Source organism: Coregonus clupeaformis, chromosome 34 (assembly GCF_020615455.1).
Source record: "Coregonus clupeaformis isolate EN_2021a chromosome 34, ASM2061545v1, whole genome shotgun sequence".
NCBI lineage: Eukaryota > Metazoa > Chordata > Actinopteri > Salmoniformes > Salmonidae > Coregonus > Coregonus clupeaformis.
The window spans coordinates 32,741,521-32,885,699 of NC_059225.1; the positions used below are offsets into that span (position 1 = coordinate 32,741,521).

The following is a 144,179-nucleotide window of genomic DNA, read 5'->3' on the forward strand; positions in this document are numbered from 1 at the left end:
GAGGAGAGGAGGGTTGAGGAGGCAGAATCAGGAGATTGGAGGGAGAAGGATTGAGCAGAGGGAAGAGATGATAGGATGGAAGAGGAGAGAGTAGTGGGAGAGAGAGAGCGAAGGTTGCGGCGGCGCATTACCATCTGTGTAGGGGCAGAGTGAGTAGTGTGGGAGGAGAGCGAGAGAGAAAAGGAAACAAAGTAGTGGTCGGAGACATGGAGGGGAGTTGCAGTGAGATTAGTAGAGGAGCAGCATCTAGTGAAGATGAGGTCAAGCGTATTGCCTGCCTTGTGAGTAGGGGGGACGGTGAGAGGGTGAGGTCAAAAGAGGAGAGGAGTGGAAAGAAGGAGGCAGAGAGAAATGAGTCAAATGTGGACATAGGGAGGTTGAAATCCCCCAAAACTGTGAGGGGTGAGCCATCCTCAGGGAAGGAACTTATCAAGGCGTCAAGCTCATTGATGAACTCTCCAAGGGAACCTGGAGGGCGATAGATGACAAGGATATTAAGCTTAAATGGGCTAGTGACTGTGACAGCATGGAATTCAAATGAGGAGATAGACAGATGGGTTAGGGGAAAAACTGAGAATGTCCACTTGGGAGAGATGAGGATTCCTGTACCACCACCCCTCTGACCAGATGCTCTCGGGGTATGCGAGAACACATGGTCAGACGAGGAGAGAGCAGTAGGAGTAGCAGTGTTTTCAGTGGTGATCCATGTTTCCGTCAGCGCCAGGAAGTCGAGGGACTGGAGGTTGGCATAGGCTGGGATGAAGTCAGCTTTGTTGGCAGCAGAACGGCAGTTCCAGAGGCTGCCTGCGACCTGGAACTCCACGTGGGTGGTGCGTGCAGGGACCACCAGGTTAGAGAGGCAGCAGCCACGCGGTGTGGTGCGTTTGTGTAGCCTGTGCAGAGAGGAGAGAACAGGGATAGGCAGAGGCATAGTTGACAGGCTGTAGCAAATGGCTACAAAAATGCAGAGGAGATCGGAATGAAATGAGCTAAGCATCTGGGAGAGGAGAGAGCAGGGCCTCCCTCACCAAAAACTTCTACCTCAGAAACTAAAATTGTTTCACTGAACCACCCGAACAAAAACTCTCCCAACTTCCACCTTTAGAAATCAGAAATGTTGTGAACCACAGCGGTTCAATGTTTAAAGGAATAGACTCAACCCACTTTATTCAGCTAGCTAACTATGACACCATAGCTAACTAGCAAGCTAGCATCCAATAACAATAACACACCGTTTAGCACCAACACTTGGTCACAACAAACCACCAATAGTGTGATAACACACTAAACAGATCATTCGTGTCTGTGTCAAGTTCCTTTCATGACGCAGCAATGATTAGACGTTGGCTAGCTAGGACAAGTATATTGTATTTAGCTACTACCGTACAGTTAGCTGGTCGTGTTGGGTAGCTAGCAATGGCCACTGTGTTGACTTTGTAATCTCAAATACAAAATAACATTTGATTTGATCAACACCTTTTTGTGTTATTTCACAGTTTTGATTTCTTCACTACTATTCTACAATGTAGAAAATAGTAAAAATTAAGAAAAACCCTTGAGTAGGTGTGTCCAAATGAGTAGGTGTGTCCAAACTTTTGACTGGTACTTTATATAAATGTGGTAGTTGATGTGGCAGCAGGTTTTGAAATGTGAAATTTGCTTTCAGCAATTCATCAGCAGATCCCATTAGGCACAGATGTCAGTTCAACTTCTCGTTTTGATTTACGGTTGAGCTAACATGGTTGAGATAACGTGGTTGAGCTAACATCAATTCAACAAAAAATGTCACCATGTCATTGGATTTAAGTTAAAAGTTAGGTGAAGAAAAATAAGATTATTACATTAATTACCTTACCTTACTTTTTGCAAATCCATTCAACATTTCCGCGTTGATTCATTTTTTTTGTTGAAATGACGTGGAAATGTAAATGTAAAATGAAACAACATTGATTCAACCACTTTTTACCCAGTGGGATATTGACTCTTCTTCATTCAAATGACGTTCCTCCTCAGATGGAATAGGATTGTTCTCCTCATTGGCCAGAGGCAGTATGTATCAAGAGACTCAGAGTGGGAGTAGGAAATCAGTATCCTACTGATACATATGGCCCAGATAGTCCCCATGCCCAGCAGTGTCATTGTAAGTCCATTATCATTCCCATGGTATAGTGAGTGCACACACCCCAGGTTGGGAGCATCTTGAGTGTGCGTAGCTCGCATGCTCTATGTATTTTTGTTGTAGGGCAGTGTTGCCAGATAGGGATCTGCCCGGCCCTGATAGAGCAAGTGTTATTGTAAGGCCACAAGGCCATCTGATATGGGCCCATACTCCACAGCCCCCAGCGATAAGACAATGTTTTGGATGGTACCGAGCCAGAAAGCTTTATAACCTGCTGCACAAATGTAACAATAACTACAAAGTTCAAGGTCCACTTGCTGTGCATCGACCACAATGTCGGAAAGATATGTTTTACATTCAAAAGTGGTCAAGTTCCTCTGAGGTCTCCATATATACCTTTGACTGTTTCCCAAACGGCACATACCTTATTCCCATGCAGCACGTTACTTTTGACCAGAGTCCTATGGGCCCTGGTCAAAAGTAATGCACTAAATGTGGAATAGGGTACAATTTGGGACGCTGCCTATGTCAGTGTATGAATGTTGTTTAGTGTATTTGTGTATACTGATGGCAGTGGATAGTATTCAGAGTCTCTCTGGCTGTGTGGCTGTCTGACAGTTTGCCCTCTTATCTTGTGAGAATATCACAGAGGGGAAGTTGGTCTGCTGACTCTGGTCATTGAGGTAAGGTTGAAAAGTCAAAAATGTAGTGTGAGGCTAAGTTTAATGTTTAGATCCAGACACTGTCCTGTTGCTCATTCTAGTAATCAACACTCAATAGCATTGCTGTTGATCCCCAATATGGTATCCATATTAGGACCTCCTGCTGAGACTGAAGTTGTCCTAATATGTACACAGTACTTGTAAAACATTCTGCTTTCCATAATCAATGGAATTAGACTGCTCCGGTGTTTAGTTATTTAGTGTTGACTTTGAAGGAAACTGTTGTTGCTCTTTATATTCGGATTGAGGCGACTCAGATTGAGGCCTTGAAGGCACATTAATTTGAGAGGGTACTGAGTTGTTACTGAGTTGATACGGATGCTCCACAACATTGTGTGTAAGTGACCTGTCAAGAGATTATCTCTGACAGGTCATTTAACATCAGGTGAACTCAGACACTGAGAGGTTAACCTGAGCAAAGTGTCCCCTTGATGTCGAAAAGATATCCAACCTTAAGTATTGATAAAACTATTCCACCGTGTGCGGGTCACGGAGTAAAGTTACTGAAAATAAACATCATAGACAACTGCATACTTTCATTTGACTGTCATATATATATTTTTCAATTATCTTATCTTCATTAAATTACATTTCTGCACTGAAAAGTTAAATAAAATCCACAAAAAGGTGTCATCAAATGAAGAAAATAAATATGATTTTCACAGGTCAGACATAATTCGTTCAGCATTGTACTGAAAGGCATATTTTACACAATGAATTTGATAGAAGCTACGTGTGAGAGTTAAGTGAATGGTATGGCTTCCTTACATTGTGAGTGATGAGAACATGTGTGGTTAATTGGCTAATTAAAATATTATATAAAGTAGGATCTTCCTGTCAGTAATATGTGTTTCTATACGCCGTTAGGGTAAAGGGAACAGCTCAGAGAGGAAGCACTCACACAAAGTGCATTTCCTCCATAAAACCACAGCTGTGTGAAAACAACACATTGCACATTCCTCAGCTTTTTCTATCATTTAAGAACCATATAGGACCATATACTGCCAGAGGAGAGGAGATGCATGTACAGTAGCCATTGTTTTAAATTGAATACATATGTAAGTTGATTAGACTGCATTTGAAAAGGTAAGTCTACATATTAAACACAGTACATGCGTTAAAGAGGTCAATCGAACTCGACCAAAACAATGGAAATGCCATGGAAACGCGTGGGGGAAAGATCCCGAATCTCCTCATTGCCCCCCAGCAGAATTAGCCCACATTTAGGCTATTGATTATATGTGTATTTCACACTATATTGAGGTAAAAATCTGAGTATAATGCTTGTATGGATGTCAACCCCAATACATGTTCATGTCATCGTCACCAATCAACTGCATTACAGTTAAAAACGACTGACTACCACCACCAATTTCTGTATGCTAGCTATGCTAACCAGCTCATACGAACAGGAGATAGCATTTAGAAGTCACTTCTTCTAAACCTGAAAAGGGACAACTTCTAAATGTTATGCAGCGAAAACAGCCAAATATATCCAAATCGGACTTCAGTAACTACATTGTGGGCCTGTTACATTTGTTGAATGTGTGCCAATCTGGTCAATGGAACGCATTTATTAAAGAATCCCCATAATTAAAGGTGTTTTTATATTGTAAAACATGTAGGGATACAGGTATAGCTGGATAAAGTTACAGTGCTGTGAAAACTTATTTGCCCCCTTTAAAATTTTCCAGACTTTTGCATATTTTTGATACTGAATGTTATCAGATCTTCAACCAAAACCTAATATTAGATGAAGGGAACCTGAGTGAACAAATAACACAATTACATACTTAATTGTCCCCTTACACTCAATAACTGATTGTGCCACCTTTAGTTGCAATTACTCCAACCAAACGCTTCCTGTAGTTGTTGATCAGTCTCTCATGTTGCTGTAGAGCAATTTTGGCCCACTCTTCCATGAAGAACTGCTTTACCTCAGCGACATTTGTAGGTTTTCAAGCATGAACTGCTCGTTTCAAGTTCTGCCACAACATCTCAATTGGGATTAGGTCTAGACTTTGACTAGGCCATTCCAAAAGTTTACATTTGTTGCTTTTTAGCCATTTTCATGTAGACTTGATTGTGTGTTTTGGATTACTGTCTTGCTGCATGACGTAGCTGCGCTTCAGCTTCAGCTTACAGATGGATGGCCTGACATTCTCATACAGAGCAGAATTCATGGTTCATTCTATTAAGGCAAGTCGTCCAGGTCCTGAGGCAGCAAAACATCCCAAAACCATCACACTAACACCACCATGCTTGACCGTTGGTATAAGGTTCTTACTGTGGAATGCAGTGTTTGGTTTTTGCCAGGCATAATGAGACCCATCATCCAAAAAGTTATACTTTTGACTTGTCTGTCCATAGAACATTCTTCCAAGAGTCTTGATGATCATCCAGGTGCTTCCAGGTGCTTTTTGGCAAACTTGAGTAAACTTTTTGGATGAGATGGGTCCCATTATGTCTGGCGAAAACCAAACACTGCATTCCACAGTAAGAACCTTTCCCCATATCTAATTTACATAAGTATTCACACCCCTGAGTCAATACTTTGTAGAAGCACTTTTCTGGGTAAGTGTCTAAGAGCTTTCCACGCCTGGATTGTACAACATTTGCCCCTTATTCTTAAAAAAATTATTCAAGCTCTGTCAAATTGGTTGTTGATCATTGCTAGAAATCCATTTTCAGGTCTTGCCATATATTTTAAAGTAGATTTAAGTCAAAACTGTAACTTGGCCACTTGGTAATCAACTCCAGTGTATATTTGGCCTTGTGTTTAAGGTTCTTGTTCTGCTGAAAGGTGAATTAATCTCCCAGTTTCTGGTGGAAAGCAGACTGAACCAGGTTTTCCTGTAGGATTTTGCCTGTGCTTAGCTTCATCCCGTTTATTTTTTATCCTGAAAAACTCCCCAGTCCTTAACGTTTACAGTCATACTATTAACATGATCCAGCCACCCCTATGCTAGAAAATATGGAGAGTGGTACTCAGTAATTTGTTGAATTGCATTTGTCCCGAACATAACACTTTGTATTTAGGACAAAAGTTAATTGCTTTGCCACATTTTTTGCAGTAGTTTATTGCCTTGTTGCAAATAGGATGCATGTTTTGGAATATTTGTATTCTGTACAGGCTTCCTTATTTTCACTCTGTCAATTAGGTTAGTATTGTGGAGTAACTACAATGTTGTTGATCCATCCTCAGTTTTCTCCTATCACAGCCATTAAACTCTGTAACGGTTTTAAAGTCACCATTGGCCTCATTGTGAAATCCCTGAGCGGTTTTGTTCCTCTCCGGCAACTGAGTTAGTGACTGGGTGTATTGATACAACATCCAAAGTGTAATTAATAACTTCTCCATGCCCAAAGGGATATTCAATGTCTGCTTTTTTTACCAGTTTACCAATAGGTGCCCTTATTTGCGAGGCAAAGAAGGAAGGTCTTTGTGGTTGAATCTGTGTTTGAAATTCACTGCTCGACTGAGGGACCTTACAGATAATTGTATTTGTTGGGTAGAGAGATGAGGTAGTCATTCAAAAATCATGTTAAACACAATTGTTGCACACACACAGCCATTTGCATATTATGTGACTTGTTAAGCACATTTTTACTCCTGAACTTATTTAGGCTTGCCATAACAAAGGGGTTGAATATTTACTGACTCAAGACATTTCAGCTTTTCATTTTGAATTAATTTGTAACAAATTTGAAAAACATAATTCTACTTTCACATTATGGGCTACTGTGTGTATGCCAGTGACAAAACATCTCAATTTAATCCAATTCAGGTGTGAATACTTTCTGAAGGCACTGTATATCTATTATGTCAGTATCATTATGACGGTGCGGTGATCATGGTACATGAAGGGGATATGAGAATTGTGAGGAGTATGTCACCACAAACTATCAAACGAGAAGTCACTACGTCTGTGAGGAAGTTCTGGAAATGACCAATGATGTCAACAAAATAAACAACTGCAATCCCTTTATGTCTAATGTATGACATTAAGTCACTGCAACATAAACAATGATCCATTAGACAATAATCAACAAACCACACATGACCATAATATACAGTTCTGGCATGATTGCAATAGCATACAGCTTTTCATAAGGCACTGTGTTGAATAAGTCTAAAGGTCCAGTGAAACCAGACCAGTGATACAGATGTTTACAGAGTCTTTCTATCTAGCTGGATGCAATGGTGTCTCTCTTATCTTCAGTCTGAGAGTTAACTCTTCTTCTCCAGCTCACGCGCTTCACCATATCGATCCACAGATTCCCTGTCTGTGCCTAGCGAGAGAGAGAGAGAGAGAGAGAGAGAGAGAGAGAGAGAGAGAGAGAGAGAGAGAGAGAGAGGGAGGCAGTAGACCACTGATCACACGCTATTGATCGGTACTGGTCACACCAGTCACCAACATGGTGTTCAGTTAGCACCTTTGAGGGTATCAGCGTTTTGTTCTGCGGTAACGCTTTAGCACCTCGTCCAGGCAAAGGCCGCACATCAAAGAGTGAGGAGTATTTGACCGCCTGAGGAATCGATTCACACCCTGATTGTCACATACAATGGCCCCACTGTCTTTCTCCTCCCATTCACAGATATGGGCCACGGTGCCCAGATTAGGAATGAATACATATTCAGCACTCACCAGTTTGTTAAAAGGTACACAAACGTGGATGCATAGGCATCTAAATGTGTTGAAATATACGAATAGAAACAGGAAGCTGTTATTATGCATCATTTGTATGTATGACAGATGAGATTAATTGAGGGACTTCTTCTCAGGGCGGAAAGGTCAAATGCAGGTGAAGTTGTGGAGAGTACTATTTATGTGGCAGCTAGTTCTCAATCTATCACCCTCTCACCAGCAGTCATCCTGATCATCTCACAACACAGATCTGAGAGATTTGCATCACATTTTATCACGTGGAGCTACTTTTCAGGCTGTCCCAAAGTGTCCCTGTAAGTGTCTGCACATTAAGACTTAACTCTTAACTTCATTTCACTCTTAACTCTGTAGGTGTCTGCACAATAAGACTTTCTTCCTTGAATCACACCAATCATGTGTGAGGGACAAATCACTCTCTGCGCAAAGCCCAAAATTGATAGGGTCTTATCAGTTTGTGAACATTATTACACTGCCGAAAACAATACAGTTTGAAGAAGGGGCGTCCAATGTTGACCCTAATAATGTGAGTATGGCCGATTCCTGGAGTGTCAGGAAGTCGGCCATACCTCTGTCTTTGTGGATAAAGTCATAAAAATGATAAACTTGAGTCACAATTAGCCCGGGGCCAAGACAATGCAGTGGTCAGTGGTGGAAAGTTAGTCAGGTCAGGGCAGTAAAAGTGGTCAAGATGAAAGAGATTGGTTACAACCCAAATGGCACCTTATTTTCTATATAGTGCACTATGTTTCAACAGGGCCCTGGTAATGCGCTATATAGGGAATAGGGTGCCATTTGGGACGCAGTCATTGTCTCCCTTTAGGGACTGACCTCTGTTAATTTGAGTAAGGAAATGTGGGTTTTCCCTTTCCCTGGTTAACTAATGGTCACCCCTGTGATTCCATTATCCAATCTGGGTGGTCCTCTGTAGCTCAATTGGTAGAGCATGGCGCTTGTAATGCCAGGGTAGTGGGTTCGATCCCCGGGACCACCCATACGTAAAAATGTATGCACACATGACTGTAAGTCACTTTGGATAAAAGCGTCTGCTAAATGGCATATTATATATTATAATCTAGTCCTTCTATTTTTATATTGGGCTCCCGAGTGGCGCAGCGGTTTAAGGCACTGCATCTCAGTGCTTGAGGCATCACTACAGACTCCCTGGTTCGATTCCAGGCTGTATCACAACCGGCTGTGATCGGGAGTCCCATAGGGCAGCGCACAATTGGCCCAGTGTCGTCCGGGTCTGGCTGGTGTAGGCCATGATTGTAAATAAGAATTTGTTCTTAACTGACTTGCCTAGTTAAATTAAAATGAGTGAGTGAGACTTTTATCCTAGAATGGTGAGGATGACACAATGACTTATCAATCACAGGTAATGTCACTGTAACAGAAAGGTGGGGGTCACTATAATCAGACTGTACCTTAATTAAAGTCTGGATTCATTTGATTTCAGACTCACGCTTCCCCCATCACATCACAGACTGACCTAAAGTGACTCATCGTCTAGTCTTACTGTAAGTCTTATCTTACTTTTAGTCCTTCTTATCATATCCCTGGTGATTTGCCATTTCAACATTTTGAGTGTTTGTTTTGACATTAGTTTAATTGTATCAGTCAGTACATCCTTTCTCTATTCCTGTAATGAAGAGGAATGGTTTTAAATCCTATGAATCCATACACTGCATGAGTGAAGAAACCCTACCATAGATGTCCTGTACTTAGGAAAGGGACTTTGATTATTTTACTTTGCGTTTCCGTCTTATTGTTGCTCGACCCCTCGCAGTCCACAAATCCAGAGGTTACCACAACTTTGGGCGAAAAGTTTCCAAACATCCTCCTGTTAGCATGACTAAAGGAATATTGAACATTTGTCTTGGACCCAGGACTGGGTTTAATCAAACAGACAGAAGGTGAAGGTGTGGCGGGCAGATGAGGCGGATACGCTCATCTCTAAACTAACCTGTGGAGATAAACAATAAATCGTTTTTATCATAACTACATGCAGGCCATAGTGATGGGGTGGTGTGTGTATGTGTGTTGGGGTGGTAGGGGATGGAGGGTATCAGAATGAGTCCTCTGGTCCCTGTGGGACAGACAGACAGACAGTAACAATGACAAATTATGCCCAAGGAGATTCCCACCTGATTCCCAGCAGATCTCTGACAGATTAACGCCTCCAGAACAATGAGAAGAGGTTTTCCTCTGTGTTGCTGGTCTGAGGCACACACAACCCCTTTCCCCTGGCCCAGGGAATGTTCTCTGTAGCTCAGCTGGTAGAGCACGGTGCTTGTAACACCAAGGTAGTGGGTTCAATCCCCGGGACCACCCATACACAAAGAAAATAAAAATAATAATGTATGCACGCATGACTGTAAGTCGCTTTGGATAAAAGCGTCTGCTAAATGGCATATTATTATTATATTATTCCCAGAATTCCCCTGAGGAAGGCAATCTACTAACCCCCCCAACACACACACAGCCATTTGGCTAAGAGAGGGCGGTGTATTCAGTGACATGATTTGCCTTTATTTAACCATGAGAACGCATCCTCTTTTACAGTAACAACATTGACTGGCAGGTATGTCAGTTGAGGACAGAAAAAAAGCGCGATTTTGCTCTGGTTAAATTTCTGATCTGCTTCACAGGAGGGATTGTGGGATTGTGGACTCCAAACGGCGAGGTCACAGACTCTCACACAGGGAACTAGGAAAGTAACACGATCACACTCAACCACCACACAACCTTTCACATCAGCCATCTGAACGTAACTTGACCATTCAACCTGAGCACAACCTTTCATATCTGCTATCGGTCTCATGAAGCACATTAGTGATGAGATAATAAAATAATTAAAAAAACACTACCAGTCAACAGTTTGGACACACCTACTCATTCAAGGGTTTTTCTTTCTTTTTACTATTTTTTACATTGTAGAATAATAGTGAAGACATCAAAACTATGAAATAACACATATTGAATCATGTAGTAACCAAAAAAGTGTTAAACAAATCAAAATATATTTAATATTTGAGATTCTTCAACTAGCCACCCTTTGCCTTGATGACAGCTTTGCACATTCTTGGCATTCTCTCAACCAGCTTCATGAGGTGGAATGCATTTCAGTTAACAGGTGTGCCTTAAAAGTTAATTTGTGGAATTTCTTTCCTTAATGCGTTAGAGACAATCAGTTGTGTTGTGACAAGGTAGGGGTGGTATACAGAAGATAGCCCTATTTGGTAAAAGACGAAGTCCATATTTTGGCAAGACCAGATCAAATAAGCAAAGAGAAACGACAGTCCATCATTACTTTAAGACATGAAGGTCAGTCAATACGGAAAATGTCAAGAGCTTTGAACGTTTCTTCAAGTGCAGTAGCAAAAACCATCAAGCGTTATGATGAAACTGGCTCTCATGAGGATTGCCACAGGAAAGGAAGACCCAGAGTTACCTCTGCTGCAGAGGATAAGTTCATTAGAGTTAACAGCCTCAGAAATTGCAGCCCAAATAAATGCTTCACAGAGTTCAAGTAACAGACACATCTCAACATCAACTGTTCAGAGGAGACTGCGTGAATCAGGCCTTCATGGTCGAATTGCTGCAAAGAAACCACTACTAAAGGACACAAATAATAAGAAGAGATCTGCTTGGGCCAAGAAACACGAGCAATAGACATTAGACCGGTGGAAATGTGTCCTTTGGTCTGGAGTCCAAATTGGAGATTTTTGGTTCCAACCGCTGTGTCTTTGTGAGATGCGTTGTGGGTGAACGGATGATCTCCGCATGTGTGGTTACCACCGTAAAGCATGGAGGAGGTGTTATGGTGTGGGGGTGCTTAGCTGGTGACACTGTCTGTGATTTATTTAGAATTCAATGCACACTTAACCAGCATGGCTACCACAGCATTCTGCAGCGATACGCAATCCCATCTGGTTTGGGCTTAGTGGGACTATCATTTGTTCTTCAACAGGACAATGACCCAACACACCTCCAGTCTGTGTAAGGGCTATTTTACCAAGAAGGAGAGTGATGGAGTGCTGCATCAGATGACCTGGCCTCCACAATCCCCCGACTTCAACCCAATTGAGATAGTTTGGGATGAGTCGGACGGCAGAGTGAAGGAAACGCAGCCAACAAGTGCTCAGCATGTGTGGGAACTCCTTCAAGACTATTGGAAAAGCATTCCAGGTGAATCTGGTTGAGAGAATGCCAAGAGTGTGAAAAGCTGTCATCAAGGCAAAGGGTGTCTATTTGAAGAATCTCAAATATACAGTGCCTTGCAAAAGTATTCATCACCCTTGGCGTTTTTCCTATTTTGTTGCATTACAACCTGTAATTTAAATTGATTTTTATTTGGATTTCATGTAATGGACATTTTTGTCCAAATTGGTGAAGTGAAATGAAAAAAATAACTTGTTTCAAAAGAATAACGGAAAAGTGGTGCGTGCATATGTGTTCACCCCCTTTGCTATGAAGCCCCTAAATAAGATCTGGTGCAACCAATTACCTTCAGAAGTAACATAATTTGTTAAAGTCCACCTGTGTGCAATCTAACTGTCACATGATCTGTCACATGATCTCAGTATATATACACCTGTTCTGAAAGGCCCCAGAGTCTGCAACACCACTAAGCAAGGGGCACCACCAAGCAAGCGGCACCATGAAGACCAAGGAGCTCTCCAAACAGATCAGGGACAAAGTTGTGGAGGATCAGGGTTGGGTTATAAAAAAATATCAGAAACTTTGAACATCCCACGGAGCACCATTAAATCCATTATTAAAAACTTTAAAGAATATGGCATCACAACAAACCTGCCAAGAGAGGGCCGCCCACCAAAACTCACAGACCCGGCAAGGAGGGCATTAATCAGAGAGGCAACAAAAAGACCAAAGATAAACCTGAAGGAGCTGCAAAGCTCCACAGCAGAGATTGGAGTATCTCTCCATAGGACCACTTTAAGCCGTAAACTCCACAGAGCTGGGCTTTACGGAAGAGTAGCCAGAAAAAAAGCAATTTCTTGAAGAAAAAAATAAGCAAACACGTTTGGTGTTCGCCAAAAGGCATGTGGGATACTCCCCACACATATGGAAGAAGGTACTCTGGTTAGATGAGACTAAAATTGAGCTTTTTGGCCATCAAGTAAAACGCTATGTCTGGCGCAAACCCAACACTTCTCATCACCCCGAGGTCACCATCCCCACAGTGAAGCATGGTGGTGGCAGCATCATGCTGTGGGGATGTTTTTCATTGGCAAGGACTGGGAAACTGGTCAGAATTGAAGGAATGATGGATGGTGCTAAATACATGGAAATTCTTGAGGGAAACCTGTTTAAGTCTTCCAGAGATTTGAGACTGGGACGAAGGTTCACCTTCCAGCAGGACAATGACCCTAAGCATACTGCTAAAGCAACACTCAAGTGGTTTAAGGGGAAACATTTAAATGTCTTGGAATAGCCTAGTCAAAGCCCAGACCTCAATCCAATTGAGAATCTGTGGTATGACTTAAAGATTGCTGGACACCAGCGGAACCCATCCAACTTGAAGGAGCTGGAGCAGTTTTGCCTTGAAGAATGGGCAAAATTCCCAGTGGCTAGATGTGCCAAGCATTATAGAGACATACCCCAAGAGACTTGCAGCTGTAATTGCTGCAAAAGGTGGCTCTTAAAGTATTGACTTTCGGGGGGTGAATAGTTATGCACGCTCAAGTTTTGTGTTTTTTTGTCTTATTTCTTGTTTGTTTCACAATAAAAATGATTTTGCATCTTCAAAGTGGTAGGCATGTTGTGTAAATGAAATTATACAAACCCCCCCAAAAAAATCCATTTTAATTCCAGGTTGTAAGGCAACAAAATAGGAAAAATGCTTGCTTAAATGGAGGTTGAGGGTCTGATGGTATCTCATTATCAATCATAAAGTGACATTAATCATCTTAAGACATTTGTTATTTCTATTTATGGTAATAGTGATGGAAGATGGAGGTGGATAGTGTATGTCTGGGAACACCTGTTACAGTACATGCTACCCTCCTTAACCTCCTCTTCACTCCTCCCCCTCCACCTTCAAACACCTCTCCCTCCCTCCCCTCCATTTCCCCCTCAGACAGGTGTTAGAGAAAGTCATAATCAGACCTAGACTAAACACTCATAAAATCACACAGATTATCACACACATTTATTGTATTCACTTCCTATAGGTCCTATAGGTCAGTGATTGCACTATGTGTGTTTTAGCATTCATTAGATTGTTCGTTTGTTTATTCATTCATTATTTTGTGTAGATTTTCATGTCAGATGTATTTTCATGTCAGATGTGTTATTGATTTAGGGTTACCTAAAGACATTTCCAATAACTTAACAATCAACTTTGAACTTGAGTAGTAAGTCAATTGGTAACCCCTTGCCCTTCTATGGCTTTGACCAAGTTCAGGCTCTTTTAGCCTGTGTGTGTGTCTGGGGATCTGAGTGCTAACATATATACGCCTTCCGTACCAGTGATTTAAACTAACACCACTGCCTCGCAACTCAACACAAAGGACTCTGCAGTCGCATTGTGCAATTCCCAAGAAAGCCGCCCACAGACATTTATACAGCGAGTCTGGCGACCAGCAGCTCAACAGTGTGTCAGAACTCGCTTGGAAGGCGGACAGTTTGTGCTGCTATGCCAAGGACAGGAAGTGCTCGCAGAGGGACAGGAAGTGCTCACCGCTGCAGTAGCCGAGGCTGGAACTGAGATAATGCCATTGTGTAAGCAAGCCAAGTGACCTCTCCCTGAGCGCAGAGCCCAGAGGCTGGCGTCGAGAGCCCAGGCCCCCACCCAGCTCCAGACTCCCCAGGCACGGGGTGGGGGACACGGGAGGAGGGGGGATGAGGGATGGGCGTGGGGCGTGTCGCCTCCCCTTATTGCCCCCTCCCCTCCTCTGGATGGAATCTGAACCTCACCTTGCAGAGGAAATGTGGCCGCAACTCCAGACTTTATGACTTCTTCCATCAAAAGAGTGTATTTTTCTTTCCAGCACACCAGGAGAGAGGCATGCACACACGCGGGTGCATGCACAAACTCTCACACACGCACAATTGGCTGCACGCACTCACATATGTGGTGATATTTCACATTAAATTTCAAATGTGAATATTTTTCACATGAGATTTCACAGGAACAAAAATGACATAATATGCTCCACCAACATTAGACAACTGTATCGAAAACCCTAAAATTGCTGAAATAATTAAATTAAATCAATGATGAGTGAATAGTCCGATTTACTGAAAACTAAAATAGCAGTGCAGATGGCACTCTTTTGCTAAGTGCAGAGATGTATTATAGGTAATGAATCTGTAGGAGACTTCTGAGAATGCCAAAGACTTTGTGGCACAGCAGAAAGATCAGTTTCCCCAAATCCAGAGGTTGTGAGTTCAAATCCCAGGTGGGGTCATTTTGAAAAGTCGTATCATATCAAATGTAATCATATTGATTAAAGATGTTTAAACTATTTTAGCTGAACAGCATACCACTTACCTTAAAACCCCCATACCATTTGATTGCTTCCCTTACAAAAAAACACATTTCACATGTGAAATAGCTGTTTTCACATGTTGAGCTGAAAATAAAATGTGAGGTCAGTTGTTCACATGTGAAACCATATGTTGATATGTATTACATTTAGAGTTCAACACCACCTTTTAAGTTAAAATGTAACTCTCACATGTATAATTGCATCAAATGTCAGGTGTAGTTTCATGGCATCACATTTTGAAATTTTGCATCCCCATGTTATCACATTTATTTCACACGAGATCATGTTTTCACATGTGCTCAAATATTTTCACGTGTAGTTTCATGTTACCATATGATTATTTTATCTGGTCACATATTATCACATTAGCTTCACATAAGATCACGTGATCACATTAGTTCACGTGTGAAATTAATGTGATTTTTACGTAAGGGACACACACACTCAAACTCATGCGGTTTCAGTCCAGTCTCATGGGACTAGAGGGAGAAAACCGTATCAGGTCATCAGCGGTAAAATAGACGATGACAGTATTATAGCACCAGATCCTGGGCTGGGACAGAGCAAGACCCCTCTAACACCCCCCGACCCCCCTCAAGAGGGTCAGCCAGTGTGCTCTGGAGCCCCTGCTAGCATCGGGACGGAACACGAAGGGGTTGTATAAGCATCTCTCATATTTCTGTCAGCCGTCTTTGACCTGCAAGAGGAAATGCTCAAGCCTGACATGTTGTATCTGACTGTATATACACCGCATGATGGGAATGGCCTGCGGACAGACGAAGAAAGGACAGAGCTGGCAGGTTAAGCCCTGCCGACACTGATAAGGACCCCTGCAGTCTCTGGCTGGTGTTTTTATTCCTGACCACTATGGACACGGCTTGGTTCTCGACTGCTTATTAAAACATTAAAATGGTGTTAGGTCTGTGTGTGTATTAATAGTCTGCATGGCTGTTTGGCTGCAGCTGATTCAATCAACAGTAGGTCTCTCACCTCTCCTTGTTGTCCTGTCTCATCTAGGCCGGTGACTCAATACAGGCTTGTAGACACTTCAAGGGGCGAGGTATGGTGTTCTAACACAACATTTTTGTGAGCAGTGGAAAGATGGTCATATCTGGGTTAGCTAAAAATAAGTGATTTTTCTGACATTTTAAATACTTTCTGTATTGTTCAAAAAGTTGTACTTCTTTTATTCCTAATTTTTAATGCAAAAATAAAATAAAAAGACTAAGTATATACACTTACACACTCTAGGCCTATGTCTCATACACCCACGTTACTTGTGTGGAGGAGAGTGTTCACAGAGTTCACCTGCAACAGGCCATTAGAAAGACTTTGGTGTATTAGTGACCTCTCCCTGGTACTGTGCCAGTGCGTGATGTACAATGAAGAGTGTCTGGACCCAATCCCAACTCAAAACTGAAAGAATATGAGAGTTTTAAATAAAAAAGACAGGGATTAAAAAATACATATAGGTGAGAGGAAATGGTTGAAAGAGATTTCACTAGAAGACATACCTAGGCTTGGCGTTCGGTCTTGAAGAGTGAGAACCAATTATCACCACTATATATGGCCCTTGTGTCCCCTAACTGTGGCCCGGGGTCTGGCACTTCTCTTCAGACAACAAAGACCGATAGATGGGTGTTTACTTAATCTCGACTGTTTGCAAATGTGTATTCACCAGCATCCCATATAACAATTTTTATGAACGCTTTTTATTATCAACATCATTTACATCCAGCCTCAGTCATTGTCTGTGAACGCTGGCAGACCCTCAAAATGATGAGTAAATCTGTGCTTTAGAACTTCCAGTTACCAAATCCATCATCCCAATAGGCCTACGCAGATGAGAGAGTCAATGTGTATTAGGCTTACATCTCAATAACAGTGAGAGTAAATTATACTTTAAGGTAGAGTTCAAACTTAAACTTGAAAATAAGACTTGAAAGTGATTGTGCATGAGCAATAGAGAAAGTGTCTCTCACCAAAGCAGCATTTTAGTTGAATTCAAATTGTTGTGTGCATTAACGTTGACTTTTAGGCTATTCATTATTTGATATTTGCTCAATTTGATAGGTGTAGGACATTATTTTCCTATATCCTTTTAGAATGATGTATCCAAAATTATTTTGTGTCGTTTATTTCACGAACGCAAGATGTTCTAATTGAATCATAATCCCAAAATGCACAGTAGCAATATTCTGTCTGTTACATCTTGAACTGTGTTTGGGCACCTAATGCAATGCTCCTATTATGCATAGAGGACAGTGCTCGTCTCCACGGGTGGTATCGCGCTCCCCAACAAGGCTGGAAGGCGGTTACTTCAAACCTTTTACGCCTCAGGGGTAGTAGGCTAATGGGCACTCCCACCGTATTGTGATTGGTTGTCTATGCTCTTATAGTATCCCCACCTCAGGGTAAGCTGGTCAGCTCTAGTTTAGTCAGCTCCTGGCTATTATCTAACAGTGACGGATATTTCCCATTCAGTTTGGAATTGTTACTCTTGCCTTAACATTCATTTTTATACCTGTACAGCTAGTGGCACTTCTGTTTTTCGTTTCTTTGGGCGAGTTGCTGCGGTTGGTGTCGATAGGACAGAGATGAGTAGTCCCGATGCGGGTTACGCCAGTGACGATCAGACCCAGGCTAGGTGCGCGATGTCAGTCATGATGCCTGGAATGGGACACTGTCAGTGGGGAGACCCCCTGAGCCCTCTCGGCGACACCAAAGTGAAGAGCGAGTCGTGCGCGACCAGCTCCGGGAACCAGAACCGTGGAAAGACTGAGCCGCGGATCCGGCGACCCATGAATGCGTTCATGGTGTGGGCAAAGGATGAGCGCAAGCGACTGGCACAACAAAATCCGGACCTGCACAATGCGGAGTTGAGCAAAATGTTGGGTAAGACAATAAAAGTAGGCTTAATTGATTGTGTGAGCCTGTTACTTCCATGATATTTATAAAGACCAATGTGAATTTCTTATTGAGCAAGTATTTAATTTTTTATATATAAGTGACCAAATGCTTAGTGAATTATTGTTATTTTAAACAGTGTGTTGTCACGTGAAAGCATAATGAATTTATTCTTTAAGAAATATGATAAATATTATTGTAAGCTTACTTCAGTGATTTTGGTTTGTAGTATTTGAGTAGGGCCTAATTTACATGAAAAAGCACATTATGGAAACTATCTGCCCTTACTCTGGCCATTGAAATATAGAGTAAGTAACTAATATAATTTCCAAATGAATAATTACAACAATTACTGCTTTTGATCAATAATAATAGTGATGTTATCATGTTATGAAATCAGTGTTCTCCTGTTGTTACTAAATTGGCAAATATCTATTTTGGAGCACCACCAGTCCGCATGCCTGATGCCGCCATATAACTGATGTGAACTCTGTTCTTGATCTGTAGGGAAGTCGTGGAAAGCCCTTCCTGTGTCCGAGAAGCGGCCCTTTGTAGAGGAGGCTGAAAGGCTCCGGGTCCAGCACATGCAGGACCACCCCAACTACAAGTACCGACCCCGGCGGAGGAAGCAGGTGAAGAGGATTAAGCGTCTGGACTCAGGGTTCCTGGTTCATGGTGTGTCCGACCACCAGAGCACCTCCCTGGTTGGGGACAGCTGGGAGTATAAGGAGGGCCTGGGGCTGGGTTACCACCATGAGCATAGCTACCAGGTGTCGCCTCAGTCCCTTGTCCACTACCGCGACGCCCAGGCCCTCGGGGGGGCTTCCTACGAACCCTACAGCCTGCCCACCCCCGACACCTCCCCACTGGACGCGGTGGAATCAGACTCCATGTTCTTCCCTGGCCACTCTCAGGAGGAGAGCCACGTGATGCCCGCATACGCCTACCACTCCCAGGGGGCAGAGTACCCGCCACAGGACCCTCACTCCAACCAGCACACCAACCACATGCTCCAAAGACACCACTCCTCCCCCACTGAGCAGCAGCAAGTCTCCCAGGCTGGCCCCATGCCCCCCTCCTTCAACCAACTGGCCATGTACTACAGCCAGCACTGTAGCCCCAGTCACCCCAAGCGACACCCAGGCCATGGGGCAGGACAGCGCTCCCCTCCCCCTGACTCCCACCCAGCAGACCAGGTGGAGCAGATGCACCCCTCAGAGCTGATAGGGGAGGTGGACCGGAGTGAGTTTGAGCAGTATCTGAACTCCTCCAGACCTGGGGACATGACAGGCCTGTCTTATGGGGCACATGAGGCCAACATGCAGGGACCTGAGAGCCTGATATCCTCTGTGCTCTCTGATGCCAGCACAGTGTTCTACTATAACTACAACTCCTAACCTCCTGGTCCTCCCTGTCTCTATCGCGTCTCTACTACTGCAGCTATTACAGCACATAACCTGACCTCAAATGTCTCTTTCTGTCTCCTCTCACTATTTCTGTCCTCTCTCTCTCTCTCTCTCTCTCTCTCTCTCTCTCTCTCTCTCTCTCTCTCTCTCTCTCTCTCTCTCTCTCTCTCTCTCTCTCTCTCTCTCTCTCTCTCTCTCTCTCTGTCTCTGTCTCGCTCTCTCTCTTTGTCTCTGTCTCTCTCTCTCTCTTTCATTCTGTTACAATTGAAGGTCAGTGGGAACATTGGGAACTCTTTAATTTGAGGGTTCAAATGCAGTATGTTATTTTCTTTTTGTGTGAAGGGCGTTCAATGTGTATCACTGTATGAGCTGAGAAGCCATAGTATGACATCTGAATGGTGATGATGATTGTTCACACACTGGTTTCTATTTTATTTTTTGTTCCCTTCTTTTTGCAAATGAGAAAGCTCCTGAAGAGGATTATAAATACATGTTCTGATAATAAATAATGTACAGTTGCTATTTTAATGTTTTATGTGTAGCTGTTTTATACTTTTGCACTTTTGAAAAATAAAGTTTTGAACCAAAATGTATGTTCCCTCAATGTTTTTTAGTTTTTAATTACTTGACCCTACCTTTTCATTGTTGAAATACTGCATCACACAAATTATTATATTATTGCATCTAGGTAATAAGTAACCATATAGTTATTAGTGCAATGTTTCCATTGTTTATTTGAATCAATATTTACATCATTTGTAGAAGTTATAGACCATTTAGTCTATTAATAATCCAATTTGTTGAAACCGTTTTTTATCCATAAGATAGATAACTTATTCCTATACTGTATAGACATTAGTGGCAGCCTAGATTAATTTTACAACAATAGTAGAAACATTTATCGGATCATTTTTACATTTAACAAATCCTCCACAGGCCTACAATTCACAGCCATGTGAATAATTTGATAGATAATACATATTTTATTTGAATCTTTGTATATTCTCAAGAAAATACATACATGGTGAAAAACATTGTGGAACATTGTGGAACGGCTCACCTGGCAACAGAGTTAGTCCACAGTGGAAGGCTCTGGTCCGGCTTCCTGCCCCGGTTAGAATAGCGGTGATCTCAGGGTTTGACTTACACGTGACGCCTTGTTTTCGCAGCATGGAAGCACAGTTTATGTCCCGGATATCCTGTCTCTAAATGATTTAGTCTCCCCTGATTAATGGCAGAGGCAATTCAATATTTGTGTATTTACTACACCTATGCCAAATAATGGAGAGTCGTACAATAGGACTAAACGTATTTATACAAATATATTTTTTATAGCCAAATATACTATATGTTTTTCATCAGTATATCTTTAGCATGGATTAATTCAGAAAACAGATAAAGGATATGGACATTTGATGTGGAAAGGAAGAGGTTCTTCTTTGATTTTGAAAGGAAGAGGTTCTTCTTCGAGGTGTCAAGCACCCTGACCCCAGAATCCATTTTTAGTACTTCAGAGGAAGCATGTTCCAGAGGCGTATATTCCTCCACTTTGTTCATGTCCAGTGTTTTGACATTTCTCCCATGTAACACAAGCAGAGGTTGGATCTCAAGGTAAATATTCCCTATCCTTCCCACGGACATAATGATGATGTCATTTTAGAGATTGGAAATCTTCGAGAAAAATAAAAGGTGCATTATCATTCTACATATGAATCATATCCTAGTGTGGGTAAGTCCCGGTCCAATTTAATTAATCTCAACGTATTGTGTTTTTTTCCCACATAAAACATGCAAGATGGTCATTAATCCAGCATTGCATATGACTGGCATTTTTTCTGTTTATTGTATTATTGTAACATGTTAAAGTAATCCCCTAACCACCCCAAACACACACAAAACGCAGATAGGCTTCCCGCTTCCACCTCCAAGAAACATGCCCTACAGGTGAAACATTTGTACCCCCACCCCCAACCCGGACTCCAGGGTAGACTTAGTAAATACAAATCCGGGACACCCCAATTAGTGTAATATGTTATGTTTCGTATGGTATGTATTAATTTGTGGATGTTACAAATTACACTTCATATGAAATGTTATGAATTGCAATTTGTTCAATATTTTACGAATTGCAATTTGTAATGAATTCACAAAATGTATGATATGTTACAAATTCCAATTAGTTGTTGCTAACGTTTGCTAAGTGGCTAACGTTAACTAGGTGGCTAATGTTAGCTAGACTAGGGGTTAGGGGTAAAGGTTAGCTAACATGCAATGTAGTTGAAAAGTAGCAAGTAGTTGCAAAGTTGCCTGTGATGAGATTCGTACATGCGACCTTTGGGTTGCTAGACGTTCACGTTATATTCAATCACCCTACTTTAGTTTTTGCCTTAACCGTTTGACGAGTATGATCACATATGTGTCATCATTGTTGACTTGTCCCTGCAGTGTACCATCACAAATATGTGATTGGAACAGCAGCAACAGAACGTATTTTATCTTTATTTAACTAGGCAAGTCAGTTAAGAACAAATTCTTATTTACAATGACGGCCTACACCGGCCAAACCCGGACCAATTGTGCGCCGCCCTATGGGACTCCCAATCACGACTGGTTGTGATACAGCCTGGAATCGAACCAGGGGTTCTGTAGTGACGCCTCAAGCACTGAGATGCAGTGCATAGACCACTGCGCCACTCGGGAGTATGATGCAACAAACGTATCTAAACAGTATTGTTGTCTGAAAATAATCTAAACAATGTTTTGTACTGCTGGGAAATAAAGGTATTCACAAATGTATTCCTCAATTTCACCTTTCATTGTAAAATATAAATGCGAACTTCATCATCCAAACATCACACGGAACACATCCACAGCCAAACTCATTCCATAAACCAGTATAAATAACAGGTTGCGCTGACAAAGAACTAAACATAAGTTAGTGACCTAACAGCTAGACTTGTTTACAATGTACCACATCTCTGGTGAGCACAAGGGAGAAATGTTATATTGTTTAGAAAATAGATGCGTGTCAGCTAAGCTAACAGCAGCTAAATTCTTTATGATGGCAGCCATGTTTATGTTTGACAAGTGAAAACTCACTAATCCCAGAATGCCATTCGCTATAAAACGCAAATAAACAAAGTCAAAGATGGCTGCGCCCATTAACTGAAAAATATGAACTTAGTTTGGCCATTTTTCAGCATATTACAAATCTTCGATGTACTTGTTACAGTGTATACAAGAACCGGAGCACATGACGTGACAAGTCGTTTACCGTTTTGACCAATCACAAAGCAAATACAATTTTATCAACTCAAAGATCATCACCCCAAATACAAGCCTACTGCCTAGCCTAACCGTAGTGTGAAAGCTAAACAAGGATGAAACCATTTTAGGGGGGTTTGTGGGGGGGGGTTAATTTAATTTGAAAACATTTTTTTTAAGTCCATGGGGGGTAGAAATCGGAGAAGGTATCATGGGGGGATATGATGCAGGAAATATTGCTTTGATGGGGGATTTATCAATAAATGGGGGGCAAACACAGGAGAAGTTTATTTGCTAAATAGCAATAAAACCCCTGGAAAGGGGGGTCTGAGCTGGCAACCCATAGTTACAATCTGATGCCGCATTCAAAACAACTGGGAACTCGGAAATCTCAAACTTCCACTCCAGTGCGTTCAAGACAACTGGGAACTCAGAAAAAAATTAGCTCAGACTGGGGAAAATCATTTTGAATGATCATCCAACTCGGAATTCCAACTCGAGAACTCAGGCCTCTTTCTAGAGCTCCGACCTTCCGACCTGAAGATCACTGACGTCATGATTTGACCTCGCATTTTTCAGTGTTCCCAGTTCTCTTGAAAGCCCCATAAGTCAGTCGAGTGAACTTTCCCTTGTTATAACATCTTTGTGACAACCAGAATGCATTGTATGATGTCAACAAACATGGCGCCACACATAGCTGGTAAATAGCTTAGCATTAACTAATCATAATCAGAACAACCTTCAAAAAAGTATTTTAAACACATCATATGTGTCCATTACAATCTATGCAAGAATCGGAATGCAGGATTTGTCAAAACATGTGAATAAAACAGTAAATACATTATGCTCCATACATACGGTATGCTACAGTAGAAACAACAACACGATACACAGAAGTGGTCCTCTGTAGCTCAGCTGGTAGAGAACGGCGCCTGTAACGCCAAGGTAGTGGGTTTGATCCCCGGGACCACCCATACACAAAAAAAAATTATTATGCACGCATGACTGTAAGTCGCTTTGGATAAAAGCGTCTGCCAAATGGCATATTATATTATACAGAAAATAAGGCACTTACTTTGATAGGAACGCACACATGTCCAAAGTTATTATTAGTAAGGAAAACAACAATGAAGGCAATGCGGGCGCCAGCCAGAAAATGTGCCAGGGGGAAAAAGTTTGTTCAAGGCCTGTTCTGACAAGAGATGCACAATGTCTTCATACTTGATCTGGGGAAGTGCTTGGGCTCTCGTTGAAGAGAGAAGTTTGTTTGGCTCAGTAAAGCCTCAAACATGAGTTGTCTGTAACAGTGAAATGGGCTACTTCTTATGTGAAGGCGGATCACATCTCAATTCAAGCTGTTGTTAGAAAATAAAACTTGTTAGAAAATAATTTTAAATTGACAATTTGAAACATAGCCTATAGATAATTAGCAGGCAACGTACCTTGGTTTGAGGGCAGCGCGGGTTAACTGTCCTGTTGCGTAACAAACACATTTTGGTACAGTGATTGCATTCTGACATCACGCGCATAAAAAAACTCACGCTGGGGTGACCGTTAGAGATATTTGGAACTCACACGTGAAAAGGTTAGTAACCTTCTGTCTTATGTAACCATACCAAACGTAACATATTATACTAATTTGAGTGTCCCGGATTTACATTTACTATGCTACGTCTAGTCTATGAGACCAGGCTGACCCCCTCTATAACAAGTGACACACTTCCCCTAGGGCTAGGCTGGGGAATCCCGTCTAATTGGTGTCAATCTGTGCGAATTCAGTCTGCAGCTGGGTTTAACTTTAGCCTTTCTGTTGTGATAGCTAATGGCTGGCATAACGACAGGCTCAGACCACTATCACCACAGCAGCACTCAGGATCAGCAGAGTTGGTGGGTGGGGGTCACCTGTACAGACTGGGGTGGGGAGGTAGACCCCCATGTGAGAGCTAATGTTATCTCACCACACTAATTTGATACAAATGATGGGAGCAAACCGCTGAGTAAATTTGCTGTTTTACTATTCAAGCCAGAGAGAGAGAGAGAGGCAGGTGACTCGAAATATGCTTGCTCGAGAACTGTTGGAATTTCCAGAGTGAATACAAATGTTGAGCCGACTCAAACCTCAGAGACTGATCAACAGCTGATATTATCACAGATACATGTATAGGAGATGATGGATGTTTTTGGTGTGGCAAATTGTCCTTTTTTAAATACATGATACAATACAGGGCAAGAAAATGGATAAGAAAAGACAGAGTGAGAGAGAGAGAGAGAGAGAGAGAGAGAGAGAGAGAGAGAGAGAGAGAGAGAGAGAGAGAGAGAGAGAGAGAACAAGACAGAGAGAGAGAACACACTGATAGACGTAGTCTACAGCCCAGGAAACAGGTCCTTAATGTGTGTTCCTGTGTACTGTGCGAGGTGGTGAGTGTCCTGAGGCCTGTCTGTCTGACAGCGAGTGGCCGGCCAGGCCGGGACGGGGTGGGAGGGGAGCAGACAGGGAGATTACCACTAGGCTCGGCTGGGCGGCTCGCTACATTAACACAGAAGCACTTAATCACAGCATTGCACTAATCTCACCTCAGGTAGCTGCCTTTCACAAATACATCTTTATTCAAACACAAATACAGTGTCAAATACAGCTTTGGGGGAAATATGGGCACAAACATGGTAAAACAAGTGTCATTCACTCACAGATACTGTAAAGTCACAAACAGTTTTAGCCAGTACTGAACACAAAGGGTGTGTTGGTAAATTCAATCTGGAGTGCCAGAGTGCGCTCAGAGTGTGTTCTGGGCGTTTGTAAATTCAGAGCGTTTCGCTCTCGGAGCGTTCAGAGCGCACACTGGACGCTCTGGCCAAGGAGTAGGGTTGATCTGAGGATTCTGAACTCACAATGGCGGTCAAGCACCCAAGTTAACTGGTTAACATTGCCTAGCTTGCTAGCTACTTCCAGACACAAATGAGAGTGTTGGTGACTGTAAATGCGCTGCTGGCAACAATTTAACTACACTTTTTGCCGATGTTTACAGACACCGGCCATATTCAACGGGTGTCGAGCATTCGTAAATTCATCATTTATTCTGCCCTCTGGCACACTCAGACGAGAGAGTACTCTGAAATCAGAGTAGATAGCCAGAGCGAATTTACAAACAAACCCAAAGAAATAGATACACCACAATATACAAGTCAAAAGTTTGGACACACCTACTCATTCAAGGGTTTTTCTTTATTTTTTATATATTTTACATTTTAGAATAATAGTGAAGACATCAAAACTATGACATAACACATATGGAATCATGTAGTAACAAAACAAGTGTTAAACAAATCTAAATATATTTTATATTTGAGATTCTTCAAATAGCCACCCTTTGCCTTGATGACAGCTTTGCACACTCTTGGCATTCTCTCAACCAGCTTCAACTGGAATGCTTTTCCAACAGTCTTGAAGGAGTTCCCACATATGCTGAGCACTTGTTGGCTGCTTTTCCTTCACTCTGCGGTCCGACTCATCCCAAACCATCTCAATTGGGTTGAGGTCGGGGGATTGTGGAAGCCAGGTCATCTGATGCAGCACTCCATCACTCTCCTTCTTGGTAAAATAGCCCTTACACAGCCTGGAGGTGTGTTGGGTCATTGTCCTGTTGAAAAACAAATGATAGTCCTACTAATCCCAAACCAGATGGGATGGCGTATCGCTGCAGAATGCTGTGGTAGTCATGCTGGTTAAGTGTGCCTTAAATTCTAAATAAATCACAGACAGTGTCATCAGAAAAGCACCCCCACACCATAACACCTCCTCCTCCATGCTTCACGGTGGGAACCACACATGCGGAGATCATCCGTTCATCATAGCGCTTGATGGTTTTTGCGACTGCACTTGAAGAAACTTTCAAAGTTCTTGAAATGTTCCGTATTGACTGACCTTCATGTCTTAAAGTAATAATGGACTGTCGTTTCTCTTTGCTTATTTGAGCTGTTCTTGCCATAATATGGACTTGGTCTTTTACCAAATAGGGCTATCTTCTGTATACCCCCCTACCTTGTCACAACACAACTGATTGGCTCAAACGCATTAAGAAGGAAAGAAATTCCACAAATTCACTTTTAACAAGGCACACCTGTTAATTGAAATGCATTCCAGGTGACTACCTCATGAAGCTGGTTGAGAGAATGCCAAGAGTGTGCAAAGCTGTCATCAAGGCAAAGGGTGGCTATTTGAAGAATCTCAAATATAAAATATATTTTGATTTGTTTAACACTTTTTTGGTTTCTACATTATTCCATATGTGTTATGTCATAGTTTTGATGTCTTCACTATTATTCTACAATGTAAAACAATGAAAAACCCTTGAATGAGTAGGTGTGTCCAAACTTTTGACTGGTAGTGTATGTCACAACTAAACACTATTGAACATTCTATGTCCCTTATGAATGACACAATCAATGTGTTGTAATAGAAAGAGAAGACCCATGCTATGTCTTATGAATAACATTTGTCTTGAAAAATGGCTGTGCCCCCTAGCTTCCAGCTGAGTATTTGTCAAGGGTTACTAACCCTATTCAGAAGTGACTAGTATTACCTCAGAACGTTGGTTGTGTAATTATTACTGCAGCATGTGCGTTATTCCAGAGGGCTATTAGCACAGCATTCGTTTTTCCAAATTGCCCCCTGTAATTATTATTTTATTTTATTCAATTGAGTCTTATGACGTAGCCTAAGCCTGGAGTTTTCTTTTTTCTAGGTGTGAAGATATTTCAACCTGACGATAAAAAGTTACACTGATAACTCGTGCTGGGCTGCCAAATATATAGGTGTCCACATAATATTTATAAATTCAGAATCACATCCACATCTCAACCAAAAATCTAAGTTAAAGAATAGGACTGAATCAAATCAAACTTTAAAGTGCATTTAAAGTTTGATTTGATTTGATTTGGTCCTATTCTTTAACTTAGATGTTTGGTTGAGATGGACAAGTGAATCCAACATATCAATGATCTTTTGTGCCATTGTCAGTGTCAAATGTTGATATTTGTTTGCATTGACAACCAAACACAATTCAATATCACTTTTGCAATACAGTATATAGCCTACTAACTTGTCGACAAGTTCACAAATTATATGTTGGATTCGCATATCCAACTAAACCCAAAATATAAGTGAAAGAATAGGATTAAGCAAGTGGCTAAGATTGAACTATCCAAGCATTAGATACATCTCCTTTAAATGTTGATATTTGGTTGCGTCAACAAAACACAATTTGACTTTTGTAATATAGTTAATAGCCTAAAGTTAAGGCTATCTTACAAACTAATGTAACAGTATTGATTCAACCTTAAAATGAGTAAAACATCCATGGCCACATTTTTAGGTTACTGTAACTGTAAATATCTTCTTATGTAGCATAATAAACTGCACAGAATCTCAAACAGCATTGCTCACTTTCATTATACTTCTCATGTAATCTCAACTGCAATCCAGGTCATTTGGTTGTGCTATTAGATGAAACAGTGAAAACACATTAACTCATTGTACAAATACAAAATATCTGACATTGTATTACCATTTGAACTTTGTTGTGCTTTTAGATGGCTGAAAGCATAGTGATAACACATTGGGAATTCAACAAACTTCTGGCTGTCTTTTTGAGTATGTGAATAAAGGATGAAATCTCATTGATCAACGTCTCAACCAATTATTACCCATATTTCCACATTGAAATGACATTGTGTGCCCCGTGGGCCGGCTGTCGATTAAGTTATTGATAGTGGATTACATATACAGTATGTGAGACAGCTGCAGAAACAGAGGAGGGTGTGTCTGTTCCCTGCCTAAACCAGGGTTTGGTGTGGAGGGTTGTTCTAATGTATAATCCCAGGCAAATGCACTCCTTCTCTGGGCCTGATCAGTTTCATAGCCCCTGTCTGTCAGAATGACCAATGTCCAGTTGTGTTGCCACTAAATATAGTCCACATCAAGTCAATATCTGCTCCATGCAGTGACACAATAGTTTATTTTTCTTCTTATTCGGGCCCTTGTCTTGTCTCATACAATTATAAATAGCTCTCACAGGAGTGGGTGTGGGTGGTGTAGAAAAAGAATGTGGGTCCCCCTCATTTTGTCATGACCTCAGTTGCGATATCAGTGATTCTCTGGGTCTACAGCACCATTTCCTGAGACAATATCAGCCTTACAAGACTCTTATACAATATTACTACACAGCTTTTATAGCTGTATGCTAATTTAGTACACAATGTAATTTCTACCTGAAGGAAAAGGGGCAATGTAAACATGTTCAAACTAATAAATACTAGTACTAAAATCTTTAACAGCAGAGCAGACACTGTGAATGTATCTACATAGCTCTAGGCTTGGTCATAGGAAAAATAGATTCAGTCAGAGAGGTAAATAAACTCCAGGGCTGTTCTGATCAGCTCTCTGCACTCTTGTTCCAATTCCCTCATGGCATATCCAGGCATTTTTAGCTTGTGTCCAGGCGGGTAGTGATTAGAAGATGACTACATCAGCAGTCAGTTTCCTATCCACTGTGTTTTCCTATGGAGGGCGAATAGGTGGGGGTATTGGGAAGCGAGGCCATGGTAGAGCTCACACATACAGTGCCTTCAGAAAGTATTCACAGTATCCACATTTTGTTCTATTACAGCCTGAATTTAAAATGGATTGAATTGAGATTGTTATGGTAATAATAATAATAATATGCCATTTAGCAGACACTTTTATCCAAAGCGACTTACAGTCATGCGTGCATACATTTTTTTTTTTGTATGGGTGGTCCCGGGGATCGAACCCACTACCTTGGCGTTACAAGCGCCGTGCTCTACCAGCTGAGCTACAGAGGACCACATGTCACTGGCCTACACACAATACCCCATCATGTCAAAGTGGAATTATGTATTTTGATTTTTTTAAACTAATTAATTAAAAATGAAAAGTTGAAATGTCTTGAGTCAATAAGTATTCAACCCCTTTGTTATGGCAAGCCTAAATAAGTTAAAGAGTGAAAATGTGCTTAACAAGTCACATAATAAGTTGCATGGACTCACTCTGTGTGCAATAATAGTGTTAACATGATTTTTGAATGACTACCTCATCTCTGTACCCCACACATAACATTATCTGTAAGGTCTCTCAGTCGAGCAGTGAATTTCAAACACAGATTCAACCACAAAGACCAGGGAGGTTTTCCAATGCCTCACAAAGAAGGGCTCCTATTGGCAAAAAAAACACACAAAAAAAGCAGACATTGAATAGGCCTTTGAGCATGGTGAAGTTATTAATTACACTTTGGATGGTGTATCAATCACTACAAAGATACAGGCGTCCTTCCTAACTCAGTTGCCAGAGAGGAAGGAAACTGCTCAGGGATTTCACCATGAGGCCAATGGTGACTTTAAAACAGTTACAGAGTTTAATGGCTGTGATAGGAGAAAACTGAGGATGGATCAACAACAATGTAGTCACTCCACAATACTATCCTAATTGACAGAGTGAAAAGAAGGAAGCCTGTAAAGCAGGGTTCTTCAATTCCGGTCCTGGAGGGCTGAAACACCTCTGTTTTTCATCCTCTCCTTCTAATCAGGGGCTAATTCAGACCTGGGACACCAGGTGAGTGCAATTAACTACCAGGTAGAAATAAAAAACAGAACTGTTTCGGCCCTCCAGGACCGGAATTGAAGAACCCTGCTGTAAAGAATACAAATATTCCAAAACATGCATCCTGTTCGCAATAAGGCAATAAAGTAAAACTGCCAAAAATGTGGCAAAGAAATGAACTTTATGTCCTGAATACAAAGCGTTATGTTTGGGACAAATCCAACACAACATATCACTGAGTACCACTCTTCATATTTTCAAGCATGGTGGTGACTGCATCATGTTATGGGTATGCTTGTCATCGGGAAGGACTAGGAAGCTTTTTATAATAAAAATAAACGGAATAGAGGAAAACTTGGTTCAGTCTGCTTTCCAACAGACACTTGGAGACAAATTCACCTTTCAGCAGGACAATAAACTAAAACACAAGGCCAAATATACACTGGAGTTGCTTACCAAGACGACATTGAATGTTCCTGAGTGGCCTAGTTACAGTTTTTACTTAAATTGGCTTGAAATGCTATGGCAAGACTTGAAAATAGCTGTCTAGCAATGATCAACAACCAACTTGAAAGAGCTTGAAGAATTTAAAAAAGAATAATGTGCAAATATTGTACAATCCAGTTGTGCAAAGCTCTTAGAGACTTACCCAGATAGACTCACAGCTGTAATTGCTGCCAAAGGTGATTCTAACATGTATTGACTCAGGGGGTTCAATACTTATTAAATCAAGATATATTCGTGTTTTATTTTTCATTAATTTTTATTTTTTACAAATGTTAGAATTGTTCTTCCACTTTGACATTACAGAGTATTTTTGTAGTTCATTGACAAAAAAATGACAAAACCACCTATAAAAGAAAAGTTACACATGACTGAATGCTGACATTTATTGCCAAATAAAAAGTACGTAAGTACATTTTTGTAAGACTATAATAATTTGAAACAAGATATAATGAAGGTCATTTCTATTCACAAAACTATTTTGTCTGTGAATAAATTACATAAAAAATATATTCATCAATATTACATAATATTTTATAATACACATTTCCTTTGATAATATGCCTACTAATATAACCAGAATTTTGTTTTAAAAAATCTATCAATCAAATTTCCTATTGAAAAAATATACTATTCTCACTGGCAGTGATAATATGATAAATATGGACCATTGTGTTTTATTTCTGTGGATATTTGAATCTTTCCGAGAGCACCTGTCCACACTTCCTCGTCTCAATGACTCCTGTTTGCTCTATCCATGAAAGATTGGCTGGGAACATCCTCCATCCGAGAGGAAACCTTGCTCCATAAAATTCACACCGCTCTTCCCATTTTGGGATCACCGGTAGGATTTCCTTTTTATATATATATATATATATATATATATATATATATATACATCAAAATAAAATCTAAATAGAGTGAGAGAGGGCAGAGTGTCATGACTCGGGTCAGGCCCCTTTGTTGTGTGTGTGTGTGTGTGTGTGTGTGTGTGTGTGTGTGTGTGTGTGTGTGTGTGTGTGTGTGTGTGTGTGTGTGTGTGCGTGTGTGTGCTTATGTGTGTCAGTTCAGGTGCAATTTTAAAAACACTGTCGTAGCATAAACAACAGGGAACTAGCCTCACACCAAGTGCTGAGAACACCAGTAACAGGACTTACCCACACTGGTGCATCTGCAACAACAGATAGTCCCTAGCTGCTATGATTCTTTTCTCACATTGACATCAATGGCGTAGGTAGGTGGCCTGTACTTTAATGCTTGGTAGTTAAATACCTCAGTTACGCATTACTGTTCATAGACTGTCTAACTAATAATAACTTATAACAGTAGTATTCAAAGTTGAAGGGTTGGAATTTAAATATAACAGATTTATCTTAATTCATTAAATCAAAATGTGCCAATATGTTTACCCACAGTACTCAATTAATTAATAGTGGATATATAGCTGGTTATCTAAAGTTAGGATTTCAGAGGTCTGTCCTGCTTTTTTAGATTGTGTCATACACAGGAAAGTAAAGTTTGAGCTAATATGAACTTCAAAGAAATTATAAACACACTGTGTCATTAAAATAGCAAACAGTTTACTTTCAGTTCCCCAAGAGCAGACAGTGGGTAGACCTACAGTCTCCTTTCCAGTATCTAGGGCCAGTTTATTATTATCCATAAATTGACACCCATTCAAAAGGCATTAAGCTACTGAAGGCTACTCTCATCCTGCTTTCTCAGAAGTGTCTACATGCAATTAGATTTATGTTAATAGTTTTATGTTTATAGTTCTATATAATGAATGAATATAATATTATACAGGGTTTTTGTACTAGCAAATTAAAGCCTTTAGAAAAAGTTAAGAGCTGAACTGAAAAAAATAAATACGATTTCCCGCCAGAGGGCAGCCTCGCGCAGTTTGTAAGCGCAGCACCCTTTCAACTCAACATTTCCACAGGTGAGGTGCGTGCTGCTGCTAATTATTACATCATTTTCACGCGGTTTGGTAAATGATTACAGTGTGTCACCAAACTATTCCTTTCTAGCACATGGTTCATGTTGAAGGAGTAGCCTACGCCAAATAACCACTTACAATTTGAAATGGTAAGGTTACACATGACACTACTTTTTCATTTCACTCAGACGTTTTCCTAATCCACTCACTGTGACATTGAGCAATACTTTTTTTGTTTTCTCGACATAGACTCTGAGAGGGTGGGTCGGTATTTGACTAACTGGCTAATTGTATTGCCGTGTTACTAATAATAGAAAAAACTATGAGCACACGTCCTCACTCCCAATACATAGCTTGGAGAAATAACTAAGATTACAGTTGTAGTAGTACTATAGTAGGCCAGAAAAGTAGGCTAAATTGTTGTTTTTGTTGTTGATGATGATAAGCGAGTTGTCTTCAGGCCAGTGAGCCTATGTTTTGGCAAATATTGTATTTGCTGTGTTTTTTGCAGTTTGACTGACTGTGTTGAGAGACTTCAGTATGCCAGTATAAAGTTAGTGGGATGCCTACAGTGTGTCACATGGTCCGTGTCAGATATCAGGGCCTGAGGTGTGCAGGTGATGTTGGGATTTGCAGATGGAGTTGTTGGTAGGTAAGAAGGAGGTAAGAAAGAGTACAATCACGTGAACAACAGTGGTTCCTATATGGAGCATACAGTAGAGGGAGGGGTATCCTGAGCCCTAGTAATCCCCATCACAGCTCACTGTTTGGTCACACTACCACACAGGGTCACCGTTTAGTTTCAGACATCTGCATGTGTGCTCTATTTGCATAGATCTGAGAAGTGATTTTGTTTTTGAAAGTAATTCTTACAGAGTGATGTCATTCTGTGCTGTTGTGTGGATATGCTGTCTCATTTGAATGTTAGAACAGGGTTGTGTGTTAAAAGATAATTGCAAATGATATAGAGAGAGAGATACAGAGGGGAGGCGAGGAGGGGAGAGAAATAGCCGAGGGGTAGAGGAGAGGCGGGAGGGTGTGTTTGTGTGTGAATGTAAACGATTTGATTGAGTGTTGTGGGCATGTATGTAGGCTACAGTTTGAAAGGAGAAAGCCTGAATGGCTTTACTTGAGTTAAACATGTGGTCTTCTTAGATTAGGTCTATACAAGTAATCAGTGATATGTAATAATAACATTTCAATCCGTTACATCACAAAGTTCCTATGTAGTCAGATTTTTCACTTTAACAAACCATTATAACTCTATGCACAAGGACTACTTTAAACACTTTCCACAGACAATTTGACAAAAACCCATTTACAGGAAGAACTGTGCAGATACAAAGTTTGGTAACAGAATAAAACTGAGGGAGATTTTACCATAATTATGTCACCAAACTTTGAATCTGCACAGTTTTTCCAGTTTTTTTTCCCAGTGTAAATTGTTCAAAGTAGTCATTGTGCATAGAGTTGTATGGTTTGTTAAACTTTGAAATCAATGGTTTTGGTTTGGCATACATTTTAAAGTGAAAAATCGGAGTCTCAGTGTAATGTCGTTACCGTGGAATTACCCTGTATCTAAAGAGGGCTGCTAATCACACAGAAATGGGCAGCAAATGTCCTGCATGTACTCTGTATGAGATTGTTTAGTATATTTCCAGGCTTTGTCAATCTGGGAAGGAAAAAGGGGATGGATACCTAGTCAGTTGCACAACTGAATGCATGTAACCTAAATGTGTCTTCCGCATTTTACCCAACCCATCTGAGTCAGAGAGGTGCAGGAGGCTGCCCTAATCGACATCCACGTCCGGGGAGCAGTTGTTGTTGGGGGTTAACTGCCTTGCTCAAGGGCAAAACAACAGATTTTTCCACCTTGCCTGCTCAAGGATTCAATCCAGCGACATTTTGGTTACTGGCCCAACGCTCTTAACCGCTAGGCTACCTGCCACCCTGTATACTGTAGATGCAGATAGTGGTTATGGCTTTAAGAGTTATGAACAGTCTGGGAATAGTTGTGTAGATCAATGTATTGTTCAGCGCTTTCAATCTGTACTGATTAGCAGTCACTTTCTTGAATGACTGGAAAATTACTTCCGAAGACATACGTTTTCTATGTGAAAACTGCACATTTCTTTGTCATAATATTATATGGAAAGCATATAACAATTATATACAAAAAACTGTGACGATAACATAATTGGACATATTATGAAACGCTGATAATTGAGGAAATACAAAATTATAGTGGTAACTATGAAATTAAGATTATAAATGACAGGAACTGAAGGGGTGTACATTTAATTCATTTTAAGATATTGAAAGAGTCAGCTATTGCTAACAATGTTCAGAAAATGACTTCAATGGACCCATGGCCTCAGGGTAGGCAGTAACCTTCAAGTGAACCATGAGAGTTAGGAAGACTGTGGTATTTTATAGTCCACTGGGACAGGAGTTTAACAGTGGGGGACTGAGATTCACCACATCCTTTTGTTGTTGGGTTGAGGGAATGTCAAGGCCACCTCAATTGAGTTGAATCCTGGCTCACCGATGTGTGTGTGTGTTTGGGGCAGCGTATGGAAACTCCATTTGTGTGGTGGTCAGTGTCTCGGTCACGCTGGAGGCATGCTTCCCATCTGGTCTGGTCTGGTCTGCTCTGCTCGGTGTCTGGCTGGTGTGGCTGAGACTGACCCCTAATCAGAGGAAGGTTGTCTGATTTAGACCCCGTCCAGAACAAAGACGGATAAATCACTCCTCACCCCTGGATGCTATCTGGAGCGCAGGCTGACCCTCCGCCCACCCGCGTCTCTCCAAAACTAACAGCCATGTGCCACTCAGCCCTGGGGTCAGTACTCACACAGTGACCCCTGGGCACATACAGAGACACATTTCTGCTTTTTAATTTTATTGAATGATTGAGTGAGTTATTAAGTGATCATTGTACACTGTATCTCCCAACCGACCCAAACGAGAGGTCTACCCTGCACACTTCAAGATTGACGGTCATGGAATTTTGGATGACAGTTATTGGCCAGCCAAATGACGGCGGTCACCGTAATAATATATATATATTTACAGTACCAGTCAAAAGTTTGGACACACCTACTCATTCAAGGGTTTTTCTTTATTTTTTACTATTTTCTATATTGTAGAATAATACTGAAGACATCACAACTATGAAACAACACATATGGAGTCATGTAGTAACCAAAAAAGTGTTAAACAAATCTAAATATATTTTATATTTGAGATTCTTCAAAGTAGCCACCCTTTGCCTTGATGACAGCTTTGCACACTCTTGGCATTCTCTCAACCAGCTTCATGAGGTAGTCACCTGGAATGCATTTCAATTAACAGGTGTGCCTTGTTAAAAGTTAATTTGTGGAATTTCTTTCCTTCTTAATGCCTTTGAGCCAATCAGTTGTGTTGTGACAAGATAGGGGTGGTATACAGAAGATAGCCCTATTTGGTAAAAGACCAAGTCCATATTATGGCAAGAACAGCTCAAATAAGTAAAGAGAAACAACAGTCCATCATTACTTTAAGACATGAAGGTCAGTCAATACAGAAAATGTCAAGAACTTTGAAAGTTTCTTCAAGTGCAGTCGCAAAAACCATCAAGCGCTATGATGAAACTGGCTCTCATGAGGACCGCCACAGGAAAGGAAGACCCAGAGTGACCTTTGCTGCAGAGGATAAGTTCATTAGAGTTACCAGCCTCAGAAATTTCAGCCCAAATAAATGCTTCACAGAGTTCAAGTAACAGGCATCTCTCAACATCAACTGTTCATAGTAGACTGCGTGAATCAGGCCTTCATGGTCGAATTGCTGCAAAGAAACCACTACTAAAGGACACCAATAAGAAAAAGAGACTTGCTTGGGCCAAGAAACGCGAGCAATGGACTGGTGGAAATCTGTCCTTTGGTCTGATGAGTCCAAATGAGAGATTATTGGTTCCAACAGCCGTGTCTTTGTGAGACGCAGAGTAGGTGAACGGATGATCTCTGCATGTGTGGGTCCCACCGTGAAGCATGGAGGAGGAGGTGTGAGTGTGTGGGGGTGCTTTTCTGGTGACACTGTCAGTGATTTATTTAGAATTCAAGGCACTCTTAAACAATATGGCTACCACAGCATTCTACAGCGATACGCCATCCCATCTGGTTTGCGCTTATTGGGACTATCATTTGTTTTTGAACAGGACAATGACCCAACACAACTCCAGGCTGTTTAATGGCTATTTGACCAAGAAGGAGAGTGATGGAGTGCAGCATCAGATGACCTGGCCTCCACAATCACCCGACCTCAACCCAATTGAGATGGTTTGGGATGAGTTATTCTACAATTTAAAAATAAAGAAAAAAAATTGATTGGTACTGTATATATACAGTATATATAGATATTTTTAAAGATGCACATTTTCTCCTCTCCTCCGCTCCTGGCGTCATAGAAATAGAATGAAAAGAATTGGCGTCCCCATTCAAGTCAATGAAGGCATAATGGGTGGAATGGCGGCCATTGCGAGTGTACCCATAGACAGGTTGGTTGTTTAGCAACAAAACCAACGCGTGTGCAACTATGGGGCAAAATATACAGGTTGGCTTAGACTGTTGACGATATGTGAACTATATTTAGTCTCCAAATGTTTATTGAAAACATCAATACATTTGCACAATGAGCACTTGTCTCTCAAATACATTGTTACAGTTGTTGGTTAGTTAGCTAGTGAGTTTTAGCCATATTAGCATAGCCATGACATCAGTCAAAACAAGACATGGTATCAATAACAAGATACAACAAGCTGAAACGAGTCACTTCTTGTCATTTTTGCTAGCTATCTGACCGTTCAGATTCATAACAACACACGCCTTCCGTACTGAAAACCTCCCGGAGGTCCTGGTACTCCGAAGTCTGGAGGAGGAGGGCTGCAGCTCGAAGATGAGGGAACACTGAGAGAGAAACGCCCGACAGGTTCCCGACTCTCCAGTGAAGCGTTTCGGGGGAGGTAAGCGGGGTTCTCGGGAAGCCAGGGTGGCTGGGAGAGACGCGTTGCTTACAGCCGGGTTACTGAGGGGCTGGGAGGTTACCGTCGTGGTAGGCTGCCTAACAAACAACCCGCGGAATTGCTCCAGCAATGTATTCAACGTGCGGTCATGGCGTTCTGCCAAGGTCTGGAAACCTTCCATAACACCACGAAGCAACTCCTCGTGCCTTCCAATGGTGGCTCCTTGGGAGGAGACAGTGTTGCGGAGCTGGTCCGAGTCTGCTGGGTCCGTCATGGCCAGTTCGTACTATCACGGCCCAGGAAAAGACCCAAATGCAGACAGTTCGAATAACAGACATTTATTATATAAACAGGGGGCAGGCAAAGGACAGGTCAAGGGCAGGCAGAGGTCGGTAGTCCAGGGCAGAGTCTGTAATGTACAGAGCGGCAGGCGGGATCAGGGTCGGGGCAGGCAGAGGTCAGTGATCTAGGGCAGTGTCAAACGGTACAGAACGGCAGGCAGGTTCAGAGTCAGGGCAGGCAGAAAGATAAAAACTGGGAAAACTAGAAAACAGGGCTCAAGAAAACTGGAGTACAAAAAAACACGCTGGTAGGCATGACAAGACGAACTGGCAACAGACAAACAGAGAACACAGGTATAAATTCACAGTGGATAAAGGGGAAGATGGGCGACACCTGGAGGGGGGTGGAGACAAGCACAAAGACAGGTGAAACAGATCAGGGTGTGACAGTCTTATAATTAGGACTACAGTCAGTTTGTTCCCATTTTATTTCACAGCAGGTTCATGTCATTATAAAATTTTTATTGTTTCCCATGGAGTCCATGTAAGTAATCACGTACTGTAGTACTGGATGCAGGATCCATCACGTAGCTTGTATTGCAATAACAAACATAGACGTATGTCATTGGCTAATTACTGTGTAGAAACCGTTTTGTTGTATGATTGTAAAAGTCTGTTAGTGTATTGTGGCCACTGTGAGAGCAGGCTAATTAAATAATAGTTAACGAGTGAATGAGTGGGTGTGTGGAGTGATTTACCACACAAAGGAGTGTGCTTATTTCTCCCTCTGCCCCATTGCGGAAACATAGGGATGTCACCGGGCAGATTAAAAGCTTGGCACAGCTGGCTGAAAATGGAAGGGGTGGGAGACCTCTGAGTGTGTGTGTGTCGTGGGTGGAGTGACCGCATGAGTCCTGTTTGGCAGATACTGCTCATTCAAAAGTTGGGAATTCCACTGAAAAGGGGAAGGGGAAAAAGGTGTAACCCTAAACATGATGTCATTCGGATGGAATTCTGAATAGCAGGCATTTTTGGGGGACGTTAACAAATTGTGCTGGCAAGATTTTTCACTTTACTCCACATTTAACTGTCCTCTCAGGACAAATGGAATTTGTACCATTACATACTCTACTAAGAATTCTCCTAAAATATGAACATTTTTCCTTTGGTGTATGTTACAGAGTAAAGCTTAGATAAGAGCTTGATCAGCTGCTTGGTCTTTAATTTAAATGGCTAGTCGTAGTCGTGACTCTTGTTGGTGAGATTGCAGTTGAGTTACATAATTGGTTGCCTGGCAGCTGCGATGGTTGGAATCTTAGCAGGAACCCACGTTGGCCATATAAGCATATTTTAATTCAAAACAATGCATTCAATAAGCTTTTCTTTCTCACCTCCCATAACTTCTTTAGAACACAGAGCAAGGCAAGGTGTTTATTTTTGTGAATGCTGGGTGTTGTTGACCTGAAGAGCAGGAGTTGACCCCAACACTTGGTGTGTGACATACTGGAGGAGTGTGGCCGTAGATTGAGGCATTACATCGGAGAGAGGTGTCTGATGTGAATATGGCCAGACAGATCTGCAGGAGCAGCTGCATAGAGAACACCAGGCCAAATATAGCAAGGGTACAAGGGCCAAAACCTATCACACATTTTTTACCATTAACAGCATAGGTTTGAATCTAACTTGGCGCCAATAAGTTATAGATGGTAAGGGTTAAAAATAGAGTGTGGTATGTTATGTGTGGCAATGCACATGGAATGTTGAGACAAATATCTGTTGTGGCAGTGTGTGATTTTAAGTGTAATCGGGACTTTGTGAAAAGAAGAAGAAAAAATTACACCAATTATCATATCAACAGCGATTTTGTCACGACTCCCTCCGAAGCTGCCTCATCTCCTTGTTCGGGCGGGCTTCGGTGTTCGTCGTCACCGGCCTTCTAGCCACTGCCGCTCCTCTTTTCATCATTCCATTTGTTTTGTCTTGTTTTTCTCACACACCTAGTACATATCCCCTCATCAGTCTCTGTATAATTATTCATCTCTGCTCCCCCATGTCTTTGTGTGTTATTGTTCCATGTGGAGGTGTCGCTAGCTCGTGTTGAGCATTATGTTACTTTTATCGCCGGGATACTCACCCGTGGGTTTTGTTTTCCCAGTACGCATTTAAGTCGCACTGTATTTGGTTTACACATTGCTGTGGACTGCTGTATTGGCCAAATCAACCCTATTCTTTGATTCACACCTCCTGCGCCTGGCTCCGTCCTACTCACCTTGTTACAGAATAACACACCCAAACAGCATGGAGTCAGCAGGAGCTGGGAATATGCCTGGAGTCATTGAGCGAGTCCGGGAGCATTCCACCATGTTAGCCAGCTTGAGCGAAGCGATGGATCGGGTTCTCCAGGCCGTCCAGCACCTGGAGAAGGATCCAGCCCACCCACCCACACACCAGCAACCAGGAAAGGGGACAAATGGAAGAAAGCATTTAGCATCACCATGGAGCATTATGAATACCTGGTGATGCCGTACGGGTTGATGAATGCTCCATCAGTCTTCCAGTCCTTTGTGAACGAGGTGTTTCGGGACATGCTTGGTCGCGGTGTGGTGGTCTACATCGATGACATCCTGGTGTATTCCGCTACGCGCGCCGAGCATGTGTCCCTGGTTCGCAGAGTGCTTGGGCGACTGTTGGAGCATGACCTGTATGCCAAGGCAGAAAAATGTCTGTTCTTCCAACAATCAGTCTCCTTCCTCGGATACCACATCACCACCTCAGGTGTGGAGATGGAGGGAGACCGCATTTCAGCCGTGCGTAATTGGCCTACTCCAACCACGGTTAAGGAGGTGCAGCGCTTCATTGGCTTTGCCAATTACTATCGGAGGTTTATCCGGGGCTTTGGCAAGGTCGCAGCCCCCATCACCTCTCTGTTGAAGGGTGGGCCATCCTGGCTCCGCTGGTCTGCTGAGGCTGACAGGGCTTTCAGTACCCTGAGGGCTCTGTTCACCTTATCCCCGGTACTGGTCCATCCCGATCCCTCATTGCCATTCGTAGTGGAGGTGGACGCGTCCGAGGTAGGGGTAGATGCTGTCCTATCCCAACGCTCGGGCACGCCCCCCAAGCTCCACCCCTATGCCTTCATCTCTAAGAAGCTCATCCCGGCGGAGCAGAACTATGATGTTGGTGATCGGGAGCTGTTGGCTGTTGTCAGAGCCCTGACAGCGTGGAGGCACTGGCTCGAGGGGGCTAAACACCCTTTCCTCATCTGGACTGACCACCATAACCTGGAGTACATCCGGGCAGCGAGGAGGCTGAATCCTCGCCAGGCCAGGTGGGCCTTGTTCCTCACCCGGTTTGATTTCACGTTGTCCTATATACCAGGCACTAAGAACGTGAAGGCAGACGCACTGTCACGGTTGTACGACACAGAGGAGAGGCCCATTGATAACACTCCCATACTCCCGGCCTCCTGTATTGTGGCGCCGGTGGTGTCGGCGGTGGACGCGGACATAGAGTGGGCGTTACGCACAGAGCCATCTCCTCCTCAGTGCCCAGCTGGGCTTCGGTACGTGCCGTCTAATGTCTGTGATCGTCTTATCTATTGGGCACACACGTCCCCCTCCTCTGGTCACCCAGGCACAGGTACAGTGCTCTGCCTTACCGGGAAGTACTGGTGGCCTACCTTGGCTAAGGACATGAGGGTGTGTGTCTCCTCCTGCTCGGTGTGCGCCCAGAGTAAGGCACCTAGGCACCTTCCAGCGGGTAAGTTACATCCCTTACCAGTTCCACAACGGCCATGGTCCCACTTATCGATCAATTCTCTAACTGATCTTCCCCTCTCTCAGGGTAACACCACCATCCTGGTCGTTGTGGACCGCTTTTCTAAAGCCTGCCGCCTCCTTCCTCTGCCCAGTCTCCCCACTGCCCTGCAAACTGTGGAAGCCCTTTTTACTCACGTCTTCCGGCACTACGGGGTGCCAGAAGACATAGTGACTGACCGGGGTCCCCAGTTTACGTCTAGGGTCTGGAAGGCGTTTATCATTCCATTTGTTTTGTCTTGTTTTTCACACACACCTGGTACATATCCCCTCATCAGTCTCTGAATAATTATTCCCTCTGCTCCCCATATCTTTGTGTGTTATTGTTCCATGTGGAGGTGTCGCTAGCTCGTGTTGAGCATTATGTTACTTTTATCGCCGGGATACTCACCCGTGTGTTTTTGTTTTCCCAGTATGCATTTAAGTCGCACTGTATTTGGTTTACACAGTGCTGTGGACTGCTGTATTGGCCAAATCAACCCTATTCTTTGATTCACACCTCCTGCGCCTGGCTCCGTCCTACTCACCTTGTTACAGATTTAGTAGAATCTGACTGAGAAAGTTAAAGAAACAGAACACTTGTGTTAACATTGAAACGAGATGAAGCTTGAATCTTGGGTGTATTTCAGGATCAACAAGGCGTGTGCCAGTTGTGGGACAGGATCCCTGCAGCTCTATCTGTTTGAATCCCCCACCCCCAACCCAAGACCCCTGCTTTAAAAACCTTCCCCAGTCTCTTATCACTGGAGGAGAGGGTTGGAATGAGGGGCATGCAGGCTCCAGGCCTACCTGTTTACTCTGTGGCCTTCCTCCATTGTTCATGCCAGCTTCCTTTTAAGGATTTAAAAAAATGTTCTGCTCTGTTTGGTTTTGGGAACAGGCCACACGATGGATGCACGGGGAGCCCGCAGTAGCATTTGTGAATTCTTCCAGGTCTGTCTGGTCGGGCTCAGACATAATTATTTCCTGGAACATCATGCAAGCACACACACACTCACAGAAACACATGCTGCTCCCACACACACACACAATCATCATTTTAAAATGGTATCTGCCTTGTGATGTGATGCATGTTTGCTGTCACTCGGATATGTTTTGCTTTGAAACATTTGTTACTGTAAGTAGAACTGCCATTAGTATTTTCCATGGGTCCCTTACTGTGCTGATCAAGGCCTTACATAGCAGGCCTTCTCAGGAATGAAGCCACCTCCTGAGTAAATCCCTCTCTCACTATAAATAGAGTCAGTACAGTTCAGATTTGGTTGCTGTTGCATAACATCTGAGTGCAGATATACAGAACCTAAACATGACTGGCTAATACCCACAGGTCATATGTCATCATAATCCACTCCCCAACCTTTATACTGTAACTCTGTGGAAAGTTAGACCTATGTCAAAAAGAAAATGTGTATTAATAGTAAATATATTTTCTATAGGGAAATGTAGAATCACAAAAATAGAACATGTAGAAAATACAGGTGAATGAAACAACGTATCCCTCATTTTAGACCTACTGCTGCCTGTCATAACGCACTTGCTGTTGCTACATGTAGGAGGAGTGGGAAGGTGGCCTAAACTTGAAGTAAATGTTGTATCCCTGAATTGACAATGCCAAGGCAGAGCGTGACGTGCTGTCCACACCTCATGTCACCTCAATGAGAATGAAGTGCTACTCTCCGAGGGTCCTCTGATCGAAAGCCCCCTAATCCTTATTATCTAAAGAAGTCTGTCCAATGAGATTAGGCCTACTGCCTTGCTGGAAAATTAGAACTGAGTAACCTACCATCTGCTCATCTGCTGGCCCTAGTGGTCAGAATGGACACACCTGCTTTAATTTGATAAGATCATATGTGCACTAACGACACTTTCTATTATTAGTATTCTATGTTATTCTCACTGGTAGTGTAATAAGAAAAGGGGTGTCGTACATTTGAATTATTAGGCTAACACTCAAAATTATATTTTTATATTTTAATAGTGCAACATTTGCCATATTTTGATGTATTGCCAGTTTTCAGCTAGTGGCCAAAGTTTCAATGAGCCTAGATACAAATGTGGTCATATAACCCCCTTCAAAACAATCACTGTCATGGTTTTGCAGAGAAATACGAAATGGTAAGGTACACATTATCTCCTCAGGTGGGAATCTCTCTTAAATATATTTTTTTGAAACAATGAATGACAGCTGAATAAATGGTATTCTTTGATCTGGGCAGTGTATAGACCTATTACACACAGTCCCTCTCTTCTCACACAACACTGTTGTAGGGGAGATTATTTTAGAGCAAAGATTAAGCAAATTAACCATGTTGTTGCCTCCCGAAATAACCCTTAGCTCCCAGCACAGAGCTGGCCAACAGTAGCTATAATGCAGAGCACGGGACAACATTTTGTGGATACACCAACTGGGATTTCTGGGATTTTTATCATGGGATATTAGGTAAGTTTACTCAATCTTTTTATGTAATTGAAATTTTCATTCACTTATGTATTTGTTTTATTGTCAATGAGAGGAGTTGTTGAGCTATCGCACATATCCGTGTTCAGGTTAATCTATGTTTAGCCTAGCTACCTTGGAGGTCTAACATAGATAACCTTGTAGGTAAAAGATATATAACGGTATATATTTTTCTATATAACAGTGGCTTTAATCTTACTTTACAATAATATTTTGTGATGGATATGAAAGGGGCTATGTGATAAATAGTTACACTATATGCACAAATGTTTATTACAAATTCCTGATAATAAATTGGATCAGACAATTTTCAACTACTTTGATATTACCCAATAGTCTGAAATAGCTAAGAAATATACATCATGAATTACGATGTTGTTTCATGATTGTAGTTTATTGTTGTCAGTAATAGCCTATACATGGGTAATTAAGTAATTGAAAATGTCAGTTACTTTGCAAGGTTCCCGCTTCCTAGTAGTCTGTTAAACCTGATGGCACGATATCCCTTAAAGTAAACAACATATGCCCTCAAGACATCACTCCATCTGCCACCAGTAAACAATTAGGCCTAATGAGGAAAATAGCTAGAAGTCCAATGCTTTGACTGGGTTTTGTTAACGTCCTTTATTCATAATGGGCATTGCTAATGGGACCTCCCTCTTTTGGTAAGTCTGTAATCATAATGTGTTCACAGATACATAATTTAAATAGCGTACCCATTCAAGTACATTAGGAAACACACAATTGTTGCATTTCCCCCCAGACTCTTATGACCTATTTCCCATTTAGATCTTTTTTTTCTACAGCACTGTAAGAAGAATATAATTTTGCAGACAATTTTACTGAATTGTTTTTACAGCACATAAGTTATCACAATTACTTATTTTTTTTTTGAATGATATACTATTGATATTAATAGTCTAATGATTGATGACACATGATTCTGCAGCCATAATGAATGAAGTCAACAAGGGTCAGACCCAATCAAACCTGCCTAGCAATGTTTACGCAAAGTGTTTGTTTAGACAACTCCTAATGACATTTTTGACACTGGAAAAATCTAAAAGAATCTTGAGGGGAGTCGACCTGCTAATGAACCACCGTCCAAAACTATTCTGTTGTTTTAATTGATTTAGAGAAAAAAAAGTTTTGGTAAGATACTACTGATACTACTGCAATGCAGGTTTGATTTGTACCCTTGAAAGTTAATCTGATATACTGCAACAGACATCCAATCCCATAATAATCAAGTAACTAATGTTTACCAGGATTTCTTCTAATTAAATCACTGTCATCCATCTACCCTTTCTCTTTGTAGCCTATTAACCAGTCAAAATGAGTGACGTGTGGCTCACAAAGCCCGCCCAGGACCAGTCCTCAGGGAGTGGGCACACAGTGGCCACGTCACTCCATCCCTATATCACAGACCCCATCGCCTCCAAGCGCATCTGCTTCTACAAGAGCGGTGACCCTCAGTTCAGTGGCCTGCGCATGGTCATCAACAACCGCACCTTCAAGACCTTCGATGCCCTCCTAGACAGCCTCTCCAAGAAGGTCCCGCTGCCTTTCGGAGTAAGGAACATCACCACCCCCCGAGGGGTCCATGCAGTGCACACACTAGATGAACTGGAGGATGGGAAGGCCTACATCTGCTCTGACCAACAGAAGGTCAAATGCATCAACATGGCAGTAGCCAGTAAGAAGCGGCCACCCTGGTACAATGCCCGCCCCATGAGCGCCCGGCATCAGGCCTTGCAGCTGGCCAAACAGAACCCTGGCAGGCCCATGCGCAAAAAGACCCCTGTCATTGTACGCACACCTAAGAGGTTGATGATATTCCGGAATGGGGACCCTAGTGTCAAACATAATCTGATGCTACAGAAGAGAACTACTCCCACATTTGAGGCTCTGCTGGATTATGTGTCCGAGTTGATGCACTTTCCTGTGGTCAAACTACACACACCAGATGGAAGAAGGGTAAGTGCTCTTCCCATGCCTATGGACTCTAAAGTTACTGCTATTAGCAATTCAGATTTGCTTGTTATTGTTTAGAAACACATATTTCATATGTTTCATCTCAAGCTCCAGTTAGACAGGAAACCAGTGCTGATACTGTAACCAAACACATGGGCTTCTCCTTTAGAGGTTCAGGTACTCAACTCTTACCTCACACAACATGCATTGGCATTATTCTGTGATGGCCTCACTTCATGACTGGAGGTGACCCGGCCCCAACTGATTGGCAGCATGTTGTCTGACTGACCCATAATAGTTGGACTCACAGCAGGACCCCAGGCAGCAGTAGGTCTAACCCATAAATTAAGCTCCTCAATTGATATACCCTATTAACTGAGAAGGCATTCTGGGATACTGTTGCTAGGGACCTCAATTTATGATATCAATTCCATTTTACTTCTGATTTTAGGTACACACAGTATTTCGGTACATATTTTGGATACATACAGTATTAGCCTTAAGTCATGATTCTAAAAGTAATCATTAATAGATGCCGTTCACATCAAAATCTAATTCCACTATTACAGTTAAATATTTCATTTGTCTGTCTGCAGGTGGATGGGCTTCCAGCTCTGATTTTATGCTCTGGGATTGTAGTAGCTGCCGGTCGGGAGGCCTTTAAATCTGGAAACTACAAGTCACAGAAATCTTCTGCTCCAACATGGCTGCCTGCTAGACGAATGGCATCGAAAAGACTAAAGCAACCAGCATCCCGTAAGTCTCATTATGGTCACTCAACATTTTGTATGTATTTTGAAGCATGTTTTTGTTTTGATGTTTAAAAAAATTATTTGGACAGCACCTGCCTATTAACTGGCATGTTTTGCATTACTTTGAGAATATTGAAAATGCATTGTTAAACATTCATGTATGTCACATCTACATTTCTACTGTCTGTACAGTAGTAATATATCCCCTCCATGTCTACATACCTGTACGGGATAAGCAGTGGGAAAGTGCTGAGACATCACGATCATCCATAATACCATAGTTGACCTACATAGGCCTACTCTCTTCAGATGTGGCCAGTCATTATGCAGTATGAACTGTGTGGACCGTGGATCTGGTTTTCTTAACTATTGTTTTTGTTCTCTTTTTCTTTGCTGACCTGCTGAAACATCCTTGCTTCCAAAAAACATCCATCCATCCTCCACCTCCCCTCATACACTACACTAAATCTTCTCCAAAGGGAAAAAGAAACCTGTATCCAGCGGCAAATCACAGCTTTTCTCCCCATCGTCAGAGAGATACTTAGTGAATCAGATAAACCACTGCATTGCAGGAAGTCAGTGTGACTTCCCCAGTAACAACGCAGAATCTGTGGAGCTGGAGGCTGGCCATTTTCTGGAGTCAGTGGCCGAAACGGACGCCGACACCTACCATGGAGATAAGGGTGAAGGGGCAGACAACTGCATGCCCGGTGACGATGACATTGAGAAGTCCTTTCGGGTGAACCAGGATGGCAGCATGACAGTGGAGATGAAGGTGCGACTGACCATCAGGGAGGAGGAGACCATCCACTGGACCACCACCCTGAGCAGGTCCAGTGTGGCCAACCAGCTCAGTGTGGCTGAGTCTGAGCTGGGGAACAGTTCTCCTGAGTCCAACCTCCTGCCACCAACACAACCCAACACCATGGGCACCATCAATGGGTACAATGCTAAAAGGGATGATCATGATGATAAGGATGATATGTCTGCAGAGGCCAGCGGACTTACCAGTGTGGAAGTGGACAATGAGGATGATGCTAAAACACAGGTGGATGTGGTCTCTCCCAGGAGGGCTCCTACCCCAGGACCCAGGAGATACAGACAGAAGCAGGTCTCAGTGGAGAGCATCAAAACAATGTTGGGAAACGAGATTCAGGAGAACATGGTCGATTCTAACTCCTACAGAGAGACAACTGAGAACGGAGAGGTAAAGGAGGAATACTGCATGGTCAGACAGTGCAGCAGCAAGCCAGTTCCTAAACCAAGGGGTGTTGTCTCTGTGGATATCAACAATTACAATAAGACTCAATCCACTTTTAAATCAGGCGTGGCTGAGATATTGCAGATCCAAAATGGCGGGGAGGAAGTCATAGATAGTGTAATGCACATATACGAGAAGCAGACCTGTCAGGACAATTTCCTGGCTAACAGCCAGTACAGTGTCCAGGGTGTGTCCATGTATGGGATGATGTACGGAAGACCAGCCACGTCTGACACAGCCCGCTTCTCCTCTAGTAATGACTTGGGGCTGGAGCTGGGTAGACCATCTAAAGCCTCAAAGTCAATCAGTGGGTGCAGGGCTGACCAGTCTCTTGCATCTGACTTCACTATCCCCAAATTTAAGGCTGGAGGATCTCTCCAAAACAATCGGGTCCTAAATGTCCATAAAACCCCTCTCTCCAAGCCCACCAAAGACAATGACACCCCAGAGTGGGTCTCTGAAGCAAGCAAAGAAAACTCCACCACTGGTGTAAAGAAAGTCAAGAAAATGTTCTCAAAGCCCAAAGTGAAAAAGAACCAGGTTCGTAAGAGTACAACACCAGACAAAAGACGTAAAGAGAGTAATGCAAATGCTCCTGAAAACAATAAAAGACTGAACACTGGGGGGTTTAGAAGCAATGTATCCATAAGGAAAATGTATGGACCAAAACCTGCCAGAAGTCTCATCAAAAACAAAAAGAAACTAAAAGGAAAGGAAATCAAATTAAATATTGAAAACCCAAAGGAATCATCAGTGAAAGAACTAAATGTCAGTGAAAATAGAAACAAGACTTCAGTTTCAGTAAAGAAGAACGTATTGCATGTTTCATTTCCTACGGAGGCCAAGGTGGAGGGAACACTAAAAAGGCAGAGGTCCATGCACGAGGAGAGAAAGATTGAGAAAGAGAGTCATGATCTGAGGCCTGCACTCCTTTCCTCCTCTTCTAATATCACTGAATATGTTGAGAATTGGTTAGAGAAAGCCCTCCCAACTGTGTTCCCAGACCCAGTGGAGGAAACTCAAAATGTGGAGACATCAACAATGTCTCCGGTAGAAACTGAGGGAGACGTTGTTCCAGATGTGTCAGAATTCAATTGTGAAATGGATACTGAAGAAGATGAGTCTTCTTTTTTTAAGGAAAAAACACAAATACCAAGTAGTCCATCTTTGGAAACGACTGCATTTCCAAATAGAACATTTGAAAATATAGCAACACAGATCAACCTGGCTTTGGAAAACACAACATTACCATGTCCTTCTGACCCATCTTTGCAAAAGACTCCATTACACAGTGATACTACACAGGAAAGGTTGCCCATTAATCCCTCAGTGGAAAAGACACCTTTCTCCAATGGTCTCTCTGTCTCTCCTACTACAATAATCTCAGTAGAAAAGCCATCACCATCTGACAGTCATTCATTGGAAGAAAAATCAACACCTAAAGATATCTCAGAGGAGAAGCCACCAATCACAAATGGTCTGTCATTGGAAAATAAATCTGTTCCAAATAGCTCCTCAATAGAGAAGACCCCAGTCTCAAACAGTCTCTCGCCTGAGAAGACACCACTGCCTGCTAAAACACAGACGGAGAAGACACCATTATCCAACAAAGTCTTAGATGTGTCTTCCGTAGCTTGCAGTCCTTCATATTTAATGTGTTCATCACCTAGTAGTCTAGGTGATGAAGAACAACCCTTATCAAGCAGCGCTTCATCAGATGAGGCTCCATTACCTACTGGCCATGTATCTGAAAAGACAACATTGTTCAACCACTCCACTCTGAAAGAACCACCATCACCTAAACTCTCAACAAAAAAGACACGATTGGTCAGTAATCTCTCCCTGGAAAAGCAACTATCACTCAGAAAAGCTTCAGCTGAGAAGTATTCAATATCCAGTGATCCTACTGTGGAAAAGGTGTTGGTGGACAAGGCACCAATCTCCAATGGTCTCTCATCTGAGAAGACATTACTGCCTGCTAAAACCCTGATATCCAACGTCTTAGATGAGGCTCCATTAGCTAGTAGTCCCTCATGTTTCATGTCGACATCACCTACTAGTCCCACATCAGATGAAAGACCTGTATCAATCTGCCCCTCATCAGAGGAGGCTCTATCACCCACTGGCCATGTGTTGGAAAAAACAACATTGTTCAACCCCTCCACTCTGAAAGGACCATCAACACCTAAACTCCCAATGAAGAAGACACGATTGATCAGTAATCTCTCCCTAGAAAAGCAGCTATCACTCAGAAGAGCGTCAGTGGAGAAGTCTTCAATACCCAGTAATACTACTTTGGAGAAGGCCCAGCTATCAAATCCTGTTCAAATCACAGTCGAAAAAACACAACTACCTAACAGTCACTCATTGGAAGAGACATCACTACCAAATAAGTCATTACCTAGTGATTCCACTTCGGAAAATACCCAATTATCTAGCAGTCCTCGACAAGGAAGGACACCACTACCAAGAAATGTATCTTTGAAAACATCATTACACAATGTCTCACCTAAAATAACAACATTACCCACAACTCTTGTGACGAGAAATAAATCAGCTCCCAGTAATCTCTCTTCAGAAAAGATACCAGTACCTAGTAATCGCACATTGACAAATAGACTGTTACCGTATTCTCAGTCATTGGAAATAGTATCACCACCTATGAGTCACAAGGCTAAAAAGAAGCCAGTATCTAGAAACCAATCCCTGGAAAGCAAACCACCACCAGTAAGTCCCACTTTGAAAACACCAATATCGCCAAAATCAACACCAGTACACCTCAATTCCTCTATGAAGAAGAAGCCAATACCTCCCAGTCCCGCTTTACTGAATCATAAAGAGACGAATGGTGATGATAAGCTGAGCAATTCAGATCAGGGAAACAGTACGAAAGTAACAGCAGAGGAGCCCCTAACAAAAACACAGATACCGTCACACACAGACAAACTGCCTCCCCAGCCAGACATGAAACCTGTGCTAGAGAAGCTCTGTTTCTCAATTCGGTCAATTAGACAAATCACACACAACAATCATCCATCTTGTCTTGAAAAGTCAAACAGCTTGCCTGATTTCTCCTCCCATGTGGCCTCTACATTTGGGTCATCTACTAAAGCTCTCCTTTCCTTCTTATCTGTTATTACCTTAAAGGAAAGCTTCACCAACTGGAACATACCTGAACTGAATGCAAACAGTGTAAGCTGTGCTGAGGCTTTGAAAATGATGGAGTCTCTGAGAGAAATTGCCAACATAGAGGATGCAGAGGAGTTGAAAGCTAGTCTCTCAGAATTGCAGAAGTCAACTTCCACACAACTGCTGCAAAGTTGGAAGGGTTTCCAGGAACTCAACGACAAAGACAGAAGTCGCAGCTCAACACCGAACAGTTCAGAGCACAATGTCTTGTTTGAGACATGCCCAGAGGAGGACTACAACATTGAAGAAAAGGCATTGGATATCGATGAGCTAATACATGAGCTTGACTTGCCTGAAAAGCTCAAAGAAGCATTGGCAGCCCTTCCAACCAGCGTAAGTGAAAGCATGGAGGGGGATGAAATAGAAATGTCTAAAGAAGCTAATGAAAAAGTGGAGTCCTCCCCAGAGTCAACTGCAGTCCCTAAGGAAGAGGCTTCCAATTATAATGTTCTTAATAATGATGCTAATGTTGATGTTAAATCCATCATTAAAAGCTTTATAACTATTTACCATCCCAAAGAGGTGACTGAAATTAAAATGTCACCAATCCCAGAGAGCCAAAGCAGTAGGCAAGAGCAGCCCTTCTCCTCAGAAGAACAAAACTTTAAAGAGGATTTTACTTGTCACAGAAACAGACAGGTAGCGAATAAGGAAGGTTCTGAACTTGAACAGGACAACTGGGAAGAAGAGGCTAAATGTTGCGACAAACAGATTGACCATGATGAAGAACAGACATCCTCAGAGATAGAGCAGGCTTACAGTTTAGCATTGCATGATGGCTATTTGGAACCACAAGCGTGTCCCATGGAGACCAAAGAGAAGGATGGGGACATACAGTCAAGCTATGTGGGGGAGGAAGAAAGCTTGGAGGAAGAGCAGGAATACGATATTGTGAATGCACTTGTGGAGCAGGAGAACAAATGTATGGAGCTGCAGCTTAGCAATGAGGACAGAGAATCCACTGCTGAACAAACCCAGGTTAGCTCAAACCACCATGAGGAGTCAGAAGTTACACTTGTTGAGTTGAAGGTTAGCAGTGAGGAGGAGGAAAGCTTGGAGGAAGGGCAGGAATACTACATTGAGAACCCACATGTGGAGCAGGAGATCAAATGCATGGAGCTGCAGGTTAGCTGTAAGGAAAGCTTAGAAGAAGACCAGGCAAGCTCGGAGGAAGAACAGAAATGTCATGTTGAGGACCAACTAAGCCATGTGGAGTCAGAAAATACATGTATGGAGGAGGGATGCTTGGAGGAAGAGCAGCAATGTCACATAGAGGATCAGCCAAGCTGTGTGGGGCTGCAGGTTAGCTATGAGGAAAGAGTGTCCACCCTCGAGGAGCAGGCTACCTCAGACGAAGAACATGAGTGTCACATAGAGGATCAGCCAAACCATGAGGAGCCAGAGGTCAAATGCTTGGTGCTGCAGGATAGCAGTGAGGACGGAAAGTCAACCCCTGAAGAAGACCAGGCTATCTCAGATGAAGAGCTGGAACATCATGTTGAGAACCAACCAAACCATGAAGACCCTAAGATTAAATGTATGGATGTAAAGGTTAGCAGTGAGGAAAGCATGTCTAGTCTTGAAGAAGCGCAGGCTAGCTCAGAGGAAGAGCTAGAACGTCACATTGAGAACCAACCAAGTCATGAAGAGAAGGGGGTTAAATGTATGGAGATGCAGGTTGGTAGAGAGGAAATAGAGTTCACCCCTGAAGAAGACAAGGCTAGCTTAGGGGAGGAAGAGGAAAGCCATGCAGATGACTTGAGCTATGCAAATGCACACATTAACGTGCAGGATGAGCAGACTCACTTATGGGTGGAGCAGACTACTCAAAAAGAAACAGAGTATACTGTCAGAGAAATACTGCCTAGCTTGTTCAAACAGCATTCTAATGCTGACAGGATGGATAAGGATAGTGGGAAGAACAGTGAGCAGCATGTTTGCTTCGAACAACAAACTGATACTGCAGAAGAAGCCAACTTTGAGGATAATCAGTGTAGCTCAGAGGATAAGCAAGTAAGCTATGAAGAGAAGCTGTCTGGCTCTGTTAGTGTAGAGGAGCCATACCCAGAGGAGGAGTATCAGGAAACCGTCTTAGAGGAAGAGCCTTCTGAGGAAGATACACATTATGAAAAGACTGAAGCAAAAACAACCAACTGTTTTGAGGAACCATTACCATCTGTAGCAGAGCGAGTAAAACTACTGGATAAGAAGATTGCTGATGTAGAGCAAAGGAAAATCATTACTATAGAGACAACTGGCATCAAACCGTTTGGCCAAATAGAGGTTCCTGCTGTCTCAGACGGTGATGATTTAACAAACGTATCCCATCTACTTAATGAACAAGCGGAGCTTGACAAGTTAATGGAGGAAGCATCTGAGATGCACACAACCAATGATGTTATTAATGATGTCAAAGAGCAAGACAAAGCTCCTGTGCACACTTTTAAAAGGACAACGTGGCCTATAAATACGTCAGAGACTGTAGTCATGTCCCCACCAGCTCCACGATCCTCCTCGTTGGCATTTAGCTATGATGGCTGTATAACTAGAGAACCTGACGTAAATAGGGTCAAGTCAATAAAGGAATTGTTTATGGCAAAAAGTGTTGTGGACATTCAGTATGGACAAACAAGACTACCCAGCCCAAACACCTCAGATCTGTCTGACAACAGACCAGAGACTTCTGACAGTGGAGGTCATCGATCACAGACGTCAACTGAGATGTCCAGTGGTGAGTATGATTCAGTGAAGAAATCCATCACCAAAGGTGTTGTCAGGAGAACAATCGAAAGGCTTTATGGAAAGAAAGATACAAATGTCAAAGACCCTGCCAGTAAAAGTCAGCACCCATCTCTCCTGAAACCACAGTCCAGAGAATTACCTAGTAAGATCAGCCTTTCCCCATTCCATAATGCACAGAACAAAGTGATATCTGACTTATCATACTTCAATGCCACAAGCTCTTTTGGCACATACAGTGATCCAACGCGGTGTATCGCCTTCAATGCACAGGTCGGGCCTGGAGACTTTTTCCTGATAGACAAAGACAGGTGGCTCCTCAGAGAGAGCGTGATCAGAAAGTCTGTCTCAGAGCCTATTGACATAAACAAGAACACATCTGCATCAACTGAAGATGTGTGCAAAGATACAAAAGAAGACCCTTACTCCCTTTTCAGCCACACTGATTTGGAGGACATAGTGAAATCTGTGAAGCCTTTGGTGCCAAAGTGCACCTATTTCAACCTGCCTCACGGATGTGACTCAGACCCGCACCAGGATGACCTAAGCCCTGTCAGTGCTAAGGGTGACGTCTCAAAGGACAGTAAAGACAAGGCAGAGGAACCCAAACAGTGGGCTGAGAAGAATGGAACACTGCCAGCTTTTGCCCCTACTGACTTCAAGATGCCAGATAATAAAGTGCACCCTCTGATAGAAGGCCCGGGAGGTGGAAAGGTTGTGGTGGTCCAGCCTGGCAAACGTCAGCCTGGCAAAAGTCAGACAGATGTCAAGAAAATTCCACAGGAGCCAGATGCACTAGAGATGCTCTACTTCTCCTGTGGCCAGCATTGCCCCATCCTGTGACTGTGACACTTAAATATGGACTTCCACAGGCACCTTCAAATCCTACTGAGGGCATGCAAGGTACCAGGAGATGTCATATATAGTGCCTATAGAAAGTCTACACCCCTTGAACTTTTTTTCAAATCTTGTTGCCTTAAAATTCAATCTAAAAAAGGATTACATTTGATTTGTTTCCCTACGGATCTACACAATCGTCTCAAAGGAGCCACTGGACTGATCTTATGGCACACATTGTTAGTTGGTCACAGGCTCTAGAAATGTATTGTCTGTATGTAACCCCCTGGTACTTAATGTTGAATTGTGTATTAGCTGTACAGTTAATTTATTTGTGTAAACGCATCTCTCTTGCATCATTAAATAAGAGTGAACTCAGAAAGCTCCAGATTTACATTTACAAACATAATAACCATGAGCATAACAGATCAACTTTTATTACAGTAGTTGTATATAGATGTTCTGATCTTTCTACATTTCTGGCAGCTGTGATTTATTGTTCTGTTGAGTGTTTCTTTACTGAATTTTTGTGATTTGTCAATAAAAACAAAAACAGTTTTTGTCTACTCTCTTTGTTCATTATAGCCACAGGCTGACAAGTGCAGTAGATCCACCTGTTAATGGCTCATCTACTTTAGATATGCACGTTTTTGGTGAATATACTGATTTTGTGGGTGTTCATGTTTAATGGCTCATCAGCAGTCCCTGCATTTGAGGAAATCATTTCCTCTATAGTGTTTGGTCATTAATTACACTGTAATGTAGACTGACCTCCTGGTTTTCATCTTTTCAGATTTACTGAGTCTGTTCTTTTTTTTTCTTCATAAATGTCCAGTCGTTTCCAGCATTTTTCCTGATCGGTATCAACGTAGCTCGGTGTTTTCTCACGCCCTCCGTCTGAGGAAGTATCCATGTTATTCTAAGGTTCTTTTGTTTCTCTGAAGTAACCATGGAGCAGGCCCGGTGTTGTGACAGGAGAGCCGAGGAATGCACTAACAGGAGAGAGTGTTTACGTCAATCCATCTACAAAGACACAGAATGAGAGCATGGTGGCCAGATTTAAGATAGACAAAAAGATTGAAGTTAGACAAAATCCCTTTCAGTTGAGACGGTGGGCCGGGACAGATCCATTGAGTTGCTATGACTAGTGTCATAGCGTCGATTATTTTCTGTACTAGCATCAGCCAGTCTCAGAGAGCTGATATGAAACTCACAGGGAAATATGTGACTGACTATTCTAACACATGGGATTGCCAGTAATACAACACCCACCCACTCATGCTGTGGCGGCAATGACTGTGACTCTAATTAGAACATTCAATAGCAAGACTGATAGAAAACAGTCTGTCAAGAAAGAGGCACCATGAATGATAAGAGATGCACAGAAACATCCCAAACAACTCATCAAGCTTCATGGTAACATTGGGCTTTGTCTGTACTGGACACCACGGGTACAAATAAAATGTTGATATGTACTATGTCCACTAGGTGGTAGAATAAGCCTTCATCACCCAACCTATTCAAAGTTGGTACAGAGTAGACGTGATACGTAACCATGAAGCTTAACTTGTGAATGTTATAACATTATGAATGCTACATTCATGCTCAAAACACTGAATTGTGAGACATGTCAACTTAAATAAATTCAACCATAGCAGGGCAGGATAGTTTTTTTATTTTTTAAATAACTATTTACATGACAGCTCTTTATAAATCAAATGTGTTTTCTTACACGACCCACAATATTTCTAAAAGAAAATGTTTCAACATGAAGGGCAATGTGATAATGAATAAATTACATTGATACCAGAAAATGTATGAATCACAACACTTTGATGGCTGAGCAACAGTCCCTTGGTTTGCTGTGATAATCACCTTTGACATGGTGGATGGTGTTTTCAACTCCCTCAAAAATCTAATAACCATGAGGTTCTAAACCCTTTCAATGGCATTATTGATATTATTCATATTACAGGACTTACTTTTAACTCTTAATGTATTATTCACATTTAGGACCATTCATGACCTCATTGATAAAACTTTCTGCCAATAGAAGAAATTGTCAATCATTAAAATGGTGAATTCAAGGGAAGGGGGAAATGCTCAGTTAAGGGCAGTTTAGAACGTTTGAGGGAGTCTACAGTATGATCAGTCAATCAGTGAAATCTAACAGTCAGGTTGAGGTTCATGATTCACAGTAGGCACAAACATACAGGCAGAAACAAGCGAATGCTAACTGCCTTGCAATGCACTTATCACAGCTCACATTTAACATTTCTACAGTCAGATATATTTCTGCGGCAACTTGGGTAAAGAGCCTTGAATAGAAGCACTACAGAAAAATGCCCCATCTAGAAATCCAACCAACATTATTACCTCAGTTATTCTTCCTGCTAGTCCATGCTACATACTGCCTAAGGAGGATAACTATCCCAAATAGGACTCTCCATTTTAATAATGGACATGATTAGGACAGACACATGGCAGCAAGACTGAGAATGATCATGTCGTGAAGAAAATGGTGAGTAACAACTTCACTCAACAGAATCAAACAAACACATTCTGAGAAATTCTGTGAGAGTGACCTCTAACAGTAATGTAGTCCGTATCACAAAATGGAACCTCACAGGTGGTCAACGCATCACTGCATTAAAAGTAAAGAGATGATGAACAAGGATGTGTGTAAGAACAACCCCTTGTATACACTTGATGAATGACAAATCATCATCTAAATACAGCAACTTCTAACTGTTTTAAGAGGCTCTATATGAATGAAATGCATTATTAGAACAGGACAACATTGTTTTAGAACCGTTTGAGTAAAACTTAGTGCATCTTTTCAAAAACGATGAATTGTGAAATGCTCTTTGTTTTCTATTGCTGTCAAGCTTAATGCATGTAAACTCTTTAATACTTCCAATAAAAGTGTGTTCCTTAATTAAAAAACATAAATAAAAATATTATTTGTCTCAAAATACTATGCAGGGATTAAAAGGGAGAATTTAAATCTTCGTTTAAACAACACCTTGTTGTTTTCAACCTGAGATTAAAAACCAACATTTCCCCTCAGAAGAGTCAGTACAGTAGTTTTTGATGAGTCTAAAAGAGCCACAATGTGCTTGTGATAGGATGTCCACGACAAGATTGGTTGGTTGGTGAGGAGTCACACTGGGCCTCAGCAAAAATCCACCTTGATGCAAATGGTTACACCAAATTTGGGCTTGGTTGGTCTGAACATGTTCCACTGACAAAGTTATAAACCAGGAACTGCGAGGTGCCACAGTAGTGTGTAGCAAAGAGCTTCCCGTCGGGCGTGGGGTCGGAGAAAGCGATCTCCTCCTTGCTCAAGTAGGAGCCATAGATGAAGTTGTTCCTGTGGGAGGGCAATACGAGAAGAAGTGGATGTTGAAGTTCCAACACTACATATTTTAATTATATACAGTGAGGGGAAAAAAGTATTTGATCCCCTGCTGATTTTGTACGTTTGCCCACTGACAAAGACATGATCAGTCTATCATTTTAATGGTAGGTTTATTTGAACAGTGAGAGACAGAATAACAACAAAAAAATCCAGAAAAACGCATGTCAAAAATGTTATAAATTGATTTGCATTTTAATGAGGGAAATAAGTATTTGACCCCTCTGCAAAACATGACTTAGTACTTGGTGGCAAAACCCTTGTTGACAGTCACAGAGGTCAGACGTTTCTTGTAGTTGGCCACCAGGTTTGCACACATCTCAGGAGGGATTTTGTTCCACTCCTCTTTGCAGATCTTCTCCAAGTCATTAAGGTTTCGAGGCTGACGTTTGGCAACTCGAACCTTCAGCTCCCTCCACAGACTTTCTATGGGATTAAGGTCTGGAGACTGGCTAGGCCACTCCAGGACCTTAATGTGCTTCTTCTTGAGCCACTCCTTTGTTGCCTTGGCCGTGTGTTTTGGGTCATTGTCATGCTGGAATACCCATCCACGACCCATTTCCAATGCCCTGGCTGAGGGAAGGAGGTTCTCACCCAAGATTTGATGGTACATTGCCCCGTCCATCGTCCCTTTGATGCGGTGAAGTTGTCTTGTCCCCTTAGCAGAAAAACATCCCCAAAGCATAACGTTTCCACCTCCATGTTTGATGGTGGGGATGGTGTTCTTGGGGTCATAGGCAGCATTCCTCCTCTTCTAAACACAGCGAGTTGAGTTGATGCCAAAAAGCTCGATTTTGGTCTCATCTGACCACAACACTTTCACCCAGTTCTCCTCTGAATCATTCAGATGTTCATTGGCAAACTTCAGACGGCCCTGTATATGTGCTTTCTTGAGCAGGGGGACCTTGCGGGCGCTGCAGGATTTCAGTCCTTCACGGCGTAGTGTGTTACCAATTGTTTTCTTGGTGACTATGGTCCCAGCTGCCTTGAGATCATTGACAAGATCCTCCCGTGTAGTTCTGGGCTGATTCCTCACCGTTCTCATGATCATTGCAACTCCACAAGGTGAGATCTTGCATGGAGCCCCAGGCCTAGGGAGATTAACAATTATTTTGTGTTTCTTCCATTTGCGAATAATCGCACCAACTATTGTCACCTTCTCACCAAGCTGCTTGGCGATGGTTTTGTAGCCCATTCCAGCCTTGTGTAGGTCTACAATCTTGTCCCTGACATCCTTGGAGAGCTCTTTGGTCTTGGCCATGGTGGAGAGTTTGGAATCTGATTGATTGATTGCTTCTGTGGACAGGTGTCTTTTATACAGGTATCAAACTGAGATTAGGAGCACTCCCTTTAAGAGTGTGCTCCTAATCTCAGCTCGTTACTTGTATAAAAGACACCTGGGAGGCAGAAATCTTTCTGATTCAGAGGGGGTCAAATACTTATTTCCCTCATTAAAATGCAAATCAATTTATAACATTTTTGACATGCGGTTTTCTGGATTTTTTGGTTGTTATTCTGTCTCTCACTGTTCAAATAAACCTACCATTAACATTATAGACTGATCATTTCTTTGTCAGTGGGCAAACATACAAAATCAGCAGGGGATCAAAAACGTTTTTTCCCCTTGAATTTTTCACCATTTTGTTGTGTTACAGCCTACATTTTAAATTGATTCATTTTAGATTGTGTCACTGGCCTACACACAATACTCCATAATGTCAAAGTGGAATTAGAGCGTCTGCTAAATTACTAAAATGTAAATGTAAATATGTTTTTAGACATTTCTACAAATTACTAAAAAATGTCAAGCTGTAATGTCTTGAGTCAATGAATATTCAACCCCCTTGTTATGGCAAGCCTAAATAAGTTTGGGAGAAAACATTTGCTTAACAAGTCACATAATAAGTTGCATGGACTCACTCTGTGTGCAATAATACATTTTTTACATTTTAGTCATTTAGCAGACACTCTTATCCAGAGAGTTAGTGAGTGCACACATTTATTTTGTATTTTTTTCATACTGTGTAACATGATTTTTTTATGACTACCTCATCTCTGTACCCCACACATACAATTATCTGTAAAGTCCCTCAGTCGAGCAGTGAATTTTAAACACAGACTAACTAACGGCAGGTAGCTTAATGGTTAAGAGCGTTGTGCCAGTAACAGAAAGGTCGCTGGTTCTAATCCCCGAGCCGACTAGGTGAAAAATCTGTCGATGTGCCATTGAGCAAGGCACTTAACCCTAATTGCTCCTGTAAGTCGCTCTGGATAAGAGCGTCTGCTAAATGACCAATTTATTTATTTATTTATTTAACTAACAAAGACCAGGGAGGTTTTCCAATGCCTCGCAAAGAAGGGCACCTATTGGTAGATGGGTAAAAATAAAAGCAGACTTAATATCGCTTTGAGCATGGTGAAGTTATTACTTACACTGGATAGTGTATCAATACACCCAGTCACTACAAAGATACAAGCCTCCTTCCTAACTCAGTTGCCGGAGAGGAAGGAAACCGCTCAGGGATTTCACCATGAGGCCAATGGTGACTTTAAAACAGTTACAGAGTTTAATGGCTGTGATAGGAAAAAACTGAGGATAGATCAACAACATTGCTGTAGTTACTCCACAATACTAACCTAAATGCCACAGTGAAAAGAAGCATGTACAGAATACAAATATGGAATCATGGTGTAACGAAAAAAGTAGCTGCCCTTTGCCTTGATGACAGATTTGCACACTCTTGACATTCTCTCAACCAGCTTCATGAGGTACAAACAAAAACGTCACAAAATGTTGTCATAATATATGCACAAACTCTTCCGAACTGTTTCGGCTGGGAAGCATGAGGACGCCTTTACCCCCCCTCGGAGCAAATTATGTAGATTTTTCTACACCCCCACCCCCAAATAAAAGTGTTACAGCTTTGATTCATGCCCAAGTAAGACTGACGGACTGACCTGAGACACTCGATCATGCGCGAAGCGATACCCCTCCGTCTCGTCATGCTGAAGACCCAGATGCGGCTGATGCCACAGAGGGCTGGCTCTGGGTTGGTGGAACAGCACCAGGCTCTCTGACGCTCAAACATCACCTTCTCTCCCTCCGAGCCCTCGGGCACCGCCTCCTCGATGACCCTGTAGCCCTGCACACGCAAATACAATCACATACATGCAACAACAGCGAATACCTCATTACAATAAAGTCTCTTGACTTCGCATCTCAACCCCCCTCCCAACACAAACACACACATTCCCAGCCCCAACCCCCACAGATGTCTTTCTCACCTCCTGAATGTGCTCAGCGATAAGGCACCCAGCTACCTTCTTGTCATTGGAGATAAACAGGAAGGTTTTGGTCTGGGAGGGACACTTGGTCTCAACCTGCTGGAAGCCCAGGTCATTGTCCACCATCTCTCTAATCTCCTCAACCTGACAAACCACCAAGAGACAGGCTCCGTGAGACTTCTTTGCAGGGTCGTATTCATTAGTGCACACCGCAGCAAAACTTTTTGCAACAGATAACGTTTTGCAACGAAAACCAGTGTTTCTTATCCCTCCCTGTTATGGTCACTTTTCTTTCTGTTTGATGCCTAGTGAATATGACCCTGGACTACAGGACAAATAAACTGTAGTGCTGTACAGAGGTTATTGGCACCCTTGATAAATATAAGCAAAAAAGACTGTATAAAATAAGTAATACAAACACTGAGGTATATTGTATGCTCAAAAAATTGGGACAATTATATTATACTAATACAATTGCTCAGAGAAATACATTTTGTTTAACCCTTTATACTCACGGGCATATACGGGTTGAAAATTGCAGATTTGGTCATTGATAAGCACCTAAATTGGAACGCAGTGGCTATACATGCCGTCAGAGCTCAGGTTTTCCGCTTCATAACGCTGTATGGGTTTTGACTGACAGCCGTTATAAACTTGAGCACTGTGCGTGACAAGAAGATGCTCCCATTCCTTCCGCTAAACCTATTCCCCCTCAGGAGGGAATCCTCAAAAAAGGGAATCCTCAGATCCTCAAAAAAGTCTACAGCTACACCATCGAGAGCATCCTGACTGGTTGCATCACCGCCTGGTATGGCAACTGCTCGGCCTCCGACCGCAAGGCATTACAGAGGGTAGTGCGTACGGCCCAGTACATCACTGGGGCCAAGCTTCCTGCCATCCAGGACCTCTACACCAGGCGATGTCAGAGGAAGGCCCTCAAAATTGTCAAAGACTCCAGCCACCCTAGTCATAGACTGTTCTCTCTGCTACCGCACGGCAAGCAGTACCGGAGTGCCAAGTCTAGGTCCAAAATACTTCTCAACAGCTTCTACCCCTAAGCCATAAGACTCCTGAACAGCTAATCATGGCTACCCGGACTATTTGCACTGCCCCCCCACCCCCACCCCATCTTTTTACGCTGCTGCTACTCTGTTAATTATTTATGCATAGTCACTTTAACTCTACCCACATGTACATATTACCTCAACTAGCCGGTGCCCCCACACATTGACTCTGCACCGGTACCCCCCTGTATATAGCCTTCCTACTGTTATTTTATTTTACTTCTGCTCTTTTTTTCTCAACACTTTTTTGTTGTCGTTTTATTTAACTTTTTTATAAAAAAAATAAATGCATTGTTGGTTAAGGGCTGTAAGTAACCATTTCACTGTAATATCTACACCTGTTGTATTCGGCGCATGTGGCAAATAAAATTTGATTTGATATTTGTTGTCTAAGTGAGGGAAATCCTGTAAATCGAGATTAGTCTGTTCTGAAAGATGAGACGTTGAGGATTATAATAGATACCGCTTTGATGTCATACAAGCAAACCACACACCCATGAGTTCAAATGTGCACTTCACATTTCCATATTTGAAAACTCAATTTACAGTATCAACGTTTATAATCGCCATGTTGGATCCACAGTTACAAGGATGACATGCGTTCATAGTCGTGGCAAGTAGGGGGGCGGAGGGTGCTGCAGCACACCCTGATAAATCAAATAAAAATATTTGTGAACTAGGCCTTCATTACTCCTGTATTAGCAGAGAAAAATACTCCTCTTATCTTGCACCTACTCCAACATTTCAATGAATATTCTTATTATGTTACTGAATGCATCAAGAGTATTTTCTGATTTCTTTATTGACAAATGCTGTGAAAAGTACAGTAAATGTAAAATGCACATAAAATCAACAGTGTAATGTTGGGATTCAGACCATAGCACCGCCTGGAGTTTGATAAACGGCATTGGCACTTGGATTGGAACCGGTGCTATGGTCAGAGGACATGAAAATAGAGCTCTTTGGCCATGCACTCCAGTGGTGGGTTTGCCGTTGAAAAACAGAAGCATATGCAGAAAAGTTCCTAATATCTACAGTAAAATATGGGGTTATTTTGCTACCACTGGTCCTGGGTCCCTTGTTATAGTCAACAGCATCATTTTAGTCAAAAACCTCGATGCCTCTGCCAGGAGGCGGACACTTGGCCGCAAGTGGATCTCCCAGTAAGACAATAACCCCAAGCACTGATCAAAATCCACAAAGAAACAAAATCAACATTTTGCAATGGCCATCTCAGTCTCCAGACTTGAACCCCATTGAAAACATGTGGTTTGAATTGAAGAGGGCAGTCCATAAGCGCAGACAAAGGATATCAAAGATCTGGAAAGATTCTGTATGGAGGAATGGTATAAGATCCCTCACAACTTGTTCCCAATCTCATAAAACATTTTTAGAAAAAGGCTTTGTCGTTATCCTCGCAAGGGGAGGGTGACAGAGTATTAAAAACAGGGGTGCCAATCAATGTTCCCTCTAAGCTGCGCGCAGCTCCCCTTGGACTGCCTTGCAGAAGAAATATCAGCCCATGCAGAGAAGCACGAGATTGAACTTCACTCAACTTTCTAGAGTTTTCCCTGTTAGTTAACACGATCAACGTTTCCCTTTACTGTGGGAATTGTGATCGAATCAACGCAATATTAGCCACTTTCAATGCAACATCCCGAAACAAAACGAACTACGTAAGAGATTTTCTTGTAGGCAGAGTGCATTGGAGTAGGATTCTATTGCATTGACAGGCACGATTCATGCCCGTACTCTACACAGACCGGTGCACGATAACCAATCACAGCTGCATTAGGCCTATATGCAAATAGACCATAAGCCTGATGAAGACCTAAGGGTCGAAACGTTATACATAAATATCACCTGAGCAGCAGTGTGCAGTGTTTTGGTTATCTGAGGAAAGTACCTGGATGTGCGTGTGTTCTTCAGCTTTTGTATATACAGTACCAGTCAAAGGTTTGGACACACCTACTCATTCAAGGGTTTTTCTTAATTTTTTACATTGTAGAATAATAGTGAAGACATCAAAACTCTGAAATAACACATATGGAATCATGTAGTAACCAAAAAAGTGTTAAACTAATCAAAATATATTTTATATTTGAGATTTTTCAAATAGCTACCCTTTGCCTTGATGACAGCTTTGCACACTCTTGGCATTCTCTCAACCAGCTTCATGAGGTAGTCACCTGGAATGCATTTCAATTGTAGCTCAGTTGGTAGAGCATGGCGCTTGCAACGCCAGGGTTGTGGGTTCGTTTCCCACGGGGGGGCAGTATGAAAATGTATGCACTCACTAACTAAGTCGCTCTGGATAAGAGCGTCTGCTAAATGACAAAATAAAATAAATAAAAAAATTAACAGGTGTGCCTTCTTAAAAGTTCATTTGTGGAATTCCTTTCCTTCTTAATGCGTTTGAGCCAGTCAGTTGTGTTGTGACAAGGTAGGGGGGGTATAAAGAAGATAGCCCTATTTGGTAAAATACCAAGTCCATATTATGGCAAGAACAGCTCAAATAAGCAAAGAGAAACGACAGTCCATCATTACTTTAAGACATGAAGGTCAGTCAATATGGAACATTTCAAGAACTTTGAAAGTTTCTTAAAGTGCAGTCGCAAAAACAATCAAGCGCTATGATGAAACTGGCTCTCATGAGGACCACCACAGGAATGGAAGACCCAGAGTTACCTCTGCTGCAGAGAATAAGTTCATTAGAGTCAACAGCCTCAGAAATTGCAGCCCAAATAAATGCTTCACAGAGTTCAAGTAACAGACACATCTCAACATCACCTGTTCAGAGGGGACTGTGTGAATCAGGCCTTCATGTTGAATTGCTACAAAGAAACCACTACTAAAGGACACCAATAAGAAGAAGAGATCTGCTTGGGCCAAGAAACACGAGCAATGGACATTAGACCGGTGGAAATATGTCCTTTGGTCTGGAGTCCAAATTGGAGATTTTTGGTTCCAACCGCTGTGTTTTTGTGAGACGCGGTGTGGGTGAATTGATGATCTCCGCATGTATATTTCCTACCGTAAAGCATGGAGGAGGAGGTGTTATGGTGTGGGGGTGCTTAGCTGGTGACACTGTCTGTGATTTATTTAGAATTCAAGGCACACTTAACCAGCATGGCTACCACAGCATTCTACAGCGATATGCCATCCCATGTGGTTTGGGCTTAGTGAGACTATCATTTGTTTTTCATTTCATTTCATTTCATGACCCAACACACCTCCAGGCTGTGTAAGGGCTATTTTACCAAGAAGGAGAGTGATGGAGTGCTGCATCAGATGACCTGGCCTCCACAATCCCCCGACCTCAACCCAATTGAGATGGTTTGGGATGAGTCGGACCGCAGAGTGAAGGAAAAGCAGCCAACAAGTGCTCAGCATATGTGGGAACTCATTCAAGACTGTTGGAAAAGCATTCCAGGTGAAGTTGGTTGCGAGAATGCCAAGAGTGTGCAAAGCTGTCATCAAAGCAAAGGGTGGCTATTTGAAGATTCTCAAATATAAAATATACTTTGATTTGTTTAACACTTTTTTGTTCACTACATGATTCCAAATGTGTTATTTCATAGTTCTGATGTCTTCACTATTATTCTACAATGAAAACATTTGTAAAAAGAAAGAAAAACCCTTGAATGAGTAGGTGTGTCCAAACTTTTGACTGGTAGTGTATATGAATCTGTGCCATTCACTTTGAACTGGACTGTTTTTACAGCATGAGCGGTCGTGAGTAGATGCACTCGTTTTGAGATCAAAGCGAGACCTACATGTTGCGATGTGTGCACATTTCAACATTTGTTCATATCCTTTGCTAGTTACTGAGTTATTAGTCCAGTTAGAAATCATTTGTAGTCATCAATGGGGGAGTGATTGCTTCCTACAAGAGCACAAAACATATGCATTTCTAGACATTTTTGAAAAGCGAGTCAGGTAAATCATTTTTATTTTTTTAAAGGGGCAGTGTTGTATTTTGAGAAAGGCTTGGATAAGCTAAGTAGCCAATAGGCAGAGGGTAGCATAATTTGCCTGATTCTCTGTAATAATGGTATGGGAATAATGTATTTTGTAAAGTGGTTTTTTATTACCTGTTAAACAAAATCTCTTTCTCTGTGCAATTGTATTAGTATAAAATAATATCAATTGTCCAATTTCTTTTTAGCATACAATACAGCTCAGTATTTGTATTATTTATTTATAGTCTTTTTTGCTTATCTTTATCAAGGTTGGCAATAATTATGGACCCCACTGTATATCAGGGGGTCACAAACTCTCGTGATATGTAGTGATGTGTATCAGGGGATTTAAAGTATACAGTATTTTAGATAAATAATGCTCTTATGTTTTTCATCGTATTACAGTAAAGTTTTTCCATATGTGATAATGTGTAAATTTGGAACCTGAAGCCCACATACCTTCTTCAGTGCATATTTGGGGTCATCTGGAAGGACAAGGATGATCTTGCCATCGGGGTACTCCCCCAAAATCCTCTCCTTCTTCCACCCCTGTGGACGGCACGACAAATCAGTGGTTTATAGGTTGAGAGATGTATGTGTGTGAGAGATGTTTGAGTCAGAGGGGACGAGTTGGGTAGAGTTGGCACACATAGCCTGCGTCCCAAATGGCCCCCTATTCCCTATATACAGAAGTGCATTACTTTTAACCAGAGTCCTATGGGAAGCATTCATGCTGTGGGTGACTGCTCCTTCTCACCACATATCTGACAGCACTGATGAACTGGTTGTGGAAGAGCAAATGCTGGGATTCATCCTCCGGGTTGGCAGCAGAGTACAGCATCCCACACACACTGCAGGTCACTGCGCCAAAGTGCTTCTGCCCTGCATCCTAGGAGGTGACACACACAGACTCCGGGTCAGTTCTGACATATTACCGGTAAATAGATTCTATCTAAATATAGGAACATCCTAGCCTAAGTGCCAGTCAGTTTGTGCCATCATGCCAACTCGTCACTCATTGTCATGCAAAATCTTTGGCTTGACAATGACAGCAAGTCAGTTGGCAAGAGCACAAACAGATCTGGGACCAGGCTAGGACCATACATAGTCTTTGAATAACACCACTCTATTACAAAAGAGAACAACTCAAAGTACAGTAATACAGTGGGCAGTATTCGGCAAAGGACTGAAACACTCACAATGATGGCTTGATTTCCATCTTGGTCGGCCTCCTTTAGTTTCTTGATTTCTTTCTGCAGACGTGTGTCAGAGAGGGGACTGCTATTACCTGCTGATTGCACGACCCCACTGCCATGGAAACACAGACATAGTTTGAATTGCTCTGGAAAATAGTTTTTTGTGCAGAAAATGATTTGGTCATTGCAATTTGAGTGTAAATTCTTACGAGTCAGAGGCTTTCTCTGTTGTTGTGTTGTCCTCTGACCTGACCTCTGGGGATGTGGGTTTAATCGCAGTAACTGATAAGTAAGAGACAGATTCTATAAGAAGCATGTTCCACAATGAGGATATGACAATGTGTTATAACACTGTTCAAACTGTCATTTGGTTGGTTAGTTGGATGTTATCAGACATGAGAGTACCAGCAGGCTTTTCTTCACACTGCTCCTTGTCAACAGAATCTCTTGGGGGCTCTTCTGAGGGAGGGGAGGACACTGGTGCTATGGAATCCTATGGAAAGACAAGAGGTTAAGAGGGATAAATTGCATCGCCAAAATAACTTTTGCCATGAAAATGGCTGTATGATAATCCACACTGCTTCTAACGTGTCACTGAAGTGCCCTGTACAGTTATTGAATGGGTTTTTAATATAATTTCTAAAACAAACCTACCATTCTTACATGCTAATAAAGAAAGAACAGGTCCAAGGATGTTACCTCATCTTTGCCAGTTTTGGGCGTAGGTGGTGCTTCTGTTTTGGGGCAAGGTGTAGGTACCACAGCTGCCTTCTGTACACTGGGTCTAGGCATGTCTGCCTTCTGTACGGTAAATTTGGAGTCCTGGGGAAGGAGGGGAGATGAGGACAGTTACAGTACCACACAAGACACACTATTTTAGATAAATGATAAGGATGTGGGTAAGGGCGTTGCTAGTGCTACACTCTAGCGGGTCGTGGGTTTAAAAATGCATGGTCGCTTTCAATGTCTGATAGCATAAAAAACAAGTCGCATAACAACCAAGAAAGTTATTTCAAGTAGAATAGTTCTATATAGTTGCCATTTTAGTCATTTAGCAGACGCTCTTATCCAGAGCGACTTACAGTTAGTGAGTGCGTACATGTTTCACCACCACACAACAGCATTGTAAAAACAACACTCAGCCAAGGATTATGTACTGACTGTGTATGTCGCTGCCTGCACGTGCGTTTGTGTGGACGTGAGAGAACCCACGGTGTTGTACCACAGTAAAAACGACACCATGAAGGCTATCACTGCACACTGGAGAGGTAACATAGCCAGAAGGGAAGGTGAGAGCAATTACCATGTCAGGTTTCCATATCACCAATGTAAACATTTAGAGGCGTCAGAATTCAGGAATCACTCTTTGAAAACATGCGCACACACACACACCCTGTAGCTGCCCATGCATGTTTTTCTAAGAAGCGGGGGCAGATTGGGGCTCATTTGGGAGTTCGAATTCCAAAATAAAAAAGCAATTTTTTGTTGGTTTAATATATCTCGAAATGGATAGATAAAAGCTTAATTTGTCATTTGTGTCACTTCAAAGTGATCAAAATGACGTTTTGACCAATAGTACAGCAGCTTTGTTTACAAATTGCAGGTCGAATATGACGCATATTCTTGATAAATTATCTTGCGCACATAGGCCTATCTGTTGGGCGTTACTAGTTACCACTGTAGCCAATTTTGCCATGGCGCCCTAATAGCAGCCTAAGCACAGAGCTCCTGTAAATGTGTACATATTTAGTTATTTCTTAGGCGTTTTTAATTGTTGATTTTTTAAATCAGCTCTTTTGTTTTTGATAACATTCGTTTTTATTGCATATATCTGGTGTCTTTGAGCCACTGATTTGCAGATTAACACTTCTTGGCTTGGCTAGCTAGCTAAAATGCATCTGGACACAGTACCAGCTTTTTTGGTTTCACCTGGCTGCCAATTCCAAAATCTCCCGAAACCAGAAATGGTGGACGGTTGGTTATGGGGCTAGCAACCCCATCCCGTAAAACCTTTGAGTTACAGAAACAGCAACAAATGACAATCCTACAACTGGATGCGAAGATCTCCCAGAGTCCCAGACTTGTATGACCGCCATCAGTGAAAGCCTACGGGAAACTGGTGATGTGAAGATGGGAGCACTGAACACCAAAAAACAAACTGCACGTTGGCTTATGGAATGTTCAAACAATGTTTGAGTCCGGAAAGCTGGCACAGGTTACCAATGAAGTGAGGAGATACAAGCTACAGATCCTGGGAGTGAGTGAAGCCAGGTGGACTAGCTCTGGTTCCACGAGAACCAGCACTGGAGAAACAGTACTACACTCTGGATGGGAGGGCGGACAACACCGTGAAGGTGTCGCCATCATCCTACAGAAAGGGGTAGAGAAAACTCTGATGGAATGGGAACCAATCAGTAGCAGAATGATAACAGCCAGACTTAATGGACAACATACCAAACTAACAATAATCCAATGTTACGCCTAAGATGAAGAAAAAGGCCTGTTCTAGAACACCTAGCGAAGACACCTGCTCAAGACCTGCTCCTCATCATCGGAGACCTGAACGCAAAGGTTGGCACCGACAACACCAACTACGAGAGAACAATGGGGAAGCACGGCTGTGGAGAGATGAATGACAACGGTGGGAGACTGGCGACATTCTGCGTCACAAATAACCTGGTGATTGGTGGCAGCCTGTTTCCCCACAAGAATATCCACAAGCTGACATGGTATTCTATTCTTAAGACTAAAACAGAAATTGGAGGAGTAGTACAGTAAACTCTACACACAAGTCAAAAGGCTAGTGAGACAAAAGGGCCTACCTGGAGGAGCTGGCAAGCGCAGCTGAAAAAGCAGCAGCAAGCAAACAGCAAGGAACAGTATACAAAATCACTAACCTAATCTGTGGCAGAAAATGTAAGTCAAATACAAGCAAGGCAATCTCCTGAATACAGAAAATGAACAGGAAGCAAGATGGACAAAACATTTCAGAGAAGATCTCAACAGAGAACCCCATGGATACAATTAACACACCAACCAAAGAAGAAATAATCCCTATTATCAAGTCACTAAAGAATGGGACAGCTCCAGGTCCTTACAACCTCAATGCCGAGCTGTTCAAAATCAATCCAGTATTGGCTGCAAAAAAATGTCACTGACATCTGGATGAAGGGTAAGAGAGCTTTGCCCTCAGAAACATCATTGAGCAATGTAGTGCGTGGCAACGTAAACTCTACATCAACTTTATTGACTTCCAGAATTAAGACCAACGGGGTTGAGTGAGAGAGAGTGAGTGGCTGCCAATTACTGATCTTCTTAGAACATAATTTGAGGTGTCGCCTGAAGTGTGAGAGGAATGGGAGATCGAGTAATACAGCAGTGCTGAGGCAGAGGGCTCGTAGTGAGGACGACTGGCTACTGTTCGGAAATTTGTGTGGTGAGCTTTCTGGCGCCCAGAGCTGCTGAGGCATCACCCAAGTGGGTGCTACACAGAGTGGAAGAGGAGAAGTCCAGTGGCTATAAGGGTCAGGCTGGTTCCCAGACTTGCCCTATACAAGATCATCAGCAGACTCCATCACCATCATCTACCATCCTCTGAACAGCTCTCTCCGCTCAAGCCATTAAAGTGTCCCTCCTCTCAATCTTCGGAGGATGCAGCTTTCAAAGACTTGGTCTCTATTGGTTGACCTGTCCTGATACAGTATATTGACCTGTCCTGATACAGTATATTGACCTGTCCTGATAAATTGCTTGTTTGTTTTTTGCTCTTGAAGAGCTTTGAGATTCTATGAAAAGCGCTATAGAAACGTAATAACTTATTATTATTACAACTAAGAAACTTACCTCATGTTTGCCATTTTTGGACATAGGGGTTGGTGTCTCTACAGCCTTCAGTACAGTTGGTACTGTCTTCTGCGAGGTAGGTCCTACAGTTTTCTGCACGGTAGGTCCTACTGTTTTCTGCGCGGTAGGTCCTACTGTTTTCTGCGTGGTAGGTCCTACTGTTTTCTGCGTGGTAGGTCCTACTGTTTTCTGCGCGGTAGGTCCTACTGTTTTCTGCGTGGTAGGTCCTACTGTTTTCTGCGTGGTAGGTCCTACTGTTTTCTGCACGGTAGGTCCTACTGTTTTCTGCGCGGTAGTTCCTACTGTTTTCTGCGCGGTAGGTCCTACTGTTTTCTGCGCGGTAGGTCCTACTGTTTTCTGCGTGGTAGGTCCTACTGTTTTCTGCGCGGTAGGTCTTACTGTTTTTTGACCCGTAGGTACTCCTGGCTTCTGCACGGTAGGTTTTGAGTCCTGTGGAAGGAGAAATAAAGAGGGTTAGAATTCATTTTCTATAATTAATTTCAATACCATTTTTGACATAAAAACTCATCCTTGCATTTTATAATTTTAGATCAATGTTCAAGAAAGTTACTTCATGTTTGCCATTTTCGGCCGCTGGTGTAGGTCTCACTGCTGCCCTCTGAATGGTGGTAAGTGTAGGTGTCACTGCTACCCTCTGAATGGTGGTAAGGGTAGATGTCACTGCTGCCCTCTGAGTGCTGGTAGGTGTAGATCTAACTGCTGCCCTCTGAGTGCTGGTAGGTGTAGATCTAACTGCTGCCCTCTGAATGCTGGTAGGTGTAGGTCTCACTGCTGCCCTCTGGGCTGTGGGTAGTACTGCCTTCTGTACTGTGGGTTTCGGCTCATCATCCAGTTCAAAGTCATCAAAAGAGTACTTGGGCCTTGCTTTGTAAGGCTTATACTCCACCACAGGCTTGGCCTTCTGAGCTTTCAGCCCGTTGGGCATCGGCGGGGGTACTGCTGGAAGCGTCCTCTTTCTTAGGGTGGGTCCCTTACTGGGGGTCACTTTGGGGGGCTCAACTTTGAGGGGCTCAACCTTAGTGGTTACTGCTGGGCTGGTTGGGGCTGGGGCAGAAGAGAGTGCAGCTACTGTGGGTGCTGCTGGACTGGCTGAGGGGGGTGGGGGTGTGGTCACTGGGACAGGTGCTGCTTCTGGAGTGGACAGTGATGGGGAGGAAGGTTTAGTCTCAGTCTCTGGAATCATCTTCTGATCGGACTTGAGCTTCTTCACCATGGTCCAGGACATATTCTTCTCCCGCTGCAGCTCCACCTGCCGCAGCCTTTGGAACCTGGTAAGCTTCTTCTTCTCGTGGATTTTGAGGGGTATCGTCACTTGGCTGATGAAGAAACGCCTCTGAGGTACCTCTGGAGCTGGGGGCTTGGCTGGAGCAGGCTCCTCAGCGGAGGGTGGAGAGGGTTCCTTGGGTCCGGCAGGAGCTGGAGGTATAGGAACAGTCTCAGCCTGTGTGACAGGCGGTGGGCATTCCGGCTCCTTGCTGGGTTCAGCCTCAACTGTTACAACCTGCTCCTCCTCCTCCTCCTTCGTCTTTATTAACATGGTGTCAGTGGCGATATCGTCTGCTATTTCTTCACATAGGGCCAGGAGGTTGAGCTGCCTGCTCTCTTTTTTGGAGGCGGCTGCCTTTTGCTCAGCTAGCGCTGCTAGTCTGGCTTTGGTCCTGGCCTGAGGGTTCATCTGCTGTTTCTTGGGTTTTTCCAGGCTATCCTGTGTCTTTTTAGCAGCTTCTTTCTTCCCACTATTTGTGCTGTCTTGGTTAGAGGAACTTGTGCATTTCTTTTCAGTACCATCTTCACTTTTGTCCACACTGCACTCTTCAGACCCTTTGGTTTGCTGGAATGTCTTCTCAGAGTTGTCTATGATTTCCAGATCACTATCCACCTCATCTCCATTCTCTCCCACCACCTCCACAACACAGTGGCCGATCTCCATATCCTCGACAATAATCGGGGTCTCGAGGTCTAAAGTACACTCAATGCTCTCGGTTACACCAAAGTCACGGTCTTTTTTCATGATTTCTAAAGAATCTTCTACTTCCAGAAACTCTTTGACATTTGAGCGCATTGTATGAGATAGGGGATGTTTGCAAAGACTGGAGTCCTTTAGAGCACTGAAAAGCACCTCTAGGGATGGAGACTTTATTTTAGCAACCGACTTTGTTTCTACACTTTCCCTAAGTTCATCTGTAGGGGTGGTCGTGGAATCTTCCTGGACCTCCTTTGTCTCACTGCTCTGCATCACCTGTTCTGAGACAGAGACATTGTCTGAAGTCTCCTCAGAGGATAGTTCTACAGGTGGAGACTTTACTTCGATATCAAGCTTGGTGTCTACACTCTCACTTACTTGATCTGCAGGGGTTGGCGCGGAATCTCCCTGCATCTCCTGTGTGAGAGTGCTCTGCATCACTTGTTCAGGTGCAAGTTCTGGACACTTGGTCTCTACACTCTCACTAACTTCAACTGTATGGGTCTCCTCAGAGGATGCTTCTAAAGGTGGAAGGGACATTATTTCTGCATCAAGCGTGCCATCTAAACGTTCACTTACTTCATCTGTTGGGGTGGTCAAGGAATCTTCCTGCACCTTCTGTATGTCGATGTATATCTGATTCACCTGTTCAGGATTCACCTGTTCAGGGACAGGGTCTGAAGCCTCCTCTGAATATACTTCTATAGATGGAGGCTTTATATTTGCATCAAGCTTGGTGTCTACACTCTCACTAGGGGTGGTCATGGAATCCTCAGTAACTTCATATGTAGGGGTGGTCATGGAATCCTCAGTAACTTCATATGTAGGGGTGGTCATGGAATCCTCAGTAAGTTTATATGTAGGGGTGGTCATGGAATCCTCAGTAACTTCATATGTAGGGGTGGTCATGGAATCCTCAGTAACTTCATATGTAGGGGTGGTCATGGAATCCTCCTGCATCGTCTCACTGCTCTGCTTCACCTGTTCAGGGACAGGGTCTGAAGCCTTCTCTGAAGATGCTTGAGTTTTCATCTTCACATCTATTGACTCTGTGACTCCCTTCCTGTCATTTTCCTCACTTTCACATTCAGAATCACTACTGCTACTATATGCTACTAAGCCTATGGCTGGAGGAGACAATATTTTTACATCGACCTTAGTCTCTAAATGTTCATTAACTTTATCTGTATGGGTGGTCATGGAATTTCCCTGCATATCCTGTGTCTCAGTGCTCTGTTTTAGCAGTTCAGGTACGGGGTCTGCAGACTTTTTATATGCATCAAACTTGCTCTCTACACTCTCACTAACTTGATCTGTAGGGATGGTCACTGAATCGTTCTGCTCCTCATGTGTCTCACTACTCTGGTTCACCTGCTTATGGACGGGGTCTGAAGCTTTCTCAGGGAATGCTGGAGGAGACATTGTTTTTGGATCAGGCTTGGTCTCGACACTCTCACTAACTTCATCTGTTGGGGTGGTCATGGAATTATTCTGGTTCACCTGCTTATGGATGGGATCTGAAGCTTTCTCAGGGAATGCTGGAGGAGACATTGTTTTTGTATCAGGCTTGGTCTCGACACTCTCACTAACTTCATCTGTTGGGGTGGTCATGGAATTATTCTGGTTCACCTGCTTATGGATGGGATCTGAAGCTTTCTCAGGGAATGCTAGAGGAGACATTGTTTTTGTATCAGGCTTGGTCTCGACACTCTCACTAACTTCATCTGTTGGGGTGGTCATGGAATTATTCTGGTTCACCTGCTTATGGATGGGATCTGAAGCTTTCTCAGGGAATGCTGGAGGAGACATTGTTTTTGTATCAGGCTTGGTCTCGACACTCTCACTAACTTCATCTGTTGGGGTGGTCATGGAATTATTCTGGTTCACCTGCTTATGGATGGGATCTGAAGCTTTCTCAGGGAATGCTAGAGGAGACATTGTTTTTGTATCAGGCTTGGTCTCGACACTCTCACTAACTTCATCTGTTGGGGTGGTCATGGAATTATCCTGCACCTCATGTGTCTCACTGCTCCGCTTCATCTGTCCAGATTGTTCAGGTAAGGGCTCTAAAGATATTTGAGTTTCCATCTTCACATCTCTTTGGGTCTCTGGGCCTATGGTGAACTCTCTGACTCCCTTCCTTTTATTTTCCTCACTTCCAGAATGACTACCACGAGACACATAGGGTATACCATAATTGTGATCCCTCTGCACAGGGTCCGAGAGCAATACTTCTTCATTCAGATTAGACTGTGACCCTTTACGCTTACCTCTATCCCCATTAGAGTATTTTCTGATGCAATGGGGTTTACGAGTTCTGATAAGCTCCTCATCGGACTCTGTGGTCTTGGCTGGTCTTTTTAGGTTTCCTTTAGAGTTGGGATTCTTTGAGGAGGCACTTGTGGCTTTCAGCAGCTTGGCGTTCTTTACAGGTGGATTGGACTTGGTCCTGGTGGTGGCCTTTTGGGTTGATTTTGTCTTGGAGGAATTGCGGCTGGACCCTGCGGGTTTATTTCCCTCTTTTAGTTTTGCTGGGGACTTTTTCTTATTCCTTCTCTGCAAAGGTGCTGCTCTATGGGGGTTGCTTGACGTTGCAGAGGCTGGTGTCGTTTTGTTGGATGGCATGGCGACTTCATTCTGATCCACCTTTCTTCTCTTAGTGTGAGGATCCTGAAAAGACTCTTGTCTTTTAGGGGCAGGCATTCTATAGAGAAAAAGGAACGCAACATATGAATAGCAATAGGCACATGTGTTTGTTGTCATAGTTATTATGGAACATGTATACCCAGTCAATCCCATTGAGGCTACACTAACCACTCTACATGGGGTAAGTAAGCTGTATGTGCTTCTGTCAATGTTAAGTCATTGCTAACTATCAGAGTAAGCCAGCCAATGACAGAGATGAACGTTAAATACTTACTCGAACCATGGGATATATATGGTTACTGATCAACTCTTTTACTGTAGCCTAATAGCTAGTAATTGGAATTTGCTAGTTAGCTAAGTAACAGCACGAAAACTAACTAGCTAGTTAGCCTGCTGTAATGAGCGCAACAGCTTAATACTGGCTGGCTAGACAGTTAGCTATGTTGTTAGCTAGCTGCAACTATATAACAAGAAAGCTAGCTAGCTATTGAGCTACCTAGCTAGTTACTCCAATAATCAAACTCCCATCCATTCACGATGCAGGCTAACATTAGCACGCTAGTTGTTGTTGAATCGATTGCAAGAAAACCACTTTGCTTGCAGACGATAGACACTTGGGAATTACCGTTAACGTTACAGCATAGCGTCGTAGCGAGTTAGATAGATAATTTTAGCTAGCTACAAATGCGCAAGAGCAAACTAAGATGCCCAACTAAATCACATCTCGTCATTTGTTATGATACTTATTACTATAGTAAAACTATTAAATAATCACATTCGTCACTAAAACTCACTTTGCTGTTTTGTTTTTCAACAGCAGTTTTTTTTTCCTTTCCCTGTGAACCAAAAAAGTGCTGTACTTCCGGAGCCAAAATGCCGGAAGTGAGGAGGCAGGGCTGTGGCGTGTTGAGCGTTCCAAAATTAGTGACTGCATATGATGCATACACTCTTGCAAAGTTTGTACTGATGTGAGAATAATTTAAGCGATAGTTATTCTTCTTCGATGAGGTTTAACGGTGGTTGGCATCCAATAAATGTTGCATTATAGCCACCTACTAGACTGGAGTATAACTCCCTTAAAAAATACAAATAACAAATAAATCAACAAATACCCTACCATATAACCCTACACTCACTAAAAACCCACCACCATACTCCACTATTTAAACATATTTAGTCCTTCCTCAGGCCAACAGCCTGAAAGCATGGGACACCATCACTTAACACACCTTGTAACTCTTCTGACATCAAGTCACGCACACCCAAATACCTCTCTGCAGCTGCCACCACAACCTCAATTTTCTGTTCCATCCCTGCAGTACTTTTGATAACCATTGCTATAAATGCTAAAAAAAACAATCTTACTGAAACATATATCACTTGTTGGCCTATCCCTCTGTACTGGTACATATCTACTACTCCTCTCAGGATCCCTCCCCCTTGACCCACCTTCCTCTACTTGATTCACTGCCTATCCATCTGTACTGGTACATATCTACTACTCCTCTCAGGATCCCTCCCCCTTGACCCACCTTCCTCTACTTGATTCACTGCCTCAGCATGACAACTTCAGCACCACTCTAACCCTGGAAACCTCAACCTGCCTCTCTCGCACCGGACATTTCTGATCCCCAGCCCTACTACTTTCCTCAATGCTACACATTCCTTTGTCTCATGCCCTTCTGCACACTTCTCACACTCCCTCCTACACACTGCTGCCACATGCCCATAGGCTTGACACCTGTAACAACGTAATGTATTCGGCCCAAAAGCTCGTACGGGATAACTTATATATGCTAACATCCCTTTGTCAGGCAAAGACTCAACATCAAAACTCAAAAGAACAGACAACGACTCTTCTGTTTCACCACTCACGCCACCCTGTCTGTCGCACCAAACGACGAGCATCACAAACACCGGGAATCTTCCCCTTCAGTTAGTCAACTTTTACATTTACCCCTACCCCAGTAATCACTCCTCTCAATGGCGCCCTTTCCTTGAGAGAAAAACAATCTACCTCTCTTGTCCACATTCGTTAAACGTGGAGCGCCTGCTCCCTCTGACCAGCAGAAACACAAACAATTATCACCACACCACTTCTAGTTACCTTCACCAATTCCACAGCACCAAACTCTGTTTTCACCCACCCTGAAACCACAAATGGATCAACCAAACGGCAAGGGTCCACTTTTCCAAAAAAACGGCAAGGGTCCACTTTTTCCACTCCTACTGTCACAGACTCATCTTTATCCTGACCCTCGATGCAAGACTCGGGCTCACTCTGCGTACTCTTTCTACCATTCTTCTTTAACAAATCACCTCCCTTTTTTCTGCCATTTTTAACCGACTCAAGCTCACCCTCTTCCTCCCTCTCCCTCTTAAACCTCCTCTGCCTCGCTTTTTCCCTCCATTCCTCCTCCAAGTAGACGTTTCCTTGTGATAATACTGCACTTCTTGCCCTCTCAAGGGACGCCATTTAACCGGCTGTCACAATCTCCGTACAATCAGCACAAACGCCTTGGGATGTAGCGCTCAGCAGTGCATCCCACTTCAAAAGCAGCTGCTTCGTCTTAATGTTCTTCTTTGTCAGTAGCTCAGTTTTCAAAGCACTACTGATCAAATCTAAGAGATACACATGAAAAGTGCTATAAGGGCTACTCATTTCATAAAGTCATTTGACAGATCTACAAGAAAAGGATATCCAACTAAAATATTATTTGAAGATGCTGTAGACAGGGCTGCATTCTCTAAGCAGAGTGTAGTCCTTCTCAATAAAACAAGTGATACCTTCCAATAAATGTAATGTCACTGAAAACCAAAAGTCTTGTTATTCTTGTAGAAGGTCCATTACTACATACAGTATATTATTTAATGAGCTAGAGTGAAAATTATAGATAACTTAACACACTTGCACACATTGAGATTTCAAAAGCCTTTTATTTGGAATCCTAAATTAATTGATCATTGAGGTTCAAAGCAAATTGCAAGAAGTGAATTAAGAGGAAATAGTGCAGCATACTATTTTATTTTAGTAACAGTTAAAGGTTGACTCAGTAAAATGACGTTGCCACAGGCAGCACCACAAATATTGGGATGAGCAAGATGCAAGACTTCGCTCTCACACAGTCACACAGTCTCTTTGCATGTGCACGGGTTCGCTTCACACCGTTACAGCCTGGTAGCCAGGGCACCAAACCAGCAGAGAAGTTGAGCCTCGCCCTTCAATGCTCTTAGTTGTTGTGGAAATTTACCCACTATGCTGTTTACTTTCTGCATCTACGTCATATCGCTGAGTCTACCTTTAATATAACAACATATTATGCATTTGATACAACAGCGCACACTGTGACAGTGGAATAAGCTTAAATCTATCAACCCAGAGATTGCCATTCACTCCAACTGGGGAAAGATGAAGTGATGGCATGATAAGGTGAGCATTTCCTGTTACTTCTTCATCTCCAGTATCCCACTTCCTGGCCCTCTCCGCTTCGCACTGCAGATGTTGCAAAACTGGACCCCAGGAATCTGAAAGAAGGTAAAGGCAAAAGCCATATTAGACACTGGTCTGCTGCTCTCATCTGAACGTCCATACTCTATATGAAGTGAGAATGAGAGGGGGATGAAAGGAGATGGGGTTGATACTTACCGTTCCAGGAGAAGGTAAACACTCCTTGTGGAACATGTGTCTGCAGTGGAAGACCACCACACTGAAGTTCTGGGCCATATCTATGCCAAAGGAGCAAAACATGAATGTACGTCTTCTGCATTAAAACACCTAGCTTCACCAGCAAGCCTAATCAGATGAGTTTCATGGCTAGAGCCATAACTGAATGGAGGTGTTTCGAATCGCTTCAAATGTAATTATGGTAAGAAGCATCCCAATTATAATACTGAAGTGTAGACACTGTATATGAATATGCAACATTATACTTTATAATGCTAAATAAGGCAAGCCCACCTGATGGTAATATTGAAGCATGACAGGATTCACATATGTTCTCTTCTGAAAAATAAATCAACACTTCAAAACACATGAAACAATAAACACATGAAAACTAATGCTTAACGAAGTAGTTATGTTCCAACTCCACACAAAACATCACTACCCACCATCCACCCTGACCCCTCTCATCTGAGTCCTATGCATCTTTTGGAGCAGTGACAGCGAGTCAGCCACTAAGATCTTCTTACAACCCTCCCGGAGCAAGATCTGAGGGAGAAACAAAAACTTTTACGAGAAGAGGCAAGGCTGTTGTTACGGTGATATTCTAGGTACACTATGTGATGGCTGATATTCTGACCTATAATAATAATACAATTTGGTGGGTGCTTATATTTGTCCTATTTCATGTGTGAATTGGAAATGTGTTTTTTGCATATCCCACTATCCCTGAGACAGCCTCTGAGAGTGGGGTCACGGCCAGGGTCATCCATTATCAACGGCAACCCTGGAGTAATTAGGGGTAAGTGCCTTGCTCAAGGGCACGTCGACAGATTTTTCACCTTGTCGGCTCGGGGATTCGAACTAGTGACCTTTCGGTTACTGGCCCAACACTAACCGCTAGGCTACCTGCAGGTTGTAGTCTTGTAGGATCTTGACCAGTGAGTCTCTGAGGTTAGGAATCTCCATGCCCTCCTTTATGCGGTGGATGAGCAAAATGGGATCCACGTGTGTCCCAATGTTATTGAGGAGACCAGTAATGAAGGCTTGAGAGAGGAAAAAGACAGAAACTTAAAATGACACCTGTGGAAACACTATGTAGTAGACCTGATCATTTGAAAGTGCTTCTGTATTCACGTGACTTACGTGGCTTATCGATGGAATACGAGATGAGATCCTCCCACAGCTCGGCGTCATCCTGCTCCTTGGCGAACTCTATGGCCTTGTCCACATCCTCCAGTTCCTCCATGATCATCTGAAGAGCCCTTCTACAGTTCCCCATCCTGCCTATGAGGGACAAGTTACAGTGGGTCAGTTTCCTCAGACCAAATGTAGTTAGTTACCTGACTGGCTGGAGGTTTAGTTCAGCTTGCCCCCATATCTAAAAGCCTTTCTAACAATTTATAAAGCAGTTATAATGGCTTATTCATGAACATTATTAATGTCACAGAAACTGTAAGGGGACACTTACTGAGCAGGAAGACAGTCTCCTCCACAAAGTTTCTCTCCTGACAAATTTCCAGAGCCTAAAAAATACAGGGAAGGCAGTTACAACACACAAGTTTTACAAGTACGATTATTCATTCTTCTTCTAACGTCATCTGACATACTTGATCAGATAATATACATCTAAATGTGAATAAATGTATTTCATGGACATTTGTATTTGCGCACACAGTGTGAAAGTGTCTCTCAGTACCTTTTCTAGTGGGCAGTGGATGCTGTCTCTCAGGAATGGCAGCAGGTTGGGCCGATCGTACTCAGCATACAGGCCAATTTGTCTCTCATGGTACCTCTGACCCTTGTGGTGGTCCCTCTTGAATAGTTTGTGGAGATACTGAGAGAAGGAGGTGAAACACAATTTTCAAATCAAGAAAATCATAGGAAATTAAAAAACTTATAATCACTAAAGAACTCGTAGTGTGCCTCACAATGTGTAGCAGCTCAGGCCTGTCCCCGAGTTCCTCCACCACTCTGTCAATCTGTAGACAGAAATATGATTAGCGAACAGCATGTGCTTTCATTTGAAACTCTCCAAGAAAGATCAGGGGAAGCCAAGTACACATACCGATATTTTGTCTTCGTTATCCAGGAGCATGTCGACAGCTTTCTGACAACACAAATAAAGAGAGGCCATTCTTCAGACAAGGAGACACAAAGTGACTTATGACCTTTGTGGTCAGACAATCCAAATGCAATAAGAGCTGTGTGCACGAGGCACAAGGACTCAAAATATAGGTTTTCCATGACTTTTGCACAGTTTAAAGCACTCAAAGACTGACTTTTAAAAAAGGCAAGTTGATATTACTATTCAAGTAAAGGACAATTATACACATAACATACAGTAGCAAGGTCCTATGATACAGCAAGGAGTGTACTTTATCAAAAGAATGTGCATGTGCTTGCTAACCACCTCTTTATCAAAGTCCATGAGGAGCACAATCTTGTCTTCTATGGAGGAGAAGAGGTTGTGTTTGTGGATCAGCTGGTAAACATCTTTATGCCTCAGTCTCAGGTAGATCTCCAGGGCTCGGTCATACCGCTGGTCATATGTATACCTGCATGGAGGGAAGAAACACACAGCTCAGTGGTACTATATATCTCTCTCAATATATCAGAGGGAAATAAGCATTGCAGCAATTGAGAGGTAATGAAGTCAATCAAAATGGTCAAGCCAGTGTAGAGTCACTCACAGTTCAGCCAGTGTGGTGAGCAGGGTGCTGTTCGTGGGGTCCTTCTTGAGGTGGTCGGTGACTGCCTGAACAACGGTCATGTTATTGTAGAGCTCTCCTGGCCACTCACGGATCAACGTGGCAAAGCCCTTGGAGAAAGAGGTTGCAGAGAGAGGCTGGTTAAATGAGTTCATATTTAATGCTATTATATTTGGTTCTTCTTAAGTACATGTTATAATATGAGTTATAATATAAGGCAGTTAGAAGACCACCAGACCATTAGGAACAGACAGACATACCTCATAGTCCGACTTTAGAAACTCATGTAAGATCATCTCATAGATGGCAGGTCTGAGACGCAGGTCCCCCCTGGGCAAGTACTGACTGATGGCCTGGAGAGGCAGAGACATGAGGAGGTGGGAAAACAAAAGGAGAGAGATGGGAGGGAAGGAAAACGATACAGAGAATTACAACAACAGTTAATACTGAGGGCAATACTGAAAGTATTGTTACTTCCAAAACTTGCTCAAAGTCTCTAATGCCATAATTCGTCACAAGGTCACAATGTGGCCTGACTCACTTTCAAGTGCCCAATGGTTTTGAACCTGTACACCTCATTCTCCCAGAGTTCCATGTTTTTTCCCAGCACCTTCTGACACTTCCTGGATTTAAGAGAACACGAGAAAGAGAGAAAATAAGTCATACTTATACTGGTATTTTGCAGAAGAAACACTCAACTGAAATAACTAAAAAAGACTGTAGTACCTGGCAGCGGTGTCATAGTCACCTTTCTCCACCAGGTGATTGATGTAGGCCATTCCAATTTTCTGATTACAAAAGAAAAGACACTCCATTAGGGAACACAACATGAGTAATGGACTGTATCCTCTGTAATTTCATCAAATGTTGTTTCCAAAAAAACTAAATAATCTACTTCATTCTTTTCCTTGACCTCAGATCTGTAACTCATTATTAATGTCAAGAATAGGCCTCCTGTAGCTCAGTTGGTAGAGCATGGCGCTTGCAACGCCAGGGTTGTGGGTTCGATTCCCACGGGGGGCCAGTATGAAAAATGTATGCACTCACTAACTGTAAGTCGCTCTGGATAAGAGCATCTGCTAAATGACTAAAATTTAAATGTAAGAAATCCTGTAAAACCACAGCACCAACCAACTTAAAGTGAAGAAAGTAATGGAGGTCTTAGATTTTCATTAGAAAAATGGACAACTAAGGGGTCGCAGTGTGTCAAGGCTTGAAGACATGCAGTGAGCTCCAAAAGTATTGGGACAGTGACACTTTTTTGTGTCTCTTTGGTTCTCTACTCCAGCACTTTGGATTTAAAATGATAATTCCTATGGAGGTTAAAGTGCAGACTGTCAGCTTTATTCAATATCGGGTGAACCGGTTAGAAATTACAAAATGTTTTGTACATAGTCCCCCCCATTTTAGGGGACCTAAAGTATTGGGACAAATTCACTTGTGTGTGTATTAAAGTAGTAAAACATTACGTATTTGGTAGATGCTACCATGCTTACGGATAATCCTGACTGAATCGTGAATAATGATGAGTGAGAAAGTTAGACGTACAAATATCAAAACCCCAAGACATGCTAATCGCTCAACATTAAAATAACTGGGTAGGTTAGCATTTTTTTTTGGGGGGTATGATATTTGTGCGTCTAACTTTCTCACTCATCATTATTCACGATTCATTCCGGATTATCTGTAATCATGGTAGCATCCACATTAATGTAGAAGTGTTGAGAAACATACTGTATTCTATTCTTATTTACAATAAAAGTGACTCCAAAATGACACAATACATTATTTACCATTAATTTCTAGTGGGCACAAAATAATCTGAAACACAACCATAACAAACAGCAAATGCATCCAACAAATGTTTTGAGTCACAAGCTTGATGCAGTCATTGTGTGCTATGAATACAGGACCAAATACTCAACTTTTTAGTACTTTAATGAACATATGTGAATTTGTCCCAATACTTTCAGTACCCTAACCTGGGGGGACTATGTACAGAAAGTGTAGTCATTCCTAAACGGTTCACCCATATGGATGAAAATACCCTCAAATTAAAGCTGTCAGTCTGCACTTTAACCTCAGTCATTTTATCATTTCAAATACAAAGTGCTGGAATACAGAGCCCAAACAATTAAAATGTTTCACTCTCCCAATACTTTTGGAGCTCACTATGGTAAAATCAAGCTGGTGCACAAAATCTAATACTAAGGAAGTGTCAAGGTTTTGCTCGCCTGAGGTAGAGTATCTCATGATAAGATGTAGACCACACTATTTACCAAGATACTTTATCTATATTTTTCGTAGCTGTCTATCTACCACCACAAACCGATTAAGATTGCACTCAATGAGCTGTATAAGGCCATAAGTAAACAGGAAAACGCTCATCCAGAGGCAGCGCTCCTAGTGGCCGGACACTTTAATGCAGGGAAACTTAAATCCGTTCTACCTAATTTCTACCAGCATGTTAAATGTGCAACCAGAGGGAAAAAAAACTCTAGACCACCTTTACTCCACACACAGAGACGCATACAAAGCTCTACCTCGCCCTCCATTTGGCAAATCTGACCATAACTCTATCCTCCTGATTCCTGCTTATAAGCAAAAACTAAAGCTTGGTTAATAAAAAAGTGGTCAGATGATACAGATGCTAAGCTACAGGACTGTTTTGCTAGCACAGACTGGAATATGTTCCGGGATTCTTCAGATAGCATTGAGGAGTACACCACATCAGTCACTGGCTTCATCAATAAGTGCATCGATGACATCGTCCCCACAGTGACCGTATGTACATACCCCAACCAGAAGCCATAGATTACAGGCAACATCCGCACTGAGCTAAAGGGTAGAGGTGCCGCTAACCCGGACGCTTATAAGAAATCCCGCTACGCCCTCCGACTAACCATCAAACAGGCAAAGAGTCAATACCGGACTAAGACTGAATCGTACTACACTGGCTCTGACACTCGTCGGATATGGCAGGGCTTGAAAACTATTACAGACTACAAAAGGAAGCACAGCCGCGAGCTGCCTAGTGACACAAGCCTACCAGACGAGCTAAATAACTTATATGCTCGCTTAGAGGCAAGCAACACTGAAGCATGCATGAGAGCACCAGCTGTTCCGGATGACAATGAGATCACGCTTTCCGTAGCCGATGTGAGTAAGACCTTTAAGCAGGTCAACATTCACAAGGCCGCAGGGCCAGACGGATTACCAGGACGTGTACTCCGAGCATGTGCTGACCAACTGGCAAGTGTCTTCACTGACATTTTCAACATGTCCCTGACTGAGTCTGTAATACCAACATGTTTCAAGCAGACACTAAGATAACCTTCCTAAATGACTACCAATCACGTCTGTAGCCATGAAGTGCTTTGAAAGGCTGGTCATGGCTCACAACAACACCATTATCCCAGAAACCCTAGACCCACTCCAATTTGCATACCGCCCCAACAGATCCACAGATGATGCTATCTCTATTGCACTCCACACTGCCCTTTCCCACCTGGACAAGAGGAACATGTACGTGAGAATGCTGTTCATTGACTACAGCTCAGCGTTTAACACCATAGTGCCCTCAAAGCTCATCACTAAGCTAAGGATCCTGGGACTAAACACCTATCTCTGCAACTGGATCCTGGACTTCCTGACGGGCCGCCCCCAGGTGGTAAGGGTAGGTAACAACACATCTGCCACGCTGATCCTCAACACGGGGGCCCCTCAGGGGTGCGTGCTCAGTCCCCTCCTGTACTCCCTGTTCACCCATGACTGCATGGCCAGGCACGACTCCAATGCCATCATTAAGTTTGCTGACGACACAACAGTGGTAGGCCTGATCACCGACAACGATGAGACAGCCTATAGGGAGGAGATCCGAGACCTGGCCGTGTGGTGCCAGGATAACAACCTCTCCCTCAACGTGATCAAGACAAAGGAGATGATTGTGGACTACAGGAAAAAAAAGAGGACTGAGCACGCCCCATTCTCATTGACGGGGCTGTAGTGGAACAGGTTGAGAGCTTCAAGTTCCTTGGTGTCCACATCACCAACGAACTATCATGGTCCAAACACACCAAGACAGTCGTGAAGAGAGCACGACAAAGCCTATTCCCCCTCAGGAGACTGAAGATTTGGCATAGGTCCTTAGATCCTCAAAAAGTTCTACAGCTGCACCATTGAGAGCATCCTGACTGGTTGCATCACCGCCTGGTATGGCAACTGCTCGGCCTCTGACCACAAGGCACTTCAGAGGGTAGTGCGTACGGCCCAGTATATCACTGGGGCCAAGCTTCCTGCCATCCAGGACCTCTATACCAGAAGAAGGCCCTCAAAATTGTCAAAGACTCCAGCCACCTTAGTCATAGACTGTTCTCTCTGCTACGGCACAGCAAGCGGTACCGAAGCGCCAAGTCTAGGTCCAAAAGGCTTCTCAACAGCTTCTACCCCTAAGCCATAAGACTCCTGAACAGCTAATCATTGCTACCCTGACTATTTGCACTGCCCCCCCACCCCCCTCTTTTACGCTGCTGCTACTCTGTCTATTATTTATGCATAGTCACTTTAACTCTACCCACATGTACATATTACCTCGACTTGGCGGTGCCCTGACTCTGCACCGGTACCCCCCTGTGTATAGCCTCCCTACTGTTATTTTATTTTACTGCTGCTCTTTAGTTATTTGCTTTAATTTTTTTTACTAAACACTTGTATGCATTGTTGGTTAAGGGCTTGTAAGTAAGCAATTCACTGTAATGTCTACACCTGTTGTATTCAGCGCATGTGGCAAATAAAATTTGATTTGATACTAGGGGTCACCCCATTAAGTAAATGGGTGAAACACAGTAAAGGTTGACTAGCTCAAAGTTTTTTTTTAACCCATAAAATGCTTGTGAGTAAGTTAGGATATGGTTTGAAAAACATAGAATCGTTTTTTAAAGAAGTCTAGCCTTCCATCCAAGGAGCAGGGGCGGTGTGTTCAATAGGGCGATATGGGCGACGCACTGCCAAACGGGAAAAGGAAGGGATTTGTTTTCTAATCAATTATATCACGGCAACAGTAGTTATCAGTGTTGTAATCTAGACGCCTGATCTGCCACAGTGCCACTAAATGTCCAATCAGGGTAAAGTCGTGCTTCAAATGGCCCCCCCACTTTTGGGGCGATTTCAGTCAGGTTGAAAATCGCCCAGAAGTCTGTCATAGACTCCCATGTAAAATCTATTTTTTTCAAATTTCAGAGCTTTCAATACAATCTCTATGGGTGTCTGAGGGCTTGCACTTACGCGCTTTCGTCATACGTAACGTAACCATGAATGAACGTAACTAAGAAAAGACCGGGTAGCAGCCTCAATCAATTCACTACTATCAAAATGGCTAGGCTTCAGTCCAACTCGATTGTGTCTTTGAAAGAAGTTCCTTTTTGTCGGCGAACAAATGAAGATAAATTGGCAACGAAACAATTAGGACCTCCCAGACCAAATTTAATAATTCAACAGGTTTCTACTAAAGGCGGAAAGTCCTACACCCGAGGATTTTCCAAAAATTGGTACGAACGAAAAAATAACATTGCCACTCAACTGGATGAGGGATACAGGCTAGCTGTCCGCCGCCACAACGATGAGGTTAGTGTTGATAATCACAAGTTTACTGGAGAACTGAGACCAAGTAGAGACTTTGGACAGGGTGGATATGGTATAATAAAGGCAGTTTATTCAGAGGTAAAGATATCTGGAATCGCGTGCACGGACCCGTTCGTCAAACTGTTAGGGAGCTATACATTAAGCCCCATTACTTACCATATCAGATAAGAGAAATTGCTGCAGCTACATATATTTTACATCCTGGCCCTACATAGTTCACTATTTGCATCACTTACCAAAATATTACATGTGGTCATATATGCTTGGAAAGTGGAGATGCCATAGAACGTCAAAAAAGTAAACATTGCTGGAGACACATTGCCGTTTTGGAGAAGACATCGCGTTTGCTAGCGAAGAGATTTGTTGTGGCAAATGAACTTGGGCTGGGAATTGCCAGGAACCTCACGATAAGATATATGCATTGCGAGTCTCATGATTCTATACGTATTGCGATTCGATACTTTGATTTTATTGCGCACCATATGTCTGTTGCAGAGGGATCAGAAAGCCATGAGAACGAGTTTTGATCAGTCATGGTATTGACTTACAGTGGGGAAAAAAAGTATTTAGTCAGCCACCAATTGTGCAAGTTCTCCCACTTAAAAAGATGAGAGAGGCCTGTAATTTTCATCATAGGTACACGTCAACTATGACAGACAAAATGAGAAAAGGAATTCCAGAAAATCACATTGTAGGATTTTTAATGAATTTATTTGCAAATTATGGTGGAAAATAAGTATTTGGTCAATAACAAAAGTTTCTCAATACTTTGTTATATACCCTTTGTTGGCAATGACACAGGTCAAACGTTTTCTGTAAGTCTTCACAAGGTTTTCACACACTGTTGCTGGTATTTTGGCCCATTCCTCCATGCAGATCTCCTCTAGAGCAGTGATGTTTTGGGGCTGTCACTGGGCAACACGGATTTTCAACTCCCTCCAAAGATTTTCTATGGGGTTGAGATCTGGAGACTGGCTAGGCCACTCCAGGACCTTGAAATGCTTCTTACGAAGCCACTCCTTCGTTGCCCGGGCGGTGTGTTTGGGATCATTGTCATGCTGAAAGACCCAGCCACGTTTCATCTTCAATGCCCTTGCTGATGGAAGGAGGTTTTCACTCAAAATCTCAAGATACATGGCCCCATTCATTCTTTCCTTTACACGGATCAGTCGTCCTGGTCCCTTTGCAGAAAAACAGACCCAAAGCATGATGTTTCCACCCCCATGCTTCACAGTAGGTATGGTGTTCTTTGGATGCAACTCAGCATTCTTTGTACTCCAAACACGACGAGTTGAGTTTTTACCAAAAAGTTATATTTTGGTTTCATCTGACCATATGACATTCTCCCAATCCTCTTCTGGATCATCCAAATGCACTCTAGCAAACTTCAGACGGGCCTGGACATGTACTGGCTTAAGCAGGGGGAGCAGGATTTGAGTCCCTGGCGGCGTAGTGTGTTACTGATGGTAGGCTTTGTTGCTTTGGTCCCAGCTCTCTGCAGGTCATTCACTAGGTCCCCCGTGTGGTTCTGGGATTTTTGCTCACCGTTCTTGTGATCATTTTGACCCCACGGGGTGAGATCTTGCGTGGAGCCCCAGATCGAGGGAGATTATCAGTGGTGTTGTATGTCTTCCATTTCCTAATAATTGCTCCCACAGTTGATTTCTACAAACCAAGCTGCTTACCTATTGCAGATTCAGTCTTCCCAGCCTGGTGCAGGTCTACAATTTTGTTTCTGGTGTCCTTTGACAGCTCTTTGGTCTTGGCCATAGTGGAGTTTGGAGTGTGACTGTTTGAGGTTGTGGACAGGTGTCTTTTATACTGATAACAAGTTCAAACAGGTGCCATTAATACAGGTAACGAGGGGAGGACAGAGGAGCCTCTTAAAGAAGAAGTTACAGGTCTGTGAGAGCCAGAAATCTTGCTTGTTTGTAGGTGACCAAATACTTATTTTCCACCATAATTTGCAAATAAATTCATTAAAAATCCTACAATGTGATTTTCTGGATTTTTCTTCCTCAATTTGTCTGTCATAGTTGACGTGTACCTATGATGAAAATTACAGGCATCTCTCATCTTTTTAAGTGGGAGAACTTGCACAATTGGTGGCTGACTAAATACTTTTTTTCCCCACTGTATATGCTGCCCCTGTCTTCATGTTGTTGCTGGACATATCTTTTTTAAAATGTGTGTAGGTCACCTAAATCATCAGAAAAATTGCCCCCCCTGAGAATTTTTTCAGGAGCCGCCACTGCCAAGGAGCAATGGCATTCCAGAAAGAGCAATACAAACTGTTCATAATTAGATGTGCACTACTGTTCAAAAGTTTGGGGTCACTTAGAAATGTCCTTGTTTTTTAAAGAAAAGCAATTATTTTGTCCATTAAAATAACATCAAATTAATCAGAAATACAGTGTAGACATTTTTTATGTTGTAAATGGCTATTGTAGCTGGAAACGGTTGATTTTTTATGGAATATCTACATAGGCGTACAGAGGCCCATTATCAGCAACCATCAGTCCTGTGTTCCAATGGCACGTTGTGTTTGCTAATCCAAGTTTATCATTTTAAAAGGCTAATTGATCATTAGAAAACCCTTTTGCAATTATGTTAGCACAGCTGAAAAACTGTTGTGCTGATTAAAGAATCAATAAAACTGGCCTTCTTGAGACTAGTTGAGTATCTGGAGCATCAGCAATTGTGGGTTCGATTACAGGCTCAAAATGGCCAGAAACAAATAACTTTCTTCTGAGACTCGTCAGTCTATTCTTGTTCTGAGAAATGAAGGCTATTCCATGCGAGAAATTGCCAAGAAACTGAAGATCTCGTACAACGCTGTGTACTACTCCCTTCACAGAACAGCGCAAACTGTCTCTAACCAGAATATCTCAGACTGGCCAATAAAAATAAAAGATTAAGATGGGCAAAAGAACACAGACACTGGACAGAGGAAGATTGGAAAAAGTGTTATGGACAGACAAATCAAAGTTTGAGGTGTTCGGATCACAGAGAAGAACATTTGTGAGACGCAGACCAAATGAAAAGATGCTGGAGGAGTGCTTGATGCCATCTGTCAAGCATGGTGGAGGCAATGTGATGGTCTGGGGGTGCTTTGGTGGTGGTAAAGTGGGAGATTTGTACAGGGTAAAAGGGATCTTGAAGAAGGAAGTATGAGGGAAAAAAAGGAGAAAAAAAATGTATGCACTCACTAACTGTAAGTCGCTCTGGATAAGAGCGTCTGCTAAATGACTAAAATGTAAATGTAAGGAAGGCTTTCACTCCATTTTGCAACGCCATTCCATACCCTGTGGACGGCGCTTGATTGGAGCCAATTTCCTCCTACAACAGGACAATGACCCAAAGCACAGCTTTTTTTCTCAACACTTTTTTTGTTGTTGTTTTATTTTTACTTTTTTGTTTAAAATAAATGCACTCTTGGTTAAGGGCTGTAAGTAAGCATTTCACTGTAATGTCTGCACCTGTTGTATTCGGCGCATGTGACCAATAAAATTTGATTTGATTTGATTTGAAACTATGCAATAACTATTTAGGGAAGAAGCAGTCAGCTGGTATTCTGTCTATAATGGAGTGGTCAGCACAGTCACTGGATCTCAACCCTATTGAGCTGTTGTGGGAGCAGCTTGACCGTATGGTACGTAAGAAGTGCCCATCAAGCCAATCCAACATGTGGGAGGTGCTTCATGAAGCATTGGGTGAAATCTCTTCAGATTACCTCAACAAATGGACAACTAGAATGCCAAAGGTCTGCAAGGCTGTAACTGCAGCAAATGGAGAATTCTTTGACAAAAGCAACATTTGAAGGACACAATTATTATTTATATTAAAAATCATTATTTCTAACCTTGTCAATGACTACATTTCCTATGCATTTTGCTATATTTCCTATTCAAACTAATTTCATGTATGTTTTCATGGAAAACAAGGACATTTCTAATTGACCCCAAACTTTTGAACGGTAGTGTACCTTTGCTCCTTGGACTAGGAAATACATTTTCAAATGTAACCCGATTATTTTAGTTCTAAAAAAAGAGACCCAATGAGGCTTCTTCCACTGCAGCACAGAGAGAAAAGAGGAAATGGTTTGTAGCTAGTGTGAGACATGAGAGAACCTGTATGAGGGGACAGGCGCACAGGTGATGTGTTCTCTGCAGTTTAGGGTTAGCAATATGTATGTATTTGCAAGGTGAAAGGTGTAGGAAAGGTAAGATTCATACTGTTAATTTGCTGAAGTGGGTTGTGATCTGGTAAAATACATACACTTCCAGTCAAAAGTTTGGACACACCTACTCATTCAAGGGTTTTTCTTAATTTTTACAATTTTTTTACATTGTAGAATAATAGTGAAGACATCAAAACAATGAAATAACACATATGGAATCATGTAGTAACCAAAACAGTGTTAAACAAATCAAAATATATTTGAGATTTCAGATTCTTCAAATATCCACCCTTTGCATTGATGACAGCTTTGCACAAGGTCAGTCAATATGGAACATTTCAAGAACTTTGAAAGTTTCTTCAAGTGCAGTCGCAAAAACCATCAAGCGCTATGATGAAACTGGCTCTCATGAGGACCGCCACAGGAATGGAAGACCCAGAGTTACATCTGCTGCAGAGGAAAAGTTCAATAGAGTTACCAGCCTCAGAAATTGCAACCCAAGTAAATGCTTCACAGAGTTCAAGTCACAGACACATCTCAACATCAACTGTTCAGAGGGGACTGTGTGAATCAGAACTTCATGGTCGAATTCCTGCAAAGAAACCACTACTAAAGGACACCAATAAGAAGAGACCTGATGGGCCAAGAAACACGAGCAATGGACATTAGACCGGTGGAAATGTGTCCTTTGGTCTGGAGTCCAAATTGGAGATTTTTGGTTCCAACCGCCGTGTCTTTGTGAGACGCGATGATCTCCGCATGTGTAGTTCCCACCGTAAAGCATGGAGGAGGAGCTGTTATGGTGTGGGGGTGCTTTGCTGGTGACACTGCCTTATTTAGAATTCAAGGCACACTTAACCAGCATGGCTACCACAGCATTCTGCAGCGATATGCCATCCCATCTGGTTTGGGCTTAGTGGGACTATCATTTGTTTTTCAACAGGACAATGACCCAACACACCTCCAGGCTGTGTAAGGGCTATTTTACCAAGAAGGAGAGTGATGGAGTGCTGCATCTGATGACCTGGCCTCCACAATTCCCAGACCCAATTGAGATGGTTTTGGATGAGTCGGACAGCAGAGTGAAGGAAAAGCAGCCAACAAGTGCTCAGCATATGTGGGAACTCCTTCAAGACTGTTGGAAAAGCATTCCAGGTGAAGTTGGTTGCGAGAATGCCAAGAGTGTGCAAAGCTGTCATCAAGGCAAAGGGTGGCTACTTTGAAGAATCTCAAATATAAAATATATTTTGATTTGTTTAACACTTTTTTGGTTACTACATGATTCCATATGTGTTATTTCATAGTTTTGATGTCTTTACTATTATTCTACAATGTAGAAAATAGTAAAAAATAAAGAAAAACCCTTGAATGAGTAGGTGAGTCCAAACTTTTGACTGGTACTGTACGTGTAGGTAAAATAGGAGTAGAAATAGCCCATGAATAGCAAGGAATAGCATTTTTCCAGGTAGGAACAGCACTTGATGTCCAATGCCTATACAGCACCTGGACTTCATGGCGTTTAATGTTCTTGAAGCTGATCTCGGCAGCCATCAGAGCTTCCTGTGAGAGAGAAAATAAGTTTTGGTAACATGGTAACAGCCGACAGGTATAACGCATTATTACTGAACACAGAAGATATATCACAGCAAAATACGAAGTCCCCACATGAAGTCTGCTTGATTGGATGATTATAACACCAACCTCATACTTCTTCTTGTCCAGCAGCCAGTCAATGTGGTCATCCTGGTCTCTCTCTTTGGCCACCACAATGTCTTTAGGGCTGATGATGTAGAAGAGGGATTCTCCCTCGGAATGTTCTGTTGACACATGAAGGTACAGGACAGAGAATGCTGGAATGATCTTTAGTATATGATATATACTGCACAGTAGTTTATAGTAGCTAGAAATATCTGTAAATACAGAGTGTCTCTGAGTAGTGTTTGCCGGGGAGACGTTTCTGATTGGCTCACCCAGTCGGTAGTCTCGACACTCGTTCTCCTGGAAGTTGCGGACGGTCAGGGCATCTGATGAGATTTCCTCGTAGCCCTCTGGAAGAGGCTGGATGATGTCCAGACAAGGCCGCGCTCTGAACTCCTCCTCCTGATCTCACATACACAAATGGCATATACAGAGCCTTCAGAAAGTATATACACTCAACTGTATTATTACAAAGTGGGATTGAAATGGATTTGTCATTTTTGTTTATTATCTACTCAAAATACTCTTAAAAGTGGACAAAAATGTTTATATATTTTTATTAATGAAAACGAAAACACTAATATATCTTGATTAGATAAGCATTCACCCCCGAGTCAATATTAGAAACACCTTTGGCAGCGATTACAGCTGTGAGTTTTTTAAGAGCTTTGCACACCTGGATTGTACAATATTATATTAATTCTTCAAGTACTTTAAGTCAAAACTGTAACTCAGGAACATTCAATGTCGTCTTGGTAAGCAACTCCAGTGTAGATTTGCCCTTGAAAGGTGAATTTGTCTCCCAGCAGACTGAACCAGGTTTTCCTCTAGGATTTTGCCTGTGCTTATAGCTGTATTCTGTTTATTTTTATCCTAAAAATCTCCCTAATTCTTGCAGATGACAAGCATACCCATAACATGATGCAGCCACCACCATGCTTGAAAATATGCCCCAAACATAACACTTTGTACTCAAGACAAAACGTACATTTCTTTGCCAATTTTTTTGCAGTTTTACTTAAGTGTTGCAAACAGGAAGCATATTTTGGAATACGTTTATTCTGTACAGGCATCCTTCTTTTCACTCTGTCAATTAGGTTAGTATTGTGGAGTAACTACAATGTTGTTGATCCATCCTCAGTTCTCATATCACAATCATTAAACTCTAACTGTTTTAAAATCACCATTGGCCTCATGGTAAAATCCCTGAGCGGTTTCCTTCCTCTCAAGGCAACTGAGTTAGGAAGGAAGCACCATCCAAAGCCTAATTAATAACTTCACCACGCTCAAAGGGATATTCAGTGTCTGCCATTTACCAATCAGTGCCCTTCTTTGCAAGGCATTGGAAAACCTCCCTGGTATTTGTGGTTGAATCGGTGCTTGAAATTCACTACTGGATTGAAGGACCTTACAGATAATTGTATGTGTGGGATACAGAGATGGGGTAGTCATTCAAAAATCGTGTTATCCACTATTATTGAATACAGAATGTGTCCATGCAACTTATTATGTGATTTTTACTCCTGAACTTACTTAGGGCAGCCATAACAATGTGGTTGAATACTTGACTGAAGACATTTCAGCTTTTCACTTTTTATTAATTTGTCAAAATGTCGGACATTATGTGGTATTGTGTGTAGATCAGTGACACAAAATCTCAATCTAATCCATTTTACATTCAGGCTGTAACACAACAAAATGTGGAAAACGTAAAAGGGGTGTGAATACTTTCTAAAGGCACTGTATATACATACAGATGCACCAGTGAGCACACACACACACACACACGTAAACCCACACATACAGAAAATATCAACATTTAAATACCATGGCTGTGACCACTTAAGCCATTCCATCATACAACACATCTACAGTTTCTAAACCCAAAATTACCATGTGATCAGAGTTCTCCTTCACAAAGTACAGGGTGACCAACTGGTCGGCTAGAGGCGCCAGGCCACTGATGAAGAACTCTGTTTCAAACGCAGACACTGCAGGAGAGAAGAAACCCACATCACTACAACTCCAAACTAATGCTCCCACATTATACATTAAAGCTCTACAAAACATTTTGTTATCTACTGTACAATACGCTACATGTCCTCACCAATTTCCACATAACGGCTAGGAAGGTCTCTCAACTCTGCGTGGCCCCTCTCCTTCACGGCACATATCTTAATGGAGGAGCCCCAGCCGACGATGAGGGTGGAGTTGTCTTTCCAGCACAGACTGCAGGGGTACATATCAGGCCGCAGGCTGACATTATCCCGCAGGACGTTGGTGATTCGCTGTTTGGTGCTGATGTCGTAAATTTTCACCCCCTGGAAGAGACCAAAACAAATAGAGCATGTTCACTATAATATGTCTGTACGTCTAATGCACTAATCTATGTAAGATGACATGCTCTGACATATATGACGCAATATAAATCCTAACAGATACAATAAAGTCAATTTCCATCATCATCATCATCATTACCATAATGATATTTGGACACACCTACTCATTGAAAGGTTCTTTATTTTTACTATTTTATACATTGTAGAATAATAGTGAAGACATCAAAACTATGAAATAAAACACATATGGAATCATGTAGTAACCAAAAAAGTGTTAAACAAATCAAAATATATTTTATATTTGAGATTCTTCAAATAGCCACCATTTGCCTTGATGACAGCTTTGCACACTCTTGGCATTCTCTCAACCAGCTTCACCTGGAATGCTTTTCCAACAGTCTTGAAGGAGTTCCCACATATGCTGAGCACTTGTTGGCTGCTTTTCCTTCACTCTGCCGTCCAACTCATCCCAAACCATCTCAATTGGATTGAGGTCGGGGGATTGTGGAGGCCAGGTCATCTGATGCAGCACTCCAATAATCTCCTTCTTTGTAAAATAGCCCTTACACAGCCTGGAGGTGTGTTGGGTCATTGTCCTGTTGAAAAACAAATGATAGTCCCACTAAGCCCAAACCAGATGGGATGGCGTATCAATGCAGAATGCTGTGGTAGCCATGGTGGTTAAGTGTGCCTTGAATTCTAAATAAATCACAGACGGTGTCACCAGCAAAGCACCCCCACACCATAACACTCCCCCTCCATGCTTTACGGTGGGAAATACATATGCGGAGATCATCCGTTCACCCACACCATGTCTCACAAAGCCACGGCGCTTGGAACCAAACATTTCCAATTTGGACTCCAGACCAAAGGACAAATTTCCAACGGTCTAATGTCCATTGCTTGTGTTTCTTGGCCCAAGCAAGTCTCTTCTTCTTATTGGTGTCCTTTAGTAGTGGTTTCTTTGCAGCAATTCGGCCATGAAGGCCTGATTCACACAGTCCCCTCTGAACAGTTGATGTTGAGAGATGCCTGTTACTTGAACTCTGTGAAGCATTTATTTGGGCTGCAATTTCTGAGGCTGGTAACTCTAATGACCATATCCTCTGCAGCAGAGGTAACTCTGGGTCTTCCATTCCTGTGGCGGTCCTCATGAGAGCCAGTTTCATCATAGCGCTTGATGGTTTTTGCGACTGCACTTGAAGAAACTTTCAAAGTTCTTGAAATGTTCAATATTGACTAACCTTCATGTCCTAAAGTAATGATGGACTGTCGTTTCTCTTTGCTTGTTTGAGCTGTTCTTGCCATAATATGGACTTGGTCTTTTACCAAATAGGGCTATCTTCTGTATACCCCCCCCCCCCCTACCTTGTCACAACACAACTGATTGGCTCAAACGTATTAAGAAGGAAATAAATTCCACAAATTAACTTTTAAGAAGGCACACCTGTAATTGAAATGTATTCCAGGTGACTATCTCACGAAGCTGGTTGAGAGAATGCCAAGAGTGTGCAAAGCTGTCATCAAGGAAAATTGTGGATATTTGAAGAATCCAAAAAAAAAAACTGGAATGAGTAGGTGTGTCCAAACTTTTGACTGGTACTGTATAACTAAATATAAACTAAACTAATCATCATGTTTCTTGTTGCCACGTATCTGCAGCTTTGACAGTTATCCTTATTTACCATATTGTTGGCCCAGGCAATGAGATTGGCCCTCCATTGGACGTTAGTGATGGTGCCCTCCCCCTCGTGCAGAGTGGACGTCTTCCAGCGGTTCAGCCAGTTCTTCTCGTACAGCAGCAGCTTGGGAAGGCAACAAAAAAAAAATTCACATCAGAATCACCAATGATATCCAAATCAGCACCATTGTTTCAAAAACAAGCACAAACAATCGTGTCCTTAGAGCAGTGGTTTGCGGTTCTGTATTTCCACCACCAGAGGGCAGTAAAGTACAGGGACAGGAGGGTAGTCTGTTGTGTCAGTGGGTCTCCCAGAGCGGGAGGATTGTACTCAACTTGAGCTTTATCATACATTTTAAGTAAACAGACACTGTCTTTCAACTTACTTCAACTCAGTGAGCAGACATGATCTATCTTCACATGATTCAACTAACCTATCAATGTGTATGCATGACATTATGTGACTAAAGAAGTGGAATGGAAAACTAAAGATGGCATGAAGGATTTGGTCTTCAAACACAGATCACCTTCATAATAAAATACTTTACTTCTAATTACTTCAGTAGGTTTGACAGACAAAGCCTTCGCCATATTTCTCTAAATCACTTTGATTCTCGTCAATGGCTTTGAGACAATGATGGCTGTAGTCACTCTTTCCAGTCATTCTGTAGACGGCGGTGGCGTCACCTGAGAGTCCATATACATAAAAAGCTTTTCAGGCCCTTTAAAAGCATCTCTCAGTGTCATACAGACGGATGAACAATACCCTATAGTTATTATGATCGGGTGAGTGAGGTGAGAGAGAGCCCCGGCCTCCAATTCAAAAGTCTGAAAATGTTTAACAGTTCTCTCCACAAAGAGAGGATATTACACTGGCAGAACTGTGGAGACAGAATTGAATTGCCTTTGACAGGATGTGACTCCAGTAGAGGCTTATTGATTTTCATCACAGGGTGCTTTATGGAGGGTCTTGAGAACAGGGAGAGGAAAGAAATCAGTACCAATTGAAAGAAAATGGCAACACTAACAATGAGCATTTCATAAGAAAATAAAGGTGATTGGATGATTCCAGTAGCTTAAACACCTTTACTCTCACCAGTGTTGTAGATATGTATACAGCTTTTTTTCTCCTCCAATGGTCATTGAAATACAGTACTGTACAGATATTTTGTCTATTTGACCATTTATACTAAGTGATGCTGCAGACTGCAGTCTTTGTCAATCAAAAGGGAACATTAATACCTAATATATCAAGTGTCTTCTGAGACATTTACATTTTAGTCATTTAGCAGACGCTCTTATCCAGAGCGACTTACAGGAGTAATTAGGGTTAAGTGCCCTGCTTAAGGGCACGTCAACAGATTTTTCACCTAGTCGGCTCGGGGATTAGAACCAGCGACCTTTCGGTTACTGGCACAACGCTCTTACCCACTAAGACAAATTAGAGAAGAAACTGCTGTATGCCTGCCTGCCCGGGACCCTAAGACTATGGGTCCTCCTGATAATGACATCTATTTGGTGTGCTTATGAAGCATTGCCTTTCAAACACTGTTGAGCGAGCAGCACTTTGTGAAAATGGGCCGCTCTCCCTGGAGTGCACTCCAGAAGAGAGACAGGGAAAAGTAAGAGCATTTCACACCAGCCAACAGAGGCCTACAGTATGTGTGCACAGCCATCAGCCAAGCACAAGGGAGGATGCTCGCAAGAACAGAATCTATAAGAATTATTTTGAAAAACTATGGCTAATATTCTATCCACATTAGCTAATGCTCAACAGTTTTCAACTACACCGCTAACACTGTTGAGATGGGCTATATACTGTAATCACATTGAAAAATACCTTTCAATCTCACCTTGTTGCCTCCTGTGACAAATTGTTTGTAGTTTGAACTGCTGAACCGAGGGTGTAGCGCCACCACCTGGAGAACATGGCAAGTGGATCCATTTAGAATGCACCAAGAGTTTATAAGCAATGATGGGGGCTCTCTGGAGATGCCCTGACTATATTAGTATACCACCACGTACATATACTCTCAACTAAAAGTATGAAGTTAAAAGAAGTACATGCATATGAAATCTGCTTACTTTGACAGGACAGTCAAAGTTCTCATGGAAGCCCTCTCTTGTGTAGAGTCCAAACACTTGAACCTGCAATAAAGAAATTGTAGAATGTCAGTATGAAAAATAATTTTACTATAAAACAAGTATAAAAATAAATAAAAATATCACATTTACAGTCTTGTGTATGCATGGGGAGTCCTGGACAGGAACACTAATTGGATCACTGCTACTCCTCCACTGGGTCACCAATTAGTGGCCAGGTTGAATCTCTGAACCCTCTGGTGCTTTGATACCAGGGTCCTAATCTTTGGCTATAACACAGCCGCAGTTACTGAAGTTACCGCAATACCTTATGTAACAATTATACTGTACCACAGCCTGACTGTTTGTGAGGCAAAAAAGGCAAAAAGAAAGTTTAACAAAAATAAACATCACGCCCTTTTCACTCTCCATTTTTAATCGCATAGCCGATTCGGGATTATCTGAAGGGATTGACACAGATTAATAGCAAACTGAATTGGTCGAGGACGAACAACTGCAGCGGCGTCGATTTTAATTGTCAACGCCACTTTACGTGCGACAAGATCTTGTTTTGCCGCTGGAGTGCGAGCGAGGGGCGATATCAGAGAGCATATCTGGACTGCAGGATCCATGAAGGATGGTAATAATGATCAGGAGAGGAGCGATAACAACAAGGTAGAGAGCACTGAGAGGGTATCCATAGAGACCTGATGACTGACAGCCAGGCAGACAGATGGATGCGAGCTTCTTTCCCCTTACAACATGAGCATGAACATGAACATGTGCTTGTTCAAAACCCTATAAATGTGTAGATTTATGAAAGTAAACAGGTATGAGGAAGATAAAGCTTCTGGTTTGTAAATCTTCTATGAGAACTGGGGCACATACTGTAGTTCTAAATCCCCTTTCTCCAGGCAACCAGTTCAATTAAATTCTAAATATGAATAAGAATATCCTTTGCTTTTGGCATTGATGATCTGAGTTCAACATTGTATAATTCCATGGTAAATTCAAAGTGATATTCAACGTATTACACATAATACCTTGCCACTTAATGGTGGTGCAGACATCTAGGCTGCATCCCAAATTGCACCCTATTCCATACATAGGGCCCCATAGGCCTTGGTATATAGGGAATAGGGTCCCACTGGGCACACACTGGTTGAATCAACGTTGTTTCCACGTTTTTTGAACTAATGCGGAATAGACGTTGAATTGACATCTGTGCCCAGTGGAGTGTCACTACTTCTGTATGGCCACCAGTTTTGAGCAGAGAGATGAGCTCACCTTGCCGTCCTCAGAGCAGATCCCCATATGCTCTCCACTCTCATCCAGACTGATCTGGTTGATCTTCACTGGACTCTGAGGAGAGACCACCACCACCACAACAGTTACACTGAATGACTGGGAACGTTCTGAGAGCAAGTGATTATTTGGGATTGTACTTACAATTTCAAACTTCTGAGTCACATTTCCTTGGATGTCCAGAAGGAAAACCTTCCCAAAGTGAGTGCCCAGTGCAAGGAACTGAAATGGAATGAACCTGAGATTAATCTTTAAGACAATTCAAGATTTTGGCAAAAAGATGTACTACTGACGAAAGCTGTGGCAAGAGGACTAAAAATGCACTCTGTCTAGCATAGCTGGGGGAGGCGAGTAGAGTGGGGTGGAATCAGTGGGCACTGGGGCAAAAACTATGAAATTACAGAGGGTGTGAAAACCCTATTTATTAAAGCAGACAGTGTGAAATGGTATTTTGTCTCTCAAATTACAATGCTTAAACATAATAAATGCGCTGTACATCTGGCTTCTCCTGGCGTCGCCAGCAACCCAACCACCGCCTCTCCTGCCCACCATAAAGCTATTATTTTCTACAGAGCAGCAACTGGTTTCCGATGTTTCCTGCTTCTGTACAGTATGTGAGTGTGTTGAAGTGTGTGTGTGAGAGAGTGTATGTATGTATGTATGTATGTATGTATGTATGTATGTATGTATGTGTAGGTCCACTGGGACAAGAAATTGTAAAAACTAGGAGGCTTTTTGGCATTAGATTAAGGGTACGTTCTTCCACACAGGCCCAGCTCGAGCCCCTCCCCCTAATCCCTCTCCCTCACCCCTTCCTCGCCTGTGTGTTCGGTGAGCCCACCATGCTTCAGTGCAGTCTATAATGAAATGCTTATATTTACAGGCACAGCTGAGCATGTCAGACAGAGCCCCTGCAATCTCCCCAAATAAAATAAGCAAAAATAAATAAATAAAAAGGGGTCAACCTTGCGAGGCGGAGCGACTTTTAAAAAGGATTTATTAGAATGGAATTGTTCATATTAAATTCCGATTCAGGCACTGAAAATATGAGGCAACATCAGGCAATGCGGAGTGTTGGTGGTTTTAAAGGTGCTGGGGGTTGGCTGGGTCGGGGGTCGGGGGTCGGTGTCACAGTACAGGTACTGTAGCTGGCAGGCAGTACACAAGCACAAAAACACCGGCAAGAAGGAAAGGTAAAATGTGGAATTTCTACACAGCAATGTCTCTCACTCTGGCATGCTTGCTTTTTTATAGGATCAAAGAGAGGAGAGAAAAAACGGAGAAAAAATGAGTAAGTGAAAATCAATAGTGGTTAATAAAACATCAGGTGAGCAGACATAACCAGGTATGACTCGTCCTCTGTTCAGGCGTGCATGGGTGCACTCGGTGCCATAACGATTAGCCATCCAGCTCAGAGATGGCCCGCTGAAAAATCTAAACGTTCAAAAAGAGAAGAGGGGAGTGAAAAGCTGGGAGAAACTGAATAAGAAAGGGAAAAAGACAATGACTGGCGGCGGCTGATGTGTCTCCCTGAGCCAAAGGGATGAGTGGAGGGTGAGAAAGAAATGGCCAGCCTCTCCATATTGTACAGAGAGAATGCTAACCGACATTGAATATATCAAACATGTGCGTAAACAATTACATTTTAAATCTAGTGTAGTTTAGCCTGAAAAGCTGTGGTAGGTTAGGACCTGTACCTTATCATGGACAGTCATACAGCTGGCAGCATCCTTTTGGAGAATCTCAGTCACGCCATTGGCCAGTCGCTCATACTTCAGCTTAGGCTCCTCCTCACTGTCCTCTTCCTATTTTAAAAGAGGGATTCAGTTAAAACAATCCAGCATACTTAATGTATAATATACAGAATATTACACTGGTACAGATTCATGCATTTACCTTGCTGATAGGGAATCTGAATTTGGTATGGAATTCCCATTTCCTATCAGCAAGGTAGGAAATTCAATACAAAATTCCATACAAAATTCCCTTTCACTATTAGCAAGGTAAATGTTTCTAGATACACAAATAAATGTCCAAGGCCAGTCCACTCTCCATCTGTAACCACATCATCCTTCCTCTCTACTGGCTGCGCCACACACTGTCCCAGGAACACAAATGGATTACAACCCTCCTAGGAACCCCGAGCATATGCGCTGCTGCCATATTTTCCTGTGTACATTTGCGGTCACAGCCTGAATATTCCCCATAACCCAGTTAATAACCAATGCTGCATAGACTGTGGCCGTCTATATGGTGCATCAACACAAAACAAAGACTGCTATTATAAGCACTATGGGAGACGGTGGGGGGTGGCAGTGTGTGGAAAGAATGTCATTTACAAGAACCATCCTTTCCCACTTTATACCACCATGTCTATTTCCTGTTTATTCCCTATTGAAATGTCTAATGCATGGGCGTTTGTCACAGATTACAAAGCTATAATACAGAACAACAAATGTACACCCCATAGAGGGACTACAGGCACTGTTTTTCAGACGTTTGTTAGTGTGGTACATTTCCTTTGGTTTTGTTAGGCTTATGAGACTTTACCACAACAACATCACATTTCAATTAATGTATATATTAATATAGGCTAAATGTTTAGTAGGGCATGCTAAATCAAGGGTCTGATGGGAAAGTCATATTACAACAGCCCATGGGGGCCACAATCAAGTGAATGTGAATCGGTCTACCTGAGCCAAGGTAATAGGGAGCATGTAATTTGGTTCCCATCTAGCCATTCTGGCAAAGCCTTCAGCACATAGGCTACACTCTCACTTCATTCATCAAGTCTGTCTACTGACAACCCAGTCACGGAGACAGCTGCATAGCGAATGGGCAAGCTACACCACAATAACTAAATAAAGCAGGGGGTTGTAGCGATTCAGAGGGGACATACAATCATGCAGTCCCAGGTGCGTGTTTACCTGTGAGTGTTTGTGTTCAGAGTGGATTCTGTTTGTGGACTGGTGATATGGGGTAGGCAGACTTTTCATTTACTTGTGAAGATTTTTTTTTCTCAATTAGGAATGTTTTTTCTTTGGGGAGTAGGGGGTGGAATTGTTCAATGTACTGGCTATTCCTGACATTTCATTCTCTGTATCATTTAAAGACAGGCTGCTCCTCACCCTCCCTAGCAGTCGGACATGCTAGATTATATTTAGTGATTCACAGATGCACAATTACAGGAGCTGGATGATACAAATTTATGCAGAGTCAAAATGTGTGGTGCAACAGTGTACTTCACAACTGCATGCATCTCTGACATGGTCAGACATTTTATCTTCTGCTGTTAATCCAGACTATTTTCACAACATCCAGAAAATTGCATAAGAACATCTCTAAATCTGCCTTGTTTTTGCTGTAAAACAAAATGTTGTTTGTTTACAAGTGGGAAGAGCATAAATGCAGACATTTTCTACAATAACTTCAGCCTAAATTAATCAAATGTTCCACTTTTTATTAGAGGGCCATATACATAGTTTACCTCAGAGTCATCTGTGGATTCTTCGCTTGGTTTTCTTCCCTAGAAGAGATACAATCATGTTTATTAAAAGACCAGGACAAGAGAGATGTAAAGCAAAAATTACATTACATTATGCATGTAATGTTCGCTTTAGACCAGTTTGAGTTCGACAGATAATTAGCCAAGTAGAACTCAACTCCACGATGTACAGTCGTGGTAAAAAGTTTTGAGAATGACACAAGTATTGGTCTTCACAATGTTCGCTGCTTCAGTGTTATGAGATATTTTTGTCAGATGTTACTATGGTATACTGAAGTATAATTACAAGCATTCCATAAGTGTCAACGGCTTTTATTGACAATTACATGAAGTTTATGCAAAGAGTCAATATTTGCAGTGTTGACCCTTCTTTTTCAAGACCTCTGCAATCCGCCCTGGCATGCTGTCAATTAACTTCTGGGCCACATCCTGACTGATGGCAGCCCATTCTTGCATAATCAATGCTTGGAGTTTGTCAGAATTTGTGGGTTTTTGTTTGTCCACCCGCCTCTTGAGGATCGACCACAAGTTCTCAATGGGATTAAGATCTGGGGAGTTTCCTGGCCATGGACCCAAAATGTAGATGTTTTGTTCCCCGAGCCACTTAGTTATCACTTTTGCCTTATGGCAAGGTGCTCCATCATGCTGGAAAAGGCATTGCTCGTCACCAAACTGTTCTTGGATGGTTGGGAGAAGTTGCTCTCGGAGGATGTGTTGGTACCATTCTTTATTCATGGCTGTGTTCTTAGGCAAAATTGTGAGTGAGCCCACTCCCTTGGCTGAGAAGCACCCCCACACATGAATGGTCTCAGGATGCTTTACTGTTGGCATGACACAGGACTGATGGTAGCGCTCACCTTGTCTTCTCCGGATGCCCCAAACAATCAGAAAGGGGATTCATCAGAGAAAATGACTTTACCCCAGTCCTAAGCAGTCCAATCCCTGTACCTTTTGCAGAATATCAGTCTGTCCCTGATGTTTTTCCTGGAGAGAAGTGGCTTCTTTGCTGCCCTTCTTGACACCAGGCCATCCGCCAAAAGTCTTCTCCTCACTGTGCGTGCAGATGCACTCTGAGCAAGCTATGCACTGGTGGTGCCCCGATCCCGCAGCTGAATCAACTTTAGGAGACGGTCCTGGCGCTTGCTGGACTTTCTTGGGCACCCTGACGCCTTCTTCACAACAATTGAACCTCTCTCCTTGAAGTTCTTGATGATCCGATAAATGGTTGATTTAGGTGCAATCTTAATAGCAGCAATATTATTGCCTGTGAAGCCCTTTTTTGTGTAAAGCATGATGACGGCACGTGTTTCCTTGCAGGTAACCATGGTTAACAGAGGAAGAACAATGATTTCAAGCACCACCCTCCTTTTAAAGCTTCCAGTCTGTTATTCTAACTCAATCAGCATGACAGAGTGATCTCCAGCCTTGTCCTCGTCAACACCCTCACCTGTGTTAACGAGAGAATCACTGACATGATGGCAGTTGGTCCTTTTGTGGCAGGGCTGAAATGCAGTGGAAATGTTTTTTGGGGATTAAGTTCATTTTCATGGCAAAGAGGGACTTTGCCATTAAATGCAATTCATCTGATCACTCTTCATGACATCAACAGAGTTGAGCGGAGACGAGAGTGGGCTGAGTGTACATCCGACTACATTGAGTCGCTGTCAGTCGATACGAGGAAACAGTCGGTGGTTGTATTTGATTAACATTTTATTAAAAAGTATGGCTTTCAGCAAACAATGAAAGGCATGCAACAGAGGACAAACATGGGTAGGCTACACGGTAAGGGGCGACTGGTTAAAAAGGCGACTGCATTTCCTGATTTGGCAAGGTTTTAGATTTGGTTCATTAAAAGGGCAATTCTGCCACTTTTCAACCTCAGTAGTCCCCTGTAGCTCAGTTGGGTTCGTTTCCCACGGGGGGCCAGTATGAAAATGTATGCACTCATTAACTGTAAGTCACTCTGGATAAGAGCATCTGCTCTTTGTATACAGTGGGGAGAACAAGTATTTGATACTTTTTATTTATTTTTTTATTTCACCTTTATTTAACCAGGTAAACCAGTTGAGAACAAGTTCTCATTTACAACTGCGACCTGGCCAAGATAAAGCAAAGCAGTGCGATAAAAACAACAACACAGAGTTACATATGGGGTAAAACAAAACAAAGTCAAAAATACAACAGAAATACATATATATACAGTGTGTGCAAATTTAGCAAGTTATGGAGGTAAGGCAATAAAATAGGCTATAGTGCAAAATAATTACAATTAGTATTAACACTGGAATGATAGATGTGCAAGAGATGATGTGCAAATAGAGATACTGGGGTACAAATGAGCAAAATAAATAACAATATAGGGATGAGGTAGTTGGGCGGGCTAATTTCAGATGGTCTGTGTACAGGTGCAGTGATCGGTAAGGAGCTCTGACAACTGATGCTTAAAGTTAGTGAGGGAGATAAGTGTCTCCAGCTTCAGAGATTTTTGCAATTTGTTCCAGTCATTGGCAGCAGAGAACTGGAAGGAATTGCGGCCAAAGGAGGTGTTGGCTTTGGGGATGACCAGTGAGATATACCCGCTGGAGCGCAGACTACGGGTTGGTGTTGCTATGGTGACCAATGAGCTAAGATAAGGCGGGTATTTGCCTAGCAGTGATTTATAGATGGCCTGGAGCCAGTGGGTTTGGCGACGAATATGTAGTGAGGACCAGCCAACAAGAGCGTACAGGTCACAGTGGTGGGTATTATATGGGGCTTTGGAGACAAAACGGATGGCACTGTGATAGACTACATCCAATTTGCTGAGTAGAGTGTTGGAGGCTATGCCACTCCAGGACCTTGAGATGCTTCTTACGGAGCCACTCCTTAGTTGCCCTGGCTGTGTGTTTCGGGTCATTGTCATGCTGGAAGACCCAGCCACGACCCATCTTCAATGCTCTTACTGAGGGAAGGAGGTTGTTGGCCAAGATCTCGCGATACATGGCCCCATCCATCCTCCCCATACGGTGCAGTCGTCCTGTCCCCTTTGCAGAAAAGCATCCCCAAAGAATGATGTTTCCACCTCCATGCTTCACGGTTGGGATGGTGTTCTTGGGGTTGTACTCATCCTTCTTTTTCCTCCAAACACGGCGAGTGGAGTTTAGACCAAAAAGCTCTATTTTTGTCTCATCAGACCACATGACCTTCTCCCATTCCTCCTCTGGATCATCCAGATGGTCATTGGCAAACTTCAGACGGGCCTGGACATGCGCTGGTTTGAGGAGGGGGACCTTGCGTGCGCTGCAGGATTTTATTCCATGACGGCGTAGTGTGTTACTAATGGTTTTCTTTGAGACTGTGGTCCCAGCTCTCTTCAGGTCATTGACCAGGTCCTGCCGTGTATTTCTGGGCTGATCCCTCACCTTCCTCATGATCATTGATGCCCCACGAGGTGAGATCTTGCATGGAGCCCCAGACCGAGGGAGATTGACCGTCATCTTGAACTTCTTCCATTTTCTAATAATTGCGCCAACAGTTGTTGCCTTCTCACCAAGCTGCTTGCCTATTGTCCTGTAGCCTATCCCAGCCTTGTGCAGGTCTACAATTTTATCCCTGATGTCCTTACACAGCTCTCTGGTCTTGGCCATTGTGGAGAGGTTGGAGTCTGTTTGATTGAGTGTGTGGACAGGTGTCTTTTATACAGGTAACGAGTTCAAACAGGTGCAGTTAATACATGTAATGAGTGGTGAACAGGAGGGCTTCTTAAAGAAAAACTAACAGGTCTGTGAGAGCCGGAATTCTTAGTGGTTGGTAGGTGATCAAATACTTATGTCATGCAATAAAATGCAAATGAATTACTTAAAAATCATATAATGTGATTTTCTGGATTTTTGTTTTAGATTCCGTCTCTCACAGTTGAAGTGTACCTATGATAAAAAATTACAGACCTCTACATGCTTTGTAAGTAGGAAAACCTGCAAAATTGGCAGTGTATCAAATACTTGTTCTCCCCACTGTATATATTTTTTTCCCTCAAACTTTGAAATGCACTGTTTTCACATGTTGACACTGGTATTGTGCTGTACATAATAAAAATGAGGTTGAAAAGTGGTGAAGTTCCCTTTAAGAAATGCTAGCGGCCATGACTGAAATCAAACGGGAGTTTCAGGGTGTGCTTTGATTGATGTGGGTGTCTCGTGTGTTCGCAGGTAGGAAGAGTTAGCCAAATGATTTAGTCAATTAGCTTCAACCGGCTGGTGTGCGACCATGGCAAAGTTGGTTTGACTTTTCTTACAGAAAAAAATATGAAATGCATAACCATGGTAGCAATTGAAAGGGAATAGTGTAGATTATGGGGAAATTATTAGACCAAAGGTGAGGACAAGAAGATTGAATGCAAACATTACCCTATTGATTGTATGTGCATTTTACATTTACTGTACTTTTCGCAGCATTTGTTAACAAAATCTGAAAATACTCTGGAGATACAGTCAGTATCATGATAAGAATCTTCCTGGAAGATATGTTGTAGGTGCAACATAAGACAAATAAATGACAAGGGTTTGAGTGAGAAGACTAACTAGTGTATCCACACACACACACCTCTCTAAAGTGTGCACATTTCCTAAATAATTTCAATGCACTTTTATGACTGAAAGAAGAGTCTTCAACTATAAGATTCTATTTTTTTAAACTCTTCTAGCTGTGCGGTTGAGGAATTAGAGCAAGCACACTTCTAATTGTTTAGTTTGGAACACAACCTTGCATCCCTGCCATCACACAATTACTGTTGTTGTGTCCATTATAAATCGCAAGGTGGGCATCATTTGGTTGTTATATTGCCAACATGACTTGCGAAGTTATAAAATACGATATTACAGTGTTAGGCTTTCACAATGCAATTCAGGGAAACAGATCATAATTTTAGTGCACATAAAAACAGAGTCATGAGTGCATTCAGCGTGCCGCAGCAAATTTTATTCACGGTAGACAAACATACAGTGCCGATTTTAGCATGTAAATCTTGGTGGGGCAAACTCAAAAAATATATTAGATGCATGAAAGCAAAGCCACTACACAACACAACACTAAACAGTACATTAATTGCACTAAAAAATGGTGACAAACGGTGCCCACAAGCGGTTAGGGCCTACATAAAGCTGTCCCAACAGCAGAGCTTTCCTTTCAGCACCATAGAGTGAATCCTTACCACCGCTACACCTGGCTATCAGCGGAGCCTTGTCTGGCAGAGAAACAGTTCATTCAGCCTCATTTACTGCCTTTTTAAAAACCATAGCTGATATGGCTGACTTCCTTAAACAAATGTGGTTTCTACTGACTCCTTGTGGATGTGTGAGTCGATAACATTTTACATTTACATTTTAGTCATTTAGCGACTTACAGTTAGTGAATACATATTTTTTTATACTGGCCCCCCGTGGGAATCGAACGCACAACCCTGGCGTTGCAAACACCATGCTCTATCAACTGAGCTACATCCCTGCCGGCCATTCCCTCCCCTACCCTGGACGACGCTGGGCCAATTGTGCGCCGCCCATGAGCCTCCCGGTCGCGGCCGGCTGCGACAGAGCCTGGATTCGAACCAGGATCTCTAGTGGCACAGTTAGCACTGCGATGCAGTGCCTTAGACCACTGCGCCACTCAGGAGTGTGGATAAGAACCGCATTCTCCTTCAATAACAAACAGCAAAATGAGTTTTTACTTTTAACCATATCCAAACATTATTACATTTATGTTCAGTAAATTCATAATGTTTAATCTTATACCATTAACACTAAGCTCTAGGTATAAGCAAGTGCAAGCAAACGAGCTGCGACGAGGTAGTTCTTCGTTCAGCACTTTCTAAATGGACACTGACAGAAATTCAGATAGATGTTAGTTCGGATCAATTCAGCAGGATGTTGAGGCCTTAACTTTACTCTTTAAGTCACCACACAGAAAGAGAGAAAGAGCGAGAGAGAGACTCGGTTAGCCTACCATTTGAAGTATTATATTTAGGCCTATGTGGTCTAAAAAGGAAGGAAAATGCAATCATGAGGATCCACTTTCATATACAATCTACCGACGCACAGACAGAGCATTGCGCTAACAAAACATCTCTCGCAATATCAACTGAAAATTCATGAGTCTATTACTGAACTTTTTGTTGAAAACAAATATTTGAATGGGAAGAGTGTCACTGGCAAACATGGTTACAGACCCAACAACATTATATACAGTCGTGGTCAAAGGTTTTGAGAATGACACAAACACACATTTTCACAAAGTCTGCTGCCTCAGTTTTAATGATGGCAATTTGCATATACTCCAGAATGTCATGAAGAGTGATCAGATGAATTGCAATTAATTGCAAAGTCCCCCTTTGCCATGAAAATGAACTTAATCCCCAAAAAACATTTCCACTGCATTTCAGCCCTGCCACAAAAGGACCAGCTGCCATCATGTCAGTGATTCTCTCGTTAACACAGGTGAGAGTGTTGACGAGGACAAGGCTGGAGATCACTCTGTCATGCTGATTGACTTAGAATAACAGACTGGAAGCTTTAAAAGGAGGGTGGTGCTTGAAATCATTGTTCTTCCTCTGTTAACCATGGTTACCTGCAAGGAAACACGTGCCGTCATCATTGCTTTGCACAAAAAGGGCTTCACAGGCAAGGATATTGCGGCTAGTAATATTGCACCTAAATCAACCATTTATCGGATCATCAAGAACTTCAAGGAGAGAGGTTCAATTGTTGTGAAGAAGGCGTCAGGGTGCCCAAGAAAGTCCAGCAAGCGCCAGGACCGTCTCCTAAAGTTGATTCAGCTGCAGGATCGGGGCACCACCAGTGCAGAGCTTGCTCAGGAATGGCAGCAGGCAGGTGTGAGTGCATCTGCACGCACAGTGAGGCGAAGACTTTTGGAGGATGGCCTGGTGTCAAGGAGGGCAGCAAAGAAGCCACTTCTCTCCAGGAAAAACATCAGGGACAGACTGATATTCTGCAAAGGGTACAGGGATTGGACTGCTGAGGACTGGGGTAAAGTCATTTTCTCTGATGAATCCCCTTTCCAATTGTTTGGTGCATCCGGAAAACACCTTGTCCGGAGAAGACAAGGTGAGCGCTACCATCAGTCCTGTGTCATGCCAACAGTAAAGCATCCTGAGACCATTCATGTGTGGGGTTGCTTCTCAGCCAAGGGAGTGGGCCCAATCACAATTTTGCCTAAGAACACAGCCATGAATAAAGAATGGTACCAACACATACTCAGAGAGCAACTTCTCCCAACCATCCAAGAACAGTTTGGTGACGACCAATGCCTTTTCCAGCATGATGGAGCACCTTGCCATAAGGCAAAAGTGATAACTAAGTGGCTCGGGGAACAAAACATCGACATTTTGGGTCCATGGCCAGGAAACTCCCCAGACCTTAATCCCATTGAGAACTTGTGGTCGATCCTCAAGAGGCGGGTGGACAAACAAAAACCCACAAATTCTGACAAACTCCAAGCATTGATTATGCAAGAATGGGCTGCCATCAGTCAGGATGTGGCCCAGAAGTTAATTGACAGCATGCCAGGGCGGATTGCAGAGGTCTTGAAAAAGAAGGGTCAACACTGCAAATATTGACTCTTTGCATAAACTTCATGTAATTGTCAATAAAAGCCTTTGACACTTATGGAATGCTTGTAATTATAATTCAGTATACCATAGTAACATCTGACAAAAATATCTCATAACACTGAAGCAGCGAACTTTGTGAAGACCAATACTTGTGTCATTCTCCAAACTTTTGACCACGACTGTAGTATCTCCTCCTCGTCAAGAAAAGCACATGAGATAATTATAATACACAAAGTAAGCAAAACAATGAAATCATTCCAACATTGCCTAAAATGATGAACAAGATACTAATGAGACAGACCTCTATAAGCAATAGGACTATAACAATTAAGATGTACAAACTATGGCATAAGGGAACGATGAGCGGATAAGAGGCAATCCATAATTTTGATTAAGACAATGAGCGAGCTAAAATGGACGTAGTCAATATAACGATTTGTTCAGCACTTGAAATGTACAGCGACAGAATTCAGAACATGGGCCGTTCTTACAGTGTTGTAGACAATGAAAGCTCTTACAATAGTCTATGATTACATTTCTCTAAAACAGGCTATAGGCTACATGTGCACCACCAAGTCAGAATAGTAGGCTAAGTTCTGAGGGGAAAAGGGACCAAATTATTAGGGTGAGGCACATGGGCTACTACTAACAGCTTACTACACAACATACACTTAGTATTACTTTCTTAGCTACAGTATACATATCTCACTGGCATATTACATCATTTATGCAGCAGCATACAATAAACATTTTTACTTTTTGGACCGTTGTTGTGCTGTGCTCACTAGAACAGGAAGGTGGCAGGGTGGTCCTTCTTGTGGGCAAATTTTGTTATCAAACTGTCATCAAAGTCTGGCATTCTCTGGATTTATGGTGCTTTCAAGACAACTGGGAGCTCAGAAAAAAACAAGGTCGAACCATGACGTCAGTGATCTTCAGGTCGGAGCTCGAGAAAGAGGCCCGAGTTCCCGACTTGGAATTCCGAGTTGGATGACCGTTCAAAAAAACGTATTTTCCCAGTCTGAGCTAATTTTTTTCCAAGTTCCCAGTTGTCTTGAACTCACTGAAGTCTGAGATTTCCCAGTTCTGAGTTTCCAGTTGTTTTGAACACAGCAGAAGTCATACTGGATTGACAGCATGGCCAATGTATTCAACCTTTTCTGGCCCATGGTGTTGCGTGTGACTATTTATCATTTTAAGCTTGGAAAAGAGACCCTTTCAGACAGATGTTGAAATCCTTAAACCCAGACTTGGACCACACACACCCTCTCCACTGAATAGCAGGCAGGGGAAGCAAAATAGTGATTGCTTTGAAACGCTTGCAGTTAGCCACTGATTCCTTCCAAACCACTCATTGTTGAATTAGCGATTTTCAACTTGTTGTGTAATGTTTATGTCCAATGGCCGATGAACACCGATACGTTTTATCTATAATTTATCTTCCTGCAGGCTCATCCTGACATGACCCTCCAGCATGACAATGCCACCAGCCATACTGCTCGTTCTGTGCGTGATTTCCTGCAAGACAGGAATGTCAGTGTTCTGCCATGGCCAGTGAAGAGCCCTGATCTCAATCCCATTGAGCACGTCTGGGACCTGTTGGATCGGAGGGTGAGGGCTAGGGCCATTCCCTCCAGAAATGTCTGGGAACTTGCAGGTGCCTTGGTGGAAGAGTGGGGTAACATCTCACAGCAAGAACTGGCACATCTGGTGCAGTCCATGAGGAGGAGATGCACTGCAGTACTTAATGCAGCTGGTGGCCACACCAGATACTGACTGTTACTTTTGATTTTGACCCCCCCTTTATTCAGGAAACATTATTCAATTTCTGTCAATGTCTGTGGAACTTGTTCAGTTTATGTCTCAGTTGTTGAATCTTGTTATGTTCATACAAATATTTACACATGTTAAGTTTGCTGAAAATAAACGCAGTTGACAGTGAGAGGACATTTCATTTTTTGCTGAGTTTATATCTTCAATCAAATTCAACATGTACAACTGTGACATTAAAATGTAATGGTATTTTTCATCAGTTGTTTTATATTATACACTGCTCAAAAAAGTAAAGGGAACACTTAAACAACACAATGTAACTCCAAGTCAATCACACTTCTGTGAAATCAAACTGTCCACTTAGGAAGCAACACTGATTGACAATACATTTCACATGATGTTGTGCAAATAGAATAGACAACAGGTGGAAATTATAGGCAATTAGCAAGACACCCCCAATAAAGGAATGGTTCTGCAGGTGGTGACCACAGACCACTTCTCAGTTCCTATGCTTCCTGGCTGATGTTTTGGTCACTTTTGAATGCTGGCGGTGCTTTCACTCTAGTGGTAGCATGAGACGGAGTCTACAACCCACACAAGTGGCTCAGGTAGTGCAGCTCATCCAGGATGGCACATCAATGTGAGCTGAGGCAAGAAGGTTTGCTGTGTCTGTCAGCGTAGTGTCCAGAGCATGGAGGCGCTACCAGGAGACAGGCCAGTACATCAGGAGACGTGGAGGAGGCCGTAGGAGGGCAACAACCCAGCAGCAGGACCGCTACCTCCGCCTTTGTGCAAGGAGGAGCAGGAGGAGCACTGCCAGAGCCCTGCAAAATGACCTCCAGCAGGCCACAAATGTGCATGTGTCTGCTCAAACGGTCAGAAACAGACTCCATGAGGGTGGTATGAGGGCCCGACGTCCACAGGTGGGGGTTGTGCTTACAGCCCAACACTGTGCAGGCCGTTTGGCATTTGCCAGAGAACACCAAGATTGGCAAATTCGCCACTGGCGCCCTGTGCTCTTCACAGATGAAAGCAGGTTCACACTGAGCACGTGACAGACGTGACAGAGTCTGGAGACGCCGTGGAGAACGTTCTGCTGCCTGCAACATCCTCCAGCATGACCGGTTTGGCGGTGGGTCAGTCATGGTGTGGGGTGGCATTTCTTTGGGGGGCCGCACAGCCCTCCATGTGCTCGTCAGAGGTAGCCTGACTGCCATTACGTACCGAGATGAGATCCTCAGACCCCTTGTGAGACCATATGCTGGTGCGGTTGGCCCTGGGTTCCTCCTAATGCAAGACAATACTAGACCTCATGTGGCTGGAGTGTGTCAGCAGTTCCTGCAAGAGGAAGGCATTGATGCTATGGACTGGCCCGCCCGTTCCCCAGACCTGAATCCAATTGAGCACATCTGGGACATCATGTCTCGCTCCATCCACCAACGCCACGTTGCACCACAGACTGTCCAGGAGTTGGCGGATGCTTTAGTCCAGGTCTGGGAGGAGATCCCTCAGGAGACCATCCGCCACCTCATCAGGAGCATGCCCAGGCATTGTAGGGAGGTCATACAGGCACGTGGATGCCACACACACTACTGAGCCTCATTTTGACTTGTTTTAAGGACATTACATTAAAGTTGGATCAGCCTGTAGTGTGGTTTTCCACTTTAATTTTGAGGGTGACTCCAAATCCAGACCTCCATGGGTTGATAAATTTGATTTCCATTGATAATTTGTGTGATTTTGTTGTCAGCACATTCAACTATGTAAAGAAACAAGTATTTAATAAGATTATTTCATTCATTCAGATCTAGGATGTGTTGTTTAAGTGTTCCCTTAACTTTTTTGAGCAGTGTATGTCATTTCCACCACACTGTCATTACCACAACGCTAAGTCATTACCATCACGGTACATATTTTTGAGGAAAAGGTGTATTAAATTACAATTGATATTGATGATTTTTCCCATATGTGAACCTTATATGCTTGTTCTTAAGATAATTCCTAAAATAATGTAAAATATTACGATTTTGATGTGGTAAATACATGTTTTTGAGTATTATCAAGGCATATATGGACATTTAGACATGACAATGATGAATACATATAATTAAGAAAACTTCCAAATAGTAAAAAAAAAAAGTGAAATGTTATCTAAACTACCTTGGGCACAATTTCTGTAATTGCCTTTTCAACTAAAAAAGCACATTTTATGACGTGGTGGTAATGACAGTCTTCATCAGCTAACATCACCTTGTGAATTTTAAAGAATGTATGTAATAATAAAAACACATAGGGTTCATAATTCATAAAGGTTATGGTAACTGACTGCTATTATCTAATAGAACAAAACGTATAAGATCGCCTACGCCTGTGTTAACCTCAGATTATATTTTCGGCGTTTATTTCAAAACCCTATTCTTTCCCTCTTAATTTTCCCCATAGGGCTGGCTGAAAGAAGAGAGGTAACTTATTTCCGGGTTTTAGGACTACACGCTGACGTTATAGGAGTAGCTAGCTAAATACTGTTGTCTTTGTTGACATTTTTCAACAACGCACTGTCTTCATCACATGCATACTAGGTTACAAATACAATTCAATAATTGTAATGTTAGAATCATCTCCTAGAAAAGCCAATGCACGAAGATAAAGTCCATTGATTTGATTGCAAAACAGATGAGATGATAGGCTACGCTTACCTTCTCTACTTCCGCCATTATCATTGAGATTGGAAGAGATAGCAGAACAGCGTTCTATTTTCAACAATCCATTAGTCACTTTAAATATTTAGCTAGCTAATTTTACGCAAAAGAAAACTAAACGAATTCACTGAATTCGCTAGATATCAAAACGGCTCCTTGTTGAGAAACGCACTGTTCAAGTCATGTAAAATCACATGACAGTAACGTGTGGCATTATGGGTCTCTGAGTTTTCTTATCAAATGGACTGCACCAAAGAGGATCTATTATTTTGACAAGATGGTTGACTGACCGCTCTAATAATGGCAATACATGTCCGCAAAGGCGAAAGGCATGCGGGAGGAGGCACAATCAGGTGGGAACATTCTAGCCAATTATCTTTTTGTAGAAGACATATCACACTCATTATACATCTATTAGATAAAATAAGCCTCACCTATCAAATAGCAATTCACCTTTATCTTGACCAAATTCGACACTGTCCCAATGACTGTATATATGAAGCATTGTCCCCTTAAGCATTAAAGCTACAAAATGTAACTTTTTGGGTGACTGACCAGATTCATGTAGAGATGTGTGTTATAGATCTGTCATTCTCATTGAACGCAAGTCTAAGAAGCCGTAGATCTGTTGATCTGTTCTATGTGCGTTATTTCTATGCTTCACATTCTTAAGTTTCGTTTTTGCGTCTTTTACTTTCGGTTTTATACACCAGCTTCAAACATCTGAAAATATAATATTTTTGGTTATGGAAAATATATTTCACAGCGTTTAGATGGTACAATGATTCTCTAAACTATACTTGCTTGTTTTGTCACAAAAATTGAAATTAGGCGAACTATTAGAATTTTTGTAACCAGGAAATGGCGGAGCGATTTCTGCATAGTGCATCTTTAAGCAGACCAAGTCTGCTTAATATGCACAGACAGATTTTTGGGCGGAGTCGACCTCTCGCTTCGCCACTACCTCTCTGACTGCACCCAAAGATTATCTACAGTATATCATTTGCCTCTTTGAAGGATCCATTCCTCTTTGACTGCACCTCATCCAGTCTTCACTACTTCTAACAAAGATCGGTGCTTCTGTGGGGCTGCTGCTGCTATAATAATAATAATATTAATAATCATGTAGTGACCCTGGTTTATAAGCGGACATTCTTTTATTCATGATTTATCGAGGTCATTACAATAATACTATTATTAATAATAATAATAATACATTATTATTCTACTAAATATAAGGGGCATAGCTCCAACTGGGACTTGAACCCAGGTCCAGCGACTGTCAAGCCAACACCTTAACCATTACGCCAAGAGGTCTGAACCTCTTGGTGATGTCGCTAGGTGTTGAGTTAACGTCGCTACATTACCCCCTTCCTTCAGGAGAGCATATCCCGACGCAGTCTTTTGTCATTGCATTACACTAACACTCTTGTGATCTGTTATTGTCAATGTGATATCAAGACGGCAAGCTATCCTTGGTCTTCCATCATACAAAGTGAGGGCGTGAAAAATGTACCTGTGTATGCTGTGGCTGTGGGTATATGCCTTTATACCCAGCTCATCCTCACTATAGTAGTGTATTAGCCTAAACAATATACACTGCCAAAAGCACATTATATTTAGCCAACACTCTTAGCCAGAGCAACTAGGGTTAAATGCCTTGCTATAGGGCACATTAACAGATTTTCACCTAGTCGGCTCGGGGATTAGAACTAGCAACCGTTCAGTTTCTATGTAAGTCGCTCTGGATAAGAGCGTCTGCTAAATGACTAAAATGTAAATGTAAATGTACTAAGATACAGTATATTGAATTGTTTTAAGAAGGTCATACCAAGGACCATTTAGCTATTTGATTTTAAATTTAAAGACCCCTTGAAGTATCAGAAAAATATATGTAAAAAATATTTGATGAAAAATTATTTTTGGCCTTACTGCTATTAGCCCATACAAACGTATTGAATAACAGAATCACTACATGGAACAACAGATAGTCCCTCCAAAAATCTAAAGGAAGTTTGTTCTGAAGTGTCTGTCCTATATCTGAGAGATATAAGAAAGATCAGGAAACATTCGTAATTTTTTTAAACACATGTATTTAACCTCTTATTTTTGGCACTAAACAGTCTCCATACAGTATATACAGTACTTCCATACATTTTTTCAACTGGTACCGGGGGACCTTCAGACGAGTCTTGTGAGGCCTGCGGGCCTCCTAGAGCAAAACAACCGACATGTACAGTGAGGGAAAAAAAGTATTTGATCCCCTGCTGATTTTGTACGTTTGCCCACTGACAAAGACATGATCAGTCTATAATTTTAATGGTAGGTTTATTTGAACAGTGAGAGACAGAATAACAACAAAAAAATCCAGAAAAACGCATGTAAAAAATGTTATGAATTGATTTGCATTTTAATGAGGGAAATAAGTATTTGACCCCTCTCAATCAGAAAGATTTCTGGCTCCCAGGTGTCTTTTATACAGGTAACGAGCTGAGATTAGGAGCACACTCTTAAAGGGAGTGCTCCTAATCTCAGCTTGTTACTTGTATAAAAGACACCTGTCCACAGAAGCAATCAATCAATCAGATTCCAAACTCTCCACCATGGCCAAGACCAAAGAGCTCTCCAAGGATATCAGGGACAAGATTGTAGACCTACACAAGGCTGGAATGGGCTACAAGACCATCGCCAAGCAGCTTGGTGAGAAGGTGAGAACAATTGGTAACACACTACGCCGTGAAGGACTGAAATTCTGCAGCGCCCGCAAGGTCCCCCTGCTCAAGAAAGCACATATACAGGGCCGTCTGAAGTTTGCCAATTAACATCTGAATGATTCAGAGGAGAACTGGGTGAAAGTGTTGTGGTCAGATGAGACCAAAATGGAGCTCTTTGGCATCAACTCAACTCGCCGTGTTTGGAGGAGGAGGAATGCTGCCTATGACCCCAAGAACACCATCCCCACCGTCAAACATGGAGGTGGAAACATTATGATTTGGGGGTGTTTTTCTGCTAAGGGGACAGGACAACTTCACCGCATCAAAGAGACAATGGACGGGGCCATGTACCGTCAAATCTTGGGTGAGAACCTTCTTCCCTCAGCTAGGGCATTGAAAATGGGTCGTGGATGGATATTCCAGCATGACAATGACCCAAAACACATGGCCAAGGCAACAAAGGAGTGGCTCAAGAAGAAGCACATTATGGTCCTGGAGTGGCCTAGCCAGTCTCCAGACCTTAATCCCATAGAAAATCTGTGGAGGGAGCTGATGGTTCGAGTTGCCAAACATCAGCCAAGATACCTTAATGACTTGGAGAAGATCTGCAAAGAGGAGTGGGACAAAATCCCTCCTGAAATGTGTACAAATCTGGTGGCCAACTACAAGAAACGTCTGACCTCTGTGATTGCCAACAAGGGTTTTGCCACCGTTCTGATGATCATTGCAACCCCACGAGGTGAGATCTTGCATGGAGCCCCAGGCCGAGGGAGATTGACGGTTCTTTTGTGTTTCTTCCATTTGCGAATAATCGCACCAACTGTTGTCACCTTCTCACCAAGCTGCTTGGCGATGGTCTTGTAGCCCATTCCAGCCTACAATCTTGTCCCTGACATCCTTGGAGAGCTCTTTGGTCTTGGCCATGGTGGAGAGTTTGGAATCTGATTGATTGATTGCTTCTGTGGACAGGTGTCTTTCCCCCTTCTGATAACCAGGTGGCGAATCGCATCTCTGCATGTCTGGCCGACATATCAGTATGGATGACGGATCACCACCTCAAGCTGAACCCTGGCAAGACGGAGCTGCTCTTCCTCCCGGGGAAGGACTGCCCGTTCCATGATCTCTCCATCACGGTTGACAACTCCGTTGTGTCCTCCTCCCAGAGTGCGAAGAGCCTTGGCGTGACCCTGGACAACACCCTGTCGTTCTCCGCTAACATCAAGGCGGTGACCCGATCCTGCAGGTTCATGCTCTACAACATTCGGAGAGTACGACCCTGCCTTACACAGGAAGCGGCACAGGTCCTAATCCAGGCACTTGTCATCTCCCGTCTGGATTACTGCAACTCGCTGTTGGCTGGGCTCCCTGCCTGTGCCATTAAGCCCCTACAACTCATCCAGAATGCCGCAGCCCGTCTGGTGTTCAACCTTCCCAAGTTCTCTCACGTCACCCCCTCCTCCGCACACTCCACTGGCTTCCAGTTGAAGCTCGCATCCGTTACAAGACCATGGTGCTTGCCTATGGAGCAGTGAGGGGAACGGCACCTCCGTACCTTCAGGCTCTGATCAGTCCCTACACCCAAACGAGGGCATTGCGTTCATCCACCTCTGGCCTGCTGGCTCCCCTTCCTCTGCGGAAGCATAGTTCCCGCTCAGCCCAGTCAAAACTGTTCGCTGCTCTGGCACCCCAATGGTGGAACAAGCTCCCTCACGACGCCAGGACAGCGGAGTCACTCACCACCTTCCGGAGACATTTGAAACCCCACCTCTTTAAGGAACACCTGGGATAGGATAAAGTAATCCTTCTACCCCCCCCCCAAAAAATAAAATAAATAATAATAATAATAATAATAATTGTAAAGTGGTTATCCCACTGGCTATAGGGTGAATGCACCAATTTGTAGTCGCTCTGGATAAGAGTGTCTGCTAAATGACGTAAATGTGCCCTTGAGCAAGGCACTTAACCCTAATTGCTCCTGTAAGTCGCTCTGGATAAGAGCGTCTGCTAAATGACTAAAATGTAAATGTAAATGTATACAGGTAACAAACTGAGATTAGGAGCACTCCCTTTAAGAGTGTGCTCCTAATCTCAGCTCGTTACCTGTATAAAAGACACCTGGGAGCCAGAACTCTTTCTGATTGAGAGGGGGTCAAATACTTATTTCCCTCATTAAAATGCAAATTAATTTATAAAATTTTTGACATCTGGATTTTTTTGTTGTTATTCTGTCTCTCACTGTTCAAATAAACCTACCATTACAATTATAGACTGGTCATTTCTTTGTCAGTGGGCAAACGTACAAAATCAGCAGGGGATCAAATACTTTTTTCCCTCACTGTAATAGTTTGTAGGCCAAACTGTTCGGACGCTACAGCCGATTTTGTGAGAAGATAGATTTTTGGGGTGTCTCATGGTCTGACAAACACTGCTGTAGTTCTCTCCCCTTTCTCTGCCAACGCGGTGGATTGAGACGCATCCAGTGCAAAAACAATGATATCTCTAGCTTAACCTGACAGATTTGTATGAGGATTGTCTTATTATGCTAATTACATTTCTGTGGGGGTGCGGACATTGACTCTAGGGTTTTTAAAAGAATGTTGTACAATGACTGGGCATTAATATTTCTCTCCCTGTGTGGCTCTCACAATTTCAATGCGCCTCAAGAGGACTATTATTTTCTTGCATAGAATGGTCCTCTGTAGCTCAATTGGCAGAAGATGGCGCTTGTAATGCCAGGGTAGTGGGTTCGATCCCCGGGATCACCCATACGTAAAAATTTATGCGCACATGACTGTAAATCGCTTTCGATAAAAGTGTCTGCTAAATGGCATATTATTATTAGAATGTAACAGGCTGAACAATTGAATAGTTAAACATTCTATTATGGGGTTATCTGATTTTGCTGTTGCTTACTCGTGTTGTTGGCTGTGGTACTGGGTCTCAGCTATGCCTGGCTCTCATTTGGATTATAGGTGCCGGGTCTCGGACCCAGCGGGACCTGGCCCAATTTAATCCTTGCTTATTTGGTGTTTTTTATTAGGATCCCCATGTTGCGAAAGCTGCAGCTACTCTTCCAAGCTACGTTTATAACTCCCAAAATCGATGCAAGCAGAGCGCTGCATCTTGGCTAGAGATGGCTTTACCTCTTACCTCCTCTATCCCACCGGGCCACCGCATCACTAGAAGAAGGACCTGCTGGGAAACAATCAACAAACACATTTTTCTCAGATCTGAGTGATTCCGGCCAAATCAATACTCCATGCTGGTCTATTGTGAACACATGAGAGGCTTTGGCCCTGCAGGTATCAGAGAAGGTACATTTGGTGTCACCTTGTCTTAAAAGCACGTCATAAGCACACATTTCCTTTTATATTTCTATCCAGTTCTGGATATTTGTAGGCTACCAAATCTGTGTTCTCTAATGGTGGGCCTATCAGTGTGGTCTGAGTGTGTTTAGTCTATGCATTTTCTAGAAATCGGCTACAGTGCAACACAAAATAAATGTATTTTAATACTAGAAATAACATCTAGCCTCATTATGTATTATAGACAGTATACTGTATAAATGTATCGAATATTATAATAAGTAAGCACATTCACACTTGTTAGACAATGCAATTTGGCATTTCTGTCTGCACGTGACGTCATGAGAACTGACCTTTCCATGGGCTCCATCAAAGATACAAAAATATATATACAGTACCAGTCAAAAGTTTGGACACACCTACTCATTTAAGGGTTTTTCTTTATTTTTACTATTTTCTACATTGTAGAATAATAGTGAAGACATCAAAACTATGAAATAACACATTAGGAAACATGTAGTAACCAAAAAAGTGTTAAACAAATCAAAATATATTTTATATTTGAGATTCTTCAAATAGCCACCCTTTGCCTTGATGACAGCTTTGCACACTCTTGGCATTCTCTCAACCAGCTTCACCTGGAATGCTTTTCCAACAGTCTTGACGGAGTTCCCACATATGCTGAGCACTTGTTGGCTGCTTTTCCTTTACTCTGCGGTCCAACTCATTCCAAACCATCTCAATTGGGTTGAGGTTGGGGGATTGTGGAGGCCAGGTCATCTGATGCAGCACTCCATCACTCTCCTTCTTGGTAAAATAGCCCTTACACAGCCTGGAGGTGTGTTTGGTCATTCTCCTTTTGAAAACAAATGATAGTCCCACTAAGCCCAAACCAGATGGGATGGCATTTCGCTGCAGAATGCTGTGGTAGCCATGCTGGTTAAGTGTGCCTTACATTCTAAATAAATCACAGACAGTGTCACCAGAAAAGCACCCCCACACCATAACACCTCCTACTCCATGCTTCACGGTGGAAACCACACATGCGGAGATCATCCGTTCATCATAGCGCTTGATGGTTTTTGCGACTGCACTTGAAGAAACTTTCAAAGTTCTTGAAATGTTCCGTATTGACTGACCTTCATGTCTTAAAGTAATAATGGACTGTCGTTTCTCTTTGCTTATTTGAGCTGTTCTTGCCATAATATGGACTTGGTCTTTTACCAAATAGGGCTATCTTCTGTATACCCCCCTACCTTGTCACAACACAACTGATTGGCTCAAACGCATTAAGAAGGAAAGAAATTCCACAAATTAACTTTTAAGAAGGCACACCTGTCAATTGAAATGCATTCCAGGTGAATACCTCATGAAGCTGGTTGAGAGAATGCCAAGAGTGTGCAAAGCTGTCATCAAGGCAAAGGGTGGCCATTTGAAGAATCTCAAATCTCAAATATATTTTGATTTGTTTAACACTTTTTTGGTTACTACATGATTCCATATGTGTTATTTCATAGTTTTGATGTCTTCACTATTATTCTACAATGTAAAAAATAGTAAAAAATAAAGAAAAACCCTAACTTTTGACTGGTAGTGGAAATGTATGTATGTTTTGCTGGGTTGAAATCAATAATTTCCCTAGTTGAAAAAGAAGGTAGCAGCCCGTGTAGCTGAGGAACACTCTACTCCGTTCTATTATATCGAGGCAGAGGTGAGTTTTGTTTACTGGTCCCGGGATTTGCTAGTAACATTGAGTCACCATCAATCGATTAATTGTTATATTTGTAATGCCACATGTTAGAGGCATGTAACTAGGTGTTTACCAGAAAATGTTTGCCATGTGGGACCACCTCCTGTGAGTATTTTGGTAGCCTATTGTTAAAATATTACGAAACACCTAGCTGCCTGTTCTTTCCAATAACAATAAGATACATTGTAATTCCAAGAATCTCTATAGATTCATGACAGCAGTACATAGGCTAGGTGTATTTGGCTATGTCCTAGGCCTAGGTCCTATCTACATTTGAGGGCCAATACTCCAGACTAGTGGGCCATAATAAATGCCCAACTGTTTTGATTAGAAATAACTGAGGGTATTATATTAACATATTGCCTTTAGAAACACCTGTTACTGATATTCCCTATAACACATGAGCCTTGAGAGCATCCATAGAGCAGTTATAGCCAATACAGCTTTGGGACACAAATCGGGAGTCTGTAATGGTTGGGCACCCTGAGTTGTGCATAGTTCTGGTGGTTGGTGACGGAAAATAACCATACCACAATATAGCCAGCTTCACCAAAAAAACGTGGTGCGGTTTGGACAAAGGTTGGATTCTTATGTTCATTTTATAATGAGGGACACATTTCACTTTATGTCTGGTAAGTAAAGTTCCTAGAGATTACACATATGCTTTTGTTGACAGGAAAGTGTTATTTGGTGAAGCCGGCTATATTGCGGTATGGTTATTTTCTGTCGAGGGACACATTTCCAAATCGCTATCTCCATCCATGGCAAATTTAGGAAAGGGACAATTTTAGCTAGCTAGCTAGCCACCGGAGGACAACAACACAAGTTTTTCTGTCAATGACGTATGCTCTCAATGGGATTTGATAGGAATGAGACCAAAATCCAAGCTGGTTTCCCTTTAAACTTTTTTTGGGTGCGCCAGGACCACTCACAGTTGAGCTCAACGCTGATTGGCAAATTTTGTATCATTTTGTTTATCAAGCATCAGATAGATGGCCTACATGTAGAGAGACAGAGAGGCGCTGTTTCACTTCTCGGATGCTTTCTCCTGTGAGATACAGTCGAAGTCGGAAGTTTAAATACACTTAGGTTGGAGTCATTAAAACTCGTTTTTCAACCACTCCACACATTTCTTGTTAACAAACAATAGTTTTGGCAAGTCGGTTAGGACATCTACTTTGTGCATGACACAAGTCATTTTTCCAACAATTGTTCACAGACAGATTATTTCACTTATAATTCACTACATCACAATTCCAGTGGTTCAGAAGTTTACATACACTAAGTTGACTGTGCCTTTAAACAGCTTGGAAAATTCCAGAAAATTATGTCATGGCTTTAGAAGCTTCTGATAGGCTAATTGACATAATTTGAGTCAATTGGAGGTGTACCTGTGGATGTATTTCAAGGCCTACCTTCAAACTCAGTGCCTCTTTGCTTGATATCATGGGAAAATCAAAAGACATCAGCCAAGACTTCAGAAAAAAAAATGGTAGACCTCCACAAATCTGGTTAATCCTTGGGAGCAATTTCCAAACGCCTGAAGGTACCACGTTCATCTGGCCAAACAATAGTATGCAAGTACAGTGAGAGAGAAAAAGTATTTGATCCCCTGCTGATTTTGTACGTTTGCCCACTGACAAAGACATGATCAGTCTATAATTTTAATGGTAGGTTTATTTGAACAGTGAGAGACAGAATAACAACAAACAAATCCAGAAAAACGCATGTCAAGAATTTTATAAATTGATTTGCATTTTAATGAGGGAAATAAGTATTTGACCCCTCTGCAAAACATGATTCAGTACTTGGTGGCAAAACCCTTGTTGGCAATCACAGAGGTCAGACATTTCTTGTAGTTGGCCACCAGGTTTGCACACATCTCAGGAGAGATTTTGTCCCACTCCTCTTTGCAGATCTTCTCCAAGTCATTAAGGTTTCGAGGCTGACGTTTGGCAACTCGAACCTTCAGCTCCCTCCACAGATTTTCTATGGGATGGGATTAAGGTCTGGAGACTGGCTAGGCCACACCAGGACCTTAATGTGCTTCTTCTTGAGCCACTCCTTTGATGCCTTGGCCGTGTGTTTTGGGTCATTGTCATGCTGGAATACCCATCCACGACCCATTTTCAATGCCCTGGCTGAGGGAAGGAGGTTCTCACCCAAGATTTGACGGTACATGGCCCTGTCTATCGTCCCTTTGATGCAGTGAAGTTGTCCTGTCCCCTTAGCAGAAAAACACCCCCAAAGCATAATGTTTCCACCTCATGGAAACGGTGGGGATGGTGTTCTTGGGGTCATAGGCAGCATTCCTCTTCCTCCAAACACGGCGTGTTGAGTTGATGCCAAAGAGCTCGATTTTGGTCTCATCTGACCACAGCACTTTCACCCAGTTCTCCTCTGAATCATTCAGATGTTCATTGGCAAACTTCAGATGGGCCTGTATATGTGCTTTCTTGAGCAGGGGGACCTTGCGGGCGCTGCAGGATTTCAGTCCTTCACGGCGTAGTGTGTTACCAATTGCTTTCTTGGTGACTATGGTCCCAGCTGCCTTGAGATCATTGACAAGATCATGATCATTGCAACTCCACGAGGTGAGATCTTGCATGGAGCTCCAGGCCGAGGGAGATTTACATTTATTTTGTGTCTCTTCCATTTGCGAATAATCGCACCAACTGTTGTCACCTTCTCACCAAGCTGCTTGGCGATGGTCTTGTAGCCCCATTCCAGCCTTGTGTAGGTCTACAATCTTGTCCCTGACATGCTTGGAGAGCTCTTTGGTCTTGGCCATGGTGGAGAGTTTGGAATCTGATTGATTGATTGCTTCTGTGGACAGGTGTCTTCTATACAGGTAACAAGCTGAGATTCGGAGCACTCCCTTTAAGAGTGTGCTCCTAATCTCAGCTCGTTACCTGTATAAAAGACACCTGGGAGCCAGAAATCTTTCTGATTGAGAGGGGGTCAAATACTTATTTCCCTCATTAAAATGCAAATCAATTTATAACATTTTTGAAATGCTTTTTATTAAAAAAATGTGTTGTTATTCTGTCTCTCACTGTTCAAATAAACCTACCATTAAAATTATAGACTGATAATTTCTTTGTCAGTGGTCAAACGTACAAAATCAGCAGGGGATCAAATACTTTTTTCCCTCACTGTATAAACACCATGGGACCACGCAGCCTTCATACTGCTCAGGAAGGAGACGCGTTCTGTCTCCTAGAGATGAACGTACTTTGGTGCGAAAAGTGCAAATCAATCACAGAAGATGCTGGAGGAAACAGGTACAAAAGTATCTATATCAACAGTAAAACGAGTCCTATATCGACATAACCTGAAAGGCCTCTCAGCAAGGAAGAAGCAACTGCTCCAAAACTGCCATAAAAAAGCCAGACTACAGTTTGCAACTGCACATGGGGACAATGATCGTACTTTTTGGAGAACTGTCCTCTTGTCTGATGAAACAAAAATAGAACTGTTTGGCCATAATGACCATCGTTATGTTTGGAGGAAAAGGGGGTTGCTTGCAAGCCGAAGAACACCATCCCAACCTTGAAGCATGGGGGTGGCAGCATCATGCTGTGTGGGTGCTTTGCTGCAGGAGGGACTGGTGCACTTCACAAAATAGATGGCATCATGACGAAGGAAAATTATGTGGATATGGTGAAGCAACATCTCAAGACATCAGTCAGGAAGTTAAAGCTTGGTCGGAAATGGGTCTTCCAAATGGACAATGACCCCAAGCATACTTCCAAAGGCAAAATGGCTTAAGGACAACAAAGTCAAGGTTTTGGAGTGGCCTTCACAAAGCCCTGACCTCAATTCTATAGAACATCTGTGGGCAGAACTGAAAAAGCTTGTGCGAGCAAGGAGGCCTACAAACCTGACTCAGTTACACCAGCTCTGTCAGGAGGAATTTGCCAAAATTCACCCAACTTATTGTTGGAAGCTTGTGGAAGGCTACCCGAAACGTTTGACCCAAGTTAAACAATTTAAAGGCAATGCTACAAAATACTAATTTAGTGTTTGTGAACTTCTGACCCACTGGGAATGTGATGAAATAAATAAAAGCTGAAATAAATAATTCTCTCTACTATTATTCTGACATTTCACATTCTTAAAATAAAGTGCTGATCCTATCTGACCTAAGACAGGGAATTCATACTAGGATTAAATGTCAGGAATTGTGAAAAACTGAGTTTAAATGTATTTGGCCAAGGTGTATGTAAACTTCCCACTTCAACTGTACATCCAGCGAATTGAAGGACAATTATGAAACACAGAGAGACTAAAATAAACAAAATACATATTATAATTTTTTTTCGGGGGGAGCCTGTCTTCCCTTGGTACCCATGAATACATGCCATTGGTCTCCAGTGACCTATTTTTAAAAGAAAAGACCTGACCAAGAAATACGATATGACCATATCATAGTATAGTCCGTCTATCTGATGCTGTCTGGTCCAAAGGAGTATGACATTGTTGCCGCCCATAGCATTGAAGGCAAGGGAAGCCAGTGATCATTTGGCCTGCCTTGATAAAGCCATGGATGGAGATAGGGATTTGGACTTGTGGTTTTACTTAATTCTCCGTACTGTACTGGCCAATGATTATAACAGTGATTCTGATCCAACCATTAATTCATACATTGTTGTACCACTGGCCTGAGAGGATGGACTTTCAATATGTAGCTAGATGTAGAAGGCTAATGTTAACTAGCTAACTTTGCCCATGAATGGAAGTTAGGCTAGCGAGCAAACATTTTAGCAAGGTAGCCTAGGACAACAACAAATAAAAGTGTGTACTGTGATAGAGCGTTTCGCCAACATGAAAGAGATGAGGATGGCATTGGCGTTTCTCTACAAGTAGGGTGAGTCAACATGTTTTTCTACTGGTTTTCCTGCTGGTTTGAACTGGTTTGGACTGGATATTTACCAACTAACCAGCTAGCTAGCTAGCTAGGTTGCAAGGGAGCCAGATTCGCCTGGAATAGCTAATGAATGTTTCCAGTGCTGTAGAAGCTGTGTTTCTTACTCTCTTGTACGGGACAATATTGACAATCCGGAGTTCCAATGCGGCAATTGTTTGCTTGCGGAGGATTACAGGAATGATGTGGCTATTGTTATCAAGCAAGTTTCAATTCTGCGCAAACTAATGGGGAAAACGCAAATTGGAACTTTCTCATTCTCAACTCCTGTGGCTGGACGCCGCTCAGGCTTGATTGATGTATCCCCGCCTTGTCATCTGTCCCTATCCGAATGGCCTGTGCTACCTGGAACTTGCCTGCCAAGAAAGTTGTCTCCATCTGCTTCTTCTCCTCCATCTTGTAGTGGAGTAGACGGAGAACAGCAAGAGGATTGTTCCAATCAGCGCTGGTCTCATGTCACAAGTCGTGGAAACCGAAGGCAGCGGCATGCTGCTAAACGGACTAGAGTGTCTGCGAGAGGTCAGGAGCAGATCGACATGAGGAATAGCTTCGCCGCATTGGTGCCTGATCTACCTGCGCCTTCATTGCTGGCAGCTGTGCTGACTCCAACTGCTCTGACTCCAGCAGCGGCTTCGTCGTCAAGTTCGGCTCCTTTCCTCTCTCTGGATCTGATGGGGCTCTGCCTGCTGTGGGAGGTCTGGACCTATCGCCGGGAGCTGCGGGCGTACATTATCCTGCTTCTCGTGGGCTAGTTAAAGGTTCCACAAATTTTGTGAGGGGTAGGAAGGGGCAGACTTCTCAATCCCCTTCTCCGGCCATTGTATTGGGCAGTTTAATGGTGAGAAATGTCTCAGTCCCTGGAGCAAAAACGTTGTGCTATCCAGGAGCATGAGTACAGGACATCAATAAGCTGCTCCCAAACATTTTAAACCTGCATCAGGAAATTGAGTCTATCATAGTTCATGTGGGATTCAATGACATTATGAAGGGCAGCTCAGAACAGCTGAAGATGGATTTTAAGTAACTGATTGGGTCTCTGCTTGACACCAAAAAACGCCCCATAATATCTGGCACTGTGCCCTCCCTAAATCGTGGCATTGAACGTTTCAGCAGACTTTTAGCCCTCCATAACTGGCCACGTGACTATTGCAGCTCTGTGGATGTAACATTTATTGACAATTTTGATACCTTCTGGAAACAAAGCTTGTTTTATAAGGAGGATGGGATCAACCTAAATCATTTGGGTTCCTGGATCCTTTCACAGCATTATAAGGCTACACTGAGACAATGACTTATCAATGACCCAAGCCCAGCTCAGTTAATCCCTACCATTGTGTCGCTTTGTTGTCATAATGCTTCAGCAAATGTACATTATCCAATGGGGGTTTGTAGACACAATGTAAGTAACCTAATGTATGTCCCTCTAACTGCCCTGAATGCCTCTGCTGATACTACAGCTATTGTATGCAGTAATCATGTGCCTATGAACAAGAGTAATACTGTTAACACTGAGGCGGTGTGCCCTAGTAGGAAGTCCACTGTGTGCAGCTCACCCTGCACTAACATAAATAACATGAGCATGTCTACTTCTGCTAAGCTTCCCAGTAAAACAATCAAGCATCGCAGAAAAGTGCTACAAATTACCCACGTTAACATATGTAGCTTAAGAAACAAGGTTCATGAAATTCATAATTTGCTAGTAACAGATTACATTCATATTCGGACAATCTCTGAAACTCACTTAAATAATACCATTGATGATACAGTGGTAGCAAGACATGGTTATAACATCTACAGAAAATACAGAAATGCCAATGGTGTAGGTGTTGCTGTTTATATTCAGAAGCACATTCCTGTAAAGCTTAGAGAGGATCTCATGTTAAATACTGTTGAAGTAATATGGCTACAGGTTCATTTGCCTCACCTAAAGCCCATTCTTAAGGGAAGCTGCTATAGACCACCAAGTGCTAACAGTCAGTATCTGGATAATGTGTGAAATGCTTGATAATGTATGTGATATCAACAGAAAGGTATATTTTCTGGGTGATTTAAATATTAACTGGCTTTCATCAAGCTGCCCACTCAAGAAAAAGCTTAAAACTGTAACCAGTGCCTGCAACCTGGTTCAGGTTATCTGTCAACCTACCAGGGTAGTTACAAACAGCACAGGAATGAAATCATTAACATGTATTGATCACATCTTTACTAATGCTGCAGAGATTTGCTTTAAAGCAGTATCCAAATCCATCGGATGTAGTGATCACAATAGTAGCCATATCTAGGAAAACCAAAGTTCCAAAGGCTGGGCCTAATATAGTTTATAAGAGGTCATTCAATAAGTTTTGTGGTGATTCCTATGTTTTTTATGTAAATAATATTTGTTTGTCTGTGGTGTGTAATAAGGAGCAACCAGACACTGCACTTAACACATTTATGAAATTGCTTATTCCATGAATTGAAAAATGTTATGGTTGAGAGGGATGAGACAAAAGGATTGGCAAATAAGTCCGGCTACACAACCGATTGGCAAACGTACTGCAAATTCAGAAACTGTAACTTGTATGCTGGGAGTCGGGAAGCAAGTACAGGGAGTGAATTTAATTATACATGGAACAAAACAAGAAACATGAGTAGCGTACAGACATGAAACACAGGAACAGAATCAATAACGTCTGGGGAAGGAACCAAAGGGAGTGACAGATATAGGGTAGGTAATCAGGAAGGGGATGGAGTCCAGGTGAGTCTCATGAGGCGCAGGTGCGCGTAACGATGGTGACAGATGTGCGTAATAATGAGCAGATTGGCGACCTCGAACGCCGGAGAGGGAGTATACGTGACAGTACCCCTCCCTGACGCATGGCTCCAGCCGCAGGACGCCGACCAGAGGGAGGATCCCGGGGACCAGGAGCGGGCCGATCGCTTCTGCTGAGGCATGGGAGTCTGACGAGCTGGCTGAGGCATGGGAGCCTGACGAGCTAGCTGAGGTATCCCCGATAACTTTGGTAAGGGACGCTTGAAGAGCCAACCGAGGCTTGAGAACCTGTCGAGGAACCAGGGATGCCTCAGCTGGCTCTTCAGGCTTCCATGCCTCAGTTGGCTCGACAGGTTCTCAAGCCTCGATTGGCTCTTCAATCGTCCCTTACCAAAGTTATCGGGGATACCTCAGCTAGCTCGTCAGGCTCCCATGCCTCAGCCGGCTCGAAAGGCTCCCATGTCTCAGCCGGCTCGTCAGGCTCCGACGTCGCCAACAAAAAAAACTCCCTGATGCTTCCCGTTGGTGAGACGTTATTCTGTTACTTGTATGCTGTTTTACTGTAAACAAATTGACAAAAGACTTTGAGCACACTTATAGGAAAGGACATTCAACAAGCACGGCACTTACAAAAATGACTGATGATTGGCTGAGAGAAATCAATGATATACAGTGGGGAAAAAAAGTATTTAGTCAGCCGCCAATTGTGCAAGTTCTCCCACTTAAAAAGATGAGAGAGGCCTGTAATTTTCATCATAGGTACACATCACCTATGACAGACAAATTGAGAAAACAAAATCCAGAAAATCACATTGTAGGATTTTTAATGAATTTATTTGCAAATTATGGTGGAAAATAAGTATTTGGTCACCTACAAACAAGCAAGATTTCTGGCTCTCACAGACCTGTAACTTCTTCTTTAAGAGGCTCCTCTGTCCTCCACTCGTTACCTGTATTAATGGCACCTGTTTGAACTTGTTATCAGTATAAAAGACACCTGTCCACAACCTCAAACAGTCACACTCCAAACTCCACTATGGCCAAGACCAAAGAGCTGTCAAAGGACACCAGAAACAAAATTGTAGACCTGCACCAGGCTGGGAAGACTGAATCTGCAATAGGTAAGCAGCTTGGTTTGAAGAAATCAACTGTGGGAGCAATTATTAGGAAATGGAAGACATACAAGACCACTGATAATCTCCCTCGATCTGGGGCTCCACGCAAGATCTCACCCTGTGGGGTCAAAATGATCACAAGAACGGTGAGCAAAAATCCCAGAACCACACGGGGGGACCTAGTGAATGACCTGCAGAGAGCTGGGACCAAAGTAACAAAGCCTACCATCAGTAACACACTACGCCGCCAGGGACTCAAATCCTGCAGTGCAAGACGTGTCCCCCTGCTTAAGCCAGTACATGTCCAGGCCCGTCTGAAGTTTGCTAGAGTGCATTTGGATGATCCAGAAGAGGATTGGGAGAATGTCATATGGTCAGATGAAACCAAAATATAACTTTTTGGTAAAAACTCAACTCGTCGTGTTTGGAGGACAAAGAATGCTGAGTTGCATCCAAAGAACACCATACCTACTGTGAAGCATGGGGGTGGAAACATCATGCTTTGGGGCTGTTTTTCTGCAAAGGGACCAGGACGACTGATCCGTGTAAAGGAAAGAATGAATGGGGCCATGTATCGTGAGATTTTGAGTGAAAACCTCCTTCCATCAGCAAGGGCATTGAAGATGAAACGTGGCTGGGTCTTTCAGCATGACAATGATCCCAAACACATCGCCCGGGCAACGAAGGAGTGGCTTCGTAAGAAGCATTTCAAGGTCCTGGAGTGGCCTAGCCAGTCTCCAGATCTCAACCCCATAGAACATCTTTGAAGGGAGTTGAAAGTCTGTGTTGCCCAGCGACAGCTCCAAAACATCACTGCTCTAGAGGAGATCTGCATGGAGGAATGGGCCAAAATACCAGCAACAGTGTGTGAAAACCTTGTGAAGACTTACAGAAAACGTTTGACCTGTGTCATTGCCAACAAAGGGTATATAACAAAGTATTGAGAAACTTTTGTTATTGACCAAATACTTATTTTCCACCATAATTTGCAAATAAATTCATAAAAAATCCTACAATGTGATTTTCTGGATTTTGTTTTCTCATTTTGTCTGTCATAGTTGACTTGTACCTATGATGAAAATTACAGGCCTCTCTCATCTTTTTAAGTGGGAGAACTTGCACAATTGGTGGCTGACTAAATACTTTTTTTTCCCACTGTAAATATTGTGGGAGCTGTTTTGTTAGACTTCAGTGCGGCTTTTGACATTATCGATCATAGTCTGATGATGGAAAAACGTATGTGTTATGGCTTTACACACCCTGCTATATTGTGGATAAAGAGTTACCTGTCTAACAGAAGACAGAGGGTGTTCTTTAATGGAAGCCTCTCCAACATAAGGAATGGAATAAGTTAGTCCTAAATATTTCAAAAACTAAAAGCAATGTATTTGGGACAAATCATTCACTAAATCCTAAACCTCAACTAAATTGTGTAATAAATAATGTGGAAATTGAGCAAGTTGAGGTGACTAAACTGCTTGGAGTAACCCTGGATTGTAAACTGTCATGGTCAAAACATGTTGATACAACAGTAGCTAAGATGGGGAGAAGTCTGTCCATAATAAAGCGCTGCTGTACCTTTTTAACAACACTATCAACAAGGCAAGTCCTACAGGCCCTAGTTTTGTCGCACCTGGACTACTGTTCAAATGTGTGGTCAGGTGCCACAAAGAGGGACCTCGGAAAATAACAGTGGGGACTGTGAAGAGACACACAGGCACATACACATGATAAGACATGCACTCTACACACACGTACACACGTTGTATTGTAGATATGTGATAGTAGAGTAGTGGCCTTGTCACGTTCGTTGTGTAAAGGATCAGACCAAGGTGCAGCGTGGTATGCATACATAGTCGTTTATTTTAATAAACACAGACAAAATAACAAAATCCAACAGAACGTGACGTTCAAGAGGCTAAACATCAAACAAGCCAAACAGAAACAAGATCCCAACTAAGGTAGGCAACATGGCTGCCTAAGTATGATTCCCAATCAGAGACAATGACCGACAGCTGCCTCTGATTGGGAACCACACCCGGCCAACATAGAAATATATAAATTAGATTTCACACCCTGACCAACCCAACTAGAGATCTCAATGTCAGGGCGTGACAGTACACCCCCCCCCCTCCAAAGGTGCGGACTCCGGTCGCAAAAACTTGACTCATTAGGGGAGGGTCCGGGTGGGCATCTAGCCTCGTTGGCGGCTCCGGCTTCGGACGTGACGTAGGCAGTAAACTCTTCTCCCATCCTGCCTCCCATTTGCATGCCCGGTCCGGTCTGGACCCCGGCGCGATGCTCCCCCTCTCAGTCCTCCCACAATGCACCAAGCCCTGTCTGGACCCTGGTGTGGGAGCCCTCGACCCTGGAGAGGGGCTGACGTCTGGTCCCGGCCCAGCAGTCCTCCCGTGATGCACCAAGTCCTGTCTGGACCCTGGTGTAGGAGCCCTCGACCCTGGAGAGGGGCTGACGTCTGGTCCCGGCCCAGCAGTCCTCCCGCGATGCACCAAGTCCTGTCTGGACCCTGGTGTAGGAGCCCTCGACCCTGGAGAGGGGCTGACGTCTGGTCCCGGCCCAGCAGTCCTCCCGCGATGCACCAAGTCCTGTGTGGACCCTGGTGTAGGAGCCCTCGACCCTGGAGAGGGGCTGATGTCTGGTCCCGGCCCAGCAGTCCTCCCGCGATGCACCAAGTCCTGTCTGGACCCTGGTGTGGGAGACCCCTACCCTGGAGAGGGGTTGACGTCTGGCTCCAGCCCGGACCCCGGTGGAGCGGATGGCTCCGGCATGGGGGAAGAGTAGACGACCGGACCCGGACTAGGCACCGGTGAAGCGGACTGCCCCGGCTCTGGTAGGGAGCAGATAACCGGCGCTGGACTAGGCACCGGTGGAGCGGACTGCTCTGGCACAGGAGTGGAGCAGCTGACCGGCAATGGACTAGGCACCGGTGGAGCGGACTGCTCTGGCACTGGAGTAAAGCAGCTGACCGGAGCTGGAGACTCTGGACAGCAGACTGTCGCTGGAGGCTCTGGACTGCAAACCGTCGCAGGATGCTCCGGGCCATGGACCATCACTGGAGTCTTCATGCCATGGATCATCACTGGAGGCTTCGTGCCATGAATCATCACTGGAAGCTTCGTGCCATGGATCATTACTGGCGACGTCGTGCCATGGATCATCACTGGAGGCGTCGTGCCAGTGCGGGGCGCTGCCACAGGACGCACTGGGCTGTGGACACGCACCACTGGTTTGGTGCGAGGAGCAGGCACGGGCCGTACCAGGCTAGGGACACGCACCACTGGTTTGGTACGAGGAGCAGGTACGGGCCGTAGCGGCCTGGAGACAGGCACCACTGGTTTGGTGCGAGGAGCAGGCTCAACCCATCCTGGCTGAACGCTCATTTTAGCCCGGCAAGAGCGGGGCGCGGGCACCAAGCGCACCGGGCTGTGAATGCGCACTGGAGATACAGTGCGTATCACAGCATAACAGGGTGCCTGAATGGTCCCACGCTCCTTAACGCGAGTGCAGGGAGTTGGCTCTACTCTGAAACCTGGCTCCACCAGCCTCTGCTCTAAAGACTGCATTCTCTTTTGCTGTAGGGTTAACTCCTCTCTCAGCTCCTCCTGTTGCCTAGCCAGCTCCTCTCTCCGTGCATCCACTGACTCGTTCTCCCTGTGGGCCTCCTGCAGCGCCTCCCTCTGAAGGGAGAGCTCCTGCTCCCTCTTAACTAACAGCTCCCGTAAGGCGGTGGTCTCCTCTCTCATAGTACTGAGTTGCAGGTCTTGGAGGGCATCTATCATAGCGGCTTCTTCTATCGCTATCTCCCTCTCCACAATCAGCCCTTCCAGGGCCTCCTGCTGCTCCGCCAACCACCCTGTGTGCCCCCCCAAATAAATTAATGGGGCTGCCTCTCGGGCTTCCTTCGTGATCGGGACCTTTTGAGTCGCCGTCTTTTCTCTCCTGCCTGGGCTTGCCCAGGCTCCCTTACCGGCCAATATCTCCTCCCATGTCCAGAATGTTTTCCCCACCTGTGTCCAGCATGTCTGCTCCTCCTGGCCACGCTGCTTGGTCCATTGGTGGTGGGATCTTCTGTCACGTTCGTTGTGTAAAGGATCGGACCAAGGTGCAGCGTGGTATGCATACATAGTCGTTTATTTTAATAAACACCGACAAAATAACAAAATCCAACAGAACGTGAAGTTCAAGAGGCTAAACATCAAACAAGCCAAACAGAAACAAGATCCCAACTAAGGTAGGCAACATGGCTGCCTAAGTATGATCCCCAATCAGAGACAACGACGACAGCTGCCTCTGATTGGGAACCACACCTGGCCAACATAGAAATATATAAATTATATTTCACACCCTGACCAACCCAACTAGAGATCTCAATGTCAGGGCGTGACAGGCCTGAGGGACCACACTTAATGTGTTTTGTGGAAAGTGTTATGAAATGTAATGTCATGTAATATTTAAAATGGTATATAACTGCCTTAATGTTGCTGGACCCCAGGAAGAGTAGCTGCTGCCTTAGAACTAATGGAGATCCTTAATAAATACAAATACAAATACAAATATGCGCACACACACACACACACGCACACACACACACACACACAGGCACACAGAAATCAGAACCATGGACAGCCACATCATATTTAGCTTACGTTGATTGAACTAAATTGTTTTGGTATCTTTTAATTGTGACTGTAATAGACTAAGCAGAGGTGATTTGATGATGTTGAAATGTTGAAGTTGAATTGGTGCTGGAATAGTGGAGGCAGCTCCTGTTTTCTTTGCGACTTGCGATAACTCTCTGTGGTTCTAAAACAATAGTTGTTTAGTGGTCCGAAAATGTCGGAAACATTGACTTGCTTGACCATGCTGTAGGTAATTTAACTGTCTGTTACTGTACATGCAAAATGCTTTGTGGACTTCACTGGACAGAGGTTCAGTAGCGGTGTGTGGGTAAAATCTGTGTGCGTGTGTGCATGTGTGTGTGTGTGTGTGTGTGCGTGCACGTTCGTGCAAGTAGAAAAACATATTGACTGACCCTACTTGTAGAGAAACGCTAATGCCATCCTCCTCTCTTTCCTGTTGACGAAACGGTCAATCAATCTGTCATACAGTACATGCTTTTATTTTTTGTTGTCTTAGGCTACCTGGCTAAAATGCTTGCTCGCTAGCCTAACTTCCATTCATGGGCAACGTTAGCTAGTTAACATTAGCCTTCTACATCTAGCTACATATTGAACTTCCATCCTCTCAGGCCAGGGGCACAACAATATATGAATTAATGGTTGGATCAGAATCGCAGTTATAATCATTGGCCAGTACAGTACGGAGAATTAAGTAAAACCACAAGTCCAAATCCCTATCTCCATCCATGGCTTTATCAAGCCAGGTCAAATGCTCGCTGGCTTCCCTTGCCTTCAATGCTATGGGCGGCAACAATGTCATACTCGTTTGGAGCAGACAACATCAGATAGATGGCCTACACGTAGAGAGACAGAGGGGCACTATTTCACTCGCTCAGATGCATTCTCCTGTGAGATACATTCAGGCTCTTGCGAATTGAAGGAACATTATGAAACACAGATAGACTAAAGATTTTTTTTTCTTGTTACATCTTGAGGGGAAGCGTGTCTTCCCTTGGCATCCATGAATACACGCCACTGCAGTGGTTGCTATATACGGTTTTGTGATAAAACAAAGGTGTGGTTGAATTGATTTTGCCACTGTGTCTTCTTATTGTCTCGGCCTTTAGGCCTATATATCACGGTCACAAGGCATATGAATTAACAGGTTATAGAGCAAACAACACAATTATCACAACACATAGGTTGTAATATGGCTTTTTTGGGGGAGGGGGGGGGGGCTTGGCTTCCCCAGTGATTTTACCCACACAGTGCTACCGCTGGAGACTCTTTCTAGTTGCCTTTTGCAAAAATGTAATCATGTTGCATCAGACAAAACACAAGCGTGGTAACCAGTGGAGGAAAACATTCGTTCTCATTCTCCTGCCCCTCAAACTAGCATGATATTTATAAGGCTTTACTCTGCTGTGATAGTGGTGTGGCTTGGGTCCAGATGGGTGCTAAAGGCATGATTTGTCTCTGCTTTATTGAGATTGAGTTCCACCCCCACCTCCTCTTATCCATCCTCAGAAGAATCCTAATGCAGTGACACCAGCGGGGAATACTTTTTTCTTTACAATCTACTTAGCAATGATTTATCGATCGCTGCCTCTTCCCTCATAGAGAATTACCAATCCTTTTTGGGAAATCAGATTTTCACACCTTTCATGAGAATGTGGATATGGTGCATGTCCCAGGGGGTGGCTTGGGGAAGTTGACTTTGAGGAGAAGTCCCATGGTGCTGTGTGGTTCTGTGGGCGTGTCAGTCGTGATAGTGGCAAAGCACAGGGTGCTGGGGAGGAGGGCTCCTAATAATGTCTGGAATGGAGCGAATGAAATGGCATTAAACACATGGAAACCATGTGTTTGATGTATCTGATACCATTCCACCTATTCTACTCCAGCCATCACCACGAGCCCGTCCTCCCCAATTAAGGTGCCACCAACCTCCTGTGGGCGAAAGTAAGGTCAGCCCATTGATATCCCTCTCTATTTCCATCTCACTCTCTCTCTGGCTGCATTATGCACAACTTTTTAAATGTTTTTTTCTTAGTATAATTGCAGAATAGATTTAGTTAAATGCTGACGGCAGGCAGTATTTAAATTAACATTAAGACAAAGGCCCCTTCTTAGAGTTGATACATTGCTGTTCCACCAAGCCGATTTTGAGCAGATCTAGGAATTGATCTACAGTGGATCTATATGGATCTACAGTCGTTCAGTAGAATGCTGTGTTAAATGCATCCCAAAATGACCAGCGTCATATGTTGCCCCTAATGTAAAAGCTTGTTGCATTTTCCACAGGGAAAGCTTCCCCTGCCATTGTAGGAGTCAGATTAGCACAGCGAAGGCTTTGATGCTCCAGAATGAGAGCACTGTGGATTGATGTACAGAAAACACACTCCTGACCAATCGGGGTCTTTTATTTGTTGTGGACCTTCTGGTTTACAGGCTTCAAAGAGCTCTTTTTAATACATTGTCTTAGAAAGTCTTCAGCCTGCTCTGACCGCTTATGACGGCCATTTGGGAGCATTTCTTACATTAGTGGAGGTAGGAAGCCGTAACAATTGATCATATTAATGAGAAATATGAAAGCGAAACTTATATTTTCCTGTCCCGTTGGACGGTTTAAACTGTTATTCTGGGAAAAGTTGGTTTAGTCTATTCAGCGAATCTATGCCTTACATTAGATTCCAAGTTAGCCATTAGTTTACTATATGATACTGCTGTCTTGAAGAAGACATTTGAATGAATCGCACTTGGGTCTCGTGTATATAAAGGATAAGAAAGTATCAGAGCATATTTATTAAACGGCCTACATTAGGCTACTGACAAAAATAAAAAAGCCATATTTATATATATCTGTCAGTATTGTAGACATTTTCATATTTGATTTGAGTACATTTTAGATTTCACTTTACCTTTTTGCTTGTATATATTTATTTACGCAGTTTTGTCTTGACAGGAGAATAGCTGGACACTACTGTAAAGGCTTCCTAGTCCACAACAGACATGCCATACTGGGGGAACAGTATGTTTCCCTACCCTAAGGGGGAGACAAATCATCATCTCTCGTAGCACATACATAGAGCATACCATAGAGGTCCTGGAACATTATAGCAGCTACCTCTAGGGCAGGGTTCTTCAATTCCGGTCCTGGAGGGCCGAAACACCTCTGTTTTTCATCCTCTCCTTCTAATCAGGGGCTAATTCAGACCTGGGACACCAGGTGTGTACAATTAACTACCAGGTAGAAATAAAAAACAGAAGTGTTTCGGCCCTCCAGGACTGGAATTGAAGAACCCTGCTCTAGGGTGTAGGATGATTATTATTTTATAGACATTTGGTTCTCTTAAAGTCAGATAACTTCTCACTGTATTAATGTATTTCTGGGACCCTGTGCTTTTTTGTGTGATTTTGAGACAAACCTTCTTTAGGTGAAAAGAAGGGCTTATTTACCCTGCAGATTGCACTCAAACACACTACAAACCATCAAAAAGTGAAACAACTCTGCTATATCCTCAGGGACATAAATTGTGAGCTAAATTTAAGCAACACACATTCTGCCAAAAATAATGATCTGTTCTTAATTTATGACAAGTGACTGTGTTTATGTCAGTGATGCCTTAATAAAATAAAACAGTAGTTGTCATGCTGAATCAGTTTATAGATTTACTGTCAAATACATCAGAAAACAAATAACCACTGTAATTTCACAATTTCCTTTTACATTTAGAAAATTATGATTATTTATTTCAACTGTGGAATGTTTTATAAATGTTGATGATTAAATGATATAAGTAAATTATATTATACTTGTAAAATAATGATTGTCATACTATTACATATTATAATCTACATTATAACGTATTATATTTTTTAAAGATAATGCTATATGGGCTCCCGAGTGGTGCAGCGGTCTAAGGCACTACATCACAGTGCTTGAGGCGTCACTACAGACCCCCTGGTTCGATTCCAGGCTGTATCACAACCGGCCGTGATTGGGAGTCCCATAGGGCGGCGCACAATTGGCCCAGCGTCGTCCAGGTTTGGCCGGTGTAGGCCGTCATTGTAAATAAGAATTTGTTCTTAACTGACTTGCCTAGTTAAATAAAAGTAAAATAAATAAATAAAAATGTGTCAGAGTGGTGTGTGTAGATGAGTGGAAGGAATCAAGCGCAGGAACCAGGATGACTTCAACCGTCTTTAGTAATGTTCAAAAACACGTGAACAATGAGTCGCCAACCCAACCGGGTGGCGCAAACAATTACGCACAAAAACACAGTGCGTTTAAACAAGAAAAGCGCACGCAGTGCGAGCTCTCGGGTAACAACAACGAGAGATACAATAAACTTCTCAGAGGCAGGCTGACAATAAACAATCACGCATAACACCTGACCCAAACACACGAAACTAAATAAGGGAACAATTAAGACACAAATAAGGGACAGGTGTTATGAACAGACAAAACCAAATGAACATGAAACATAGAACGGTGGCAGCTAGTACTCCGGAGACGACGACCGCCGAAGCCTGCCCGAACAAGGAAGAGGAGCAGCCTCGGCCGAAACCGTGACAGTACCCCCCCCCTTGACGCGCGGCTCCAGCCGTGCGCCGACCCGGAGCTCGGGGACGACCCGGACGACGCGGAGCAGGGCGCGCAGGATGACCCCGATGGAAATCGGTCAGTAGGGACTGGTCTAATATGTCCCTCCTTGGCACCCAGCACCGCTCCTCCGGGCCGTACCCCTCCCACTCCACGAGATATTGAAGACCCCCCATCCGGCGTCTAGAATCCAGGATGGACCTCACGGTGTACGCCGGAGCCCCCTCGATGTCCAACGGGGGCGGAGGAGTCTCCTCAATCTCAAAGTCCTGGAGTGGACCAGCTACCACCGGCCTGAGGAGAGACACATGGAACGAGGGGTTAATATTTTTGTAATCAACAGGTAGTTCTAACCTATAACTCACCTCGTTCAATCTCCTCAGGACTTTAAATGGCCCCACAAACCGCCGACCCAGCTTCCGGCAGGGCAGGCGGAGGGGCAGGTTTCTGGTTGAGAGCCAGACTCGATCTCCAGGTGCGTACACTGGCCCCTCACTGCGGTGTAGGTCGGCGCTCGTCTTCTGTCGACGTATGGCACGCTGCAGATGGACGTGTGCAGCGTCCCACGTCTCCTCCGAGCGCCGCACCCACTCATCCACAGCGGGGGCCTCGATCTGGCTCTCATGCCATGGTGCCAGAACCGGCTGGTACCCTAACACACACTGAAAAGGGGTTAGTTGGGTGGAGGAGTGGCGAAGAGAGTTCTGTGCCATCTCGGCCCAGGGCACATATCTCGCCCACTCCTCCGGCCGGCCCTGACAGTATGACCTCAGAAACCTACCCACATCCTGGTTGACACGTTCAACCTGCCCATTACTCTCCGGGTGGTACCCCGAGGTAAGGCTTACCGAAACCCCAACCGTTCCATAAATGCTCTCCACACTCTAGAGGTGAACTGGGGGCCTCGGTCAGACACTATATCCTCGGGTACCCCGTAATGCCGGAAGACATGGGTGAACAGAGCCTCAGCGGTCTGTAGGGCAGTGGGTAGACCCGGCATGGGAAGGAGACGACAGGCCTTAGAGAACCGATCCACAACGACCAGGATGGTAGTATTCCCCTGTGAGGGGGAAGGTCGGTAACAAAATCCACCGAGAGGTGGGACCAGGGTCGTTGTGGAATAGGCAGGGGTTGTA

The 144,179-nt window shown here is 42.9% G+C and overlaps 4 protein-coding genes across 4 annotated transcripts; 2 read left to right on the forward strand and 2 right to left on the reverse strand.

The window, feature by feature from the left end:
- Positions 1-17,468: 17,468 nt before the first annotated feature.
- LOC121549574 (transcription factor Sox-17-alpha-A-like) lies at positions 17,469-19,472 on the forward strand. The gene is made up of 2 exons (XM_041861362.1): positions 17,469-17,920; positions 18,440-19,472. Exons 1-2 carry the CDS (start codon positions 17,623-17,625, stop codon positions 19,327-19,329), a joined length of 1,188 nt encoding a protein of 395 aa, XP_041717296.1. The 5' UTR covers positions 17,469-17,622; the 3' UTR covers positions 19,330-19,472.
- A 24,636-nt stretch (positions 19,473-44,108) lies between these two features.
- LOC121550025 lies at positions 44,109-55,548 on the forward strand. Its single transcript, XM_041862088.2, has 4 exons — positions 44,109-44,195; positions 45,532-46,190; positions 46,784-46,943; positions 47,419-55,548. The coding sequence occupies exons 2-4, from the start codon at positions 45,549-45,551 to the stop codon at positions 54,969-54,971; spliced, it is 8,355 nt and encodes a 2,784-aa protein (XP_041718022.2). The 5' UTR covers positions 44,109-44,195; positions 45,532-45,548; the 3' UTR covers positions 54,972-55,548.
- Positions 55,549-56,619: 1,071 nt separating this feature from the next.
- On the reverse strand, positions 56,620-77,230 carry LOC121550026 (titin). Its single transcript, XM_041862089.2, has 12 exons — positions 77,158-77,230; positions 72,305-76,421; positions 71,734-72,183; positions 68,590-68,712; positions 68,296-68,383; positions 68,100-68,172; positions 67,894-68,002; positions 67,452-67,583; positions 67,154-67,243; positions 61,669-61,812; positions 61,342-61,526; positions 56,620-58,338 (listed from the first exon to the last, which is right to left on the reverse strand). The coding sequence occupies exons 2-12, from the start codon at positions 76,418-76,420 to the stop codon at positions 58,170-58,172; spliced, it is 5,679 nt and encodes a 1,892-aa protein (XP_041718023.2). The 5' UTR covers position 76,421; positions 77,158-77,230; the 3' UTR covers positions 56,620-58,169.
- Positions 77,231-79,280: 2,050 nt separating this feature from the next.
- LOC121550027 (vacuolar protein sorting-associated protein 41 homolog) lies at positions 79,281-117,430 on the reverse strand. Its single transcript, XM_041862090.1, has 28 exons — positions 117,235-117,430; positions 105,148-105,186; positions 103,358-103,465; positions 101,805-101,882; positions 101,643-101,717; positions 100,359-100,421; positions 100,127-100,192; positions 98,278-98,397; positions 96,361-96,574; positions 96,147-96,244; positions 94,526-94,655; positions 94,257-94,372; positions 94,059-94,115; positions 83,462-83,523; positions 83,277-83,358; positions 82,996-83,088; positions 82,718-82,845; positions 82,438-82,582; positions 82,093-82,134; positions 81,956-82,006; positions 81,724-81,861; positions 81,496-81,550; positions 81,171-81,311; positions 80,934-81,070; positions 80,474-80,573; positions 80,322-80,366; positions 80,010-80,089; positions 79,281-79,888 (listed from the first exon to the last, which is right to left on the reverse strand). The coding sequence occupies exons 1-28, from the start codon at positions 117,256-117,258 to the stop codon at positions 79,808-79,810; spliced, it is 2,568 nt and encodes an 855-aa protein (XP_041718024.1). The 5' UTR covers positions 117,259-117,430; the 3' UTR covers positions 79,281-79,807.
- Positions 117,431-144,179: the final 26,749 nt, after the last annotated feature.

Excerpts from the sequence above, each read along its gene's own strand:
- LOC121549574 (XM_041861362.1), top strand. The coding sequence starts at position 17,623 with ATGAGTAGTCCCGATGCGGGTTACGCCAGTGACGATCAGACCCAGGCT. Across the intron at positions 17,921-18,439 it reads GGAGTTGAGCAAAATGTTGG|GGAAGTCGTGGAAAGCCCTT; the intron begins GTAAGACAATAA and ends CTTGATCTGTAG.
- LOC121550025 (XM_041862088.2), top strand. The coding sequence starts at position 45,549 with ATGAGTGACGTGTGGCTCACAAAGCCCGCCCAGGACCAGTCCTCAGGG. Across the intron at positions 46,191-46,783 it reads ACACACCAGATGGAAGAAGG|GTGGATGGGCTTCCAGCTCT; the intron begins GTAAGTGCTCTT and ends GTCTGTCTGCAG. Across the intron at positions 46,944-47,418 it reads ACTAAAGCAACCAGCATCCC|GGAAAAAGAAACCTGTATCC; the intron begins GTAAGTCTCATT and ends TCTTCTCCAAAG.
- LOC121550026 (XM_041862089.2), bottom strand. The coding sequence starts at position 76,420 with ATGCCTGCCCCTAAAAGACAAGAGTCTTTTCAGGATCCTCACACTAAG. Across the intron at positions 68,003-68,099 it reads ACAGAGAAAGCCTCTGACTC|TGGGGTCGTGCAATCAGCAG; the intron begins GTAAGAATTTAC and ends TTTCCATGGCAG. Across the intron at positions 61,813-67,153 it reads CCAAATATGCACTGAAGAAG|GTTGAGGAGATTAGAGAGAT; the intron begins GTATGTGGGCTT and ends GTGGTTTGTCAG.
- LOC121550027 (XM_041862090.1), bottom strand. The coding sequence starts at position 117,258 with ATGATAATGGCGGAAGTAGAGAAG. Across the intron at positions 100,422-101,642 it reads TCTGCTCTGAGGACGGCAAG|GTTCAAGTGTTTGGACTCTA; the intron begins GTGAGCTCATCT and ends TCTTTATTGCAG. Across the intron at positions 98,398-100,126 it reads TTGTCACAGGAGGCAACAAG|CTGCTGCTGTACGAGAAGAA; the intron begins GTGAGATTGAAA and ends TGCCTTCCCAAG.